At 38.5% G+C, this 118,660-nt stretch overlaps 15 protein-coding genes across 18 annotated transcripts; 6 read left to right on the forward strand and 9 right to left on the reverse strand.

The window, feature by feature from the left end:
• Positions 1-6,053: 6,053 nt before the first annotated feature.
• Positions 6,054-7,354, reverse strand: LOC122028216 (probable galacturonosyltransferase-like 1). Its single transcript, XM_042587246.1, has one exon. The coding sequence runs from the start codon at positions 7,298-7,300 to the stop codon at positions 6,221-6,223; it is 1,080 nt and encodes a 359-aa protein (XP_042443180.1). The 5' UTR covers positions 7,301-7,354; the 3' UTR covers positions 6,054-6,220.
• A 3,611-nt stretch (positions 7,355-10,965) lies between these two features.
• On the forward strand, positions 10,966-12,268 carry LOC122026127 (elongation of fatty acids protein 3-like). The gene has a single exon (XM_042584768.1). The coding sequence runs from the start codon at positions 11,200-11,202 to the stop codon at positions 12,229-12,231; it is 1,032 nt and encodes a 343-aa protein (XP_042440702.1). The 5' UTR covers positions 10,966-11,199; the 3' UTR covers positions 12,232-12,268.
• A 367-nt stretch (positions 12,269-12,635) lies between these two features.
• On the reverse strand, positions 12,636-14,037 carry LOC122027495 (glycosyltransferase BC10-like). The gene has a single exon (XM_042586488.1). It carries the CDS (start codon positions 13,911-13,913, stop codon positions 12,753-12,755), a length of 1,161 nt encoding a protein of 386 aa, XP_042442422.1. The 5' UTR covers positions 13,914-14,037; the 3' UTR covers positions 12,636-12,752.
• A 10,399-nt stretch (positions 14,038-24,436) lies between these two features.
• On the forward strand, positions 24,437-24,963 carry LOC122027993 (cold shock protein 2-like). Its single transcript, XM_042587006.1, has one exon. It carries the CDS (start codon positions 24,437-24,439, stop codon positions 24,851-24,853), a length of 417 nt encoding a protein of 138 aa, XP_042442940.1. The 3' UTR covers positions 24,854-24,963.
• A 2,551-nt stretch (positions 24,964-27,514) lies between these two features.
• Positions 27,515-31,157, reverse strand: LOC122026863 (probable xyloglucan glycosyltransferase 9). 2 transcript variants are annotated; one of them, XM_042585581.1, is made up of 6 exons: positions 30,868-31,157; positions 29,829-30,757; positions 29,432-29,740; positions 29,048-29,338; positions 28,830-28,943; positions 27,515-28,396 (listed from the first exon to the last, which is right to left on the reverse strand). In XM_042585581.1, the coding sequence occupies exons 2-6, from the start codon at positions 30,591-30,593 to the stop codon at positions 27,794-27,796; spliced, it is 2,082 nt and encodes a 693-aa protein (XP_042441515.1). In that variant the 5' UTR covers positions 30,594-30,757; positions 30,868-31,157; the 3' UTR covers positions 27,515-27,793. The 2 variants fall into 2 exon arrangements, with proteins under 2 accessions (XP_042441515.1, XP_042441514.1); XM_042585580.1 differs by having other exon boundaries at positions 29,829-31,157.
• An 11,898-nt stretch (positions 31,158-43,055) lies between these two features.
• LOC122027775 (homeobox-leucine zipper protein HOX19-like) lies at positions 43,056-44,136 on the forward strand. Its single transcript, XM_042586784.1, has 3 exons — positions 43,056-43,538; positions 43,607-43,686; positions 43,784-44,136. Exons 1-3 carry the CDS (start codon positions 43,158-43,160, stop codon positions 44,022-44,024), a joined length of 702 nt encoding a protein of 233 aa, XP_042442718.1. The 5' UTR covers positions 43,056-43,157; the 3' UTR covers positions 44,025-44,136.
• Positions 44,137-45,008: 872 nt separating this feature from the next.
• Positions 45,009-47,657, reverse strand: LOC122026086 (endo-1,4-beta-xylanase 1-like). The gene is made up of 4 exons (XM_042584721.1): positions 47,541-47,657; positions 47,083-47,450; positions 46,826-47,003; positions 45,009-46,760 (listed from the first exon to the last, which is right to left on the reverse strand). Exons 1-4 carry the CDS (start codon positions 47,577-47,579, stop codon positions 45,081-45,083), a joined length of 2,265 nt encoding a protein of 754 aa, XP_042440655.1. The 5' UTR covers positions 47,580-47,657; the 3' UTR covers positions 45,009-45,080.
• Positions 47,658-48,397: 740 nt separating this feature from the next.
• On the reverse strand, positions 48,398-51,633 carry LOC122027283. The gene is made up of 3 exons (XM_042586206.1): positions 51,173-51,633; positions 48,853-51,068; positions 48,398-48,767 (listed from the first exon to the last, which is right to left on the reverse strand). The coding sequence occupies exons 1-3, from the start codon at positions 51,279-51,281 to the stop codon at positions 48,690-48,692; spliced, it is 2,403 nt and encodes an 800-aa protein (XP_042442140.1). The 5' UTR covers positions 51,282-51,633; the 3' UTR covers positions 48,398-48,689.
• Positions 51,634-51,759: 126 nt separating this feature from the next.
• On the reverse strand, positions 51,760-55,463 carry LOC122027285 (ergosterol biosynthetic protein 28-like). The gene is made up of 3 exons (XM_042586207.1): positions 55,268-55,463; positions 53,508-53,714; positions 51,760-52,057 (listed from the first exon to the last, which is right to left on the reverse strand). The coding sequence occupies exons 1-3, from the start codon at positions 55,380-55,382 to the stop codon at positions 51,987-51,989; spliced, it is 393 nt and encodes a 130-aa protein (XP_042442141.1). The 5' UTR covers positions 55,383-55,463; the 3' UTR covers positions 51,760-51,986.
• Positions 55,464-59,665: 4,202 nt separating this feature from the next.
• LOC122027475 (cysteine desulfurase, mitochondrial-like) lies at positions 59,666-61,489 on the forward strand. Its single transcript, XM_042586458.1, has one exon. The coding sequence runs from the start codon at positions 59,761-59,763 to the stop codon at positions 61,138-61,140; it is 1,380 nt and encodes a 459-aa protein (XP_042442392.1). The 5' UTR covers positions 59,666-59,760; the 3' UTR covers positions 61,141-61,489.
• A 221-nt stretch (positions 61,490-61,710) lies between these two features.
• On the reverse strand, positions 61,711-62,854 carry LOC122027477 (photosystem I reaction center subunit III, chloroplastic-like). The gene is made up of 2 exons (XM_042586462.1): positions 62,056-62,854; positions 61,711-61,872 (listed from the first exon to the last, which is right to left on the reverse strand). Exon 1 carries the CDS (start codon positions 62,757-62,759, stop codon positions 62,070-62,072), a length of 690 nt encoding a protein of 229 aa, XP_042442396.1. The 5' UTR covers positions 62,760-62,854; the 3' UTR covers positions 61,711-61,872; positions 62,056-62,069.
• Positions 62,855-63,123: 269 nt separating this feature from the next.
• On the reverse strand, positions 63,124-68,055 carry LOC122027476 (uncharacterized protein At4g15545-like). 3 transcript variants are annotated; one of them, XM_042586461.1, is made up of 10 exons: positions 67,532-68,055; positions 67,356-67,424; positions 66,661-66,714; positions 66,439-66,502; positions 66,258-66,332; positions 65,917-66,177; positions 65,568-65,613; positions 65,407-65,485; positions 65,185-65,314; positions 63,124-63,564 (listed from the first exon to the last, which is right to left on the reverse strand). In XM_042586461.1, exons 1-9 carry the CDS (start codon positions 67,817-67,819, stop codon positions 65,222-65,224), a joined length of 1,029 nt encoding a protein of 342 aa, XP_042442395.1. In that variant the 5' UTR covers positions 67,820-68,055; the 3' UTR covers positions 63,124-63,564; positions 65,185-65,221. The 3 variants fall into 3 exon arrangements, with proteins under 3 accessions (XP_042442395.1, XP_042442394.1, XP_042442393.1); XM_042586460.1 differs by having other exon boundaries at positions 66,439-66,505; XM_042586459.1 differs by having other exon boundaries at positions 66,439-66,505; positions 66,631-66,714; positions 67,532-68,053.
• Positions 68,056-83,990: 15,935 nt separating this feature from the next.
• Positions 83,991-84,545, reverse strand: LOC122027994 (glutathione S-transferase T3-like). The gene has a single exon (XM_042587007.1). It carries the CDS (start codon positions 84,543-84,545, stop codon positions 83,991-83,993), a length of 555 nt encoding a protein of 184 aa, XP_042442941.1.
• Positions 84,546-104,433: 19,888 nt separating this feature from the next.
• Positions 104,434-111,555, forward strand: LOC122027291 (subtilisin-like protease SBT2.2). The gene is made up of 10 exons (XM_042586217.1): positions 104,434-104,882; positions 106,263-106,416; positions 107,237-107,634; positions 107,925-108,020; positions 108,101-108,173; positions 109,088-109,370; positions 109,547-109,878; positions 110,205-110,475; positions 110,596-110,877; positions 110,967-111,555. The coding sequence occupies exons 1-10, from the start codon at positions 104,680-104,682 to the stop codon at positions 111,395-111,397; spliced, it is 2,523 nt and encodes an 840-aa protein (XP_042442151.1). The 5' UTR covers positions 104,434-104,679; the 3' UTR covers positions 111,398-111,555.
• A 2,847-nt stretch (positions 111,556-114,402) lies between these two features.
• LOC122028012 (NAC domain-containing protein 21/22-like) lies at positions 114,403-116,789 on the forward strand. Its single transcript, XM_042587030.1, has 3 exons — positions 114,403-114,704; positions 115,596-115,873; positions 116,192-116,789. The coding sequence occupies exons 1-3, from the start codon at positions 114,536-114,538 to the stop codon at positions 116,660-116,662; spliced, it is 918 nt and encodes a 305-aa protein (XP_042442964.1). The 5' UTR covers positions 114,403-114,535; the 3' UTR covers positions 116,663-116,789.
• The last annotated feature ends 1,871 nt before the right edge of the window (positions 116,790-118,660 follow it).

The following is a 118,660-nucleotide window of genomic DNA, read 5'->3' on the forward strand; positions in this document are numbered from 1 at the left end:
CATCCATATAAAGCAACCAGAAGGGTTCATTGCAAAGGGCTAAGAGCATCTTGTGTAAAGCTCAATCAGTCTATGGACTGAGGCAAAGCTTCAAGGTCTTGGAACATCCGGTTTATCAAAGTAATTCAGACCTATGAATTTGTTTAGTAACCGGATAAGTCTTGTGTATACAAAAGGTGTGATGGAAGCGTGGTGGTATTTCTTGTACTATACGTAGATAACATTTTTGGTAGTTGGAAACAATATCAAAATGTTGTCAGAAGTAAGGGTATGGTTGTCCAAACAATTCGATATAAAGGACTTGGGAGAATGTATATATTCTTGAGATCAAAGTAATAAGGGATCGCAAGAAAAGAATATTTTACTTATCCCAAGCTTCATACATCGGAAAAATCCTTGCTCGTTTTAAAGCATGCAAAACTCCAAGAAAGGTTTCTTACCTTTTCAGGATGGAGTAACTTTATCTAAAGATATGTCTCTGTAGGCATTAAAGGAGATAAAGGAAATAAAGGCAGTTCTTTATGCTTCGGCTGTCGGAAGCCTAATGAATGCTATGCACGAGATAAGAAATCTGTTTTGCCAAGGACATAGTTGGCAGATATCAAAGTAACTCTGGACAAGGACAGTGGACTGCAGTAAAGCATATATTGAAGTACCTTAGATGCACTAGAGATTATATGATAGCTTACAAGGCAGTTAATTTGGTCCTTGTGGGTTGCATGGATTTTGACTTCCAATCGGATAGGGACAATAATAAGTCAACCTCGGGGTTTTGTGTTTACTTTAGGAGGTAAAGTCATAACTATGGAAGAGTGATAAGCATAGGTGTTTTTCTGGACTCTACCATAGAAGCTTAGTATATGGCAAGCCTCTGAGGTAGCTATAAAAGCTGAATGACTCAATAACCTCAAGATAGACTTAGATATGATTTCTGGTTTGTCCAAAGATTATTACAATTTATTGTAATAATGTTGGTGCAGTAGCAAACTTGAAGAAACCATAAGTCTATAAGGCAAGTAAACACAATAGAGCGCAAGTACCACCCAATACGAGAAATCGTATAAACGAGGAGAAGTTGTTGCCGCCTAGATTGCATCAGGTGATGACCTATAGATCCTTTCACTAAGGTCCTTAAGGCAAGAGCTTTTGATGGGCATGTTGAAGGGTTGGAAATCAGATGTATGGCAGCAGATATGGCAGCTTAGTCTTTTAGTATAAGTGGGAGATTGTTAGAGTGTATACTAAAAGCCTAGCTTTTGGTATAATCATTTATCTAGAAATAAGAATTACATTGGTCAAATGTTTACATTTATGATAAATGTAGTTGTTCAATTAATTTATATTGTAGATAACATGGTGTGTGGTGTCACACACAGAGGATCATGTTATTAGTACCTTATAAATTATAAACAGTAGCTCACGACCATGATGGAAAGGAACAAACCATTGGAAGGTCGTAGTGTAATTAGGTATTAGTTTATCTTAACTATATAATTATACTAGTACACTTAGAGTGTATTGAGTAGGACCATTAGAGGTCGTTTCTTTTATACTGACTTTATAAAGAAACAAAGACCTCAGTTATTATGGAAGTGTGTGCTCTTAATCCTAATATAATAACAAGCACATATATTTGATATTTATTTCTTTAATTTATCAATGGGTGAGATTTAGTTCGATAAATCAATAAGCCCGATAAGTTGGGAAATGATATCACTTATAGTGTGTGTTGTTGATTATAGAAGGAAACTGTGTCCTAGTGATCTAGGTTGAGAATGTCCCCAAGAGGAGCTCATAAGGATTGTCATGTTAAACCCTGCAGGTGGACTTAGTCCGACATGACGATGAAGTTGAGTGGTACTACTCTTGGAGCTAGATATTAATTAAGTGAGTTGTCAGTAACTTATTTAATTAGTGGACATTTGTTATCTTAAACACAGGGAGACTAACACACTCATAATAAGAAGGAGCCCAAAATATAATTTGGGATTGGTGCGGTAGTTCAATAATAGTTCTTTAGTGGAATGAATTATTATTGATGAAATTAAGTTGTGTGTTCAGGGCGAACACGGGATGCTTAATTTCATCGGGAGACCAAAACCAATTCCTCCTCTCGGTCCCTATCGTAGCCTCTAGTATATAGAGATTTATACCCACCGCATACCCACCTTCTTACCCATCCAATGGGGCCGGCCAAGCTAGCTTGGAACCCAAGCTAGGGCCGGCCAAGACCAAGTGGATGAGTCAAGTTGGCCAAAGCTTGGGTCCCAAGCTTAGGTGGCCAACCACTAGAATATTAAAAGGATTTTTATTAAAATTATTTCTTATATGGATATCATGATTTTAAAAGAGAGTTTAAAAATTAAAAATTTCCTTTTATAACTTTCTACAAAAGATTAAGAGAAGAGATTAATCTCTTTCCTTATTTGTAGATTAAAAGGATAGTTTTAATTTTTGGTAAAAACTTTCCTTATTTGTAAATCATCTACATGTTTAAAAGAGAGTTTAAAATTTGAAATCTTTCCTTATTTGTTGATTAAAGGAGGATTTTAAATTTTAAGAAAACTTTCCTTTTTAACCATGTTTATGATTTAAAAGAAAGTTTAAAAATTAATAATTCTTTTTTATTAGTTTCTACAAAAGATTGAGAAAAGATTTGATATCTTTCCTTATTTGTAGATTAAAAGAGATTTTAATTTTTAGAGATAACTTTCTTTTTATCCACATGTTTAAAAGAAAGATTTTAATTTATTAAATTTCCTTTTTATAAACCAATCATGAAGGGATTAAATTATTGAAGAAATTTTATAAATTTCTGGAGACAAATTAGGAAGTTTTAATTAATTAAAACTCTCCTTGTTTGTAGCTTTGGTGTGGCCGACCATGTAAATTGAGAAAAGGAGAATTGTTTTTAATTAAATAAATTTTTCCTTTTCATGGCAAAAGAATTAAGGAAGTTTTTAATTAAATTTCCTTATTTGCCAAGACCAAGGATTATAAAAGAGGGGGTAGAGGAGGCTTCAAGGCTAATAACTCTATTCTATTTTTCTTCCTCTTTTCTTTGGTGTTGTGGCCGGCCAACCTCTCTTCCTCTCTTCCTCTTGGTGGTGGCCGAACCTTCTCTATTGGCTTGGAGCTCTTGTGGTGGCCAGATACTACTTGGAGAAGAAGAATAAGAAGAAGAGAAAGCTTGTATCCCTTGGAGCTTGGTTGGTGGAAAAGATCTTCATCTTTTGGAACCTTTGTGCTTGGCCGAAATTTGAAGAAAGGAGAAGGTGCTTTGGTGGTTTCTCATCTCGAAAGATCGTTGCCCACACAACGTCCGAGGTTAGAAGAGGAATACGGTAGAAGATCAAGAGGTTTTTCTAAAAGGTATAACTAGTATTTTTTCTTTCCGCATCATACTAGTTATTTTTGGAAATAATACCAAATACAAGAGGCATGCGATTCTAGTATTTCGAATATGTTTTTCGATGTTGTGTTCTTTTGTTTTATTTTTCCTTGTGATTTAATTGTTCTTTTCGGTTAACCTAAAGTTATTTTAGGAAATTAAATATTAGCTTTCCATAAAAGGTTTTGTCTAGTCGGTGGTGGTTGCTCCCATATCCAAGAAGGTAATGTGCCTCGCCACGTCAGTACTGGGAACCAATTATGGAAATTAATATTTAATGGAATTAATAACTTAAGGTGATTTGGGTCGAACGTGTTAAGTTCCGCAGGAGACCCAAGTCAAAACCTAAAAGAACGAATAGATTAAGTTTTGGATCAAACGTGTTAAGTTCCGCAGGCGATCCAAAATTTAATTTAAAAGAACACATGGTAGCTAGGAAAAGGTTCAGACCTTTGTACAAAATTTTTGTACAGTAGAACCTCTAGGTTTTCCGAGTAGCAACCAACACATGCACCCTAAGAAGGATAAGTTTTCATAGATGAAGTTTTACTGGGGTGCAATCACATCAGCACTCCAAGCGCCCGAGGGTGGTCCGGGCGTCCGGAGGAGGATAAGTCAGTGAAGTCTTAGGCCGCATTAGAGGCACCCAAGGGGGTGTCCGAGCGCCTGAATAGGGCCTATAAAAAGGACTTTGACCAGAGCATTTAGTAGGCAATCCACTCTGACTTTCATTCTTGTGCGCTCCTCCGAGAAAACTCCTACGATACCGAAAGACTACTCCGACAACCAACAACCAAGCTTCTTTCCTTTTGTTGTCGGTATTCTTTTATTATTCTTATATTGTACTTAACTGTTTGTAATCCTTTTGATATTATAGTGATTGCCCAACGAAAACACTCAACGAGTGCGGACCTTGGAGTAGGAGTCATCAAAGACTTCGAACCAAGTAAAACTACTTGTGTTAGTATTTATTTTTTGTTTCTCTTTTTCATTGCGTATTCTCATGATTTTAGAAAAAGCGACGAACGCTATTCACCCCCCCCCCCCCCTTAGTATCTTTTCAATCCTACAGCTTCTTCGCCTCCAACATTGTCAAAGGAGTTTGTTAATGTGCTTCCACTTATCTTGTATTAACAACCACTTATGTTATAACTAAGTAAAATCATCTGTGCCTCTTACTTTATTTATGTTATTTCTTTTTAACTAAAGTGTGTATCCTTGCTAAGTTAGAAGCAAAAGATTTGAAAATTTCATTTGCAGATTATTCATCCCCTCTAGCCAGTTATGTTCTAACATAATATATATATATATATATATATATATATATATATACACCATACTTATTTTATGGTGCTCATCTAGTAAGTGTAATTTTTTAAAAAATTTCTTTAGCTTTAATATTATAATCTAAATACTAAACTATAAAGGCTAAACTCTAAATTCTATATCCTAATTTAAAAAAAATAAAGAAAATAAAAATATATACTCGGTGTTCAACTTGTGAGCACAATAAGTTGGGTAACATTTTTGTATACAAATATATTTTTAAAAAATTTATTTTTAGAGCTTAAGATTTAGAATTTAAAGTTTGGCCTTTTGAGATTTAGAGTATGTGTGTGTTATAGTATTAAAACTAAAGAAATAAAAAAAATACACATGAAGTTCACAAGATGATGAGCACCATAAGATACGTATATAGTAATGATATGTTAGGCACCCCCATAGTGGGGTTGATTTGTAGAGTAATTGAAGGTGAAAGTATATATATATATATATTACTCTACAAACCAACCCTAGCTAAGTAATTCCACTTCATTAATACATATGGAGTAGACTCTAAACAGAATGTGGGTTAAATTATGAACAATTGCACATAGGAAAACTCTATTGCATTGCTAGTCCACTTGATTTAATTGTAGACAAATAAAATTTATATGACTTAATTGGTGCCCTCACAACTACTCTCTTTAAAGAATTCTCAATGCGAAGAAGCCTAAACAAGCTTCGTTTTGGAATTTAGCCTAAACACCATGGTCCACTTCAAGACTTTGACACTGAAACAATCAACATGGCAACGTGATGCTGATGCATCCACCTTGCTTACTTATTGGTCAATCTACGTACACTCCTTGGAGACTCCGGCCCCATTTGAAATTCTAAAATATTATTTTATAGATTTCTTTTAATTTTGCTTGGAATGCAGGGCGAGATCATTATCTACCTCGCCGACACTCAAACACTATACAATTACAAACATTTCCAGTAAGTCAATGTGCCTTAATTGCCATCTACCGATCGAACACGAAAGCTCCTCTGCTTTGATGAGAAAGCACTGGTGTTCTCAGCCATGAGCACATGTTTCATGGCATCATGCATTGCAAATTATTAACATATGTGCTATTATTCTTTAAGACACTGATCACCATTGACATAACTATGCATGCATGTGGCAAGCACGTAACTCAAGTTCATTTATATTCAGGTTAATGATTCTATAATTTGCAGTGAAGTAATTATTTGCATGTCTTCCACGTTCTTAACGAAGCATCGCCAGCTAATAGAAAGCATGGCTTTTGCTTGTCAAATTACAGAAAATGAAGCCACATCTGTTTTTTATCATAAAGATTCATTCATATTCATATTATTATTATTATCATAGATATAATTAAACAATATGTATATATTAAATCTACATTTGATAAGCAAAAGTTAGATCTGTACCTTTGATTTTGTGGTAAAGATTTTAAAAAAAAGAGAGAAGAAGAAAAGGCAAATAAGCAAAAAGATCGAGTAGATTTTGTCGATCGGGTCGGGTGAGGATGGCTGAGTTCAGGATTCATCAATGGCGATGGTGTTGCGGAGGAGGAGGTCGTAGGGAGCCCAGAGGGCGTCCAGGGGGCAGGGCCGGCCTGCGTCGAGGCGCGCCCACGGTTTCCCCTTCCCGCTCCAGTGCAGAAGACTCACCGGCCCCGGGTGGAGGTCCCGGCAGAGTCCTCTGTAGTTGTCGCCGCCGAGCCCGTGCTGGTTCCACCGGTGCTCCACGGCCGCGATCCGACCCGCGAAGACGAGCAGGAAGGGCGGCAGCGACCCCAGCTCGTAGATCCGCATCCGCTTCTGCAACTCCATCCACTCCTCGATACGCTCCGTGTAGCCGCCGTCGCGCCACCGCCCCAGATCCATCACCATCACCCCCGTGTTGAAGTAGCATGCGCGCTGGCCCTCGAAGGCCACCGACAGCGCCGGGTTCGCCCAGAAGGTGGGCGTGAAGTAGGAGGTGAAGTTGGCGTTGCAGTACTCTGGCGCGGCCAGCACCACTCCGTCGGGGATCGGCGTCGACGCCAGAGATGCCACGTCGTCGACGAGGACGAGGTCTGAATCGAGGTAGACGACGCGGCGGACGCACTCCGGGAGCAGGCGCGGCAGGTAGGAGCGCGCGTAGTTGAGGGGGCGATCCAGCGCCGCGCGGATGGAGGTGGAGATAAGCCCAGCCACGCGCAGCTCCTCGCCGGAGAAGGAGTGGATCTGGAACGCCAGCGAGGGGAACGCGCCGGCGACGGTGGCGTTGAGTCGGCCCGCGGCGGAGGCAGCTACGAAGTCGAAGAAAATGGATTGAGGGCACGCGGTGTGCTGCAGCACCGACAGCACCGCCGCCACCGAGCCGCGGAGGTACGCCACGTCAAGCGTCATCGCCACGTGAACCAGGGCGCTGGGGGAGCAGGCCGCCCCGGGTCCTGCAGGCAGCGGCGGCGGGCACGACGGCGAGTTGTAGAATTGCGGGGCCTCGCGGAACCGCGGCATGCCGGTGCTGACGTTGTCGCCGCCTTCGTCGACCCCTGCCGCATGGGAAGACGGCGCGGGAGTGGCCAGGAAGAGGAGAAGCCCGGCGGCGAGCAGCGACGGAAGAGGCATCGGTGATGCGATGCGTGGCGTGGGGAGTCAACACTGCGGTCAAGACCGCGGTGCTGGATTTATAATGGCAAATGCGAAAGACGGGCAAAATTAATATATAATTTGACCACAAATAATAGTCAATTTCATGGTTCCATAATATAATTTTTCACCAACTAACAATTTATATACGATTAATTAAAAGCCATCGTTACTTTCCATCATTGTCGGGAGGTTACTCAATCAGCATCAGCTATATATAGATTTGATCCCCCACCATAATATTTACTAATGAATAACAAACTGTTGGCTTAGGTTTCAATTAACTAATTAAACTAGTTGAAAATAAATAAAGCGTGAATAAGATAAGATTTGCGCATCGAGCAGTGGTTGGATGATGTGCATGGAGCGAGTCAACCTAATTCCTTGCCTTGATGGAGCTGCATGCCTTCGATAACTGATAAGTAGATTGTGTCAGAAACAATTAAATGTTAGGTGTGGATGTGTTGCTTGGCTTGGGAGAAACCTCTGCACCATATTCGATGGGCCGGTGTCGAGGGAAATCTTACTCAATGTCTGCCATTTAATTCTCTCGAGCATTTGGCTGTTGGCGAGACTATTAACTCAAGCATTGGTGAGGCACTGGCAAGGATGCAGAGGGGAGACCATGCCTCGAGATGAATGAATTAAACAGTGTCGATGGAGTGGGGCAGTGGCCACTGCTCATCTAGATATCTCCCTTCATTTTAAGTGATCTTTGTTTACATGTATTAGATATGCCTTCATCTCCGTACCAAGAAGGTTGTGTGGGTTAGCATTCGTACGTGGGAGTTAGTTTTCAATTGCAAGGGAATATTGGATCACGTGGTCACCGACGCCACGATTGCGTGAAATGGATGCCTGAAATGCCAGGGCTTGAAGTCGTAGCACACGTACGCAAAGCGCGTACGTAAAGAGAAATCAGCTGGCAGTTCTTTACGCGGAATTCACTTTTAATGCCCAGTTCAGTTTCGAAGGATCAATTTTCCATGCTTTCCAGGAAGTTTCGTCTCTACTTGATTGCTAAGTGTTAACTTACTTTTATAGAGCAAGAGCTATGAATGATCTAAGAGACTAGTTTCCACAACTCTATGACCGGCATGGACTCCTGGAATAATCTAGTGGCATTCTGTCAACGTAGCCAGGCTTTTCAATTTGACTTTCAATACTCTCTAAACAATGAATTCGTGCATGCAAAAAGAAGGAGAAAGATGGCATAGGAACTGGGGCTAGGAAGACAAATGTGAGCATCAGGACAAGCTTGCCACCTCTTTGCGTGTATCCACAAGTTGCTTCATGTGCTAATGACAAAATCAAACAACTAAATGTGAGAGTTATTCGAGAGTTGTATCCACAAGTTATTACTGAAGCATGAGGTTATTCGAGAGTGTAATCATTGATGGACCCAATGTTTGAATTGCTGCCTATTAAGTTCAGACTTAAACTGGAAACTGGAACGAGACAGAGCAAGGAGATGGAGAAAAACTTGATACAATGTGTGAGAGACATCCCTATGCATTTAAAGTTCTCCTCGCCCGCATTCTTTAATGCTGTCAGCGATGAGAAAAGGAGGGGCAGTGGCGACAGTCCACCAAACAAAAGGGCCACCGGACCATGTCACTGGGTTGCGCTCATGCCTGTTACAAAGGAAGTAGCTTGAGATGCGAACAGGGGTGATTGACCCTGACCAAAAAAAATACAAGCATTATGCCTTGTAAAAAGTAATTAGAGCAATATGTATAATAGTGCAACTTATAACTGGACTCAATCTGAGATGAACAACTGACTGCAAGGTCTCGCACCAATGCTTGTGAGCACAAGTTGAGATTTGGTAGTCCACTAAGGAATTTAGTAACCGAGGGTTAGTCGATCACAGATATATGAAATCAATTAATGAAATAAAACAGCTTACTTCTAGTTCTAAAAGAGGAGAAACATAGTCAACGGACGCTGAAAATAAATAATGTGAATGGATGCAATGATCAATCCACTGCCATATCATGCATCAAATTCCAAATTGCTAAATAAGCATAAAAGTTCAGTGATAACAATTAATAACAACAAACTTCAGCAAATACCATGTATGCAACATCCACATCTTCTTCACTGTAAGCATCCGCATCCTCCTCTATGGTACTACAGCAGTGGAAGGGCATATTGATTAATTTGAAGATATAATTAGAACTGAGTCAACTTATGACATTAAATCAAGTTCCACCATTTTAACTCTCGTTCCAACAGCATCTGGTCTAGCTTGACACCCATGTGTATTATGATTACCTAATGAGGATGTTTATAAAACGATGAAGAATCAGAGGTGGAAGAAAAAATCATTGAACACACAGTTACACGCTCATATAAAATCATTTAAAGCACAAAGATGCTCATAAGAAAAAACAGAAATAAGTATAGAAACTGAAACTTCAAAAGCCACTTTAGCTTAACCAAGTATATCTCTAGAGAATAAGTTAATAACCTGCTTGAGATAGCCACCAACATAATACAATAATTTCAACAATTTACCATCATATACTTCTCTCACAATCGTAGGCACAAACATCATAATGAACAATCTACCAGCATATGCTTATCTCGTAATCTGAAGGAGAATAGGCACCCGCGTAATATAATCATTTGCATTTGTTACACAATAGTGCAAGTATTATCATGCCAATACAGATCATGAATTTATATGGATTTTTCATCACATATAACACATTTAGAATTGATAAATATAGATGTGCATCAATTGACTAAGTCTAGTGATTTAAGGATTTCATTCCCGTACAGCATATAAGAGTATCCTTTGCGTCCCTGTTCATCAAGAATATCAAATAGCAACAGACTTTGTTAAGCATTCCTATCAATGAAAGCAGCATTCTCATTCAAACAGTGTGGCATTGTAGAAAATTTCAAGAACACGTAATCATCGCTAGCTTCAAGTGAGTCCTCAAGGAAGAAAAGGGTAACATAGTGATAACAAGCGATGAAAAGGTAATGCCTAAGCACACCATTGATGATGTGGACAGTAGCGAAGGAATCTAGTACTTACAGAGGCATTTTTGATAGTATATCAGAGAATACCAGAACAACAAGCACAAACAAAAGGATCATCCAGATCTGGCCAAGCCCCATCCCAAACCAACTGATTTGAGTTCATGAACCATGGGTGATGATGAATATGGTTTGGATCAGGTTGCCGATAACAAAAGCAATTGTCATTTAATGCCTCTTGATTTGGTAGATTACTTTCTGTTAGTCTCTGTCGAATTTAAGCAAACTGCCCTTTTCGTAATTCACTGTTTGAATTTTAAAATAAAAATATATCAAAATTGACGAAGCAAAGGGCCGTGGAGGTTACGTGCTTACGTCCATTGTTCAGCTAGACTATTGTTCTAATTTCCCAGTCAAATTGTAATCAGCAAATTTAATTTAATTAACAGGCACAGAGGCGTAATCACTGACCTACTCATCATTATTATTGAATTCCAAGTGCTAATTGACTTCAATATTTCTTCCTATACAATCAAATCAAATAGCAACAGAATTTTAGTTCTTCACAGTCACGGTTCAATTGTCAGTTAAAACAGAGCTAAGCAAGTTTTTTTAATAGCTTGATATTTTATTGGGCTTTGATTATGATGGCCATTCCAATCCCTTGCTTTTTTTAATTAATTTTCCTCGTCTCCTCCACAGCAAACCAGTTCATTAAATTGTCGATCCGCATGCGCAGAGGAGACGAGGCTGAAGGATTTCTCATGCGTTCGATCTCAACAGCCGCCGCTGGCACGTGGTATTCCACAACGACGACGATCGAGAATTGCTGAAGAAAAGGAAAAGGAAAAGGAAAAGGAAAATCAATCCAATTGGGGTCAGCTTGGATGAATAATAGCGGCGGCGGCGGCGGCGGCGGCGGAATCGCGTATTGGATGGCGGAGCACCCGGCCATCATCGGCTTCCGGTGGAGCCACGCCCAGTCTTGGGGCTCCACCTGGCCCTTCCTTGTCTCCTTCCTCGCCTCCTACGCCCTCTTCGCCGTCGCCCTCCACCTCCTGCTCCGCCTCCTCCGCCTCAAGCCTCTTCCCCTAGGCCCCCTCCCTGCACTCCACTCCCTCGCCATGGCCCTCGCCTCCGCCGCCATCTTCCTCGGCCTCCTCCTCTCCTCCGCCGCCGAGATCCGCGACACCCGCTGGTACTGGCGCGGCCGCGCCCGCACCACCCCGCTGCAGTGGCTCCTCTGCTTCCCCCTTGGCACCCGCCCCTCTGGCCGCGTCTTCTTCTGGTCCTACGCCTTCTACCTCTCCCGCTTCCTCCACCTCCTCCGCACCTTCATCAACATCCTCCGCCGCCGCCGCTGCGCCCTCGCCGCCGTATTCCGCCACTCCGCCTTCGTCTGCATGTCCTTCCTCTGGCTCGAATTCTCCCAGTCCTTCCAGGTCGTCGCCATTCTCTCCGCCACGCTCGCCCAGACCATCGTCTTCGGCTACCGCTTCTGGGTCGGGGTCGGCCTCCCGGCGGCCTCCCGTAGCGGGGCCCTTCTCGTGCTCGCCTGCCAGGTGGCGCTCACCGGCTCCAACCTCGTCTGCCACCTGGGCTTCCTCCTCCTCCACTTCGCCAAGGGCGGATGTAACGGCATCGGCGCCTGGGTTTTCAACTCCGTCCTCAACGCCGCGCTGCTCTTCCTCTTCGTCGACTTCTACGTCAAGGAGGAAGTCAGGAGGAAGACAGGCGAGATCTTGGAAGACGACACCGGGAGCGACCAGCATCACCATTCCGGTACCCATCGCCTTCACCATAGTAAACGACCCTCCTTCGAAGCTAAAAACAACAATAAATTCCTTCGGAAATCAGGAACCGGGAAAACTAAATTCGTCTTCTATCGCCATAAATTCGCTCCTCTGTACAACTACTGAAAAAGAAACTTTTTTTCTTCTCATTTTACCTTGAAAAGATAAAATTTTTGCAATAAATGTAATTAAACAATTGCAGCTTAAAGATTACGAATCCATAAATCTGTCCTGATTCCTTCTGGATCAAAGAAAGGACAGTTGATGTAAATCTACTCAACGTAATAATAAAGTCCTTCTATGTTTATCTTCCAAACAAGCGACTCTGTAGCATTATGGAAAGGGAAAGAAAATACGGGAATAGAATTGCCAGGATGCTAACGACATTGAGCAAAACGACGGCCAATTTTCCGATTTTTGACCATCTGATCAACTGGTGAACAGAGTTACAGAAGAATTAAGAATTGTAAGGTTGAAGCCGTCAAATCAAAGACGCAGAAATTGACGAAGAATTAAGATGTTTGTCCCGTGAAAGATTGTCTACTTTCTTTTTTCTTTCTTTGTTGATCATAACATGAACCAATCAATCAGTGAACTGAAAGAAAAGAAAACAGGCGCCTCATAATAATCTCAACATTCTTAGCAAATCATTCGAACAATCGTTGCTCGCTGCCATAGCCAAGTAAAATCGGTGCGAAGTGCAACAAGGGCTTCAATGCACTGGGAGAGAACTTCCGAGCAAAAAGGAAGCAAACAGCCGCCGGGAGGTCATTGTACATGCAGCTCTGCCGTCCCTTGAGCCTCTTTAGAAACCCTTCGGTCACATCTCGCCCTCCAAACGTAGCAGGGTGAGCTCCTCCCCTCGACCAATCCACCGAGGTCAAACTCCTGTTCGCAAGAAGATGAGGCAGCTCGATCGCGAGAATGGTCGGGAAGTAGTGCTCGTCTACGTAGCAGGGAGGCCTGCAGAAATCCCTAAACTTTGGATAGTATTTGGCGTCGTGAATGAGGAAGACCGCAAGGCTTCGATCCACCTCGAACCATTGCGCGCCTTTTCTCCATTGGGAGATGCTCACTTCCGGCGCCATGTTGTGATTGTATCTTCCTCGTCCGTGAGGACCGGGGTCGTCAAATGCCCCGACGAAGCTGCGCTTTGAACGGACCAAGTAACCGTAAACGGTGCTGAAATTGTGCAGAGGAATGCAGGATTCCGACAGCAGCACGAATCGCTCGTTGTCCACGTCGAGCAGAGCGTTCGCGAGGAGTCGCCGCTCGGCGTCGCACATGCTCATCTTCCCCCACTCGGCCACCTGACTGGGAATCTGCCGGCGGTAGAACACCGACGGCCGAGGGAAATCCGGCTGGTAATCCGGCGACGAATGAACGTAAATGGAATACTTCCCTTCGTGGCCTTTCAAGAACTCCTCCCACAGCGGCGCGAGAGGCAGAGGTCCTTTGGTGAGGAACATAAACGCCACCTTCGATGTCCTGTTATAAGGGTACTTTTTCACCTGCGGAACGAAGGAAGCTCTCCAAAAGAGCTCCTCGTCCGTCATGCTATGCGTCAAGTTGGACGGCGGCGCAATCCACCGCTGGAGACTGGTTCCCTCATCTGCGCAATGGGCCGGGGACCAAGACATAGAGATAGTTCGCATCGCCATGGAGTGAAGGTCGATGTACTGCGGCTTGTACATGATGAGAACAGAGAAACCGGTGCCTAATACAATCAAGAGGATGAAGGACTTGACGAGAAGATTCAACGTGAAGAGCTTCGATGGAGCCCTCTGCGGCGCATTCTTGGAATGCATAACTCCAAATCTTCTAACAAAAACGCAACTCGCGATCGCATTAATTGGCCTTAAAAATCGAGGAGATCGATGCAGAGGCGGCAAGAACAAGGGACGTACATGGATCGGAAGAGCGCAGACAACAGAGACCGAAAGTCATCGACAAGAAAAGATGGGAAGATAAACAATAGCTAGAATCAAGAAGCAGGACAAAAGTCGTGCGAAGGCGGATAAGTTAACGGAAGAGAAGAAAGAAACAAAGAAGATTGCGTCAGTCGTCGCAGGCGTGATATTGGCTTCGAAACGAAGCGTTGTGGCTGTGACAACACGTTGCTGGAGGTAGAAGACAATGAAAAGGACATTAATGGCGCCGTCGAAAGGCAGGAAAAGAGCAGAAGAATACAATTCCTGCTGACGAGAGATTGCAGGAGGACAGGGACAGAGAATGGAAGGGAGGACCGATGGTTGGGATTATTTGGATGGATCGCGGAGGATTGTTCATCAACATTTCAACTTCGTGTTTTAGGGTTTGTAAAAACAATTAGAAGATTGTACGTTACGTTTTCCATCTCCGATCGAACGTAACAGAGACTCTTCATCTTCGTGCTTACTAAGATTGTTTCATATTTCTTTTATTAGACCCTGAGTCCATTAAAATCGATGAAACTTTGAATTGTATCAGTGATTGACGGTCAAAATCAAGAAGTCAACATTTGGGATTAGCAAGGTCATTTGATTCTGTCGAGTGTCTAGTCAATCGGGCCGCTAAGCCAATTAGATCTTGAGTCCCTTAGAGTCAACAAAATTTTGAGTTGTATTAGTGACATTCATAGATGATTAAGGTCTCCGCCGAGTGCTCTAGTTGATTGGACTAGAAGTCTAGTCGGACATACTAGACACATGACCCGACCGGATCAGACTCTTTACACAAGTATAAAGGTCGAGCCTTTGAGATGATTGTCATTCTTTAGTCGACTCGATTCCATCCATGAGCGGAGGTTGATCAGACTACAAAGGGGAACTCGGTCAGTCGGTCGGCTCACCATGTCAAAGGTCCATCAACCCAACAACTTAATATTCCCTTTTAGCATTTTTGTAACGGTTGTCAGAGAATTAAGGAAATATTCAATGTGTTATTTATACAAGAAAATTTTTATCCTACAAAACATAGAAATGATGAGTCATCTTTGAAAATTGTCAAAGTGTCATAATGGTCAATTCTTTTTTGACAGGACTTCAAGATTTGTACAAAAAGTAAAATTAATAATATAAAAGAGGATCTCCATCTAGATGCATAGGTACGCTAATGCAAATACTACACTATGCAACCTAAGACACCCAGATTATATATAATCCTTCACTATTGTTCGTTGAATTTTCTGCATATGTTTGACTTGAGTATCGGAGTGTCTGGCTAAGGACCCCTCCCTGATCTGATTGCTGTTATTTTTTTTTTATGTACTTTCTATTTTTGACACATAAAATCACAACTATAATATATATATATAAATATATATATATATATATATATATAAAATATTATCTATATATATAATATATATATATATATATATATATATATATATATATATATATATATATATATATATTATAATTATTTGATTTTAAATCAAAAGAAAATAGATAGTAGTTGAGTAAGTAGCATATAAAAATGGATGAGAACTAATATGAGAATAATCAAATAGGATAATTAATTCATGGGCGAATTTAATTATAAACGGTCAAAAATCCTGGTAAAATAATCTAACTAGTAAAAAATGATTTTAATTCTTACCATAATGTAAAAATAAAATAAAATTTATAAGAAGTAATTCTAAAATCCACTGTTTGTGCCATCAAAATTTAAGGATGATACTATAGAGGTGAACGACAATTGACAAAGGTGACACATTTTACCCTAACTTCTTTATAGAGACATGGAATAGTAGTTTTTTTTTTGTTACGAGGGAGTGCATATTCATGTATACAAGATATTATAAGGGCATTTACATCATATACTTTTATCATATATGAATCATTTTTAACACCTGATTATTATGTATTCTTGAACTTTTGATCAAGGACGGAACCAAGGTGGGGGCGATCAATGGTGGCGGCTGCCCTCTCCTAATTTTTTAATGTAAAAGATGTCGAGGTATAGGAATAGGAGAGTGAAAGCATAATTGAGGTGGGGGGAGGGGGGGGGTGAAAGAGGAGCAAATTGTGGGGTCCAGTGGCAACAATATGACTGTCCCTTCAACATAAATATACATCTTTCGTCCCTTGCTTTTAACACCTGATTAATTTTGTACTCTTTGAACTTATGATCAAGTATATAACCAAGGTGGGGATGATCGATGGTGGCAACTGACCCCTCCCAATTTTTTAATGTAAAAGATGTTGGGATATAAGAATATGAGAGTAAAAGAGAGGCAAATAAGGGGACAACAATACTACTAGCTCCTTCAACATAAATATATATCTTTCATTCCTTCAATATGAAATTCCTGATTACATCCTTGCTTATGATACGATTGTCCCCTTCAACATAAATATACATCTTTCGTCCCTCGCTTTTAACACCTGTTTATTATGTACTCTTTGAACTTATGATCAAGAACAAAATCAAGATAGGGGCAAATAGGAGAGTGAAAGAGGGGCGAATAGGGGGGGCAATAATATGGTGCACCCTTCAACATAAATATACATCTTTTACCCCTTCAATATTAAATTCCTGATTCTGTCCCTACTTATGATATATACATTTTACTCATCCAAAAAATAAATAAATAAATTTATAAAAGAATAAGCATTTATATAAAAACACATATTTATATTTATATTAAAAAATAATTTTATAATTTCAGTTAATAAAAATAGTCACATTCTACTGAACAATGACAAATTAAGAAAGCCTAATAATTAATGTCATTAGGAAAGCCTAATAATTAATATAAGCGACAAATTCTCAAATGATGCATTTTAAATTTGGTTTTATCTAAAAGGAGCACCTAAGCTTTATTCTTCTCAAAAGACCCATTTAATTTCAATTTTACCGACAACTATTTACTTTTTCTCTTCTATTTACTTTTTACACCCTTAATCTCTTCTCTTTCATGTCTCCTAATTTCCCTCCCTTCCCTTTCCTCTAAAATTAATTTAAACACCATAAATTTGTTTTTTTATTTTTTATTTTAAAACTCTAATAAAAATTTATAAATATAAAAGAAAATTAATAAAATATCAAAAATATTTTTTATATTTAATATCTTCTATTTGTAATAGCTAATTATAAAAGAATAATAAAACAAAATAAATAAAAAATGATTTTATTAAAATACCAACATCAATATGGTACTTATTTTTAAAGACCAACACCATAGTGTCATGAAAAATTTAAATCATTTTGAGCATTATTGAGTTGACCTTAAAACAGTAAACGATGACTTATCTGGACTCAGGTTTACCAAATAAATATATACGAGTTGGATTGAGTTATATTAAAGCTCTTTAGATTTGTCAATTGGTTTTGACAAAAGCTCATTGATGGATCTAGGGGACTCAGATTTCTAAAAACTTGAAATGAGATGAAAGAGATGAGTGTAGAAGGGAGATATATGGTGAGAATATGTTGGTTCAACAGGTAGATCGGCAAAAGGGGTGAATTGTATGTCAAATAAAAATAACATTTCTTGATCTTTCAACTTAAATTAGTATCACAATTAAATTAAAGCAATTGAACAATTAATAAAATAAAAGAGACAGAAAATTTATTAGTTAAAACTTAAGTGGTTGTTAATCCAAGGTAAATAAACAACACTTGAAAATCTTCTTTGTTGAAGGTGGAGAAACCTCTTACACTCATTGAACACTCAGAAATAAACTAAGAAATCAATATAGGAGTTATTGAATATTTCCTAGATCCAGAGGTCTTTTTATAACCCTTGGAAAATGTTATTCGTGGCTTAAAAGCGCCTTCAAAGTGGTCAAAGGCACCTTGTATCGAATGGATTTTATCTCCTGAGGATAAAACTTTATCCTCTCGTAATGGCTATGGAAGGCGCCTTCGTACTGTTCATCGAAGGCACCTTCCAAGCTATGGAAGACGTCTTCTATAAGGCAGATTAGCTCCCATAAGTTGATCTCTTCGTGTGGATGATGCTCTGGCTACCTGGATCTAAGTTGAGCTCACCCAAACCCAACTCCGACTTTCTCCTTGAGCATACTTCCTCCTCGTCTTCTCATCCCTCAGACATCGCGCACGTCCTTCTCGTCCACCGGTGTACTCTTCCGCAACATCTTGTCCCTCGAATGCACCAAGTCCGTTGGCTCCTTTTTCCATGTCATTCTTCTTGCTAGCTACGTCTTTCCGCTCAACTTCTTGTATTCCTAAACTCATGCACACTTAGATACAAAGATCAAATACACAGGATCTAACTTAACTTTGTTGACCATATCAAATGTAGATCCGCTACATTAACGACCCCCTAGTGTCGGCTCCACGGATATGAAGGGAGGTTCATGCAGGTACATAGGCGTCAAACACATTGTGGGATCAACCTCAGATCATCAGTTATTGAGAATCAACCCCTGACCATTTCGCTAGAGATGTCATGCACCCACCGTCTCTGCTACGCCGTGGGGCACTTGGTCGACTATATCAAAACTACCACGAGATATTTATAATATTTTCTTTTTGATGTGTATCAACTCAAGTTAAAATTAGGGTTAAATAAAAAATAATAACATGATTATGTAAAGAAGTTGTGATTAGAATAAAATATTATAATAAATTATGCAAGTTAGTAAAATTGAAAAATTTGTACAAAGATACAAATAAATGATTACTCCTCTTAAACTTGTATTTATTTCTACACTTTAATGACATAAAAAAATTAGAAAAAATAAAACAAACTGTTAAAAATATTTGAAATATTTTTCTAGGGGTATAGAATAGGAAGTATTAGTAAGATAATTTTTTTTTAGAAATAACTTAAAAAATATTCTATTTTTACTAATTAATTTTTTATTTGACAAAAAATAATTTAAAAAATTAGTTTTCTATTTCAAAAAATCCTGTAAACTTTTGTCAAATATGAACCGAATAATTTATATGAGTGAAAAAATTTTCACAGAAAAAAAAATAGTTTAATGATCATAATTAATTTATTTTATTATAACAATTAATTTTACGAAGATAAATCTTAAAAATATTTTTCAACTCTAAAAGTTCTTTTAAAATTTTTCAAATATGAAAAATAGATTATCGAATACTAGAAAAATTAAATTTCCCAAATATCTATTTTCCTAAATTTTTAATATTAAAAATTATCTTTTAGAAAATAATTCATAATAATTGAGATAAAATTTTAAAAATATAAAAAAATTATTATGATAGAAAATATTATGTTTTATCATAGAAAAATAAAAGTTTTCAAAAATAAATCTACAAAGTATTTTTTTAATTTTTAAAATACTATTTTCATTAAAAAATCATAGAAAATACTTTAACGAAAAGAAATCAAAAAATTTTTGTTTGTAGATTCAATCATCATATAAGAAAAATTCTAACTTGAAAAATGAATAGTAGGCATTTATATAATTTATTTAAACAATATATAAGATAAAGCACATTAAAATTTAAAACATGCATAAGATTAATTTTAAATTATACTAGGCATTATTTGTGAATCCAATATAAATTATTTACTATTGAATTAATTAGAAATTTTGGTGATCAGCTCCCATAAGGCATATCAGCTCCCATAAGCTCATCTCTTTGTGTGGGTTGATGCTCCGGCTACTCGAAGCTGAGCTCACCAAAACCCAACTCCGACCTTCTCCTCGAGCAGACTTCCTCCCCGGTTTCTTGTCCCTCGGAAGCCGCACACGTCCTTTTCGTCCACCGGTGTACTCTTTCATAGCATCTCGTCCCTTGGATGTACCGAGCCCGTCGACTCATTTTTCCGTGTCATCTTTCTCGCTAGCTACATTTTCCGTTCAACTTCTTGTATTCCTAACCCTCCTGCAGATTTAGACACAAGAATCAAATACACAGGACCTAACTTAATTTGTTTGACCACATCAAAATTGCCACTAGCTACTTACAAAATTATGGTCCTGAGTCTCCTACATGAAGTTATAGGTTTGTGTAAATTGACAAAAAGTATAAATTTTCTAAGTAATATTGAGAATCTTTTATGATGATAACAGAGGACACCCTTGGACTCTATGACACTACAGAAATCTACAGGAGTTGGAATTAGTCTCATCAAAATTCTTTGAGTCCATCAATGGATTTTGACCAAAATTCATTGATAGACCTAGACGATTTAGATTTTTGAATTTTTGTTATGTAATGGAAGTATAGAGTGTATAAAAGGTAGATATGGTAAAAAATCTTGGTTATGAGTCTTTTACATGATATTATAAGCCTATGTCAATTGACACAAAGTTTGAAACTTTCTAAACCTTATGAACAATGCTATGAATTTTTTACAATGATAACAGAGGGCACCATTGAACTCCAGAGAATTGTAAAAACTTACAAGAGTTGAAATAAGTCTGATCAAAACTTTCTAAGTCTATCAATGAGTTTTCATCGAAACTCATTAATGAACCTACATGGATTTTTAAAATTTTACAATGACATGGAAGTGTGGAATGTGTAGATGGTATATATAATATATAATCCTAATCCTAATACACGTAAGCAAAGTTATAATCTCATATTAACTAGTACATACTATAGGACTAATTTATGAAGACCAACACTAGAGTATGTTGACCAATTTCATGGAGGGCTATCAATTTAGTGTTTTAGGGTTTGTAAGACAAGAAGATTTTTACGTTATTTCTTCCATCTCCTAACGTAAAAGAAACTCAAAGTACTGATTTCATAATGCTTACCAAGATTGTTTCATATTTTTTTATTAGGTTTTTTATTTTACATTTTTTTAATAATTTTCGACATAGAAAAATTATTATTTTGATGATGTTAAAAATTGATATAAATATTTATATTTAATGTTGATTTATAATTCAAATTCTTTTCACTTCCAATGATTTTTTTAATAAAAAATCAATTAAAAATTTCCCTCAATTCATAATGATATATACATTTTTGAATTTTGAAATGATAAATTGTAATAATTTGATTTTAAATCAAAGGAAAATAGATAGTTGAGTAAGTGACAAAAGGTGCATCCCTATCAATCTATCTTAGGATTAATATAGGTGAAATAAATTATGATGATAAAAAAAGACAAGTAGATGAGGATGAGTTATACGAGATATAGAAAATAAATAGTTGAGTAACATATAAAAATGGATGGAGCAAGTCAATTGTCATATATGAGAATTAATATGATATAATAAATTAATAGGGTAATTATTTCATATTGCGCAATTCAAGTTGAATTGACGGGGCAAATTTAATTATAAAGTATAAACTGTCAAAATAATAATCTAACTATTAAAAAATAATTTTATGAAAATGATATCACATCCATAAAAAATTAAGTTTATAAAAAGTATTTCTAACTTTTACCATAATGTAAGAATAAATATAAAGTTATAAGAAGTAATTCTACAATCCACTAATTGTGCCATCAAAATTTAAAATTTATAAAAGAATAATCATTTCCCAAAAAACACATATTTATATTTATAAACAAATAACTTTATAATTTCAGTTAATAAAAAATTAGTCACATTCTATTTCTATTGAGCAATGATAAATTAAGAAAACCTAATTAAAGCAACGCCCATAGACTATAGTCCATTTCACAGGGCCCAGTGGATGGAAAATATGCCCAATTAAAGGGCCCAGTCCACGGAAACTCAATGGAAGGAAGCCCCACTAAGCCTGCCCTCCCGAACAAAATGAATAAGTGTAGTTTGTAAAATTACGTGGCAAAAGACGAAATCGTTCGCCTCAAGTGTCCTCGTCGCACTCGACCCTAGGTTATCATGAAAATGATAAATTACGATAACCGAGAGGACAAGTGGTGGTGGGGTGAGGTACACGGTCTGAAGATTTACGTCCCGACAACCTTGAGATTCGACCCCGTGACCTCATTTGGCAAACGATCTCACGTGGCAAAAATGAATAAGTGTAGTTTGTAAAATCATAATCCTATGTAAAATAAATATAAAATCAGGATTGAATTAGTATGATGAGATTGGTAGTATCAAATAGTTAGGATTAAATCTTTAGGTTTGGGGTATTTGGGTTAAAAAAAATTACAATATGACGTAGTTTAAAGATCAACTAACACAGCGACAATTATTGATTCTATTTATTTGAATATAAATATCGAAATTAATATGCTAAAGACATGTTGATTTAGCAGAATATAAGTAAATATACATACAAAATTCATAATTTTAAGGAAAGAAGAGAATATTCTTAATCATTCAAACTGTCAACATAGCTAAATAAATATTTTAAATAATCTGAATTCTAACTTTCTAAAAGACAAATCCTAATACGATTGAAATTACCTCAAGTATAAAGTATATAAAGTACTAGTAGGGATGGTGGGGTGGGTCAGGGACGAATTTTCATCCCTAAATTTCATCCCGGTCTCTATCCTTATTTTTTCATATTCACTAAATTCCTGAACTCGAATAATCGGGAATCAAATCTTTATCCCTGTCTCCATCCCCGCTTCTATTTCAAATTAATTTTATATTATTATTATTATTATTTTAAATTTTTTAATATTAATATTATTATCAATATTATTATTAATATTTTTAAAAGTAATATATTATTATTATTATTATTTTAATGACGGATTCGGGAATGGGGACAATATCTTCATACCTGCTCCGAACTCACCTCATCTCGAAAAAAATATTTGAACCGTCTCTATCCTAAATAAATTAAGGATTCTTGTTTCCGTTTCGAGTTTTTTTCACGGGACTCCTAACTCGTAGGAAAAATTATCATCCTAAGTACTAACTTTAAAAAGATTTTAAATGTTATTTTTTAATTTAAAACGGAAGGATTGAGAGTTATACGTAATATTAAACGAATTTATCAACTTTAATTTGATATATTATCGTCTAATTTAATTCGAGTCAATATATTATAGTCCGATTTAATTCGAGTCAAAAGCTGCAGTCTTTTAATATGACTGTACCTTTCCTACTCATCCTGTTTCGACACCACTATAAACGATTCTCAACGCTCCGGTTTCGGATCTTCTGTTTTTTGACAACCATTGAAATGGATGAGCACGAGATGGAAAGAAAGACACGTGAAAAGTAATCCCACTTAGAATGTGAATCCAACTTGTAAGTCTTCTTCTTCCACCGCAAATTATGATGACGATGGTCCTGTTTTTAACTATAATTCTGAGATCCATCGAAAAAAAAAAATGTATATCGACTCTTCTAGTTTACATGAGGCAAATGAATTATTTTAAGTCTGTTAGGTGCCGTTAATCCATCAGTCCCAACTGTTTAACCTAATTAATTTTGTCCAAAATGGTTTATGATCCGGTGGTGACTCGAGAGGGCCTACCTCTAAGGAAATTCAGCGCTTTGGTGGTTGCCGAAGTCAAGGGATGATCAACTAAGAGACTAGTCGATCGGAAGACCCTTCATCCCCGATCGACCAGAAGAGTTCGGAGAGGGTTGGCCGAACCTACAACGCACCGAGGCAAGGGGCACTCAAGCCGATCGACCCAGACATGGGCGTACGAGTTCAAAAAGACGGTCGGTCGGACTGATCAAGGGGAGTTCAGTCGGACTAACAACCGATAAATTAAACGGGGGATACGTGCCAATATTCTTTTGGGAGTTAGTACCGCTGATTAATGGTGCATATGTACAGAACATCCTTTTGGGAGTCGGTGCCGCCGACTGACAGCACGGATGAACAGAAGATCGTACGGAAGAAGATCCCGCCGCCTAGGCAGAGATACGTTTGCCCCGTTATTGTAAGATGTCAGGGATCCTTTCTCGATGTTAACTTTTGGGGAAAATTTGAGGATGCGCATCCACCCAGGAAGCGTGTAGTCTACTCGGCGAGGCTCTATATGAGGGGAGCAGCCAAGGGCGGATCCAGAGGGGGGGCGGCATCGGCGGTCACCCCCGCTTGCCAGTAATGGAACCCCTAGTAGTATGGGGTTCCGCCGGTGGAGATAGAAGATATCGTCCCTTGTTCCACGTAAAAATCGTCTCTCCATACTTGAATTCCTGGATTCGCCACTGTAGCCATCTGCGGAGGTACGCACACACGTCTTCGGAAACCACCGTTCATTGCTTCATTGTTTCCCTTGTCTATCGGTGTGTGACTTGAGCGTCGGAGGACCGTCGGGCTCCCGATTTGGCAATAACAACTTGTGATTGCAGGAGCGAAGGAGCTACAGTGAAGACGAAAAGTCATTTTAATATTATTTCTCGATTGCTATCTACTCAGCTTCAGTACAGGATCAGTTTACTTTTACATTAAGCTTTAGCATCGAAAGTTGGGTTTTGTGAAAATTTTGGCAATAAAAACCGACCTATTGGGCATGCATGCATCGACCACGATGAGGACGAACGACGCTCTCCTGCTCTTCCTGCTTCTCCTCCTCGCCACCGCCGCCGCTGGCCGTGGCCTCGGCGGGAATGATAAGCCGCCGGGCGAAGTCACGGTGAGCACCGATAGCTTCATCCCCGGCCCCGGCGGTAGGTTCTACGGCGGCGGGAATGACTTTCCTGGCTTCCGCGGCGGAGGAGGCTGGGGCGGCGGCTACGGCGGGCCGAGCAGCGGGTACGCTCGCAGCGGGGTGGTGGCACCGCCCTCGGTGGTGTGCGCCGAGATGGGCCCGTGCTACAAGAAGAAGCTGACGTGCCCGGCCAGTTGCTTCACGTCCTACAGTTACTCCGGCAAGGGCTACGGCGGTGGAGGCGGCGGCGGAGGCTGCACAATGGACTGCAAGAAGCAATGCGTCGCCTATTGCTGAAGGGCGGCGTCACCCGGCCAGCACTCTTTAATATTTTTAATAGCAAATTTCGACTATAAGAAAATATTAAAAGTTTCGAAATATAAATAGATAAATAAATCAGATAATAAAGAGGGTTTTTAGACTCATCTTGGGTCTACTGGTTCATAATATCTAGTGTTTCTGTCCGAAAGCTGAATCCATGAACATTGAGGATGTAGTGTTCTTGTTGATTGGTTGAAGATTCTGTAAGCATAGATCTTTTGCCGACGTGGACCTGCAAGTATAATGCCGAGCTGAGGAGAGGTTCCCCGACGATGATCCTCCGACTCTCAAGTAAGATCTCCAGTAGAAAAAAGTAGAGCAAAGGGGAAGCGATCGAGAACTGTAGCTACAGTAAAGAAATGAACATACCTCCATCGAAGTCTGGGGGTCCTTATATAGGGCTCCCCAGAGGTACGCGCATGCTCCCCGAGGCATGCACGTACGCTCCTCAAAGCATACCTGGAATGGATGTGTCAGAAAAGTATGTCGGACGTCATACCTTAATAGCACGAGCATATCTCTGACGTAACAGTGGAAATTTCCACAGTACAATTCTTTGTCTGACCACGCTGCCGACCATGCCCCTCGTCGACGGTGCCACTGGTTCCTATGAAGATATCGCCAACTGCTCCCTTTGTCCTTTACCAGGCCGAGCGAAGGAACGGCTCGGCTAGCGCCTTCTCCGGGCTGAGCGAAGGAGCCGCTCGGCTAGCGCCCTCCAGGCGACACCAAGGTCGGCCGATTTGGATGTCCGCTCGGCCGGTGATTTGATGTTTGAATCCACCCTGTCGAGCGAGTGAGCCTTAACTACCGGGTTGATGTCGTGCCCACTTTTAGCCGAGCGGGATGGCCGCTCGGCCTTCATCTCTTCCCACTTTGTCTTATGAGTGTCGGAAATTCGGCGTCAGGTTGAGCTGTCGATATGTCGGGTCAGCTATTCTTTCTGCCGCTTGGGAAGATATCTCGCCCGATCAAACGCTTACCCTGTATGTTGACCACTTTGACTTCCTACTGGACGGACCTCGTCTTACCAGCGGATCATCTAGTCTCTTCTTAATTCCTTCCAAAATGATACACTTCATTTAAATATTAAATTGAATTATTTTAAGTTTAGTTATAATTAATATAACATTCCTATGATAGAATATAGATATTTTATAAACGTGGGAGGTTATTTTTAATTTTTTCCGTTGAAATTGGAAAGTTTTGATTGAATTTATATCTTTTCCGTAAATTAATGTTGTTTTAACCTTAAATATGTTCAGTGTGAGCGTAAATTTAAAAGCATCAAAATTTTGAAAGAGAACGGGAGGAGACCAAGGATTAAGAACCAAGAGATCCGAGCTGTGATTGACTACCTTGATCAACATACTAAACTAGAATTTTGTAATCCCTCCAAGATGATTTAGTAAAATCGAATGGATTGATGATTAGAAAAGCTAAATTACCACAAGGAATATTGCAAAAGTACATAAATTATCAATTTCACACCCTTTTGCTTCCAACCTGATGAAGCTCTGATAGCTTCACCAAAGCATTCTCCCTCGTCCCAGTGGTCGCCTTGCAAGACAAGGCTTCGAGCAAAGCGTCTCTTTTCTTCTTCCTCCTCCTCTGCCTCCCTTGCGTCCAAACACTCGCCTCGGCGGCGGTGCACTTGAGGTAAGCAGCAAGGAAGGGGTCTTCCCATTCCTTACTTTCCTTCTTCGATCCACCATTAATGATCTTACTGGATTTGCTCACACTCGTCTCTAGAATTGACCTGCATGGTGGCAAGGGAACAATATTATTATTCAGGCCGTGTCCGGCGACCTTCCTAGTCGCCGGCAGTACTGTGAAGGATTGCTCCGGTGAAGCACCGGTCATCTCCTCTGTCGTCGACGAGACCCCGGGCTTGTTCTCCCATGAGAAGGGTATGCTTCCCATTAGACTGTTGAATCCCTTTCAGCGGCCTGATTGTCTGGCTTATGTAGAACAAAAGCAGAGAGGGAGGCAGACGGATTGATATATTTATACACATGATATAATGAATGACCAGATCATGAGAACAATATGGACGAAAACGAAATGACGGGTTTGGATCGTTGTCATTCAAAACGTGAGGCTGTCAAATTGACATTTGGATACGTAACTTCTTAATTCCTTCTTCTTACTACTAATTTTAATTGCAGAAAAGGAGTTGCGATGGAGTTTATTCCATATGGGCGGCAATAAACTCCATGCAAATATTGGAAGTATATGGAGAAGCAGAGCAGCGATGGTGGAATCTGTTAGGATAGGAATGGACATTAATACTAGAAAAATGCAGCTTGATTGATCATTTATCGACTCGCCAAACATTTGAAAGTTCTTGTAGACAACAAATGAAAATGTGTCAGCTTGGAGAAGTCAAAACTTGCAATACAGAAATTGAGAAAGTCAGGGAAGAGGAAAAGTCAAAAACATTTGTTTCTCATTCTCCATGCAGTCCATTGAAGGGATGGAAAGTTTGCCAAACATTTATTTGAGAACCAGATGTGTATCTGCATTTTATTTATTTTTGTTAATGCTGAGTTCATGGGCTCTCTCATTATGGAAACTTAGAGAACAGATACTACTTGTTTTAACTTCTAGATTTAATTCGAACAAAAAAAAAAGATATACTATGAACAGCAAGTAACTCTACTTAAACTTTAAGTTGAATCCAATTTGAAGAAAAGAGATGATCTTAAAAATGAATAACATTTGAAAGAATGAAGCATCTGCAATACGTTTGGATTATCTACACCTCAAGATGAAGCTATCACTAAATCATCCCTAAAGAAGATGTAAATGATGCTGTGCTCTGAGCGGCTTCAAATTCATCATTTTCCATATAGATAAGATCGTGCTTTGATACCATTAGCCGCTGTGATGATTCGGTGTGAAATCTTCATCATCTCACTCGATCTGCTGACCAATAAGGTCAAGACCAACGAGGAGGAATGAGATGCCCTGGAACAAGAGGAAGTAGAAATGTATACCATGGGCTGATAGTAAACTCCTCGCCGAAGCAGTTAAGAGAAGAAATGCCAATGCTAACTCCTTCCTGTATATCCTATTATGCTTTTGCTTAGAGTCCTCTTTCAGTAGAGTTTCAAGGTCTGGTGTGGAGGCTTCTCTTTGGTTATCAGATTCATTCTTGACTAAAGAATACAGATCACCTTCAGAAGAACGACCGGATTTCTTGGTGACGACCCACTCGTAGGCACTCCCAAGCTGGAATAGGCCGGATATCATGGCATTGAACTTGGTCACTGACATGGTGTTTTCGAAGAGGAGATAAGGGACTATAAAAGGGAAGGATCTTGGGGCAGGCAGGATGTTGAGGAAGGACATGGTCGCGGGAATGTAGCAGACTATCCATGCCGGGAGCTCAGCTTCAGGGACAAACATAGACATTGGGAGGATGACACAGAACAAGGTGAAGGAGTAGAAAGGCAATATCAGTTTCCGGAGCAGGAAAAAGAGAAATATTAAGTTTGCCTTCTTCCAAAAACAAATCTGCAATGAAGAGTAAATAATCATCAATTTTTTTTTCAATATTCACAAAATTAACTTCCAGTATAAGAAATGGCAAGAACTGAAAGTTTAAACAACATATAGACAAATGCCAAGTTCAACAAAGAGGTGGCATGAAGACATATTTCCTATATGGCAACAGATGCATTTTAGTATATGGATGGAGATCTTCATACCAAAACGGTTAAAGCCAAACAAAGTAATTTTCCATCACAGCCTCAGTAATTTACTGAATTTAAAGTTGTAGATTACTAAAATATTGTGCTTGGGCAAACAACTTTAAAATAGTTCGAACTTTAAAAATACAACCATACAGATTAGCATTCAGTTATCCAACATCTTATTGCTGTGATTCGAATGTACAGCAAACATGTTAAGTTAAAAGTTTGCCAAACATCTGAATCTAGAATCGTACCTTTGATCGTAAAATATCTGGTAAGCAGAGTCTAAATAACTGCATTGGGCCAGAATGCCAACGATGCTGTTGCTTCCGATACGCCTCATATGACTCGGGCAACTCACATTGGCACTGCAAATCATAGTAGACACAGTAAGGTTTCTAGTATTTGTTTATACGATTTAAGATTATTCTATTTCTGAAAATTTTCAACAATCCAAAAAGCATTTCATTACCTCTACATCATTGAGGAAGATAAACTTCCATCCCTTTAAGTGAGCTCTCACTGCAATGTCCATATCTTCCACAGTTGTTCTCTCAAGCCACCCGCCGGCATCTTCTAATGCCTTGATTCTCCAAACTCCAGCCGTCCCATTGAACCCAAAAAAGTTGAGGAACATTCCATTCACCTGCTGTTCCACCTCAAAATGGAAGCACAAGTTTACGTTTTGTAGCCGAGTCAACAAGTTCTCATCTTTGTTCACAAAAGCCCATCTAGCCTGTACTAATCCAAGCTCCTCATTGTCCTGCAAATCCCACCAGATAAAATTCACATTAAAATCCACGGTTTATAGTCAATAAGTGAACATTGTTTTCCAATCAATGCTACAATAGAAAACCTTGAAATATGGTATAGTTTGCTTCAAGAAATCTGGCGATGGCTGGAAGTCGGCATCGAAAATGGTTACAAACTCGTAGTCTTTTACATAGCTACAATTCATGGCTGACTTGAGATTTCCAGCCTTGTACCCCTCTCGGATCTCCCGGTGTCGGTACATGATGTTGGCACCATTTTGCTGCCATTTATCCACCTCTTCCTTGATCAAAGCTTGTGTTAATGGATCATCAGAGTCATCCAACACCTGAACCAGAACGTTGGATCTAGGCCAATCCAAATTACACACTGCAGCGATGGATTGCTGATACACCTGCGAAATGCCAAAATGATTGAGAAATGTGGTTTAGTATAGGAGCTCTGAGTCTGAGTTCGGAGTGTGAAGCTATGAAAAATCTTACCTCCCTCTCGTTGCACATGGGAATCTGGATTAGTACCATAGGAAAATAATCGCCGGATTCGAGGTCCTTGTCGACGGCATGCCTGGGCCTCGGCTTCAACTTATTGAAGCGGATCCAGAAGCAACCGAGGCAGAGAATGAGGCGGTCGGCGCTTTGAATGAGGAAGAGTACGACGCAGGTGTTGGCGAGGAACTGGAGCAGCGGCGCGATGTACACCATCCGGAGCCGCAGCCATTCCGCGTACAGCGACCCGAAGAGCTCCCGAACGCCGAAGGACGACGGCACAACCAGCAAGCGCTGCAGCTCGGCCGCCCCCAAATGCCAGCCATGCAGGTGAGCGGCGACCTCGAACCCCAAAAGGAGCACCGAAAGCCAGAGAAAGACCTTGATGCAGAAGTAGAAACGGGTGCGCAGCGCTGGACTCTCGTCCGGATGGGATGCAGCGGCGTCGCAGTCAGTCCGTCCGGCGGCCACGCGGCGGCGCACTGCGGATGCGAGGCCGATTGCGGCGGACGCGAGGCTGGAGAGGCACCCGGCGGCGCGATGGGCCTTGAGGAGGAGCACCCACGTGATTTGCTTGGCGTTCTTCCCACGGCCGCCTTTCCTCGCCCCATATCGCAATAACTCCCCATCGCCGCCGCACTCGTCGTCATCGTCGTTAGGGGAAGAAATCTCCGAGATGGACCAATTAGGGTTCTCCATCTTCACCACCACAGACGTCCCACGGTGTACCTCCTTCCCCCACCAATCGAACGAAGGCGACATTACTCCCGCACTCGATAAAACTCCTACCTTTCTTGCAAACTCGTCTCCCTTTTTTGGCTTCCCTTCACAAATCCGCAGCTTGACAACGCAATGCTCCTTCCCTAAGATCCAAAAGCTGATCTCCCATCAATTATACATCAGGGCGGCCTGCCGTCGCTATGTCTCTACCAACGCGACCAAACATATTCCACCGGGGGCGAATCAAAGAAGAAAGAAAACAAAGGAAGACGAACAGCAGAATGAATTGGGTAATCCTAATCTACTTGAACCTTACCGAACACCGGCAGCCTAGGATGGAGTTTAACCTGCCAGACGAAGATGGATGAAAGAGGGGTTACAGCTGGAGATGGCGACGCTGATTCAATCAATGGTCCACCAGCACACCTTCTCTGCTTTTACTCTCGCATTTTACTTTCCGTAAACAAAGATGCGATTTTTACTTTTTCTCCTAACGCGGCTCTAGTTTCGTATGGTTGAAGATGGAGGACGATGAGGCTCTGGCGCCGCTGCACCTGCCACTGCCTTTTCTGCCATGAATGTTTCCTTCTCCCTCTTTCTTTTTTTTTTCTTTCCATTTGAAAATTCCAACTTTATCGCGTTGTCGTTTGAACGGACCTCCACCTCTGACTTCACGGCGGAACGCGGCCCGTCGACTTCACGGCAGCGCCCTTCGACTTGTCACTTTGTAAAATTTTACTTTGGCCCTCGGATTTAGTAGATTTTACATTTTATTTGATTTAATCGAGTTAGATAGCGGTTATCGTATTTTAAACTATCGTACCAACGCTCGGTAGTAGATGGATGCCGAAATTTAATGAAAGGATAAAATTATAAAGCATTTAAAGGGTAGTTATAACTGACAAAGTTGTTACAAACAGAAAGAGAAAAAAAAGCAAAAAAAAAAAAAAGAATGGAAATTCCCGTGGTAGCTAGCTAGCACCGAATGGTTTGACCCAGCGGTGGATAAGAACGCGTCGGTGCAATAACAAATTGGTCAAGGGCAAAAACGGAAAATTACCTGATTTCGGAACGCAGCGCCGTAGCGGCGTCCCGACGTAACGTATCGGAGCGCTATGTCGTCCTCATCGTGACGCCGTTTGCAACGTTCGAATGCGAGTTATGAATGCGTCGCATTATCAAATGCTGCTGCTGCTGCCCGGGAACAAAAAAACGGTACGGATAAAACAGCGTGTCGGCTTCCGACATTTATCATTTGTAACGTTACGAATTGATGGATCCCGACCCTAAAATTATGTCAGTGTTACATTCGCAAAGGGTGCACAATAATTTGATTTTGGTTTTGATTTTTATTTTAAAAATAAATGTGAATAAAACAGAGGGTTGCCTTGCATCTCATTCCCACCACATGGACGTGATAAATGATAACAAATTGGAGTGGGTAACAGGAAAATTCGGCTCCACCAACACATGTGTAAATGGGCCCCTCAATCATGACTCCCATAAAATAATTTGAGATTAGATTCTCTTAATAAAATTTAAAAATAATAGCATTGGAAACTTTTCTCCAGAGAGAAATGAGCTTAAAAATACAGATTGAATGGTCTCCATTAGTACTTTTCAAATTCCAATTTATACTGATGATCTAATATAGACTCAACTCATATTAAAATTTAATATGAGTATTTAAATTTTAAACTATCATAATTTTAAACTCGGGATTGAAAATTCAGGCTCTCTTTCTATCATAACGCGTGAATATTTTGAAATCCTATGTTTGTTAAGTGTGAAATCGTAAGCGCTAAATTTCAACTTCAAATTCTACAATTTAAACCATTTTCAGAATTTTTTTTTACTATTTTTATTAATTTTTATTTTTTTTATTTAGGATAATTTTAATATTCTTAGTATTTATTAGAGAAGATTTATCATGATTCATGCCAAGTCAGGGCCGGCTCAAGCATATTTGAGGCACTAAGCGGAAAATTTTTTTTAAGCCTACGTTGTTTAAAAAAAAAAATACCTTATCATTTTTCATTTAGACTTGGATAGAAAACAGTGGTTTAAATTTTTTAACAAATTAAATATTAATTTTATAAAATATTTTTTTATACAATTTAATTTTTTCACTTTTTAGATGTAAAATTATTAATTAAATTTTTATATTCAAGATAATCTAATTCAGATAAATATAAATTTTACGGTATTAAATAGAGTATTATTAGATATAATAATATCTCAAGTGGATAATAAGTTTACGATTCATTTAACTAAAAATAAGTATTCAAAATTGTTTTAAAATGAAGAAGATATAAGTATGTCTAATTATTTAAATACAAGGCGGAGAGAACAACCCTTAAAAAAAGAAATAAAATTGAGAAAATAAGAACAATAAAATAGGATAACAATATCAAAAAATCATTCTCCCATGCTCAACTCATCATCATCGGCGAAACACAAAAAATAAATAAATAAAAAATAATGTAAAAAATGACAAAACTAAATACAATCCTTAGAAAATAAAGATCACACTGAGACGTTGAATTTAATCAAGGAGCATAGTAGTACCGACTAAATCAGCGTGTTAGTGTTAGGTGGAGATGTGAAGTTTCTCTTCTCGAATCTCAATGAGCAAGAAAAGCACAGAGAGAATGAGCAATAAAAGCACAGAGAGAGAGAGTTGGAAAAGAAGAGGGGAAACTTCAAAAAAAAAAAATTAACATTTTTATTTTGTATTGTATGGATAAGATAAAAAAATTAATTCATGTTCTTATTGATTAAAGAGAAAGCATCACCAACTAATGAGAAATGTAACGAGAGTAGGCTATGATTGAAAGATATTGAAGAGGAATAGATTAAGTTTTATAAAATAACATTAATAATTTAAAAAAAAATAATTTGTTGATCTTTGTGAAATCTGAAGCTTGGATAGATTGAGATCATGTAAATATTTATTTAATCATGTGGATCTTATTTTTTTCCATTCTCTTAAAAGGTATACATAAAAATATATTTAATATATTAAAAAATAATGATCCTAATTTGTAGATAATGAGATTGCATATCTTTTATTATGTGGACCTATTTTTTTTCATTATCTTTAACAAATATTTTTAATACATTAAAAATAATGGGCCCCAATAAAAAATTGGGGCCCTAGGCATAGGCCTTAATGGCCTATGCCTAAAGCCGGCCATGTGTCAAGTTAATTATTTTGTTTATAAAAATTATTTTTCTTTCTAAAGAAGATTAGAATTAAAATTTATTAATAATAATTTATTCTTTATCTATAAGATTAGAATTAAAAATATGGTAATTATAATTCTATTCTTATTTAGGTCATAGATAGTGAGAACAGATCCTTTGACTACACTTTGGGATTCAGAGGATGACTACTATATTATTGGTTAATTTGGATGGACTCTGCCGGTTAATCAATCATCTTTTATAATCCATCTTTTGGTCCGTGTAGTGCAGATGAGAGGATCCCGTCTTATAAATTGCGGTCTATATAAGATATATTAATCTCTATATTATTCGACGTCGTGATTGATGGAAAATTTTTATAGGATTGAATTGATCACTGACAAAATTAATCATCGATTCAGACAATTAGATGCATGTTACCAACGGGAAAAAACAACGAAACTAAAAGGTCACTTCCATTTTATTTAGGTTGTTGTTGAACCGCAATCGGGTGACCTATCGATCTTGACTTGCCATCTAATTTTTTTGAAGAAGTCTCGACTGTAAGAGCCAAACAGCAAGTCAAGAGGACTTTTAGAAAGTGATCGAAACAAAGATAGACAAAATTTTGGCGACAAAAAAAAACTCGAAGTGGAGTTTTCTTTGTCTTGCTAGAAATTAAAAATAAATAGAATATAATGGATATTATTACATTTGGTAAGAGGTAGACGTCAAAGAGAAGCGAAAGGCCAATACACGAATGGACTATATATAAATATATATTTTTTAATATAAAGTGAAAAATAAAGAAAAGAAAAAGACAAATCCACATCATCCTTGAAAGCGAAAGGCTAACTGTAAGCTAGGCTGGGCTTTATTTATTCTATGCGTCGCGACCCTGTTCGGGCCTAGAGCCCAAATATCAGCCTTTCTTTATTTTAAAGTTTGATTTTGATGCGGTTTCGATTGATTTTGCATTTGACTCATTGATGTTTTTTGCATTTTCCTGTAGGAGCTGCAATGCAATTGTAAGCTCCGTTTGCTTTACAGGTCGGACGATGAAGATAAAGGAATTTACAGTGAGAAATTATCCGAAGAGAAGAAAAGAAAAGAAACGGTGAAGATTTTTTTTTTTTATATGTTTATTTATCTTGATAAAGAAGATGGTTATATGTAATATAATTTTATAAATAAAAAAGGACACATGCAGTGGTGGATCTAGGAATTCAAATATAGAGGGACGATCATGATCTATTCGACACGTTTAGAAGTTGGCCCACATCACCTTCTCCAGCTCTGACATCACCTCCGCAGGCGATCTCTCCGGGAACGCCTCCTCCAGATGGTCTCTTGCAGGGACGAGCTCTTGCCGCGCGATCGCTGGTGCCTTCTTCCGAGAGCTAGGCAAGAGGTGGAAGCCAGGAGCTTGTACAAGATACATATAATAAAGATATTCACATGGGTGACGACATTTACTCTAAATTTGATTTAGGTATATGCATCACTAGACATCACTAAATAAATAAAACCATTTTAATTATTATCGGATGAATATTTTAAAAGTTGAGCTTTTTTTCTTATTAATTACTATGTCTGAGTAGTAATTAGAATAAATTTCCTTATGGCAGTGATTCCATAGTATGAACAGGCGACGCCCTCGCTAGCAACGACAACCGCTCTTTCGTTTTGTCATCCTCACTTTCCCCTGTCTCATTCTCGTCCTACAACCTCATTTTCGTCTCCGGTGTGAGGTAGGTGTGCAATGTCCCGACGACGCAAACGCCGCCCAACATGATCAGAGCGTACATCATCCTGATGCCTTGCTTCTACCCGCCTTCTTTCGCGATCTCGGTTTCCACCCATAATACTAGGGGGTCCATGGTCCTCCCCGATGAATTGTTGTGTAGTGCATTATTTTTTAATAAATAGGAATTAGAATGAGAATCATAGTAGTGTGAAATGGGAATAGGCATGAGCATGGATACCACTCTTAAAAGTAATGTCTGTTTGGTTTAATATTTTTTATCGGAATAAATTTAAATTTATTTTTTTACCCTTAAAGAAAAATAAGAGAAAAAAATTAAATATGAGATAAAGTTGAATGTAAGAAAAAAATTTGATAAGAGAGAAAGTGTGATGAAAAATAATGAAGAGAGAGAAAGTGCGATTAGATAAAATGAGGAAAGAGAGTGTGATGAGAGAGAGCATGGTGATAGAAGATGAGAGAGAAAATATGATGAGAAAAAAATATGATGAGAGCGGATAAAGAGAAGGGAGAAAAATAAGGAGAGAGAGTGTGATAGGAGAGATTGAATAAAGAGAACGTATGATGAGAGAAAGTATGACAAAAAAAAAATAGGAAAGCGAATGTTATGGAAGAGATTGAAGAAAGAGAAAGTATGATGAGAGAGAAAGTGTGTTCAGAAAAAAAGGAAGAGAGCGTGATGACAGAGATTGAGGAGAGAGAAAGTGTGATGAGATAGAAAAGTATGATGAAAGATAAAGTGTAATAAGAAGAATGAGAAAAGAGTGTGATGTGAAATATTGAGGAGAGAGAAAGTATGATGAGAGAGAAATTGTGATGGGAAAAAAGGAAGAAAGTGTGATGGAAGATATTAAGGAGCGAGAATGTGTAATGAGAGAGAAAGTGTAATGAGAAAAAACAGAAAGAAAATGTGATGAGAGAGAATAAGGAGAGAGAAAGTAGGTGATAAAATGAGGAAAAGAAAAAAAATGATGAGAGACAACAAAGAGAAAGAAAGTGATATGAAAGAACAATTAAATAAATATATTTTGATATTTGATATTAAGAGAAAAATTTTAGTTTTAGATCAAGAGTATTTTTGGAATAAGGGAATATTTTGATTGTTGAAAATAGATTAATGACTCATTAAAGGAGAGAGACATGAGAATAAGTTATTACCCAATTATAAGGATTCATTCATTTATTTGTATTTTCATTCCTATAATTCAAACATCAACAATGATAATTAATAATTGTTATTCTCATTCCCACTCTTATTCCCCTAAACCAAACGTCCCCTAATTTTATGAGTTAAAAATGATATATACGTCATTTTTTATATATAATATAATTTTATGAATAAAAAATGACACATGCATTATTTTTTCATCTATTATTTTCTATTCGATTTTGAGATAATTAATTTTAATTTTAAAATCATCCATTAATGGATTAGATTTATCTTCCATCTAAAAATTTTAATAAAATAAATAATCAAAAAATGTCCACTGCAAAAAAAAATTTTCTTTCAATGTCAGTTTTGCTCTTCCAAATAAAAGATTAGACAGACCGGTTAAGTAAATAGAGTTGGTATCTTATTTAGATATATTATTTGAAAAATTTGTGACAGGCTGTCCATCTGGATTTATTTTTTATTTTATTATGACGATTGATAGAAAAATGTTATAAAATCGGATCGGCTTTCCGGAGGCCAGTAAAAAACAAAAAAACAAAAAGAGCAAATTTGTGACGCAACTAATAAGCAAAGCTTTTGCTGAATAAAAAAAGTTTGATTAGTTAGGATTACAACTTGGTCGGCTACTCGAGGCCAAATGTGATGGAGAAACACATTTTTTTTAATCTCCAAAGCATGATCAATGTCTTGTCATCATCGATAATATCAAGTGTGGAATTAATTTATCACCATCAATTTGTATATATAGATAAAATTTAAAATAATGGAGCTTATCATTAGATGAGTTGATGATGGCAAATTGATGGATTAGTGACATAAAAAAAACGGTTAGCACGAGGCTACGAGCCTAGCATTGGGAAATAGCATGTGTATACATTAGGCCATTGAGACTGATTAATTAAGAAAATTAATTAGGAGATTAGGCACATTAACCATGAGTATGTACATCATGAGTGATTTGGTTGTGCCTCCGAGACAATGGTACAATAGTTAGATCCTTTAATAGATAACTAAAAAATCTAAGATTCAAATATTAGCTATGATACACCGCAAGAGACTTTTTTCTTTAGTGAGAAGTGGTCTAAGAATACTGGCATAATCTGGATGGGCCTCTATGAGTATTTCTCTATTTACGCTGGTGGCATAGTATTTGATATCACTTCCATCTTGGCTATGCATCTTGACATCCTAAATGTCTCAGTCCTAGATTCTGATGTCGCCCGTTGCCCGGCCCAAGTTGTTGATATCCTTCATGTCTCGAATCCCGGCTTAGCCTGTGTCTTAGCCTTGATAGCCGACATCTCTTCCGGCTTGGTTTCAAATCCTGATGTCCCAGGACTCCGACATCCTCTATGTCTAAGATCCCAGCTTAACTTGTGTCTCAATAGTTGACATCTCATCTGCTCAATTTCAAATCATGATTTCGCCCATGGCAAGGCTCAGGTCACCGACATCCTCTATGTCTCAAATTATGACATCACCTATATCTCGATATCATATACTCTCAAGGCTATTAAGTATTGACCCTATTTCTTCATCCACCCTTAGCTTGGACCAACCCTCAGTGAGTCCCAAATAAGGTCGTTTCTCTCGAGAAAGGTGGACAACAACTGCAAATATTCTGACACATGAAACTAGATAAATAGGGAGGCAGTTACGAGGTCGATCGTCGGACCTGGACACTTAATGAATGGATAAGCAACCAACAAGTATCTATTCTCCTCACTAACGTATACAATGATGATTGATGATAGAGAAGCATGCGACATCTGATAGTTATATAAACCCAATAAGGTTAGCGAAGAAGGATTTGATTGCTCTACAACTCCATCATATTTTCCTCTTCTTCTCCATTACCTTTTTCCCCGCATACTCTCTCATGTAAATCCTAACTTGAGTATCGGAATGACCTATTAGGACTCATCGACATCAATCTAACCCTCCTTATGAGTACCTTTTAGGTCATTTCATCCTCCTCAGCGATAATCTCCAATGAGCATATGTATCAATCTATTAATTGTCTAGTGATTTGACTATCATATTTAATTGGAATAATGAGCATGAAGAAATGCATGTACAAAATATTTATCACATATGCACACTCAATCAAACACTCAATCAAATATCAATATCAATCTGAATCACGAATAAAAATGAGATTTTTTCTTTTTTTTTTTTAAATTTACTTTTTAACTTTTGATTCAGTAATTTTGATATATATAATTATTATATCCATGAGAGCATTAGTTACATCATAACGAGTATGATTTATAATACTAATTAGTTTTTAATGATATTAATATCTCCAATATATCACTGACAATTGTTTGTGTATACATCTGAATTACTGTTTTGCTAGACAACAAGATGTTACGGTTAATGACATCCTAATGTTGATCGGTAATTGTTATGACTAAATTATATTGTAATAATGGCCCCGGTTGACTCTGCCCACTTCCACGAGATCGATATCCAAGTTAATTTATAGCATGAAATCGGAGATTAATTATATAATAACGTGTTTAAGATCTAGTGAAATATTAGTCAAAAAAGATAAAAGGAAAAGTGGTATAGTGGAATGGCGGTTACTTTATCATCATCACAACTTTAATAATTAATTATTTCTTAGAAAATTAAATAACATGTGATTAGGTTTAAAAATATCAAATGGTAGATGGTGGTTTAAACATTATTTGTTAAAAAAGTTATTAGAGTTTTTTTTTAAATAGTAGTAAAATGATTGTAATTGGCAATGTTATTCTTGAGTTTTTCTTTTTTTAGTTCGTCTATGGAAAATAATTATCAGATTAGAATGATGATAGAAGTTAAATAAAGTCGTTTTGTATTAATCTTTGTCTTATTATTTACATGTAACAATTACGATAGAAAAGTAAAAAAAAACACAAAGAATAATAAATAAAATAACAAAGAGACAAATGGCACACACTAAACACATTGATTATTAATCGATTAATTCTCTATAATGATATACCCATTAATTGAGAACATGAATCAAATTAAAGTGAAAAAGAAGGATCGGAATAAATGTTGTTAATGGCGTACGTCCTACCTTTTTCATTCTTAACTAATTTAATTGCATTATTACGGTCATAAATATAGATCCACCAAAACTTAACCTATTAAAAAAAAAGGGTTAAATTTACTATACCATTTTTTAAAAAATCAAATCTCACGATTTATGGCATAAAAATAATAAAAATTAATAATGTTTTGACGAAAGTTTTTGTTAGAATGGAATGTGGTGGATATAAGAACACATATTTGACGTAGCCAGGTTAAAGATCTTAGTCAAAAGTTAAGCAGGTTCGAAAGTCAAAGTAATCACTTGACTCTGATTTTAGTCCCCCAACTCCTTCATATTGATCATCTTACTCCTACTTGGTCAATAAATTATTGAGGATCGTGTAGCCGACTAAAAGGAGGTTGAATAATTTAGATACTTCAAGTTGATTACTTCTCTATAAAGTTAATGTGCAAGCAGAAATACAAACTAAATAAATGAAAATAATAAGTAAAAAGAACATAAAACTGTTAACACGTTCGACGTAACGTGGTTCGAAAATTACTTGCTCATATTTCACGGCTTGTCCTTGAGGTGGACGATCCCTTAATCCTTCGGTGGATTATTCTCCGACAATCTCCAGCTAGAACTATCCCCTTCTCGATGGAACAAACCTCTCATAATGGTCTCTTCCTCTTTACAAGATGAAACTTAGGTTTGGAGAGAAAGAAAAGACTTAGAAGCTTTGGGCAAAAACTTATGAGTTATTCAACAAGCATGAGTAACCTCATTCATGCCCAAAGCTCTCCTTAAATAAGAGGAGATAGTTGATCACAATATCAACTCATCTCGGCATCAGTTGACTGGTATATGGACCAGTCAACTGATGTAGTCGTTACATAGCCAACGACTCTCTGCAGAACTCATTTTTTTGCCAACGGCCATATACCAGTCAACCGGTGTCAACACCAGTCGACTGGTCTTCGCAACCGACGAGCACAGAACATTTATGTGCTCTTCGTGAATTTGGACTAGTCGACTGGTCCAAGTACCAATTGATTGGTACCTTATATTCACTCACACTCATCCTTTCCAGAGTCGCCCTTGAAACCCTCTTCCTCGGCCTTCGTCTCTCAAATGCACCCGAGCCCACGGCTCATCTTCGTCCTATCCTTCACGTTGCCTTGAAGTCTACTTTCCTCGGCTCCACTCCATTGCTCTTCGTTCAGCAGTCCCTCAGATGTCTTCCACACCATCCTTCACTGACTCAAGGATTTGAGCCCTGGAATGAGCTTCCGAAACTTGCCCGCATCAAGTTCCTCATGTGTTTCACCAAGTCCTACATGACTCAAACACATAAAAAATACATATGAAAGCCTAACTTAAACTCTTTGTCACATACATCAAAATCATGATTGTACCGATCAAATCTAAGTCGATTGCACCAACATAAACGTCTTCGGATCGGTTCACTAGACTCGATCAACTTAGTCACGTGACTCCTTCTACTCAATGACCTCTTTGACTCAATTTACCATACTCTTTTAACTCGGTCATCCTCTATTGGGACTTATAATCTACATAGTTTGTTGTACCGTTTTCCCTAGAGAACGTGGATACATAGTTGATACGGCGATAAAAGAGGCCCACCAAGCGCAGGTCAAATGCACTGACAACAGTTGACGTGGAAGTCAAAGTCTAGGTGGTCACCGTAGTCAACGATGGTCAATGGTCCCACCAAAGTTGGCCGAGCGGAAATCGACTCCAGCCGCCAATCTAGACTGAAGTGTCCATCTGCCAAGTGACTTGTCTGAGCAGAACGCCCGTCCAGCTAAGAGCATTACGGAAAGAACATTAGATGCTCATTACAGAATGGAGGAACGTTAAGGTGACCGGAGCGTTTGTCCGGTCGGGCGAAAACAATCTACTGACCAAGTCACTGGGAGAAAAGCAACAGAGGTTGACCGAGCGGAGATGTCCCGGCCGAGAGGCTACCCCGCTCGATTGAACAATGGGATCATTCTCGTATCTCTTAATATCCCTTTGGGAGGTAATGCCGTTGACAACAGGGCGCAATCAATAGGTGGATCGTACAACGGAAAATTCTACTGTTTCATTAGGGATTTGTATGCCTTGTTAAGGTATAGTGTTAGAGACACTTTTTTGACGTATCATTTCATAGGATGGTTGGGGAAACGTGCCCGTGCTTTGAGGAGTGTGCACGTCGCCCACTGGAGCACTATATAAAGAAGAGATCCATGCACCGGCGGAGATATGTGTTATTTATTATCCATGCTTGTGCTTTCACTGTTACTCCTCTTTCTTCTATCGTTCCGGTGACTGACTTGAGTGTCGGAGGGCCAATGTCGGGGCCCCTCCCTGCTCCGACACTAATGTTTCTTGTGTTAAAGAGTAGAGCAAAGTCTACATGTAGTCAACCAAGAAGCTACATCTCTAGTTAGCTTTCTTCATGATTTTCAGACAGGATCAGTAGTCGTTTCTCATGGAAGATGTGGGCAACATAGACGTTTCCTCTTGATGACGTGAGCAAACGTATGAGTAACGTAAAGACACAGCTGCAACCCTATATAAAGCCGCTTACTCTCGTGGGGTAGGTACACGCACATAATCATCTAAACTCTTCTACTTCTCCATAATTTTTACCTTTCCCTAGCTCCAGTACTAACTTGAACGTCAACGTGGTAACCTCGGCGATTATTCTAACCTCTAGTTGAATGTTACAGATATCTAAGGCGTTCTCTTCACGACTGAAGTATTCAAGATCGCTTCCTCAGCAGTTGCCTCCCGTCGACTCGCCATCACCAGACCATGATCTCGACAGGAACTGAATATTTTGATGATGATCTATTCGTATTATGGATGAACAAGTTTCATTGAGCATTATGCCACAGATTAAATGGTGGTAGGTATATTATACATAAGACAACGTATATGGATATCATTTCTTAGGTGAGAAAAGAAGACACTCATTTTCTTTCCTCTCGGTCTCTCGACCGATCATATCAATCTATGTCTCTATCTCTTTCTCATCTCAACTTGCGTTTCCTATTTGCTTTGGCCACTAATTAAGCTCGTGCATAACCCTAACTGTCTACAGCTGCAGCTATTGAGATCTCTTCTCGTGGCTCTTAATTTAATTGATGAAAAGGAATTAATTTGATTTAATTAGCCATAAATAGCTACAGTCGGGCATGGTTTAGACTTTAGAAGGTTTAATTAATTAATTAATTACGTTTACTTTGTTGAATTTGGAAAAGATCCAATATTTGCAACTTAATTATATCATATTGCTCCAATTAATTACCACCTTTCCTTTGTATTTATTTAATACACCATTATATATTTCTCACCTCTTCTTCTCAATTCGAGTCTTGCTTCCTTCTCAAATCTCAATTGCACCATCCATCCATCGATCGATCGGCCGTCTGGCCGATTGCCATGGACGACGACCGATCGGATCGCCTTTCTCTCAACCTCATCACCTCCCATGATCTCTCCGTCAGCAAAATTCGTCCACGGCCCTGCGCCGGCGGTAGTTTGAAGTTTGAAAAGTCAGATCAGTCTACGACGACGATGACGATCGCGGAGCCTTCTCTCACCCTCGGGCTCCCCTGCTCCACCGACGCCGGCTACGCGGCGGGTCCTTCTTATTCTTCTTCTCCTCCTCCTCCTGATCATAGCATGACGTCCTCCCTCGCCGGAGGACACGCCAAGGAGGAACTATTAGACGGAGCCGGCGCCAGGAAGAAGCTCCGGCTCACCAAGGAACAGTCCGCGCTTTTGGAGGACAAGTTCAAGGAGCACGCCACTCTCAATCCGGTTCGTCAATTTACTTGCAAAGCAAGATTCCGATCGAGTGCTCTGTAAATTAATTCAATCGTCCACAGAAACAAAAGGAAGCTCTGGCAAAGCAACTGAAGCTCCGGCCAAGGCAGGTGGAGGTGTGGTTCCAGAATAGGCGGGCGAGGTCAGATCAGTTTACTCTCTCCATCGATTAATATAATTCACATGCTCGCTAGCTCGATTAATTAAGTAATCAATTAATGAATTAATGAATTTCGAAGGACGAAGACGAAGAAAACAGAGGTGGAGCTGGAGTTTCTGAAGAAGTGGTGCGGGACACTCAGGGAGGAGAACCGGAGGCTGCGCAGTGAACTGAAGGAACTCAAATCCATGCAACCCCCGCCGCCGACCATGTGCCCGACGTGCAAGAAGGTGGACTCCAGCGTCTCCGGCGGAGGACACGTGACGGCGGCGAAATATTGTTACCCCTTCGCCCAGCACTCCTCCGCAGCATGCACGTAGGCCGTAGCATAAATATTGTTGAGTATACACACGCACGATCTGGATCTCCAGTTCATATACACTTGTGAAATTACGAAGACGTAATTAATTAAGAAATTCCGTTCGACTAATTATCCGCAGCCTCGTGCCTGCTGTTCATCTTTCATCAAATGCAATGTGCAATCGTATGTTTACACGGCACCTGTGACATCGAGGCTAGGTGTCATGCAATGCCAATGCCGAGAGCACGGCGGCGGCAGTGCCACGACTGTTAATTGCACCAGCTGCTGATGCGAATATTGCAATCTGATCGTCCTTATAAGCAACGTCGACACGCCGGTGAGTGAGTCGGGTGCATTTATTGAAGTGGTTGGAGGGCTGTCGGATTCAAGGCGATTTGTTCTTATCCATCCAAACGGATCCAGCGAGCGAGCTAGCTAGCTGTGAACGTGGATCGGATTGTGGGTGGAGCTGAAAGGGACTCGATTAATAATGAAGTGTGTTCTCTTCACTCACTTTCGGACCGAAGCCCCTCTGATAAATTAAAATAACGGAAAAGGCACTAACAGTCCTACTAATCTTTTAGGTCCTGGCCTAATCTTTTAGGCAGTCTATTCGTTTTTGTCTACTTCTGTCGGGGAAATGAAATTGGAGTTGAGGTCGTTAACGTTAGCTAATATTTGAACAGTGTTTGCTATCAATTTTAGGTCGACGAACAGCGGCATGAATAATTGCGAGAATGCTATTTTCTCTGACAAGTTCATCAATCTAAAGGAAAGCTAATGACTTGAACAGTCAGAAACAGTAGGGCTAGGCAACGTTGCGGATGGGAAACCGTAAAGAGTGCCGTGGAATCCAAAGATCCTCCATGTCCATTTTCTTGCTCAGCGAGTCAAAATCTCGACGCAGATTGCTGTACGAAGTGACGTTGAATGCAAGTCACTGTCTTAATAATGTAAGGTGAAGCCTCGGCCCAAGCCCAAACCCGATCCAATTTGTTGCGGCCCAATATGAATGTTTATTGTTTATTTGATTTAATGATAGAATTAAATACAAATTTATATTATTAATTTTCTTCTACGAGGTTATGTTAATCGCCAGAGTGGTGTCGCCCTTTTCGACGGTGAACGCCTGGGAGAGCCTCTTCGCCGCCGGCGTGAGAATCTCCAGCGTGTAATCGCCGAGAAATCCGCGAAACCTGAACTCTCCCTGCTCGTCCACCGTCCCCCGGGCATGCGACAGCCACTCCTCCTTCAGCATCTGCAGCCTCCTCCCGGCTTCGTTCACCTCCCCATCCGCGTTCACCAGGTGCGCCTTCTCGCGCCACATGAGCAGCTCCCAGAACCCCCAGAGCATCACGCCTTCCACCGCCGGGTGCGCCACCGCCTCCCGCAGCACGACCTCCAGGTCCTCCGCCCGCACGTACTCGTTCTCCGCCGGCACGTCCAGCTCCGTGAACCAGACCGGGAGCCCCAGCGCGGCCCCCAGCCGGTCCACGGCCGCTGCTATGATTGGTCCGACCGGAGCCCTCACGTGACCCTGCAGCCCGACTCCCCCCACCGGCGCTCCCCCTGCCTGCAGGTCTAGCACCTGCCTGATGTACGCCTCCGGCGACGCCCGCGTGTCCGCCGCCCCCTCCACGTTGTAGTCGTTCACGAACAGAGTCGCCGCCGGGTCCAACTCGCTCGCCGTCTTGAACATGCTCACGTGGACCTCCTTCCCCAGCCGGTCCTGGTAGAACGACCCGTGGAGCATCTCGTTGTCCACGTCGTAGTGCCGGAACTGGTCTTTGTATCGGGTGAGCAGGCTGTTGAGCCGGTTCTGCACCGCCGCGTTGAGGTCGTCTTTCCCGAGCGACTTCACCCAGCTCTGCACCGCGTTCTCCACCTCCCAGAAGATGCAGTGGCCTCGAACCTCGATCCCGTTCTGCTTGCAAAAGGCGAGGAGGTCGTCGGCGTCGGCGTAGTTGATCACGCCTTGCTGCGGCTCCGTCCAGTACCACTTGAGCTCGTTGCCGAACACCGCCCAGTTGAAGTTCTCCACGAAGAAGGCAACCACGTCTTCGTTCTCCAGGTTCATCCGCTCGATGCACGTGCCCAACGGGAAGCTGTTCTTGCTCTGCTTCACATGAACTATCGATCCTGGCGGAATGCCGTCGCCGGACTCCGATGGGGCGATCTTAAGCACCACCTCCCGCTTCCTGACCTTGTTGGTTAAGTTCTTGAGGTGCTTGAATCTTGCTTTGCGATCCACCGGAAAAATCTGAAGCCCTGCGACCATGAGATCGACTCCAGCCGAAGCGCCGCCTACTGAAATGAAGGCCCTCGACGCCGGCTTCTCGATTCTAAACGAACCCCCGATCTCGTACCATCTTCCGTCGCTGACCTCCACTTGGCCGCCGCTGATCCACTTCCCGTCCACGACGAGAGAGACGCCGACGATTTGCGCAATGCTAGTAGTGCTCCAGCCGACGCGAAGCCAAGCAGAGACCTGGTACGTGACGTGCAGCTGCAGCTTGTCGGTGATGGTCTGTGCCGGCCCCATCCATGTCGTCGTGCGATTGGTAGCGAGAACGTGCCGCCCGCTTAAGGGCGTGCGCGTGCCCAGCGACTCCCTCGCCATGGGAGGAAGCATGCGCGGCGCGCCGCCGGGGCTTACGCTCAGTTTGCAGGAACCGATGGCTAACCACCCGCTCAAGCCGCCGGGCCCGTCGGTGAGATCGCTGTTCTCGAGAAGATTGACGCCGTAAACCACATTCTGCGAGAAAAATTACATTTTGATGCTTCAAATCCGATAATTAATGAATAAAAAAAAATACGAACAGAGAAATCTGGAGGCGACGGTGGAGGGCTCTTCTCGGCGGGCTTGACTGCTACATTGTCCACAAGGAGATCAACGCCGGCGGGAGGCCCCTCGATATATACGAAAGCTTTGGAAATGGAGACGCTGAGGAGAAACTTGCCTTGCAATTGCACCCAATCCTTGTCCGAAGCTTGCAATCTGAAACCACAAGATCACCATCTTCAAATCTGAGGAACCGTGACATCACATAAACCTAAGATCTAATGCATGAACTCACTTTGCTACACGGACAAATTGGTTGCGGCCATTGGTTCCTTCAACGTAGACAGAGACGATCACGTCCGCCGCAGTAGCACTGCCCTGAATTCGAACGGCGGCGGCGACGTCGTACGCGAGCTTGCGTTGGACTCTGCCGGTGATCTCCTGCTGAATCCCGTTCCAATACTGAGTGCGTTCGGTCGCCACGGCGAAGTACTTCGTCCCACTCAACGGCAGCATGTTTCGGGTGGCCGTCGATTCCTGGAGTGCGATCTTGCATCCTCTCGCCGACCAGTTGTTGAGGCCGTCGTCGAAGCTCGGGTTCAGTATAATGTTCTGATCTCCATCATCGTTCAAGCTAAGTAGGTTCGATTTCTGTACCAATAACTAACACAAGTACACAACCAAATTAATCAAAAACTTTGATGAATGTAAAATCTATTTATCGTTCGAGAGGTTGGAGATAAAAGGAAGCACCTCCGAACCCAATCCACGATGGCTCGAATCAGCAGCCATGCAATCTTGCAAACTTTTAGAGGAGGAGCTTCGAGCGCTCTGCTATTATAATATCAAGTCCTGAAGCCAGATGGAATATATACACTTCACGAGAAGGTGAAAGAATCATACTGGAATTGCAAGCTAATTAACTTGAACATTCTCTCAAGTTTAAGCATGTATATCTCTGATCTGAGTGGATAATCTGGTATGAGATTGTTTTCTCAAAAAAGAAAAACAAAAAAAACTTAACCAACATATGCTTTTGCTTAAAGTGCCAGATTTCTTTGCAATTGTGTTCTTTATGGCGATTCCATTCTTGCGCGGCTTGTTGAAATAGTGCGTTCTATATGATGAAACTTCTAAGGCACTGGGCGGGTCATTGCCCTGAAAGAGCCTTGGAAATCAAGGGAACTGATTTATGCTACACCGATAGATCTAGTGCATCACTAAAATTTACTTCAACGCTTGATGGTTAATTTACATTAATTAAAAGGTTTACAGGGAAATGCTTCGAATTAAGCTCTCCTTCATCAATCATGACCCATAGCTGCTAAAGTCGGCACGCCTTTCACCTTTCTCAACAAAATCCACTAGAAAATAGAGATCGTTAGGACATGAGATTTCTGCTTTCCTTAAGCTACACTCTATAAGGATCAGCTTTCGTCATTTGATGCTAATCTCAAGAACGGCTTAGTATTTTCTCATCATCAGGTTTCTCTATGGTCGAGGACATGCCTGGACTAAAGAGGATTATTCATCACCAACAACCAGTTAGTTCACCAACAAGCATCACCAGGTTGTTGGTGAACTATGAATAACTTCAGATAAGCATTCACTTCAGATAACACAATCAAGATTCAATTAACATTGTGAAAAAAATATTCAGTAGAAACACAAGCAAAGGTCTTTTTCCTAGTGCTGTTAATTCCAGGGAATACATATATGAAAGTTTGCAAACACGCAAGTCAAGCCCAAACTAAAGAACAGCACAAAGCTGGCCTCATCAACTACCTACCTCACAGCATGTTTGTAGACTAAAGTTACGTCAATGAATGCAGATTAGCAAAGTCAGCTACTAAACAATCCAAACTTGAATGTAAGTGTCATTGGAAGAGTCTCATCATCTCCTCATGGAGAAGCAATTTGGTTCCTGATCCTACTTGATCTTCTCACCGGAGTAACCACCTCGTCGTCATCTCTAATGCCCTGTACAATAGGAACAAGAATTGATCAAAATAAACTTATTGATGCCTGACGGAACCCAAGACTATCTATCTAACACAACAGCTACCTTCTTTTTAGCAGAGAACTTCTCGTATGAAGTGAAGCTTCCATAAGACATTGAAGAGGAAGATACTGTAGAATCCCTCCTCAGCCTTCTCTTCTCGTGGCTTAAAGTCTCTTCTTCGTTGTTCTTGCTAGTGGTTCTATGCTGGATAGAGGTGCTTTGCCTCAAGCTGCTGCTAAATTCCAAAGGACCAGATTCTGCTAACAGTGTATCCACTGGGGTATTTTCATAAGGTGATCCTCTAGCATGTCCGTAGCTCTCACTACTGCCGGATGCAGATTTAGAGAGCACCTCCTTTTCTTTTGGTACCTCAAGCTCATTCACTGAAGGTGTGGGCTTCTTCTGCTTCATAATAAAAAACATAATAGATGCAACAAGCAGAAGAATGGCCAAGCATAACCCTATTGCCACTTTACCATCATTTGTATAGGCTGAAAGTGCATGCAACTCATGAATACTAGGGATCCCTTCATCATTCGATGCCAAAGGAGTCTCCTCAGCAATAGAACACTGTGTTTGAGAAGCCGAGAATACACTCGCACTATCAACTTGACTTTCCGCCGCTTCATGTTCAATCGCAGAAACAGGAGGATTATCCTGTCCATTTCTGGGCTGTTTCACCTCAACAACATGCTCATATTCATCATCAACTCCACGCACTTCCATTTTGTTGCTATCATCCTGGACAGTCTTCTCCAAACTCTCAAACTCAGAAAGACTAGATTTTTCCATATCTTGGTGAAGCTCAGGCCCAGTTTCTGCCTCCAAAGTGTCATCATTTTCATCCAAATCTTTGGCTAAATATATTGCATCACCACTCTCATGGCCGGCCAATGTTTCATCCCATGGCTCTCCTAATGGAACGTCTAATTCAAGTATTTCCATAGCTCCATCAAAAGGTGTGTCCACTTCATTGCTCACGGCCTCATCTTCTAATGGTACATCAACTTTCAGATAAGTTTGCTCCATTTCACTACTCTCAGTCCTATAGTCTAATGGAACACTGAAAGGCTGCCCCTTTCCAGTCTCCTCGCTAATCAGCTCGTTGCTTGGAACTGTTCCACTATGGATTATGTCTAATCTCTGCTCTAAATTTGAGGATGTAAAATTAGCTAGGAAAATGGGACCAAATTCTTGCCTGGGCATGGCATTCACTCTGGTACGATAAGCAACAGCTTCAAATGACCAAAGACCCAATCTCCGACACACTTCCGCAAGATTAACAGCAGATATATATTCACTCATATGCAAATGATCGATGGCTTGTCTACTTGTTGGGAGTTTCAATACTGTAGGTGACAGAACAGGATATCCTCCAAAGGAGCCAAGTAGGCAAGCAATGACAGAGACAAGGAGACAGGAAGCAAAGGTATATTTCAAAAATGATCGACCTACACCGCTCGATTTGATTTTGGATTCAGATTCAGAAGCACGGATTGCAGCAATATCTTCTTCATCAGAGGCGGCGGGCACGTCCTCGCATTCCTTCTGAAGATTAGAGGACGTTTCTTCCTCATTTTGCTCCTCTGAGTTATCACAGCTCTCAGATGAAAAGCTATCCTCTAGACGCTTGCCGTCACCCACCTCAATTAATCCACTCTCATCAAGCCAATACTGCTCGATGCGTGGATTCGGCCTGTAGTGAAGGAACTGCGGCCTTGGAGAGAGGTAATTGGTGTGAGGATCATAAGGAGGAAGAATTGGATCAGCATCCAAAGAAGCAATAGCAGCTGTTGTCGTGGATGTTGACCGAGAGAATGAGCAGGGGGAGGATAGCGCACCAGAGACTCGATGATTCTTGACCTCGAGTTCTACATCCTCTTGCTCGCTGCATATTTCTGATGAATCACCAGCCTCCCACAAATTTTGATTTAACAGAGGGCCGGCACCAACTTCCCTTTCAGCAGGAGCCTCCTCCATTATGACCGGAGACTCATCAGGAAGCGATGAGAGAGAAGATCGGACGGAGGATGCGACGGCTGCCTCATTCTTCTCAGCAAGAATTTTCCGCCTGGGAGACGCTGTGACGGCTTTAGAAGCGGCGGAGATCGTGGGAGACATGAAGTTCTTTCCCCCAGATTTGGAGGAAGAAGAAGACACCGCCTTGGTGGCCATCGGCCTGGAGGCTCTGTTGAAGTCCCTCTCGTTCTCCTTGTGAGCAGACGCACGTGGAGTCGGGGAAGGCGATCGGCAACAGTGATTCCTCAGGGGGGAGGACTCTGCGATCGATGATCGACAAACACACCAAAGATTAAAACTTTCCCTCCTAAAGATGTAGTCAGATTAAACAGGGTGAATCAAGAAGTGGGTTGCGGTATCTTACCGGTGAAGGATGATGGGATGGAGGAGCAGCTCTTCCTGGAGATGGCCATGTCGGGTGTTCTTGGCCTTGATGGATTGGGAGAAGGCGATCTCGCACATGTTGCAGCCATGAGAACGGAGATTAGAGAACGCAAGAGTTCTTCTCTCTTTCCTTTTCCTTCTCTGTAGCTACGTAATAGGGAGATCAGGAAGGTGGTGAAATAAAGAAGGCACAAAATCAAGTGACATTGTAACGGCTATATTTATTTCCACTTTAATTCTAAAGATACGTTGTGAGGCGTTGGGTATGTCTGAACTACCGGGACCGATTTTCCAAAGCTACTAGAGAGGCGGGTAGGCAGTGGGTAATCAAATATTGTTACTGCATTGCTTCACATCGAATCATACGTGACCGTTGAGATTTGGCTTTTTTAAACTTTAAATCGAGGACCCGCATTCGACCGTTGGTAGTGAAGATCCGACCGTTTCCCCGCTCTAATCTGGAGATGATATACCTGTCATAACTAATATTAAATGGAAGTAAATCTATAAATTTTAACTACGAAAATCATCTGCTAAAATTCTTCAATCAATTATAGTAGATCGGTATTTCTAGATAAATGATTTCATAATCATGTCTGCAGTTTTATAACTAAGCAATTTGGAGAACAACAAAGTTTTAAGCATGAATGCTTAAGTTGTCAGGTGATTGTCACATATTAGCTCAACGATAACAAGGAAAATAGATCTTTAGGTCGGAGATGCCAAAACACACTCTGGCCAAGATTGATAAGGGGAACGATAACTTGATGGTGCCGATGGCACCTATATTGATATCAATCACTCTTTGTGATGTCCTTTGGTTGATGTGCATTCCATTGTAGCAACATCCACACAATTGACGTCCCTAAAGGAAAAAACAAAAAGGAAAGTCATGTAAGCCAACATAATCAGACATGTGAATGTTGAATCCTTATTCATATGGTGCTTGATGATGTATAAAACTTTAAAAATCGAACTATGTAATGTGTAAATGCTTGGAGCTTGATGAATATATTTGGCATCAGAAGCTAAAGTTTGAACTCCTTGAGTAATCTGGTCACAAATTGATGGTGTGATGGGAAAGTTGAGAGCCATAAACTCACGGACTGTCATTATCATTTTCTAATAGTAGTTATTCCAAACATTAGCATTCTCTTACAATCAAGTTTTTCAGCAATTTCCACATTTCCTTTCTGCATATAGGCATAATAATTGAAATGCAACTTATTTTAGTTTCTTAAAACTGACTAATAACAAGAAAAATCTTTCTATAAATTTTTATAGGCTCAGGAAGCGTCTCCACAAATAGTAGGAGCCATGATGGTGGGCGTTGGATTAATATGTTACTTTCAAATTATGCAATGTATCAAAATTCATGTATCAGCATTTCAAAAAGTACTTTCAAGGTGTTAACAAGTATACTGATACATTCAGGTATTCTAGAATAGTTTTTTAACGATTTAACCATTATGTGCTGACAATGGGTGAAGTATGCATTGCTAAAGCTGGAAGAGGATATGTGGCATTCAGGACTAGGGTAGAAACTTTTGGAGCTTGAGTGACTAGGGAGTGTCATTGTTGGTTCAAACGAGGAAAGCATGGGCGCTCAAATAGGAATGTTCGGTCCTTGACTCCTTGCGAAAGATACTTGCCTCTTGTTCATGACAAAGATGAGCTCCCGATGAAGGATGAGATCGCTGCTCATTCGTAGACAAAGGATGAACTCACAACGAAGTCCATAGGATTTGGGGCTCTTCGCATGGTAGTCGATGGGGAGAACAAAAATGTGACTCATGCCGATTGACATGAAACAAAATTTGAAAGTTTGCAAAGAACATACTGTTTTTGGCTTGTCTACTCTGTCTACATATGGCTAATCTTATATAACTTCACTTGTAATTTTTATTAAAATTGCAACTTACATCTATGATCTATTCAAGTAGCTCCAAAGAATTATTCAATCAACACTTGATGTTGTAGTTCCCTTGTCACCCCAATTAACAAGGTATCACAATTAAAGCAAACTAAAAAGCTATCTGTTAAAACTCAAAAGCATCCTTATCCAAAAATTTGATATATGCGTGTAAAGGGGTAAGTATTTCCTTCATAGAAAATTTTGTACACCAACTAAAATAATTCCACTTGATCCCAACAAAGATCATCTAAAACAGATTATAAACATGAAACTTTTAGGGGAACCAATGCACCGTATGCCAAAATAGGAAATCATGTAATATATAAATAACCACATTGGATAAGTGCAATGCAACAAACAATATTGGTGAAATAAAAGTAAAGAGATTAGGAAGACCTACCAGCAAAGATCCCAACGGTTGTCAGATTTGATGCAGCCATTGTGTCATAAAATAAATATTCAGTAAGAAAATGCCCAAAGGCATATATAAATGATAGGAAGGTAGCAGCATAAAGAGGCTTGTTCTCAAGATTGAATGCACAGAGAAAGCAGAGTGTGCAGGTCAGAAGTGTCCAAACCCCAAATGTCCGTCCATGAACATCGGTCACTAGATGTAAAACCAACATTGCAATTAGAAACAATCAGTATTATTAGTATTATTGCAAATAATAATTGCTGTAATATAATGGACTCTTAGTTCCTTCCATAAACTATTTTCAACAAATACATTTGGAACATGAAAAACAAATATTTCCAAAGTAAATAGAGATACAGCAATTTATTTGGAACTAAAAACGCAATGGATAAAAAGGTCAAAGTTACTCAAGTTACACTTCATTCTATAGGTGCTAATGCTTTATTTACTCAAATTCCACCATGTCAAAATGATCAAGTATAACAAATAGCCGTGACTTAAAATACAGACACAGCAAGTTTTGAGCTTTTCATTAAATAAGATTTATTCATATACTGAGAAAATAAATGTGAACAGATAACCATACAGATTAAGCAGGGAATTAGTCTTAATCTATATGACAACAACAATAACAACCAAACCTTTATCCCACTAAGTGTGGATATATATATAATTTGGAATCTGATACATCAATCTTGTCTCTCAATATTCAAGTCTATACAACTAGTAATAATATTCAAATTGATCTATATCATTTATTTTAAAATTCCATTGATTGATGTTTTCTAAAATCTCCATCTATCTCTTACGCCAGACATTCTAAATTTATTTTAAAATTGCTATGTAATATTACTTTAGTTCACAAAACTACATACTTGGACAGAGTAGACAAGACAATCGTGTTTATGTTGGAAATGTAGCAGTCCAGGCAAGTAAGTGATTGACACAACTAACCTCCGTTTGTTCCATTGAGAGAATATCTTGCAAGAGTAACTACTCACATTGCCATGCACCCAAATTTTGTTATCCTACCATTCATAAGAGTCCCTCCAATAATTGATACTCTTGCTAGGAAAATATACTGGAGATGAGATAAGGCAAGCTACAAATGTTTAGGTTCATGAAGGACCAACTCACATCTAGCGAGACAGAATGTCCATCACCTAGTGACTAATGGCCACTAAACCAGAGGATCTTCCATCATACTGAACAACAAACTTTGCCAACCACAAACATTTCAATTTTGCATAAGAAAAAGAATAAACAACTTGCCATGGGTCCAAAATCACTGGTTATCACTCCATCAGATTGAACTCAAACTCCCAACAATAGCATCCATACTGACAGATCACTCATAGGAAATTACAACCCAAGAGTACTTGTTAATTGCGATTTTACAAATGTCACAATCTAAATCAAAACTAATGAAACTTTGATCAAAATCAGGAACGGCAAAAGAATCGCTTTCAATTTCACAGACCTCTCAATCACTTACAGGAAAACAAAAACGAGCTCATAGTGAGTTCCTTAGCCACAAAACATCACTTTCGGCCCTAAGAAGATCCATGACTTTGATTTCTCTACATACCGCGAGCAACGGTGTCCATTTACTCTAGCACATCTCCTATTGCAATAATCCACGGACAGGAAAAGGAGCATAGCACAGGAAACCCATTGGCAGCAAAGCATCCGAAACTGATCTAACAGACGTAGGCGGAAAGTATAGAAGAGAGGAGAGGAAATACTTTCGGTCTTCGAGAACACCGCCATGCGCAGCGCCCAGATGTCGAAGAAGCCAAACCAAACTGAAGCGAGGCGTAGAGATCCCACCAGCATCAGCCACCACCCAAGCGCCTCCATCTCTCCCAAGCCTCAACTGAACCCTCGATCCGAGCAAAGAGACGAACAGTGGAAAGGGCAGCAGAGTCGCTGTTTTGTGAACTAGCCATGTTCGGCGCTATAAACTACACACATCAGACAACAGATTTGGGCTCAGAGGAGAAATGAGCCCAAGGCCCACAAATCATTCCAATAAGGGCTGTTTGCTTTAGCAAGGAGAATAGGAATGGGAATAATATTAATGGAGAATGATAATGAGTATCATTACTTTAATGGGACTTCTATCATTAAAAAAGATGTTATTTGGTTATATCCTATTTGGGAATAGTAATGGGCTAATAATTATTTTTTAAAAAAATCCCTACATTATATATATTTGTCATTTAAGGTGAGGATTTGGACCTTTTCCATTAAAATTTGAATATTTAAACAATCCCGAGATAAGAGATGTTCCTTTTATTCTTTTATTTTTTTATTTTTATTTACTTTATATAATATTATTTATGCGTTCTTATTACACTTTATATAAAAGTATTGTCTTCATTATAACAAATAATGTCTACCAGAAAAATGATTTAAAATATAATTTTTAATTATTCCCAATTTTTAGTTATGTCAACTAAATAAAATATTTCAAAATATTAGGAACTGATGTATATTAACTAGGTTAATATCACATACTTTGTTTATAACATATAAATACAAAATAATAGCTTCAAAATATCCCGACAAAACACTGTGTATATAACTAGGTTAAGAAAATCATTTGTATTGCAGTATTTAAAGTCCACCAAATAATAATAAGCTTTCAAATTAAAAATTAACTTTTGGTTAACTTGCACAGGTGTGAGATTAGATTTTTTTCGCAAACTGAAAACTACAACATGATGTATCTCGTGAGACTCTTAGACCATGAGGTCTTGAAATTACATTTTGAAGTACATATATAACCATCGTGTGCTAAGCCCTCCTATCCTAGTAATATATATATGAATTTCATATTTAGATAACAAGCCTCTAAGACATTTGTTGAAATATATCATTTTCTTGTGCGATATTAAGACTTCTCTTCAATAGCTGGTGTAACTTTAGTCAATGTCTCATCTAAAGCTCCTAGATAGTCCTACCAATTCCAAAAGAGATTTTTGAGCAATATTTAGAATTAAAATTTTCATATTAATGTGATATATATTTTAATTATATTGTTCAAGTATATGAAAACACTTCCATCTTTCATCTTGATAATTTTGAGTAATAGGCTTTGACTTCTTAAGTAAAATATCATGTAATCTCATAATTGCATAAAGAATTTGATGGAATCACCTACTCACATTTTCTCTACTCGTGAAAATAGTAGACTAATTGTTTTACTTTTTTTTTTACAATGAGCCAAGGTATAGATAAATATTATCACAACCTCCTCTATAGATACATTCTTACTAGATTTTAACCCTCCAATATCTCTTATCATATCACACAATATTTTAAAAGTATCTCTGTTCATTCGAAACTCACTAATACAAACATCATCACAGTTATAATCAAACTAATTAACTAAACATTCATCTCATTCAACTAATAATTTTCTCTTCCTTAGTTTTGATCTCATAAACCTTATTTCAAAGATACTAAGATAGGATTACATAGTAGATGACAAATAAGAAAATCAGTATATTATTGGTTGTTTGTTGAAACAATAAAATTTTCTTTAGTTTGTGTCTTCAGTTAATTATAGGCGAGCCATTTTAATCTACACACAAATAAATTGATAGAGTAATTACAAAATTAATACCATGCACCTAGTTATTAGGTATCTATTGAAAATATTATTAGTAATTCACAAATTAGTAATCATATTGAAATATCATTTCCAAAAGTTTACATTTTTTTTGTTTGTAAGCCTACAAACAAGATATCATAGTTCGATTACTACATTTCATATCAAAAGCCAAAAATCAATACAAGCATTGAAGAAAGAATTCCAAAAGCTTTTGGAGCTCTAACTGATCTATTGATATCTCAAGTGTAGTTGATCAAATAATGTAAGATGATTGTCAATAAGATAAGGATAAAGATAGTGATTCTCCTCCCACAAATGTAATAATCTTTTCTTTCTTTGTGTGTGTGTGTGTTCTTGACTGTAGTCAATTAACAGAGTAGTTTAATTATGCACTTTTTATGGAAGTGATAGAATGACAGTAGAAAATATAAGTCCAAGTAATTTGGGAAATGATTCTTTAAAAGAGGACCCAAGAAAAAAATGGCGAGAAGGAATTCTTTGCTTGATAAAGCTATTCTTCACTCCTATGACAATATAAACGAAAATTCCTTCTTTCTCTTACTCGGTGTAATCCACCAAGTGATTTTGAGTTCAAAGATGATACTGTAATAGAAACTGCAATCCCTTTGAAGAACGAAAAGCTACCACTGAGATCTTGGCGAATAAATTCACAAAATACCACCAATTTTCCAAAAGAAGAAAAAACAAATATTCCATGCTAGGCAAGCAAAGCTTCACGACATATATCATGTAGATTCGACGATGCCAAGAAAATAAGGGAGACTGAGAGAGAAAACAAAAAAAAAAGGAATACTTACAGAGAGAGAGGAAGTGGGTTTTGATAAGTTGGCGGTGAAGGTGATGGCAGGGATGATGGCGACGAGGACGACGGTGGTGTTGAGGGTGATCGAGCGGTGGATAGGGTAGAAGAGACAGTAACTAATATAATATATTAGGGGAAAAAGAAAAGAGAGATTTAGTAGAAAAAAACAAGAGTGGGAAAAGATGGGTTCAACGTGTTTTTTTTAATCGGGAATGAGTTTCAATAAAGTGGTTTTAGTGGGTGATCCTATCCGAAAATCGTGGAGATGATAAATTAGGGATGTGCTGCTGCATTGACTAGATGTAGATCTCGCTCTGTTATGCAATCACAAGAAACGTTAGTGCTGAGCCAGAAAAGGAGTCCCTAACATTAACCCTTCGACGCTCAAGTCAATCACTGGAAAGAGGAAAAAGACGGAGCAACAGTTGACACAGGTGTGATAGTGAATAATGCGTACCTTCGTCGGTGTATGGACCTCCTTTATATAGTACCTTGGTGGGTGATGTGCCCGTTCTTTGAGTTATGAGCACGTTGTCCAATTGATTGTGGACACGCTCTCCAATTTATCCAATGAAAATACCTGTCAGGAAAGTGCCTTTAACACCCTACCTTAACAAGACATGTATATTTCTGACAATACAGTAGAAGTTTCCATCGTACGATCCGCCTGTTGACCATGTCGCGTGTCAGCTGTACGATCTACCAAAAGGATATTGAGAGATACGACAATGATCCTATCGTTCGGCCGAGCGGGGTGACCGATCGACTGAGACTTTGCCGATCGATCGACCTCCGCTGTTCTTCCTTGGGTTGGTTGCGTATAGTAGCTTATTATCGCCCGACTTGACCAACGCTTAGTCGTCCCAATGGTCCTCTGCTCCGTGATGAGTGTCTCATAATCTTGGATGTACGTGCGTTATGCTCGGACTAGTCCTTTGTCGGTTAGAAGCTTTCGTTTGATTGACCACTGCAGTAGAGCTCCGCTCGACCCCTTGTTGGTGAGCTCATTGGTCCTCTAGCGCTGATCTCCTTGACTTTGACCTCGATATTGACAGTTATCTCCATCCTTTGACCTACACTTAATGAGCTCCTCTTTATCATCATATCAATAAAAAATGAATAATTATCAACAAATAAGAAATAAAACTAATATATAAATATAAAACCCTCAAATCAACCATCTTTTTTTTCCATTCCTCATTTATCAAACCATTAGCCTTAAGAGTATTTTTAAATTTTTTAAAAAATGTAATATATTTTTTATAATAATAATAATGAGGAGGGGGGAGGGGGTTGTAATTTCATATGATTCGACATCGATCACTTTCAAATTTTTATAAGATTCTGCACTACGATTTAGATTAGAAAAGTGAAAAGGAAACAATATTTGGCATACCTATTGTTTTGTGAAGGCTTGGTAGGCAATTTAAAGAATGCACGAAAAGTAATATATAAATTTATTAACTTATTTTTTCAAAATAAAAAATATTTCAGATTTATCCTCTTTTAAGAGCCCAAGCCAGGCGTACTTTTTTCATTGAACCGACAGAACCAACATAACTACTCGGCCAATGATTCGAAAAGAGCTTTGTGGTTCATGTGGAACCGGATAGATCAATAGTGGGTAAAGTTTCGGGGCATTCGCAACGCTAATCCGCTATTGCCTCTCTCATCGTGCCGTTATAATCCCCACCATTCCCCATGGTCTAACTGTCTCACCGCCTTTCATCGCCCATTCACGACTTGCTTTGTTGTAGCGTTATCTTCTCCGCTCAAATTGGAATCGAGAAACCCTAATGGCAAGCATGACTTCCCCCGTCTCTCGTCTCCTCCGGCGTGCCATCGCCAACGCTCCCAGTCGCCGCCTTTCCACTGCAACCGCCGTCGCAGCGTCGGAAACACCTTTGTCCTCTTTGCCGAAAGAGGACGAGGCCGGGACCATATCGATGAAGGGCGTCAAGATATCTGCCCGCCCCCTCTACCTCGACATGCAGGCCACCACCCCTGTTGACCCTCGCGTCCTCGATGCTATGCTCCCCTTTTACCTGGCCCGATTCGGCAACCCTCACTCCCGCACCCATCTCTACGGCTGGGAATCCGAGTCTGCCGTTGAGGCATCTCGCGCCCGAGTGGCCGCCCTTGTCGGCGCTGATCCGAAGGAGATTATTTTCACCTCCGGCGCAACCGAGTCCAACAACATCTCCGTCAAGGGGTTCATGCGTTTCCACCACGCCCGCAAGCGCCATGTAATCACTACGCAGACGGAGCACAAGTGCGTTCTCGATTCGTGTCGCTACCTCCAGCAGGATGGTTTCGAGGTCACCTATCTACCTGTCCGCCCCGACGGCCTCGTTGATCTCGATCTCCTTGCGGATTCTATCCGCCCCGACACTGGTCTCGTCTCCGTCATGGCCGTCAACAACGAGATTGGCGTCGTGCAGCCTCTGGAGGAGATTGGCCGCATCTGCCGTGAGAAAGGCGTTGTCTTCCACACCGACGCTGCGCAGGCCCTCGGTAAGATTCCCATCGACGTGGAGAAGATGGGGATTGGGCTCATGTCACTAAGCGGGCACAAGATCTACGGTCCCAAAGGCGTCGGCGCTCTCTATGTCCGCCGCCGACCCCGTGTACGGATTGAGCCCCAAATGAGTGGGGGCGGACAGGAGAGAGGCATACGTAGCGGCACAGTCCCAACCCCCCTTGTCGTTGGAATGGGCGCTGCTTGCGAGATTGCAACGAAGGAGATGGAATACGATAGTAAGAGGATATCTGCACTACAAGAAAGACTTTTGAATGGAGTCAGGGCGAGGCTGGATGGAGTGGTGGTGAATGGGAGCTTGGAACATCGATATCCAGGGAATTTGAACCTCTCGTTTGCCTATGTAGAAGGGGAGAGCTTGCTGATGGGGCTGAAGGAGGTGGCAGTGTCCAGTGGGAGTGCTTGCACGAGTGCCAGTCTTGAACCCTCCTATGTCCTGAGGGCCCTTGGTGTGGACGAGGACATGGCTCACACATCTATCCGATTTGGTATCGGCAGGTTCACAACCGAAGGCGAGATTGACAAAGCAATAGAGATGACAGTGAAGCAGGTCGAGAAGTTGAGAGAGATGAGCCCTTTGTATGAGATGGTCAAGGAGGGCATCGACATAAAGAGCATTCAGTGGGCACAACACTAATTGTAGGGAAATATGTTCTTGCTCACATATAAGTAGCAATGGTGAAAGTGTAGAGAAGATAAAGAGCAACTTTACAAATTCTGAGGAACCAGTGTTTAAGCTGTCCTTGTTCTCTGCTGGAATTCAGGTTCCACAGTTTTCCTTTGTCTCTTGATCTTTGCTATGCTGATGTATGTCAAAGTCTGTTACGTGATGATTTCTCAGCACACATGGAGTTTTCTTGTTTTGTATGAACTAAATATCTGCCTACTGTTTTTTAAAAGGTTTTATGTGGTAAAAGATCCATGGCATGTAGACACCGATCTATGTTGGCGTGATAATATATTTGACTCAAAATTTGCTTGTTGGACATTGCTGTCTATCGTGTTTGTTTCTTCTTTATTTTGCTCGGGGTGAAGCTTGGCTTTCTTGTTGAAATAACACATATTTACTCGGTATGTTCTCTGAATTGCAATTTACCTTTAATTGATGCTTCATTACCGGTACGCTAACAGTGGCATCAAGTAACTTCATCAAACATGAACTTCTACCTAGAAACGTAATGATATATGAATTCCGAGGAACTCTGGCTGGAGAAAGTCTCAAAGTCGAATTAATTGGTTTTCTAAAACATGAGATTACAAGCGTGATAACAAATACACAGAGATATAAGTCTTAAATACAAAGCACTGGACACAATTTTCTTCGATTATGAACCGAGTTTGAGCAATTCGCCTTTCCTTGTGCATTTATCTGCATCAAGCAAGCATCAATGAAACAATTAATCGCATTAGAATTCCATTCTATCAAATCTATAATTAGTAGAAGAACAGGGCGTTTTCATCATCCAGTAGAACGATGGAAGTAAACAATGTTTGTTGCAGGGGAAAATAAGCATATTTGGGGATGTGATGGGGAAAGATTTATCTATCTCACCTTCGTCAAGAAGGTTACACGTCCTTGGCGATGAGATCGCCGTTGATGAGCTCCCTGTAGGCGGCCACGGGCCAGATGAAGCCACGCCAGAGCAGCCTAGAGGCGAGCGGCACGTCGATGATGATCTCCTTCATGGTGGGCTTCTTGTCGCCCCTGATGGCGATGAGGTAGCTCCGGCCGACCCAGCCGATCCAGCCGGCGATGTAGAGGAAGAGGAAGCCGGGGGTGATGAACTCGCCCCAGTGCCGCTGGTCGCCGCTGACGATGAGGTGCGGCAGGCCGTCGGAGCCACAGAGGAGGCCGAACTTGCCGTAGTTGTCGAACCGCCGTTTGGTCTTCTCGATGGTGGCGTTGATGGCGAGCGCCGGGGCCGAGTCGGGCGCGTACTTCTTCAGCGAAGCCTCCAGCTTCTTGATCGACTGCTTCTCGCGCTTCGCGAAGGCCTTGGATTCCTTGCAGGGGGTGAGGCCGGCGATGTCGGCGACGGCGGGGGGAGGGGCGGCGGCGGAGGAGAGGAGGATGGAGGAGAGGGCCACGGCGGTGGAGAAGGCCTTGAGGGAGGAGGCGACGGAGTCTTCTCCTCCGTGTGGCTGTTGGGGAAGAGAAGAGCAAGTGATGGAGGAGAAGCGAGGCTTAAAGGCAATAGCTTTGGGCTTCAGAGAGAGGGATTTCGAGAGGGTGGGGATGGACGACAGGGAAGCCATTGCACCTGCTCTCTCTCTCTCTACTTCTTCTCTTTGCTCTACGTCTTGTTTGTTTTTGGCACACAAACTTTTGATCCGTCTCTTGCTCTTGTTGAGGGAGAGGGAGATGAGAGAGAAAAGGACATGAGTGGGGAGGGAAAAGGATAAGATGGGGAAGGGAAAATGATGAGTTGGAGGTTGGGGATTGGGGGATACAGTGGAGCTAAGATTTTTGCTGCAAAATTGTGGTTGCCAGAAGCCTATTTTGGATATTTGTTAACTTAATATGTATGAAAAATGGAAAAAAAAAAAAAAAATCAATTCTAACACAACTTTATACATCTACATATACATATAAATCGTGCCTCATCTAAGCTAACATTCATGAAAAAGATAAAATATCATTAAACAAGAAATCAGGTATACAGAACTATCACTCATCGTCGCTGAAGCAAGAGTGTACAATCACAAGGCCGATTCACAAATTTCAATCCTAACACAGGCAAAAGACAGGACCTTATTACAGTCGCCACAATTTATTATTGTAATTTCCAAACTGTACCAAGCTGTTCTTGCCAAAGAGTTCATACTTAGACCAACTCCAAATAATCGCCCAAGGATCTTGAATAACCATCCAAAATGCCTACTAATCTTTGTTTGATTTCTTGGAGCAGATTTGCCAGTCTCGCATGGCAGAATCTAAGCTTAGGTAACATGAGCAATTAAAACTTCAGTAACATGGAGGCTTTCATGATGACTGATTACAGTTGCAACCTTCAATAGCAGAATCAATGTGAGTGTTGCAGGGGGCACTCGAATAAAACTTCTGAAACGCAGAAGAAATGGAATCAACTTAAAACTTCACTTCATCGACAAATTATAAAAACAAGCCTATAATGTAATGTAGTATTTTTAGCTCAGTAAGCTCTCCCCTCTTTCTCAATAGTATCTTCAAATATTTATGTGGCAAAAGGGGAAATCGCTCGCCCTCAGCGCCCCCGCCGCACCCGACCCAAGGCCATCACGAGGGAGGTAAATCACAGCATCCTGAGCGAGCATGTGGCAGGTGGGGTGAGTTGCACAGGGACCGGGGATTTACGCCCCGATTACCCTGAGTTTCGATCCCGCGACTTCATGTGGCAAGCATCCCACCACATACCAACTCGGATGATCTGTGGGGTCAGTATCTTCAAATATTTAGAACAATAAGCAAGTAGTCTTTTCACATTAAATTTGCAAATATTCAGTCAAATATATTAGCATGGTAAGAGTTAGTAATTGACTCATTAAAACTAATAATCTCTGTTCGGCAATTTTTTAAGGCTAAAGGATTATCTAAATAGCAAGGTGATGGAAATGTATTTTTTGAAACTCAAATGCACCCGACAAAATATGTTGAAGTGTCAACACCTTCAACCCTTTTTTAAAGTCTACGTTGATCTCTTCTAGAATACACAAGTAATCATGCCGTAAGGGCAAATGTTGTATATATTTTCTAATAAAAGAAAGAAAAAAAATATCTACAAATGGTTATTGTCCCTTTGGATGAGCTGATGAGGTACTCTCTACTCTCTAAAAGGCAGAACTTATCACTCAAATTGCTAAGAACAATATGGAGGATTCTTCATCTGTTGTGCTTTGAGTTTGGTTCCAAAAGTTCAAAGAGTTGTTGAGAAATGCAAGCTTGATGATTTTACAAGATGGACATTGTATTCTGACTCTGAGGGCAGAGTTTTGAGAAACTGTGCTACATCAAAAGCAGAATTTTTTTACCTTAAGATAATTTTCAAGAAGTGCCTTCCTTGCCTAACTTAATTCTTAAAATTCCAATTCTATCTCCTTATATTAACAGCAAATGTCATAAAGGTGTTTTAATAATTAAACTGTTTGGACCTCAACTCCAAAGTATGGCAGTGTTTGCGAACCTTGAGGTTAGGAATTCAGATTTGTCTTGTGAAATTGATGCATTTGAGATTGGTTTGCCAAGTTAATGGAGGATTTGAATAGATTAGCTCGGATTATGATAGTAATCCAAATTGTGTGATAATATTCTGCTAAAATACAAAAGGTAGGAGTACAACAAACAAAAGTTCCAAAGGTTAAGTTCAATGAGCAAAAGTACAAAAAGGTTTTACACAAAAGCAAGACATTCAAAAAATATTATGGCAACTCCATCATGGGCATCATCAACAGGAAGAATCAGGAGGCCCATTAGAATTTCACTTATAATTGTGGTTTAAGGTTTTGGTATGGTGGCTGTAAACAAATGTGCACTGCATAAAGCTATTAAAACTTGGAGGTGTATGAAGACATCAAGACACTACAAACAATTAGAGTAAGCAGCACCATAAATGCACAGGAATAATTATCGTCATATATGATGGTAGTTGTACCACCATCAATGCACAAGGAGTAATCAGTGAACATTAGATAAAGGGAAAAGAACCTGAAAAGGGATGAGATATTAAGTTTCAATCAAATCTCTAGGCTTGATTTCTACTGAGAAGGCCTTGAAATGACAAGAAAAGATCCCTATCTTTGGTTCCAAATATCTCTTCTGCCTTTCTGAGAGTTTCCTGTATAAAAGTAGACAGATAAGGAACAGACCCAAAGGAGTAGATGTACGAAGTAGCAAAGCAATATTAATAACAATTATATTACAGCTAACCTCGCGTGATTGTCTATGAGCATTAAGCTCTTTGATGTTAGCTAAAAAAGCTCCAAATTGTTCATAAGAGAGACGGCTCCTGAAATGACAACAACATTAAATGGCAGATCAAAAGAACTGCATCAATAGTTGTGTAGATCACAGCAAGGGCCAGCACTTACCTAGCTTGCCGGAAGAATTCTTTTCCATCAACTCGAGGAGTACGGCCTAAAAATCAAATAGCACATGTTTACAATCCATCATTAAGCTTCAAAGTTGCAAGAAAAGAGAAAAGTCTTGGATGGAAGGAAAAATATGCCTCAAGGACTCATCCAAATTAATCTGAACTGTTATGAAATGAAAAGGTACATCCTACTGAGAACTTCACATATCTATGTATTTGAAGCATCAAATTTAAACTTCAGGCAAAAGCTTATAAATCTGCTAACCAAGAACTTACATATCTATGTTTGCAAGTATTCAGCATTAGTGAGTATAAACTCTGTAATAAGAAAACCAACAAGTACAGACCTGAAATAGACCGCCCACGAGGTGGAGAGCTAGCAGCTGATGACTGCTTGCTTGATGGATACCATGGTGACATGGCAGTTAAATTTTCAAAGTGAGTATTTGTCGGAGAAGCGGCACCAGATGCATATTTTGGCACTGTAACAACTGCAGATTTTCTAGGAGAACCACTAGTGGAGGTTACTTTTGGTGTAGTTGTTGGGGGGGTGAGCCGAGGATGAATAGGTGGGGTCTTGGAGGGTTTTTGTCCAAATGGCTTAGTTGCTGTTCCAAAAATTAAGGGAAGAATTATCATCAACGAAAGAATTTTTTTAATAGAAAAACAGCCAAGTATCACTTTTTACCATTTAGCGTCACACCCCCAAAATCCATAGATCCACTGGCAGAATATGGCACAGGACCACTGAAGGAAATTTCATCTTCAACAACATAGGAAGGAAGATTTTGAAACACCATCAATAAGACAAGGATAAGCCTAGTTCAAAATAAATGCTAAGAAAACTAACATGAAGCCGAAATTAATACCTTTGTATGAGGATGAATATGCAACTGAAGAATTGTCGGTCTGTATGTCCACAGTATCCTGTTGCTTCTACAATAGAATGGATAACAGGTAAATCATTTTGGAAGATGAAGGCCTTCACAAGACAACTATAGCTCAATGTTAGTGAACATAGCCATCTTGGAATTAGATTAGAAAACTCACAACTGCCATACCATGTTAACATTTGCAGTGTGCTCACTTACAGGTAAATTATCATCATTCAATGACAACAAGAGTTGCTTCTTGAATGTCTCCAACTGCTCAAAAAAATATAATAATTAGAAATTCTTATGTAGGGCATAACTACGCAACTGACAAAATGTATTTTAAGTAGAAAAGAATGCAAAATTTCATCAGAAATGAAGGTCATGTATTTAAAAATGTCAGACAGGGGATGCTATGTGCATGCAATAAAATTGATATCTCTCCTCATGCTTCAAGGAATATCTGACATTTGGATTTCACAGTTTTCTTTTTGGTACGATAAGAAATGTGCTGCAGCTTAAAATAGCAACCATCCAACACTTTGCACAAAAGCTCATAGAGGCATCGGAAGGTCATAGTAAAAATTGAACTCTAGTTGTCTATAATCAAGTTCTCCTAAGTGACACTTTCATTATGTCAAAAAAAACATTTCATTCAAATTAACCATGTTCTTTTCAAACCAGAACAATGCCAATTAGAAAATATAAAACAGGAAAGTTAAATGAGGGGTTTCAAGAGAACCAACAAATCAATAGCCTTAATTTGCATTGCTAAGCCATCACAGAAGTAATCCGGAATCACTTGGACGTTCCCATGTAAATAAACACGAGTACATTGCGATGGAGCCTTTTGCAACATTAGAAGCGACTTTTTTTCACATATAACCCTAAAAAAGGGAGAAAAGCAATCAAACCTTTGCTAAATCACGAGCCAATTTCTTTGATGTCTGAGCTAATGAATCCCGCTCGTCAGCCAGTGTAATCTTCATCCGAAAAGGCAGAGAAAACATCGAAATTCACTGAAGTGGGTAAAAGAACAAAAACCTAGTATCGGTTAATCGGAAACTGGCAAGAAGGATTAATAACTCACGTTCTCCTCAAGGGCGGCCTTAAGGCGGGCATCCGTCTCCTGAAACATGCGGTCGAGCTGCGAGATCCTTTCCTGGAGGTTGGCGATGGTCTGATCCTTTTCCGCGACGGTTTGCCTTAGGCGGACGGCCTCGAGATCCAGCTTGGAGACCCGCGACGCAATCGCCATGGAGGTTATCTTCCTCGCGAGGTCTAGCTGCTCGTAAGGATCCGAAGGCATCACCGCCAGGATCTCGTCCGGGAGGTGAAACTCCGACTCTACGTCGCCGCCGCTTCCGCCATGCGTCATCGTCGTAGTACCAAGCTCCGAGAATCTAACGGCTCTGGATCAACGAACGCCGGCGAAGAAAAGTACAAACCCTAGCGACTCACGGCGTTGTCTAGGGACATTTGATTTCAAATGTCCCTTTTTAATGGAAGCTCGCGAGCATTGACTATGTCGCCGATACAACGGCGCTCGGTACAAGACAGCGAAGGAAGCAGGAGTTGGTATTTACCCATGGTCCAGCGTGGGTCCCAGGAATACCTGCCATTGCTGGTACTCCAACAAGGAAGGTGGAGGAGTGGGTTTATAGACGCTAGTGGGAGAGCTACTGCGCGTGAGGTGGGACCGGCGAAGAAAGGAGGAAGGCGCGCAGGGAAAAATGAGAAGAATGTTTGGGCCCCGATTGCGGATGCCAATCAGAATGAAGAGTAAAGCACAGGTGTTGCATTGGCGATTTCTTTTCTTTTGGTGCCGCAAATTTAAATTTTGGGAAGCGCCACTGAGATCGGATTCCGTCCATAAATGGTTGGATTCAATGGCATCCCTTGGATCGTTCAAAGATTTACTTTGGATTCCCACACAATCCGACATTGGCCTGGCCACTATTTTTTTCCTGTCACAGGACGATAAATAAATCAAGTATTTGTAAATAAGTTAGATGTTCATTTTATTAAAAATTTATTTATATTTATTTAATATATATAATATTAATTAAATAAATAAATTTAAATAACACATTAAATTAAACAGATAAATTTAAATATATATGTATTCAACTCCTAAATAATGTTCACGAATCATATTTATTAATAAAAATTTTTTCAATATATTAAATAAATAATAAAATAAAATAAATAAATTTAAATTATCAAGTTTAATAAGAGTATTTGCAATGCTCATTATTCCCGTCGTTAATAACACCACAGCGTGTTAATAAGTGTTGTGGAGGGGTGTTATAATACCCCTCCGCTTGAACGTGTTCAAGCAACGTGGGGTGGGCCAGCCACCCACCCCACGTGTTTTTTTAAATTTTGTTTATTAAAAATTAGAATTTTAAAATTAATAATTAAATAAAATGGTTAATTTTTAATGGGTGTTTTTTAACATTAATTTTATCGAAATTCCATCTATAAATCTTCATCAATGTGCATACCTATTTTCATTTCAACTCGCTCCACTCTCCAATTCTACTTCTAAATATTCATTCCATCTATTTTTTAAGTTCCTACCATCTTATTTTCTATCCAAAATAAACGAAAATAATAGGACATTTTTTACAAATTTCTTCAATTCTACAAACAACTCGCAAGAAAATTCATCTAAAATTTTTTTTCTCATAAATAGCTATTTTATTTAATAAATATATTAAAAAATTTAAATTTTTTTTTGAAAAATAGTAAAATTATTTTTTAAAAGTAAGATTATTATTAAAAAATAATAATAATTTAAATATTTTAAAACATATTTAAAATGTATTTATTTAATATAATATAATTTTAAGATGATTAAGTAGACTGTGGGATCCATGAATAATGAGTATTAATTTTAAAAGAATATGGTGAAAGAAATATACTATTATAATGAGTATGTGGTAGTGGATCTTATGTTTTTTTATGAGATAGTGAGTGTTATAACATAGATGCATTGTGTATGCTCTAACCAAATAAATAACTAAAAAATTTAAACAATCAAACAAGTTTAAATTTAGAGTTTGATAATATCTAATTGAATCAAACTCGAACTAAGCTCAAGTCAAACTTGAATTGAGAGCTTGATAATATCTAAACGAACTAAGCTCAAGTCAAGTTTCAAACAAGCTAAAACTCATAAAAAATAAACCAAGTCAAGTTTGAACATTTCTTTCAAAAATTTAATTCATTTTAAACTCAGCTCGACTTGATTATCTTATCAAACAAACTTAAACACCCTAAATCTCGACTCGACTCGACTCGACTCGGTTTATTTATAACCCTAGTCACAATTTCGTAACACTACCGAAGCCTTCGGGCCTGTCTTTACTTCGATATATGTTTTATTTATAAGGGTTTAATTGTAAAATGGGGAACTGAGAGCTGTGTCTTCAGTCGCGGACTATTTGTTCGTCCCAATCAGTGATTGCCGCTTTGCTCCGATGCCGCCGAACCTGTGGAAGAGGTTCAGGGCCGGCGGCAGTGGCAGCGAAGTTTCTCGTCTGCTCGCCGGTCTCCGCCCTCCCGAGCAGAGGGGATCTCTTGTCGTACAGACTGGCTTTCCCACCTCCCTCGCCGACCTCGTCGTCAAGAACCGCGGTCGATTGAAGAAGCCCTCGCGGAGGAAGAAGCCGCAACCGTCCAAGTTGGACTCCTCCGTTTTAGGTTCCGTCGTATCCTCCTCCGCTGCCGCCTCAGCTCCTCCGTTCAATGTTAGTCCTCGACCTGGTCCCTTCGATCCGCCCGCTCCGGAAGTGGATTCGAGCTCCCTGTCGTCTCTCGGTCCTTTCCGTGACGGCGATTAGAGAGATCGAGTTTCTTTTGGTCGTGATTGTGGTTTTGTTGGCTCTGGCGACCGAAAGGAGAAAACTTGTAGTTGCTATCATGCTCTCCGCCGTTGTTCTACGGCTATTTGATTGGAATGGGCTTCGTCTTATTCGATTCTCGAGTCAGCGCTCGGGAGCGAAGAGGAATCTCGATTCACCCGTCAAGGATTGGGAATTGGAAGGAAGGGGAATGGTTTCGCACATCATGGAAGTCACAACCGATAGCTCTTCGGAAAGGGGCTCTGTCGATTTGATCCAGGGAAGAGAGATTTCGTTGGAAAGTAGAGGCCTGAAGAAGGTTCACCTTGAACCTGCTCCTGCTCCGAAGCCGAATTCAAAAGTCAAGAAGTTTCTCAGAAAATTACTCCCTAAAAAGTTTCGCCGGTGAAAGGGTCACAAGGAAAGAGGAGATCTCATCCTCGAATCCAGTAAAAAAATAATCTTGGTTGAGATTACAGAGTTAGATGAGGCAAGCAATGGCGATGCAGATGCCAGTATTGAAGCTGAAGAAAACACCGTGAGCAACGTTGCCTTCGATGAGGTTTCTGGCAATGAAAAACAGTGTATCAAGTTAGCTAAACAGGATAGACACGAAACAAAATTCAGGAACTCCCAGGTCTTGGTTTTCTGGGCTGTTGCATTGCTAGGGCTTCTTGGTGGTAAGACTTCAGCCATTGTTCTAACTGCCTCTTGGTATCTATTATCCAGACCGATTGAATTCCTGAGGAAGAAAGGAATGAATTTGTTTGTTGTAGGACAGATGCATCTTTTTGTTTCTACCTATTACCTTGTTGCATAACCTTGTGTTGGTGTTTAAATTGAGTGAAGGTGTATATGATGTTGTAGGGTAAACAGGTGGAATGAAATTTACAGATGTTCATAATCAAGAGATTGTGTTTGTTTCCTAAATCAGTCATGTGCTCCTTGATAATTCTGTGCATCCCCGACTTAATTGTCTCAACTACTGGTTTCACTGATGTCATTCATTATTTCATCTGTTTGTTCTGATTTGACTTCTGTTTGTTCTGATTTGACTTGATTGGAGTTAGTTGGCAACTGATATATCATATCCTTTTTTTCTATGGCAAAATGCTACTGTTGAAGCTCTGTAAAATCGAGGGTGATACGGCTGGCAATGGAGGGGTCCAAAAGGAAAGGGTGAGAAGGGTCAAGGCCATATAACGGTTAAAAGTCAAGATGATGTGGCAGTCAATAGTTAAACTGATTGGGCATTCAAAGTCAAGCATATGTGGTAGTCAGAGGTCAGGCAGACTTATCGATCAAGGGGGCAAAGTAGTTGAAAGACAAAAGGAGACGACAGGCAAAACGCAGGGTACAGGTCGGGATCAGCAGAGCTGTTTAAAGGCAGCTCGATCTACAGGCCTGCGGTCGAGGCCCAGGAAATACAAAACGCAGGGTACAGGTCGGGATCGGCAGAGCTGTTCAAAGGCAGCTCGATCTACAGGCCTACGGTCGAGGGCCAGGAAATACAAAACGCAGGGTACAAGTTGGGATCGGCAGAGCTGTTTAAACGCAGCTCGATCTACAGGCTTACGGCCAAGGGCCAGGAAACACAAAGCGTATCACCCACAACTTTCCGTCAACAACCAGGCCGTAGCGACCAGCCTTCGTCCGACTCAGCTTTCGGACAGGATCAGAGGGCAACAATGAAGTTCTTATTGATAAACTAATATAAAATTTTGCAGTGCATGACATTGTCGTGTCTTTTTCATGTTTTTTACTTTCTTTTCCAATTAGTTTTACTTCGTGTATTTTGTTCATGTTCGGAATCTAAGTCAGACGAAGATCGAATGTGCTATCATTAGCGTTGACGAGGGGCGACTAAAACTCCCTTTTCATATGCGACCTCGAGAACAAATCCACTCACGGTGCTGACGTGCGATGATGGCCAAGCCGGCAGTACCTGACCTCTGTGCACACTCAGATAAATACACCAGACGTTAGAGGCCAAAAATCAGGGAAAAAGTCCTCGGAGCAGGCCCTTCGACGCTCAAATCAGGTACTTTTTTCCCGGAAGAACAGTATACGAAAGAAGAAGAAAAGTAGAAGATAAGTGCAAATGTGCGAGTGAGTGTACCTACGCAGCGGAGAGGACCTCCTTTTTTATATGACAGTGGTACTTCTAGAATCTGGCGGATGTCAGAGAATGTCGGGTGTCAGAATCTGTATGGTGATGAATGACACGTGGCATGCTCTGATAGATTGGAGGAAGGTTCCGTTAGCAGAGAACCACATACCATTGGAATATTCCTTGACATGCAGCAGTTATTCTCTGACAGAAGGTTACGATTCCCTGACCCTGCTTATCACGTAGTGTCCTCTGTCCCGCTCGGGTATGGCCAGGACAGTTTAATGAACAGGCCCGATGAAAGGATGAGCTAAGTTATGACGGGAGTTTTTTGTTCCCTGTTGTGTCGATTCAGACCCGACCGGGAATAACAGGTCTGTATCTGAAGACTGGTTGAGGAAATCTGATTGGCGAAGACATGTCATGCTTCACCCTGGTCGCACATCGTGTGGCAAGTCTGGTCTCCTGATCTGTAATTACCTGACTTGGTGTTATACGCTTAATGATATCCGGCATTCCTACCCTTTCCTTTGACACCTTCTAACTGTCATGCCCCTCTTGACTTCTGACTATCACGTCCCCTTGATTTCTGACCGTCACGTCCCCCTTGACTTTTGACTGTCAGGCCCCTCTTGACTTCTTACTGTCACGTCCCCTTGACTTCTGATTGTGACGTCCCCTTGACTTCTGACTGCCACACCCCACTAACCTTTGACTTTCACGTCCCTTTGACTTCTAACTGTCATGTCCCCCTGACCCTTGACTCCTGATGACCGGACCCCATCATTCTGCACCGTATCCAAAGTCACCCCCAAGTCTAATCGAAGGAGGCTCAAGTCCGACTAACTTGACCCAGGCTCTGGTTTTGTTTGGCTCGTCCTTATGACTTTAATGTCTGCTCCTTTTCCCAAGTCCTTAGATATGAGCGCAACTCAGGTGTGGCCTTGGGTCTATGTTAGTGTTTTCTTTAACTTTTCGTCCATGGTATCTTCTTGCTCTGAGTGGGCTCTGCAAATTGTTACATGTGAGGGTATGCTTGCCTGTAACTTGTGCTTAGGTGAGAGCTTGGAAGTCCAACCGAGAGGTCGTTGGTCGTGAGAGCAATCTCACTTATAACTCGCGCTGAAACGAGAGTCTGGAATCCCGGCCGAGAGGTCATTGGACGTGAGAGCAGGCTTACTTATAACTCGCGTTGGGGCAAGAGTCTGGAATTCTGGCCGAGAGGTCGTTGGTCGCGAGAGTAGGCTCACTTATAACTCACACTGAGGCGAGAGTCTGGAATCCCGACCGAGAGGTCGTTAGTTGTTAGAGCAAGCTCACATATAACTCGCGCTGAGGCGAGAGTTTGGAAGCGTGAGAGCAAGCTTACTTATAACTCGTGCTGAGGCGAGAGTCTGAATCATGACCGAGAGGTCGTTGGTCGTGAGAGTAGTCTCACTTATAACTCGCGCTGAGGTGAGAGTCTAGAATCCCGACCGAGAGGTCGTTGGTCGCAAAAGCAAGCTCACTTATAACTCGTGCTGAGGCGAGAGTCTGGAATCTCGACCGAGAGGTCGTTGGTCGTGAGAGCAAACTCACTTATAACTCGCGTTGAGGTGAGAGTCTAGAAGCGTGAGAGCAATCTTACTTATAACTCATGTTGAGGCAAGAGTCTGGAATCCCGACCGAGGGGTCGTTGGTCGTGAGAGCAAGCTCACTTATAACTCGCACTGAGGCGAGCGTCTGGAATCCCAACCGAAAAGTCGTTGGTCGTAAGAGCAACCTCACTTATAACTCACGCTGAGGCAAGAGTCTGGAATCCCGATCGAGAGGTCGTTGGTCGTGAGAGTAAGCTGACTTATAACTCGCGCTGAGGCGAGAGTCTGGAATCCCGACTGAGAGGTCGTTGGTCGTGAGAGCAAGCTCACTTATAACTCACGCTGAGGCGAGAGTCTGGAAGTGCTGAGGCGAGAGTCTGTACAGCATCTTCGCATAGTATTGGAGCCTCTTTGACAACATCGTCTATATGCGAAGTCCAGCAAGTGTGCTTTTTGGCTACCCTTAGTTGGTTTTCTGGGACACGTGGTTTCTAGCTAAGGTATTTCCATGGACCCTTAGAAGATCGAGGTTGTCACCAACTGGGAGCAACCGAAATCAGTTCAAGAGATCCGCAGTTTCTTGAGATTGGCCGAATATTACAGACGATTCGTTGAGGGTTTCTCTCGCATTGCTATGTTGCTGACACGCCTGACCAGGAAAGGCGTAAAGTTCACGTGGTCAAAACCCTGCGAGACCAGCTTCCAGGAGCTGAAGTGGAGATTAGTGTCGGCACCAGTTCTGGTTTTGCCTTCTGGAGAGGATGTATGCGTACTCAACATCAATGTTTCTCTACAGAGTTTGTGCTTTGTTTTGATTCAACACGGTAGGATAGTCTCCTATGCTTCTCATCAGTTGAATGAGCGTGAGAAGAATTAAGCCGTACATGATCTGGAGCTGGCTGTCATTATCTTTGCTTTGAAGATTTGATGGTATCATCTGTATAGTATTACATTTGAGATTTTCACTGATCATAAGAGTCTCAAATATTTTTTCACTCAGAAGGAACTCAATCTCCGACAGAGGAAATAGATGGAGTTCTAAAAGATTATGACTGTACCATTAGCTACCACCTAGGGAAAGCTAATGTGGTTGCCGATGCACTTAGCCGAAAGTCCAGAGGGACTTTAGCATACCACCGAGTTTTAATCACGGACTTGATTCAGGGTTTCTCCGAGTTGGGCCTTGAGGAGCAGGGACAAACAGAGCAGGGTATTCTTATTACCATGATTGCTCAGTCATCGATCAGGACAAGGATCTGAGAGGCCCAGGCTGATGATCAGCGCCTACAGTCCATTGGCAGCCAGATAGCTTTCGGGCAACAAACATAGTTCACCCGAGAAGACGAGGGTATTATTTATTTCTGAGGCAGATTATGCGTACCTCAATCTCACCCAGTTATAGAGGAGTTATTTCAGGAGTCTTATCACTCTCGATTTGCTATCCACTCGGGCGGAACCCGCATGTATCGAGATCTGAGACGTTCCTATTGGTGGAACGACATGAAGAAAGACATCGCAGAGTTTGTGGCTAGATGTCTAGTCTATCAGCAAGTGAAGGTTGAGCCCTAGAGACTTGCCGGATTACTCCAGAGGATCCGACCTCGTTTGCGATGGTTCCACTTTTTTTAGCATGTGGATTACTTCAAAGGATTCCTATTCCGGAGTGGAAATAAGAGCACATCACTATGGATTTTGTGGTGGGATTGCCTAGGACACGACGAGACCATGACGCGATTTGGGTAATTGTTGGCCGATTAACCAAATCTGCACACTTCTTAGTGATTCGGAAGACCGATTCTCTAGATCGATTAGCAGAGCTGTATTGTCGAGAGATCATCAGATTGCATGGTGTTCCTTTGAGCATTATATCGGATAGAGACTCACAGTTCACGTCCCGATTCTGACAGAGTCTACAGCATGCCTTGGGCACACAACTCCATTTCAGTACAGCATTCCATTCGTAAACAGGTGGACAGTCAGAGCGGACTATCCAAACATCAGAGGACTTGCTGAGGTCTTGCGTTATGAATTTCGGAGGCAGCTAGGAGGATCACCTGTCATTAGTAGAGTTTGCCTACAACAACTGCTATCATTCGACTATCCAGATGACACCGTTTGAAACGTTGTATGGTAGGCTTTATCGGACACCCCACCCTCTGGGAGGAGGTTGGGGAGGCCCAGCTGCTGGCACCTCATAGAGCTCAGCAGGAGGCAGAGTTGGACCGCATTATCATACGGAGGTTGTCCGAGGCGTAGGACCGTCAGAAGGGTTATGTTGATCGGAGACGGAGACCCCTGGAGTTCTCTACTGGTGATCATGTATTTTTGAGAGTCTCACCCACGAAAGGGATGAAAAGATTTAGTCTCCGAGGTAAACTATCTCCAATATTAAATTTATAAAAATTATTTGACTTATATGATTTATCCAAATGATAAATTTATCAAGTAATATAATTTGTTTAAAAATAAAATTATATATACAAATATATAGTAAATGTTATGTTTTATAAAATTAATTGAAAGATATAACGTATGTGATCTATATCTAAACCTACCTCGAGATGGTTTACCGTGGCGCGATTTTTAGTAAATTTATAAATTTAAATTATCTGTTTTTAAAAAAATAATAATCTAAAATTCTCATGGTCGTCAATTATAAATCATTTCAAACCGTGAATTATTATTTGGATCAATCTATTAATGTCCGATCCAAATAACATTTGAATTAATCTAAAATATTAATTAGATTAATAGTTTAGTTTTAGATTTAGCTTCCCATCCGAATGACTCTGAAATCTGAATAAAAAACTAATATATATTTTATAATTTTTGTTAGTATAATCTTCGAAATCTTTGGAATATGTCAAATGGGCAAGTTTTTTTTTATCTTATATTAAATAAAACTATTTTATAAAATTTGAAGCTTATTTATTTGTAAATATAAATTATTTAGAGTTTATTTATTCGAAAAGATTGAAAGTTTAAAATGAAAATAAAATCAGATTAATTGATACCCGAAAAGAGTAAGCCGAATTAGTTTTGATAATTCGATTTGGTTTATAGTTAATTATGTTTGGTTCTTAGTTGAATTTAGAAAATTATAAAATCTGAATAACCCGAACCGAAAAATTCAAATAATTTGAACAGAACCAAATGAAAACCCCTGACTGTAACTGTCTTAGACGATTCAAGTTAAGAGTCAATATTTCAAGAGCCGACGAACTGATGATTCGAGATCGTCAAACTATCTATTCCAAACAATTGTTAGATTTACAAGTGGCTACGAGAGAGAAAGTCATCGAGTAATGCTAATAGAGACTAGTTCGCCCACATGAAGTTATACATAGGAGATGACTTACATAACCAAGCGTGTTAATTCGGATGGATCGGATTAAATCGGGTTGAGTTGTTTTTTTAATCCAACCTGAACCTGAACCAAACTCGAGTTCAATCCAAAATCCCTAAACCAGAACCCAACCAACCTGAACCCGACCCGGATAACTTGAAAATCCTATTCAAAACGACTTTTTTTTTTGCTATTTTCCCTATAATTCTTTACTTTGATCTCAATACTCTATCATTATCATACAAACATGATATTAATATACATAAAACATCTTAATTTTTAAAATAAAATTTGATTTAATCCCCAAAACCCACTAAACCCTATATTTAGGTTAACCCGGGTCAATCCGAATCTGACCTGACCCAACTCGAAAATTTTTAACCCTCAAACTCTCCAACTCTCCAATCCGAATCTGAAAATGTCCAACTCGAACTTGATTTTTCTTTATATTTTTTTTCAGATCGACTCAGATTAGATGATCAAATTTATTTTTGATATCCCATACATAATCAAATTTCCTTGAGAACATCACATAGGCCGGGGCCTAGTGGGATTCCTAGAGGGCATTGGAGTACATGGGACGAAGAAGAGGATGATCACCCAATCAGCTTCACTCAGGCTAAGCCAATTTTAATTGTAAATATGTTTTTTAATCTTTTATATATAAATATATAAATATTTATAAATTTTTATTGACTGAAATTATTCATAATAGATTACAAATAAGAAAATAATATGAATTTTATGTATTAAATAAATGTTTAACTCAAAAATGTCCTTAATCAGAGGCTAGATCTCTTGGTCCAAAAAACAAGTGGAGTAGGAGATGTATAAGTTGTAATTGTGATTGGATCATGGCAGCGATTCAATCATAATTAGTTACTATTCTTCCATAAGTTTATTGTCTCCCCTGATTATAATTTGGGTCGAAGTGGATGACCCACTAGCAGCCTAACCACTTGCCCATCGCCGTCCGGAAGCGTAATTCTGCAATACTTACAGTAGTGGGCCATTTGCAGATTCAATGATACGAGCGATGGCCAATTGAACAGAATATTGAGTACATGAATTTTGCATTGTCGAATGAAGATCTGTTGGAGATTAACATCTCTGGCACCGTGGGATTTGGCATAGTTGAGGATCGCACCGTGGGATTTTAATTAATTCCTCTCCCTGAACCTGACCTAAAATTTTAAAAACATTTTCTAAAAATATTCAAAGTAGGAATAATTTTTTTTAAAAAAAAATAAATAGAGGTAGAATTTTCTAGAGAGATTTTAAAGAGAAAATTAAAAAAGTAACACTTAAGGAGATAATTAAAAAAATAAACATCCCTCTGAATTTGAAACTCTTTTAATTTATTAATCCTCCTTATTTTATTACTCTCCCTTAATATAATACTAAGGTTTAGGTGTGTTAAATTTCAAGCCCCTAACACATTTGTCTACCTAAGTGTTCTAGGGGATTTGGTAACACTTATATTATTTACATATTTATCTCTGTATCCTTGGTATAATTGTTTATTTGAGTTTGATTAATCAATAAATAATTTTATATTCAGGTGCTTAAGCTTCCGTTTAAGGTTAAATAAGATAAGATTTTATTAAATCAATAGTAGTTAACCATTATCAATAATTTATTGATTAATTTTTACTTGATTTAATAATTTAATACTTAATAAAATAATTTAAATTTCGTATTAATTGATTGAGTGGGTAAATGAAAGTGTTAGTTATAATTTTTTTTTTATTTACTTCCTTTTACGTAGGATTAATTTAGTTTGAAGTTAGCATGAAGTTAAAGTTATTAGACACAATTAAGTAAGGTTTAATTCAAGTCAATTTTAGTTCTCAAATGAAGTTAGACATAAACAATTTAAGTTCTACTTATTAATTACATAATTAAGTTTAAAGTTTAAGTTAATGGAATTTAAGTTTTTAAGTTAGGTGTCTAAGTTTTAAATGAATTTAAAAGAATTTTATTATTATTTTTTAAGAGATTTCAAACAGGATTTCTAAAACAGTAATTAAAAGGATTTTAGAATGATTTTTATAATATCATTAATGGCAATTAATACACGCTTAATTCAGTTTTAATTTTAAATTTAAATTAATACTAGTGGTTAATTTAGGTTTAAGTTTTAATTTTCAGTTAAATTAAGTTTAATAATAATTTTAAGGTTAAAATAATGTTTAAGGTTAAAAATAAGTTTAAAATCTAAATAATAATTAATAATTTATTTTTTTTTAAAGTTGACAAACGTTTATTAAAGTGAAAAATAATATTTAAAACAATTTTTCAAAATGATTTAAAGTTTTTTATAAATAATTTTTTAAAAAAAATTAAAATGATTATTTTAAAGAAATTTTAAAATGATTTTTAAATAATTTTTAAAAGGTTTTTAAAATGATATTTAAATAATATTTAAAAGACTTTTTAAAAGTTTTTTTTGAATGCTTTTAAAATAATTTTTAAAATATTTTTTAAAAAGGTTTTTAAAATGATTTTTTAAATAATTTTTAACAAGTTTTTTAAATGAATTTTTAAAGAATTTTTTAAAGAATTTTTAAAAGGTTTTAAAATGATTTTTTAAATAATTTTAAAAGAATTTTTAAAAGGTTTTTTTTCAAAAATGATTTTTAAATAATTTTAAAATATTTCTAAAATATTTTTAAAATGATTTTTAGATAATTTTTAAAAGTATTTTTAAAATTATTTTTTAAATATTTTTTAAAATATTTTTTAAAATGATTTTTAAAAGAGTTTCTTAAATAATTTTCAAAATAATTTTTAAAAGAGTTTTTAAATAAATTTTAAAATCATTTTTTAAATGATTTTTAAAAGAGTTTTTAAATAATTTTTAAAAGAGTTTTTAAGTAATTTATAAAATAGTTTTTAAACGAATTTTAAATTTATTTTTAAAAGAATTTTTAAATAATTTTTAAAAGAATATTTTAGATAGTTTTTAAAAGATTTTTTTTCAAATGATTTTTAAAAGAATTTTTAAATAATTTTTAAAAGAATTTTTAAAATGATTTTAAAAAGAATTTTTAAATAATTTTTAAAATGATTTTTAAAAGAATTTTTAAATAATTTTGAAAAGCATTTTTAAATAAGTTTTAAGTTAAAATGATTAAAATAAATTTTAAGTTTAAAGGTTTTTTTAATATAAATTTTGAAAATAACTTAATTTAATTTATTTTAAATTACTTTAATTTAATTTACTTTAATTTAATTTAATTTAATTTAATTTAATTAGACTTAGTTCGATTCGATTCGATTTGTTTCGATTCGCTTCAATTTTTTTTCGATTCGATTTGGCTCGATTTGATTCGATTCGGTTTGTAGTCCTTAGTCATTTCACCGATCTATGTTTTCAATCAGGGGAACCTATAATTTTTGTGAGATGAGTTAGGTTTAGTTTTAGGGTTTGATTTAACTTTATGTTAGATTCAGGTTTAGCTTTGGACTCAACAAATAAACATTTTCTAGATAAACTTTTAGGCTATGATGAGTCACTTGGACATCATTAGATTAACCATGTCTTCGAGGTTTTCCAAATAGTCATATCTACTGTACTTAATACAAAACCTTGGTCTAACTAGTTAGGATCCATAAAGGGTAGCTTCGGTTAGTTTCACTTAGTCCAATGCACCAGATCGAAGTCATATCTTCCTAGACATGCATAGACAAAGCTTCCCTAACGTACTATCATCCAAAACTTCACCAGTACCGTTGGTCAAGTTAAACCTTATCCTTTATTCTAGTCCTAATTACCCTATCGGGTAAGTTGGTTAGGGTTATCCTACCGGGTAAATTATTTTTGGAGGTTTGATCAACTGGGTCCACAGCTTATATGTATTCTTGTATTTTTCTAGTCTGCATAAAATATTGTTAGGTAAAACATTACAAATAATTTTACTTACATTTTTGTTCAGTTCCGAATCCTGAGAAGGTTTCCTCAATATTAGCACATTAACGAAATCTAAGCTTCCTAAGAAACATTCCATTCTTCGCCTCCAGTAGTTGAAATATTTTGATCGTATGGTAGTGGTTCGAGGGGGTTCCATCCTTCTTGAAGAGACATTGTTCTTGCACAAAAGAAACACACAAAAAGATCCCAAGACTTGGTCTTGGATTAGCAGTGTTGTAAAAAATAGTATTTCACTACTTTTTAAAAAAATATTAATAAAATATTAATAAAAAATATTACTTCAAATTTTTGAAAATGTAATATTTTTTCAATACTAAGCAATGGTGAAAAGATGACGATATATTTTTCAAAACCAGTTTTGGAGGGAAAAAAATGAAAAATGATGTATCTTTCAAAACCAGTTTAAGAACGAACGATATCTAATTTTTCTTTAAAAATGATTGGTAGTTGCACCAAATCAGGGCGGAACCTGGCTCTAATACCACTTTCTTTGTTTGAGGTCAATATTGTACCCACATGACTTAATCAAATCATAGCTCTTATGCACAGTCGGCGGTTAAACCTTCTGGCAGCCGGGCTCTGATACCATTCGTAGGATCGAAAAGAATTTTAAATATCTCCACAATAGCATGATATTGTCCACTTTGGGCCTAAGTCCTCATGGTTTTGCTCTTGGGCTCTACCTAAAAGACCTCATTTCAATGGAGATATCTTTTCTCTTATAAACTCATGATCTTTTCCATGTGTTTTCAATATGGGACTATGTTTGCAACCTTGTAACCCCAACATTAACCACCTCTATTTTCGTCAACCATACATAAGCACTTCCAAGCTCTGTTAAATAAAGCTTGGGAGGAAAACACCAAGCTATTTTCCTGCCACCAGTCAACTGATAAAACCACCAATCGACTGGTCTTAAGTGAAATTCGACTGTTACAAGCCAACGGTCGGCTACTAGTCGACTGATGAAAACACCAGTCGACTGCTACAGTACTGCTAAAGTAACGCTACAGTAAAACCCTGATCCTAGGATTTGACCCCGAGTACATTTACTCAGCACCCGTCCTCACCCGACCAACCTAGACCTAGCCTTCTAGCCTCCTCCATCAGCCTTGCCTCCCTCGGATGTCTCCCCGTCCTTCACGTCTTGCCTTCTGAAGCTTCCATCGACCTTATCATTGTTGTCAGGTCTTCTTTTGCCAAGAGGTCGCGCCTCCGGTACTTTATCCATTGTTAAGACACACTTGGACTTACATTGCCAAGACTATATGCTTGGATTTACACCGCCAAGACTCATCATTGGACTTTCCTCTTTTGCCAAGATCACACTTGGACTTTCCTTGTTGTACTTGTATCTTGCACACTCACAATGCATATCAAATACAACAATAAACTTAACTTAAACTTTTGCTCAAATATCAAAACCTATGGTCACTAGATTGTTCCAACAAACATGTCAACAAACATGTAGAGGGGATGCTTGAGGTTTTAATTAAAACCTAGGAAAACTTTTAAACTAAGCTAAAATTTTAATCAACTCGTGTTTATAAATAGGATAATTTAAACAGACTTAATCAAAATCTAATAAATTTATTCCATTAATTCAACATATATATTTTAATTTTTAATTTTTTTAAAAAAATATATAATAAAATTTATATTTATATTTATTTATCATTTAAAAGTGTTAAATTCTTGTATTTTTGTAAAAAATATATTTTTATTTTTAAATATTTAATTTTTTTTTATTTTAAATTAATATATTTTATATTTTTTTAAAAATATCAAAATCATATGATATGACATGTTACGATGTTAAACCGTACCATTCCAATCAAGGATAGAAATCTTAACCTAGATCGAGATTTTAAACCTTCTATTCATCCAACTAGTCAAGTCAAAAGTTCATGTCAAAGATTTGATGTACTTCTATACAAAGAAAGAAAAAAAAATAATAAGAGTAACTGTAATCCTAAACTTTACAAACCCAATTTTATCGTGGGACCTACTATGCCACATCACTGTCATATCAAAAGTAAAAACTCTACAACTTTTATAAACCTCTTCCTACAATCATAAACACAACAAACAACTTTATATTAGATCCACCACATCATTATTTATAATTTCGATTTACTATCTTATTTATATATTATCATAAATATATATTTATAATATACATGTTAATTAATTTATTAATAATATATATTAGTTTTATTTAATATTTTTAAATAAATTATTAATTTAATAATTAATATATAATAATTAATTACATTTTTTGTTCACTAGATTTATTTACGAACAAAATAATTTCATAAAAATATTATTGAAAATTTAATAATTTGCAACATTAACAAATAAATCATTACAATGAGATCATAAAATAAAACATAGTACATAATTAAAATAGAATTAAAATACAAACGAATTATAAAGCACAACATAAATAAAAAACTTACAAATCAACAAACTATAAAGTACAACATAAATTTTAAAAAATATAAACGTCCACAAACTACAAAGACCAACATAAATTAAAAAACATAAATGTCTACAAATGACAAATCTATTGTAGGCCACGTCTCTTTGTAATTTTTTCAACTATTTTCATATGCCAATGAAGTTGTGCCTCTGTCATTCCACTCATATCTTTCATAATCATATCATAATCCTTTTGTTTTAGCTCGAGTTCCTTAAGTGCCAAATTTTCCTTTTGATATTGTTGCATTTGTTCTCATTTCACGCTGAAGTCTTTGTCTTCTGTAACTTTGGTTTTATTCTTTCTTTTCGCCTTTTGTTGCCCTATTGGACGTGAGCGAATTTCAGAGTCACCATCAGTATCCGGATTGGTTGAAGAAGTATGTGCTCCTGATTTGGAAGTCCTCGCCTTCTTGTCAGCATGACGACCAAGAGATTGGGGAGCCCATTTCTCGCACTCTGTTATAATCTTCCATATGTGTTCATATTTGAAAGTCTTATTCTTGTGTACCTTTTTCCACATATCATGTGTAGCGGCTAAAACATCAGTGTCACTTTCACCACTAGCCCGATTGTTGAAGAAATTATTGTACCATCCTGAGAACTTACCAATATCAGGCATAACTCGATAGTAATGTGACTTTATCGATGTCCATTCTCTTGCTGTCGTACCCGTAGGCCGATTATCATTATAGTACGTGGAGGTACGTTGCCAAAAATGTTTATTCTTTTGTGCATTACCAACTTGTGGGTCATTGGTAATAGTTCCCCAAGCTCTTGCAAGACACTTCTCCTCGGCGGTTGACCACATCGCCTTAGCTCTATTACGAGCTAGAGGCATTCATTTCTTTGTCATCCTCCTCATCATCCTCAATGTTAATATTTTCTATCATAGGTGTCGTCGAATGTGGTGGAAATTGAGAGCGTAGCATTAAAATTGGTGTTGGGAGCTCTCTATCGGATCCAGATCCTCCCAGACTCACTCGTCGAGATTCATTCAATGGCATACTTGATGGAGATGGAGTAGTATATACTTGAGAAGGAGGTTGCATCATAAACTGGCCACCTATTGAAGCATAATCAGATGAAAACATGAAAAACGGAGCATGAGGAACAAAATTCGAACCAGTGGGAGTATTTTGTGAAAATTGAGTTGCATAAACAAATTGCGATGGATGAAGATTGGGAAGAGAATGCGATTGAGAATTTTGAGAGCTTGAATTTCCCTCTATATTTGGAGAACCAAATAAATTGTTGAATGAACCACTGAATCTTTCACCCATTTGGAATAAGAAGATAGAAATATCATGGTAGAGAAATTATGGAGAAAGTTTTAGATAGTGAGTAGAGATGAAAAATATTTCTCTATTTATAAGTAAAAAAAAGTTATTATTAAAATAAAAAAAATTAAATAGCCATTTTTTTACCGTTGTCAAAAAATAGACGTTGCCAAATAAGGTTCATTTTTGCCAAAATGAACGTTGTCGTTCAATTTTGCAAATGAACGTTGTTCATTTTTGTCAAATGGACATTGTCTGGTAACGTTCATTTGATTAAGTTTTTTTTAAAAAAAAAAATTAAAGATTTGCCTGACAACTAGCATGGGATCCATGTGTATTAAGTATTTTATTCTTAAAAGCACCATGAAGCCAACATCCAAAATTGGATGCTGACTTCTTTAGTTCTCAACTTTTTAAAGTGGTGCAATGCAATTAGGTTTATAAAATCTAACTTCTTCGGTTTTATAAATCCATCATTGCAGACACCCTAAAGGCAAATAACCAATCCCGCGGGCAAGACAAGACATGGTGATATTGAAGGGCTTACTTAGACCTGTAGACACTGAAAATAGCAAAATTATAACAAGTCATTATTATTTACATATTAGGTATAAAAATATGCAACAAAAGATAAATCATACCCTCTGCAATAGTTGCAGATAGCTATGTAAGTAGGCTTGCCGCCTCGATTTTTTGATTTGTGACCTTCTCCTCCCGAACTTTAGTTGTATAATTGCGTGCTTTAGTCTGCAACAGTCATAAATTTTAAAGAGCATATTGAAGTTTCAATAAAAATAATATAATAACAAAATTATCTTATTCGGATTCACTTCTGTGTCATCGTCAAAATTATTTGTACTTTCAATCTCCTCTTTATCGCTCTCACTGTTGTTTCCTTTAAAATGAAGAAAAACATGGTAAAATAGTGACTTTCTATCTTATAGTGTCATTTGCACAAACCCGATCTTGTTCCGCCATTAAAAGTAAAAGTATAATCTTCATAAGTCAACATACTCGCTTTTGAGTGCTACTTGCCCAAACCAATTAAATTCCTATTTTGGATGATAAAGGAGTACCCAAAATCACAGGCACCCTCAATTTTAAGTGAATCCAACATCCTATCTAAGCCCAATTATTAAGCATAACTAGTTATTCCATACAGGATTTATCATCATTAGGGATGAATATTCGATTAAAACCGAATTGAACCGAATCATATTAATCGAACCAAACCAAACTGATTTTCGATAAAAACCGAACCGAATTTTCAATAAAATTGAACAAATCGAACCGAATTTTCAATAAAATCAAACAAATCGAATAAACCGATTTTTTCTACAAATTTAGTTTGGCTTAATAAAAATTTGTTTCGGTCTAAAATTTATGGTCTAAAAAATTGATTTGGTTCAAAAATTTGGTCTATCCGGTTTAACTGAATAAAAAAATTTAAAATCGAACCTGAACCGAATTAACCAAATTAATCGATTTTTTTTTGGGGAAAAATGAATTTCCGAATAAATCGAATCGAGTTTTTAAACTTGGTCGATTTGATTGATTTATTCGATTTAATCAAACTTTTACTCACCCCTAATCATGATTGTAAATGGGAGAATATGCCATATGGTCAATTTGGCAAATGATGCTTTGAGAAATCTAAGCATAAAAACCAATTGATACAGGTTCAAGTTTGTGTTCTTTCAATTGGTTCATGGCTTTATTGAATAATACAGATGTGTTCTATTAGGCTAGAAAATAATTCAAGTTCTAGTGGCATGTCATGATACAAGTTGATAAGAGAATTGAATTGCAAAACAACATGCTATACAAAAGTTTTTATGGAATCCACTACTATAATAATGCAAGATCTTAATGGCTTAAATATAATTTGAAAGAAGCCATAATAAATAATAATTTAGAGTTAATAATACCACTCATCACAGATAATTATTCAGATTAAATGACAAAGGATTTAATTGGAATAAATTAAGAGTTAATTTTTTAAATTAGTGAGTTTAGTTGTAAAAGTAAGAGTTAATTTATACAATTAAATCATGTGGTTTAAATTTTAAAAAATAGTTAATTATATTTTAATTTGGAACTTTTAAAAGATAAGACAGTTGTAGTCATCAGTAGATCAAGTATACTCACTTTTGGTTGCTACGTAAACCTTGATTGACTAGCCACTACACAAGTCAATTAAAACCCTGCTTTGGATGATAAAGGACTACTCAAAATCACGGGCACCTTCAATTTTATGATTAAATGAATTTCGATCAAAGAAGTCATTTCCATGAAAATAAAATTGTACAATCAAACAAAGATTCACCTGCTTTTGATGAAAAAGGAGTGCCCAAAATCACTGGCATCTTCAGTTTTATGACTAAATAATGAATTTCGATCAAAGAAGTCATTCCATGAAAATAAAATTGCCCGATCAAACAAAGATTCCATTGGATGATAAAGGAGTACCCAAATCACGGGCGCGACTAAATAATGAATTTCAATCCAAGAACTCATTCTGATCAAATCCAAAATCAAAGACTCCAAAACACACATGTAATCATCGCAGGAGACGGAGTCGATGGGAGATCGATGTCCGCTGGCGGTGCAATAAGAGGCTTCTCCATGGCTGGGAGCTCGATGCCCGCAAGCAGAGCAAGACCAACCATCGACATAGTAACCAGGAGATCGATGCCCGCTGTCGGAGCTAGAAGAGCTGTCGACGACGACATCGCCGAACCTTGTAGAGCAATGCCCGCTGATAGAGTAAGAGGAGAGATCCCCGTTTGGAGATAGATGGAATTTGGGCTCATTGGATTTAAAACTTAGGGAATAGATTTTCAATCGGCGGCGACCGACCGGGGGGGGGGGGAGTGAAAAAGAAGGCTGAGCGATAATTCCGAAGCTTTTCTTTAATATTTGAAGGTTGCTTCCTTGCCTCCCCTTTCAACTGTTTTTTTATCAATACTTATATATTTTTAAAATTTTTATTTAATTTTATTTTTTAATTAATTTTATTTATTTATTTCATCAATACTTATATTTTTTAGTTTTTATTTAGTTTTATTTTTTAATCCATTTTATTTATTATTTTTTTTATCAATACTTTATTTTATTTAAATTTTATTTAATTTTTTTGTTAATAAGTTTTTTATCAATTTTTTTATTGGTTTTATTTTTTTTTGAATATTTTTTTTATTTGTTTGTAATCTTTTGTTTGTTTTTAGTTATAGATTTTAGGTGTTATTATTTGTAAAAAATTTAAAAAGTATAAAAATATGGATTAAAATAAAAATTATATATTTGAAACTAATAAAAATACTAACAATTAATAGTAAACACATTCATAATTTAGGAATAAAGATTTTTTTCAAATGAAGAATACATGTAATAATAATAAAAACATGAAAAATATATTAAAATAAAATTTTTAATTAATATTACCTCCAAATTCTACTTCCAACGCGTTTGTTGATGGTGTACCTATTACTTCATATCACAAATGAATATGTGTCCTATAACGAGTGACTCATCCTTTAGTTTCATACGATGGATGTTAGCACCACCACGTTGGAATGGGTGGTACAGGGTAATGAGGGTGTAAGAAAACTTGCACGAAGTAATTGCCAACATGGTCAATAGCTATTTCTCGATGCTCTTGGTTTGGAACTGGAGGAGTTCTTAATGGCAAGTGAGTAAAATAACTCTCAACATTCTCACCAAATGTATGCAGTACAAGATTGTACCTTGATGCGATGGCAATTTCCAAAGGCATGGAGTCCATTCAATATATTTTTGGTGCCCATGACTCGAACCAATTCAATGAGAATAATAGATTGACTACCAAATTTCGATCTGGATAAAGTTGATCATATAGATTTTTATTTTGTTGAATATCTTCTATAAGCTTGAATCGTACTTGCACAGGTAATTTCTCAATATAAGTATCATGAATGGGTGAAACTAGAGAGTGATCATGGGTCGTTTGAGTATTGCGAACATTCGACCCCCTTCCACGTCTTCCTCTCTTCTTGAGATGTTGCAGTCGGTTGAGTGACCCTAGATCCTGAAGTGGATGCATTTGCAAAAGAAGGTATGCGACTTCCACTTTGCTCATCTCTACTCGTAGGTCGACCTCTATGTTTTGTGTTGTACGAAAAGGCTCGAAATGTACTTTGAGATGGATCTATCATATAAAAAAACTTGTCTATCATATGCTCTCGTATATGTAGATTCATCCTATCTAATATCTCAACAACGTGGGATGTCCTGTTGGGTTGTGCTCCCTCGTCATTAAACTGATGTATGCGCATCGACAATCTCCTCCAATAAGTATTGATGCTCTGTAGCAGATTTTGAATGGAAAAGTAATGATAATGTGCAAGATCGTGCTCGCATGACAATCCGTATACAATTTTGATAGAACAATTACATCTGCAGGCTAGCTAGTAAGATGCTTCCTCAATGCATTTTAACTGACCAGAAATCAACTTTATTGCCTCTAATGAAATCTGACACCTTATTTGACTAAAAATGTCATCATGTAAATGTTGATGACATAGAATGTTGAGAGATCTCTCGAACGACTTCTTAATATTCTTGAACTGAATTCTCAACATCTTATGTATTTTTTTTAAAAGATGTTTGTAGAATAACATGATATCTCCCAAATATAACTTTAATATCGCATATGTAGACTCTGCCCTGTAATAAAAAATGCATTATGTTTTAATATTGAAAGAATTGAAATAGTATAATAATGAACAAAATTGAAATAATAAAGTTATAAAATGACTATACCTTTGATTTTAATTGCTCCCGAGGTGCATACATGTATCAACTCATGCTGAAGAAACCGCTTTTTGTAAGGGTGTAACTATGTATCCCAAAGGTAATTTATAACACCCTCGAATCGTTGATACTTCTCGCGCATGATATCCCATTTCTGCTGGTAAGACCATTGTGTCGATGAATTAATGAGTTAGTGTCATGATGCATAAAAATATTGTCACTCCAGACCAAGTATATAGGCGTATTTCTTCATTACACACTGGTTTATGTGCCAAATACAAAGGATGTGACATGCATTGGGAAAATATATTTCAATGGCATTAATAAACGTCAAATCCTTATCTGAAACAAACACCAATGGCAACGATGCCTTCTTTCAACCATCCACTTCTTTAAGGTACCTAATGTCTATGTCAGTTGCTCTGTCCTCTCATTACTAAGATATGCGAACATAAATGAGTAAGTTCATATTGTGGATGTGATACTCACAACCTCTAATAGTGGTATCTGATACTCATTGGTCTTGTATGTGACATCAATGATCAACACAGATGAAAAGTTGACAGACGACTCTAGACTTTTTGGATGAACCCAAAGAATATCTGTGATTTCGTTAATGTCTGGATTTGTACGATAATTATGGAGGTATTATTTCTTGATTAATTGCTTCAAGACATACTAAATAGAATTTAGGCTGCCTCGTTTAGCAGATTTATTTGTGAAAATGACATTGTAAACGTTATTGATCTCCATAGTGTTTAATGGGTCTCTTTCCTTCAAAATACTAAGAATTTCACGAGGTGTGGTGTTGTTGGCCATGTCGAGTACAAATTCTTTCTCTATTTGTTTTAACCTACACGGGTACTCATGACCATCAATATATTCTGCTAATTGATGATTATGAAAATCACAGACAACCCTTAAATCCCACATCACATCATCTGGAGGTATTAGTATACCTCGCAGCTCAAATGGGCATTCACAATTTTTAGTCCCAGTATTTTTTTAAGGATTGTCCATCAACTATATATCATGGCGGTTTTTACTTTCCACCTCTTTTACACATAAGATGACACTTTGGCAGGTTGCCACCTTTTAAATTAGAAATTTTTTTAATAACCACTACAATACTATTCTTCAGACCAACTATCTTTGTCCAATTTATCATATCTTCTCTACTTTTAAATATCTATATAAAAAATTATAACAAAGATGTATAAGTATGACATTATGCAATCTTAGCATAATTTCTTTACTTATAAAATAAATAATGAATATGCATAAAACAACGATAATAATTAACATAATCTGTGGTAAATCCGACTGTATAATCGCGACTATTGTTGGAAATACTCTCTCCACTAAGAACATCATTCTCAATTGACCAACTATCTAAAAATAAACCCAAATAATCATCCATAATTTTCTTCTATGAATTATGAAAAGTAATGGCTAAGAAGATAGTTTCAGGAAGAGAGAAGCAGAGACTGAGAGGGAGATAACAGTAGAGGGAGGTGTGATTGAAAAGTGACTAAAAATGAAGTGTGAGAGGAGGATTTAAAAGGAGAGGTTCTGACAAGTGTCAAGAGTTGAAGGGTGGGTAATTTAAGGGGAGGGGGAGGTTCTAACGTATCTAAAGGGTTGGAGTGGGTAATTTAAAGGGAGAGAGGTGTTTTGACATGTGTAAAGGATTGGAGGGTGGGTAATCCAAATAAATTGTCACACCCCAGGTAATCCCTGCGAGAAGAAATTTCGACAGCATCTCCCCTTACGGGTGACAATCTGAAACTTTCTACAATGCCCTCAAGGCCACATATACCTCGGGCCAACACGACCGGAACAATAACAATAAATATAAGGCAAACACCCACGCAGTTAATAGTAAAAATCAAACTAAACAAACGATAAGGAAAATCATCTCAAAAATCCTACTCAACTACACCCATAAAGTTCAAAACTTATATCCTACTCAACTACACCCATAAAGTTCAAAGCTTATATTCTACTCAACTACACCCATAAAGCTCAAAACATATGTCATACTTAACTACACCCATAAAACACAAATCGCAACGATAAAATCAACTCACATCTTCTGCCGTCTAGGCAGGCATGTAGTAAAACATAACCGAATCAAACCCATCGACAAATAAAACAATGCAATATCCAAGAACAAAACTAGTACAATAAGAAAACCAAAAGACCAAATGAAAATCCTTGCGATCTGTAGGGGACTAGCGACTGAAACTCCTTCGGACAGCCTCAACATGAAAATAGTAATATCCACGGGGTGAGTCAACTCCTCAGCGGGTAACTACTAACATGCATAGTAAGAAATATAACAAATAGCACTAATCATGCGTACAGTCTCCTGATATAAGAATGATAAATGCAAACTGAAATAAATAGGGAGTATCTGTACTAACCAGGACCTGGTACAAGGATAACAAAGCCGAGAGGTATAGAAATCCTATATGCATGTCAAACAAATGCATCCATCTAATATGCAGCATATAAGTGCAGCAAACACAAGCAATAAATGCATCAATGCGTATGATACCAATGACATGTCCTGGTCACCCCTATTGCTAGTCAGCCATCTCACACACGATGGTGAGACCGAGTGGGTAGGGTTGTGACAACCGTGCACTTTGCCATCACTACTCCTGATGAGTGACCGAGTGGACGGGATGTTGTCGGAGTATACCTATCCTCCTTACCCCAAATCATAAGTGGGGGAGCTCAATGCTCTCATCTCCCTGAGCAAGTCCAGAGGAGGGATCCCTGTCCTGCTAAAATGCCGCCTCACACTACCCATGAGTGGACAAATGGAGCCCTTGACAGAGCAACCTGCTGCAACACACCCTGCCTGATAAGAATCACTAACCCATGAGTGGTTGTGTGTACAGATCTATGTAACTGGAGATGTGCTCAACAATAATGGAGCCGACTATCGCACAACATGCAATCATGCGAGATGGTGCATGACACTAAGCATGGAAAATATCCTAAACCTATCCATCTCTACAAAATGTGTATCATAGAACAAATTGACCAAATCAATGGTCTAGGTACACAGTTCATATAAGGTATCAAAACCTAGGTCCTGAACATAATAAGACATGGTTATGTCACTACCTCTACAAGCATATATAATCAGGTGATACTAACATGAATGCATAACAGGTAAACAAAACAAGCATGTAACAGGTATCCGGTAGTGACAAACCGATGCAGATATGAAACATAATTATTACTACTTATTAAAAAACTACTATGCACATCAAATGACAAATCCAAAAGATAAGTCAAGGTACCCGCCTCCAATCGAAAAGTTCAATCCGGTCCAAATCCGACGTCGAGATACTCGTCTCGTGTCAAAGTCCTGTGTCAATATATATATATATATATAGCTACAATTCTTATAAATAGCTAAATAAAATCTCTAACCCTAAATTAGGGCAAAACCCTAATCATATTACCATCATCTTTCCTATAAGAATTAATCTACACATGATCATCTAACTACAATACGTATCCGAATTCCTAATCAAATTAAGAAATTCCAAATCCAACCTAACCTTACCTCACTTCACAGACCCCTATGTTAGAGTGTATACTAAAAGCCTAGCTTTTATAAACATTTATTTTTGAAATAAAAGAATCACATTGGTCAATATCTACATTTAAGTGTAGTTGTTCAATTAATTTATATAGTAGATAACATGGTGTGTGGTGTTACACACAGAAGATCATGTTATCGGTACTTTATAAATTATAAATAGTTGCTCACGACTAAGATGGAAAGGAACAAACCGTTGGAATAGTCATAGTGTAATTAGGTATTAGTTTATCTTGACTAATAAGTTACACTAGTACACTCTAAGTGTATTGAGTAGGACCAATTTAGGTAAGTTATTTTTATACTAACTTAATAAAAGAACTAGACCTTAGTTATTATGGAAGTGTGTGCTATTAATCCTAATATAATAACAAACACATATATTTAGTATTTATTTCTTTAACTTATCAAAGGGTGAAATTTAGCTCGATAAATCAATAAGCCCGATAAGTTGGGAAATGATATTACTTATAGTGTGTGTTGTTGATTATAGAGGAAAATCGTGTCCTAGTTATCTAGGTTGAGAATGTCCCCAAGAGGAGCTCATAAGGATTGTCATGTTAAACCCTGCAGGTGGACTTAGTCCAACATGATAATAAGGTTGAGTGGTACTACTCTTGGACTTAGATATTAATTAAGTTGTCAATAACTTACTTAATTAGTGGACATCTGTAATCTTAAACACAGGGAGACTAACACACTCATGATAAGAAAGAGCTCATAATGTAATTTGGGATTGGTGCGGTAGTGCGATAATAACTCTCTAGTGGAATGAGTTATTATCGATGAACTTGAGTTGTGTGTTCGGGGCCAACACGGGATACTCAAGCTCATCGGAAGGCCAAAACCAATTTCTCCTCTAGGTCCCTGTCGTAGCCTCATTAAAGCCTCAAGTCTATCCATATATAAGGTCATCTTGGTGTCCAAGAAGGGGGGCGGCCCAATGCTTGGTGACCAAGCAAGGGCCGACCACATTATCCTCTTAAGGGGTCGGCCCCTTGCTTGGTGTCCAAGCATGAGGGGGCTGACCACATTAATTCAAACAAGAATGAGTGTTTTGAATTTTTAAAATCTTCTCTTTGTAGAAAACTACAAGTTTTAAAAGAGAGATTTTAAATTTAAAAACTTTCCTTATTTGAATTAGGTTACATGGTTTAATAGAGAGTTTTAAAAGTTTTAAAACTTTCCTTTTTTAATCATCCTCATGGTTTTAGAAAAAAGGAAGAGAAGTTTTAAATTTAAAATTTTCTATTTTTGTAACCATGTTAAAAAAAGAAATTTTTAGAAGAGAAGTTTTAAATTTTAAAACATGGTTTTAATTTTTGAAACTTTTCTTTTTTTAACTTTCACTTTAGGAAATTAAAAGAGAGCTTGTAAAATTTTATAAGAAGTTTTTTTTTCTTGGCTTATAAAATTTTACAAAATTATTATTCCTTTCCTTATAGGGGCCAGCCACCCTTGCTTGGTGCCCAAGCAAGGGGTCGGCCAATAGGATTAAATCATAATCCAATCAATGATTGATGATTGATTCAATCAAGAGAAAAGAAAAGAAAAAATAAAAAGGAAAAAGGAAAAATAAAAGGAGGATTTTAATTTTTGTAAAAAGTCTTTTTTTATTTGCCTTAGGCAAGTAATATAAAAGAAGGGGAGGGGATGCCTCATGAGACATCAATTCTTATTCTCTTGCTTGGAGATCCTAAGGTGGTCGGCCCTCTCTCTCTCTCTTTTCCTTTTGCTCTCTTTTGCTCCTTGGTGGCGGTGGTGGCTGAAATCTAGAGGAAGAGGAGAAGCTCTTTGGGTGGTGTTCATCTTGGAGGATCGTCGCCCACACGACGTCCAAGAGGAGGTGAGGAATACGGTAGAAGATCTCAAGGTCATTAACATACAAAGAAAATGTATAACTAGTAATTTTATTCCGCATCATACTAGTTGTTTTTCTTTATAAGAATTCCAAACACAAGAGGTATTAGATCTAGTTTTTCGAATTAGTAATTCGTGTTTGTGTTTTCTTTGTTTTTCGAATTTGTGATTCGATTGTTTTTTTTTGTTAAACCTAGAGTTATTTAAGGAAATTAAATATTAGCTTTCCTTAAAAGGCTTTGTCTAGGCGGTGATGAATGCTCCCATACCCAAGAAGGTCATGTGCCTCGCCATCCAGTCCTGGAAGCCGATTTTGGAAATTAATATTTAATGGAATTTATAACATAGGTGGATTTGGATCAATAGTGTTAAGTTCCGCATGCGATCCAAATCTAAACCATTAAGAATAAATAAGTTAAATTTGGAATCAATGATGTTAAGTTCCGTCTGCGATTCCTAATTTAACTTCTAAAGAACACAATAGGTTGTTTAGGAAAGGTTTGACGCTTGTATAAAATTTTTATACAGTGGAACCGGTACGATCTTCCTAGGACCAACCAACACCCTGATGATGCTGGAATAAGGTGAGCCGGACCAAGAACACCACAGCAACGTAACCTCTCTGCTGGATTCAATAGGATTGATGCGGATAGTGTTTGATGGCAGAAGAGTGATTAGGAGGAGGAAAAGGGGCAATTCGGTCTTTTGGGCATGTTAAGAGTTTGTTAAAGTGGGCACTGTAGCACAGTGAAAAAAGGAGGAGGGTTCGTGCTTGGGAGCCGCCAGGAGTAGGTGTCTTCTTCCTCCTCTCGGGTTTCTCGTTGGGGCGGACATCGGCCGCCGGCCTTCGTCTCCTCTTCTCTCCCTCCGGCCGCAAGCTAGCACCTCCTCTTCTCCATGCTCACGCGTGCTGCCGCGAGCTCTCTCGCCTCCGCCACTTCGCTCTTCGCCGGCCCTCGCCATGACTCCTCTTCTCCTCTTCGTGGTGCTGCCATCGGACGGGCACGACGCCGCCTCCTGCGGCCAACGCTGCTGCCTCTAGCTGCCGTCGTCGCCTCCTCCTTTCCCAGCCGCTGCCACCTTCTCCCGCAGCCACTGCCTCCGGTAGGCGCTACTGCCTCCAGCAGGAGCCAGTCGCTGCCTTCGGCGAGTGCTGCCGCCCCCCGCGACCATCACCGCTGCCTCACGCCGCCTCCGGCGGCTACGGATGCCACTGCCGACGCCCCCAGCGGGCATCGACATTTCTTCCAGTGGCCACCGGCGCTTCCCGCCGCTGCCACCGACGCCAACGCCTACAGCAGGTGTCGCCTCCAGCGATAATCACGACCACCTCTAGCGGTCACCGTCACTCTCTGGACAACCACCATCTGGCGAGCTTAGGTTTGTTTACTCCGGCCTTTGGGCTAAGATGATGTTCAGCCTGCGAGCCAATTTGGTTCCGGCTAGGGGTGGGCATAATTCGGTTCAAACCGAAAAAACCGACCGAACCGAAAAATTTCGGTTTTTTTTGTTCGGTTTTTTCGGTGTTTCAGCCGGTTTCGGTTTAAGTTTTTTAAAATTCGGTTATTTGGTTCGATTTTCGGTTTTGACTCCCAAAAAACCGAACCGGCCGTATTATACTTAAAACATTATTTTTATAGATATTTGATCATACAAGTGGATTAATTTCTAATTATTTATAATATAATAGCATAATCAAATTATATATTTATATTTTACTTATTGTTACCGGATAACAAAATTTTAATATTATTTTAAATTCATAATTATTTTAATAAATTGATACTTTTTCTTTGTCTCTAAACTAATATTTGTAGTAGCACAAAATCAATTTAATTCATTGTATAAACCGTATATAACCGGACCGTATTACATAAAAACCGAATCGAACCGTAATAAAATGGTTTGGTTTTGGATCAAAAATCTTTAAAACTGAAATCGAAAAAATAAAACCGTAGTAGGGTAAAACCGGACCAAACCGGCCGATGCCCACCCCTAGTTCCGGCCATCGAGCCGTGGTATTTCATTCTTCGCACCATTATTATACTTGTGAGTTATCTATACTATCCGGCCTGCGTGTCGCGTATCGGCCTGCGAGCCATTGTCATATCCCGGCCTACATGCCGCTTTCCAGATCCAGGTTTCACCGGATTCCGTGCCATCACCCTCAGATCTGGTTCCTCAACGGGTTCACATCCATCCACTCGTCAGGGCCATGACGACTCGATCAGCAGCGCGATCAGTTCACCCATCCATCCGAGGACGCCCCCCCCCGGGCCCAGGGTACGTTACTGTATATTTCCTGCATTTATTTCACTATTCTGTTATTAGTATTCGACTGCTTATATATTTGTGGGATTCGCCTCGAGCACCGGGGTACCAGAGACCGGGGCGACCCGATCGCTGGCTGTAGGGATTATTGACCAGAGGACTTTTGGCGACTCGGTCAACATAGAAGACAGCTCACCCTCCGGGTCATGGAGATGCGGTCAACATTCCAGCCACGTCATGTTGGCAGGTCCGTCTTCTCAGCTTTCCAACAGGATCAAGGATCAAGAAGAAAAGATCAGAATTCAACACAACAACCTATCACCAACTCAAGTTTAATTCGACCTCCTTACCACAGATCTGTGTCAACAGTGCAAGGACCAACGGTGGCAGGGATCCGTTGTCGCGTGGAAGCAAGGGAGAAGGCACCGACTCGATCCGGTGGCGCCAGACTAAACTAGGGCTTGTAGGTGGCTCGGTCCTCTCTGGTGATCAGCAACCGACGCTGAGGCGTGAGGTCGGCAGTGATCGGGGGAGAGGGCACAGACTGACGGTGTCGATTTCAGGCTGGCGACAAGCAATCGTGGGTCCACAATGGTCGACGGGGGTGCTAGGGCACAGGCGACGACGGCGCTGGGTCAGACCTGGTGGCCGGCGACAGTGCTAGGGAACAGCGTATAGGACTCAGTCGCTCCAGCGAGGGTCGACACTGCTCCATGCGCCGTCGGCGAGGCAGGAGAGAGGGGAAGGGCGGCGACGCTAAGGCAGAGGGATCGGCGATGTGCGGCGGAGAAAAGCGACTGTTGGGGAAGAAGAGGGCGACGCGACAAAGAGGAGAAAGAACTCGGCACTGGGAGGCGAAGTGGAGAAGAAGAAGGCGCGTGGCTTGCCTTGGCCACTGCCTTGTACACGAGGAAGGAGAAACCGTCGCGTGCGGCGCCAGTTAGGAAGGAAACGGACGACGTCGGGGAGGCGTCGGGCACGCGGGTTCGATGGGGAGAGAAAAAAAAAGAATAAAAAAAAGAAAATAAATAAACATTTCCTCGTTAAAATGGGATATCCTAAACAGACTTTTCCAGGGCCTAATATTTATCACTGTAAACTCGTTATACGAGTTCCGACAAATTCTCGAAAAAAATCTAAAAATTCTCTTATGGTTATTCGCCCTTTTTCGATATTTTACACTTCAGATCTCAAGAAGCTTATTGTTCATCGAGGGATCATCTAACAGAGCCAGTGTGCCGTCTGATCGCCTTCCAACAAGATCAAGTAAAGTTAATTTTATAACTTTCTTACCTTGAATTATGGAATATTATATCTTTAATTCATTAAACTTATTAATCTCATTTAATTCTTTTAATTATTTATCAGTTTTTACTTTATAATTTTATTCATTTAATATTAATTTATAATAAATTTATTAAAGAATATAATTTATTTAACAACATGGGAAATATAAAATTAATTTAAAAATATAATTCATGAACATAATAAAAATAATTAATATATATATATACACACGTTTTTTTAATTTAAAAAAATGGATTAAAAAAGTATTACTCACCCTAAATATTATATACTAAACTTTAAACCTTAAATCCAAAAAAAAATTAATAAAACAATACACACCCTAAATACAAAACCCTAAAGCTAAAACAAATATGAACACTAAACCTCAATCTTAAACTTTATAAAAATAATAATAATAATAATTACACACAATTAATACTATATCGTAAATCCTAAATCCTAAATACTAAACTCTAATCCTAAACCCTAAATCTATTTTTTTTAAAAAAAATACGCACCCTAAATACTATACCCTAAACTAAAAAAAAATAAAAGAAAATTACACACAATTAATAGTATATCTTACTATTTTATTAAGAATCTACACCCTTTGCTAACTAACTCTCAATTAATTTAGTGAAGCCTAAAATTAAATTACGTTAATTTTCTTTCTTCTTTTCACACTGAAAATAATATCAAGATGTATTAATAATTTCAACATACGTATAAATCAGAGATTTAGATTTCGAAACTCAGTTGCGACGTATTATAAATCAGGGATCTAGATTTCTGACACACCCATATCTAATTCAATTTATGGATATTTTAGCTAAGATCAAGTGTAATATTTGTTCTTATCAATTTAATATATGATATTACGTTGCACTACTATATGTACCTGGCGTACTTGTTGTTGGGGTTCTCGACGCCTTTGCGTTGCATCAGGGCCGGACCTATAGTGTAACAAGTGAGGCAAGTGCCTCAGGCCCAAAAAAATTTGGGGCACCAAATTTTTTTAAAAAACTTATTAGTTTGATATGTTCACGAACTTATTTTTAAAAAGTTCATAAGTAATAGTTGATAAATAAGTCATATCTAAATTTGTATCCCAACAAATATTCTATCTTAGTTTTAAACGTGATTATGTAGAAAAGAAATTGACCGATTCAAAAAACGTTAAATAAGAGAGAAGAAATCAACAAATTCATCAAACATTTACACGCTGAAGAGAGGGAGGAGCTTATTTCTTTTCTCTCCAAAAAAATTTAGATTTGATCAAAACATGGTTGTAGTTGAACATATTGTAAGTAAAATAGGAATTGAACCTATTTTTTGAGAAAAGTGCATCATTCGAAAAAAAAAGACAAATTGATAAGATCAACAGTGAAAAGATACCTCAATCTTCTAAAGAATCTTTTTGAGTTAATTATTTTATATTTATAATTGATCAAGCTCTTTCTTCACTTGAAATTTGGTTTGAGCAATTTCAAAAGTACGAAAAAACCTTTGGATTTTTATTTAGTTTGGAGAAGTTGTTTGTCTATTGATGATGATGATCTCTTGAGCTCATATGTCAATTTTCAAAATTCATTAACGCATGATGGGTGTTTCGATGTTGATGGATCAGATTTATTTCTAGAACTAGAGTTATTAAGACACTCATTATCTGGAGAAGCAACAAGAGCAATTGGTGTGTTGAATTATTTGAAAATAATGGATGGTTGTTATTCAAATGACTACATTGCTTATTGAGTTTTGTTGACTATACCAGTTATAGTTACATCTGTCGAAAGGAGTTTTTTCAAGTTGAAGTTTATTAACATTTATCTTCGATCAACTATGTCGCAAGAAAGACTAAATGGGTTAGCTATATTATCTATTAAGAAAACAATCATTGAGAAAGTTAATTATGCAAATTTAATCAATACTTTTAATTCAAAAAATGCGAGACAAATAATATTAAGTACTAGTTCGGAACATGAATTTTATATTTTGTTTGGATTTTTTTTTTAGTATTTGCTTACGCCATTATTTTTGATGATATATTTTATCTATATTTTATTCTTAGATTTCATGTTTCAAATATTATTATATTTATATTGATAAAAAATATATGAATATTAAACTTTGAGGACACCATATTTTATGCTCGCCTCAGGCCTCAAAATCTCAGATCCGGCACTGCGTTGCATATGCCTAGCATACCTTGATCTGAGGTACTTATTTATGTGTATTAATATATTATATTATATTATATATGCAACGGGTGTGTGTGATAGCTAATCCTAATATAAACTCAACCCTAATCCAAAACTTAAAAAAAATAAAAATAAGTGATTTTTAACCTTAAAAAAATTAAAAGAAAAAAAAAAACAGCTGATGTCCTGTGCACAGTCGCGTATTGGATTAAAATTAAAAATCAATTTTTTAAGAATCCTCGATGATTCCTAATCGTAATCGGATCCGATTGAGGCCTTAAATTTAGTTCTGATAATATTTCCCTCAATTGGGAAAAGTTAAATACTTAAATTTTGGAGCCGTAATGAGTTCTGGTGTTGTCAATGACTGTATTTGACACATTAACCATTGATTTCTGTATGCAACCAAATTAGATTATATCTGATGTGATGTGGTTGCACTAGTCTGAACATTTTATCATCATCTTCGGGGGATGTCCTTCCTAGTTCTCATACTCAGCATTAGCTCAAACCTATTTGAGACCTTAAGCGGGAAAAAAAATTACGTTTTTGACATTGTTTTAAAAAAAATTCCTCACCTTTTTTTCATTGAGATAAAAAATATGGATTAAATTTTTTTAACAAATTAAAATATTATTTTTTATAAAATTGAATTTTCTCACTTTTTGAGACGTAAAATTATTAATTTAATTTTTATATTCATATTTTAATAACCTAATTTAGAGAAGTATAAATTTTACTATATTAAATAGAGTATTATTATTAGATATAAGAATATACCTCAAGTCAATAATAAGTTATTTATTTAGTTAAAAAAATAAATATATTCAAAATTATTTAAAAAAATAAAGAAAAATAAAAGTATGTCTAATTATTTAAATGAAAGATGGAGAGAACAACCTTTACAAAAGGAATAAAATTGAGGAAATAAGAACAATGAAATAGGATAACAATAAAAAAAAATAGAAAAAAATCATGCTCACATTCTAACTCATCATCATTGGCAAATCAAAAAAAATAAATAAATAAAAAATACATGTACAAAATGACAAAACTAAATACAATCCTTAGAAAATAAAGATGAAACCAAACTAGCCATTGTCATTTATCAAAACTGGAGTCTTTTTAGGTACAAAGCAAAAAGAAAAAATAAATCATATTTTTCATCACCTAAATCAGAATAGTTATAAATGATAGAATGTAAATAAAGAAAAAAATCCAATAATTTATGATTGTAAATATATCTAAATAAAAGTTAAATTTAATGTGAAGTGAAATGGTAGAGCTACCTAACTCGTTATTACTAAAAAAAAATAATAAAATCTTCATTGTAATTAGACACAATATGGATAAATGTATCACATTTGAATTTAATCAAGTAAGTAGTATAATAGCACAAATCGGATCAGCATGTTAATGTTAGATGTAATTTCTTTTCTCTAATCTCAATGAGCAAGATAAACATAGAGAGGAGAGTTGGAAAAGAGGAAGAGAGGGAATTAAAAAAAAAACTAGTTTTTTTATTTTGCATTGTATAGATAAGATAAAAAATTTCTAATTTATATTCTTATTAATCAAAGGAGAAAACATCATTAGCAAATGAAAGATGTAACAAAAGTAGGCTAGGCTTGAGAGATATTAAAGAGAAATATATTAGATTTTATAAAATAACATTCATAATTAAAAATAAATTTAATTTGTTAAAAAAAAAACCCTTTTATGACTCTGTCCATTGGAACCATAATAAGTATAAAATATACATAAAAATATATTTAATATATTAAAAATAATAACCTCAATTTTTAGAAAATGAGATTATGTAATTTTTTTTCATGTTGTCTATTCTTTTCCATTCCCTTTTAAATAAATATACATAAAAATATATTTAATATATTAAAAATAATAAATCTTAATAAAAATTAAAACCCTAAATATAAATTTTAATGACTTATGCCTAAGTCGGCCTCGCTCATACTCACTACGGCCATATACTCACTCGTGATTCACATCGACTTCTGTGCGAGGGCTATACTCCGGTAACTGCGAACCAAAAAGCTCGTCCTCAGCTAGCACAGACACCGACGACTCACGGGTGGATTATTGTCGTATGGAGCACCACAATTTGCAAGCACCCTACGATTACTTCCAATCACCGATAACTCCTCACAGAGTTCCAAACTGCTGGCAGTGAGAATACCTTCCATCAATCTTAGAGATGCATTTTAATTTGTTGGCTTCCCTTCCACCTCAGAACGGCCTTTAGATTTGTACAAATTAATTATGCTGCAATGAGTGAGATTATGACATATATCTATATAATGAATACGACAAATAGGCCGAGAAAAAGCAAAGCATGCTTCAGACATGATAATGAGGAGAATAAAGGCTCCTGCTTTCTCCTTCGTCTCTTTCTTTTGCCTTCTTTAATTTGTTCTTTTATGGCGCACTGCACATGGAGATGGAGGAGTGTAAATGGCTGCTTCATCATCTAGCATGTTGCTCTGCAACAGTTAATCCAAAAGTCTTAAAAAAAACTAAAGTCAAAAGAACTGCGTACTGCGTTCCAAGCTTCAACTGGACAGGCATTAATTGTTTGACGGGATCATAATGAGTCCTGAGATTTTTATGGAAATCTGACAACCAAGATGCCAACAATTAAGAAAAGCGAAAGTTAAATTTTGGAGTTGGAGTTCTGGTGTTGTCATCACTAACTAACTGTATTTGACACATTAACCATTGGTTTCTGTATACAATCTAATGAGATTATATCTGATGTGATGTGGTTGCACTAGTCTGAACATTTTACTATCAAGGTGTTCTTTAGAGCATCTGCAACGCTCTATTAATAGAGCCTGTTAATATCTACGTGAAAACACTGTGCATGTACTGTAGTATTAACGCGTTCAATTCTTTGAACGCATTAATGCTACCAATTGAGAAAAACGTATATATATATTAATAATATATTACTATTAACGCATCACGCGTTAATGACATTGCAGTTGCTCTTATACACTTACAGATGTCACCTTGCGTCTCTTCGAACAGCTGCACAGCCTCGGGAAGAACCCACACTCCAAAGCCTCGAGCCCTTTAAAGGAGTGTTCATCTTAAAAACCAAATAAATGCCTTTGTGATCCTCCTCATCAAACTAATGTAATTGATTGACCAAAATATATATATTATAAGTTTAGTTAGATTCATTATATCAAGTTGCTGCTTTTTTTCCCCTTCCCTTTACTATTTTACCATTCTAGTGAACTACCACGCGGTAGAAGTAGAATCCACCTAACAGTCACATTACTTAAAAGTCTAGATATATATTTAGCTAGAACAGGGATCAAGCGAAGCACTATATAAACAATAATGAAACGCACCACTAGCGAAACAAAATTGTTAAGTTGTTAAAAAATCAAAAGGAAAAAAGCTTCGGACGAATATTTTCTGTCTACTTTTCTTTTGTGTCTTCCATTAGACTGCGTTGTCATCTCCGAAGGCAAGGTCCCTGGCGTTCAGTTGCTAGAGTTAGTGAAGTGGAGAGCTGATCTTTGTCTGTGACAACTGCTCTACTTCTGCTTGCATGGAGGAGTTGAAGATTTCTCAGCTGTGGTTCTGAGCTTCTGAAGGTGCCTTCAAATGGAAGGATTTCTGTCGCTGTACCTCTTGATTCTTTCCTTTCATGGATTTTTGTTTTGGGGCTTTGGCCAAGAGGATGCTGCTGTCTACATTGTGATCATGAAGCAGCACCCTGTGACTCGTCACTTTGGTGAAATGGAGTTTGGAGGCAGTGGGATTAGTCATGTGGATTCTGGGAGTTTCAATACCCTCAATAGGCAAAGGTATTGCATTTTTTATTTTACAAAGGAAATTTGCACCGCTTTTTATTCTTTAATTTGTGTAGGTTTATGCTAAGTCACCCTTATTTCTTAGTCGAACTATGCATCTTGTGTTTGGCGGTTTTGCTTTGGCAATAATGGCAGAGTAGAACTGTCAACATGACCTAGGCCATTGATGTTCAAATATGGCATCACTAATGAAAGCTTCACTCATCTAAATTTGTAGTTTGGAAGTTATTATTTACGATGACCTCCCATAAAGTCTGGACGAATGTGATCACTACCTTTTTTTTTCCTTGATAATGCTTACGATAGCAAACCCCATTTAGTGAAGATGAGTTTTTGAGCAATGACTTCAACAACTTCCAAGATCTTTACCATTTACCAACTTGATAGGCTGACAGCTTCAGTTGTGATCAGCACCTACTCCAAATGAGAATCCTTTGTTATGTCAAGAAGTTTGGCCGACTTGCCACAATTCTTTTTTTATGTAGGGAATGAATGGCAAGTTGGTAGCCCCACGTCTAGTGTCTGGAGCAGGTAAGGCTCCCGTTCCTTCATGATGTGGCAGAGCAAGGCAGGGCTGAAAATGATAGAATATCAAAAGTTAAGTTAGTAGAATGTATTAATCATCATAATTTAATACTTATTTTGAAGTAGTGTATTTCATCAAAGCACAACTATGTGGATATGCTTGCAATCAGGTATTTATTAAGGTCAATTAGAGTTTCTGGAGAGAGTCTTAAACTAAGTCCAAAAAATATTTTTGTGCATATTGAATATGCTAAATACTAGGTTCATTTTTTTAAATCTTAATTAATATGTATTGATGGTACAAAGCTTATCATAATCTTGATGGTTTAGTTGAAAAAGACATGCATATGAAGGGGAGCCTTGGCGCAACGGTAAAGTTGTTGTCATATGACCAAAAGGTCACAGGTTCGAATCTTGTAAATAGCCTCTTGCAAAAAGCAGGGTAAGGCTCCATACAATGGATCCTTCCCAGGGACCCCACATGACGGGAGCTTTGTGCACGGCTGCCCTTTTTTTTTTTTTTCATTAATCCTAGTTTAGTTTGTTCAAAATAAAACAACATTTAATTTGAAATGAATATGTTAAAGTTATATAGTTAATATACAAATAAAACTAATAGGCCACCACTCAAAACAAGATCATTTACAAGTTTCTTCCACAAATAATAGATACTGCTGCTGAACTTCACTTGCTAATTTTTAGGATCTTCATTTGCTTTGAGTACTAATTTTTGACACCAATCATTCTTCTCATGTTACAGCCTTTGATGGATTATCTTCCATCTAAATTTTCTATATCATGATTTATCTTGTTCCAGCAAACTTGTTTGTGACACTGTCGTTACTGCAGGAACTTTTCGAGCACAGACAGGAATTATAATTCATATCTGCTTCGGCTTCAGAATTCTTTGTTGAGGAGGACATTGAGGGGAGAAAAATATATCAAGCTCTATAGCTATCGTTACTTAATCAATGGTTTTTCTGTTCTTATCACTTCTCAACAGGTTGATTGCTTTATGCAAGTTTATTTTCTGTTCATTTCCGTGCTATTTTCTTTGCAGGCCAGATCACATAAAGATAGTTCAAACTAATTCAGTTAGTCTTGTTGGCATAGTTTGTTTATAAGCTAGATCATTTTGGTTCCAATTTCATTTGATTTTGGTTCTTTTGAGGCCACCCTGCGATTATAGGACATCTATAAATGTGTAGTCATTGCAGGATTGAGTGAACTCAGTCAAGGATGGCAGGATTGAGTGATTAATGAAATTGAGTTTGAAAGATTGCTCTTTGTATTGCTTATTTTCTCTTTTGTACCCTTCACTGCCTTTTGCCATTTCTTCGGTTAGGGAAACATGCTTTGGCTCCTTGACACTTACCAAAATAACAAGTATGCACTACTTATCCTTTTGTAAAAAGGGTAACTCAGTGCAGGAAGCTCCTACCAATGCGGGGTCCCAGAGAAGGGTCGGATAATCTTACTTGTATTACAAGAGGTTGTTCCGTGACTCAAACTAGTGACTGCAAAGTCACACAGTAACAATTTTATCGTTGCGCCAAAGCTCCCCTTCGCACTTATCCTTTTGTACACTATGGCTAATGCTTATTACAGATTGGACAACTGACCATAAAAGGTTTCATGTACTACAAATCCTTTGAATGAAATGCTGTGTGAGAACTGATCAGCTTCCATGATTAAGTATATGTGTGACCTTTGCATTTATTTTGACTTTTAGCTGATACTTCAATGTCCTAAAATCAACTAAGCATTTACAGCTTGAATTTTGCATTTGCTTTCTGACATGATCTTGTTGTTCACTGTGAAAGGCTGACAAACTTTTGAGGAGGCGTGAAGTAGCAAATGTGTTACTGGATTTTTCAGTTAGGACTGCAACCACACATACTCCTGAATTTCTAGGTCTACCTCAAGGAGCATGGATTCCAGAGGGAGGTCCTGAAGTTGCTGGGGAAGGAATTGTCATTGGTTTCATTGACACAGGAATTGATCCAACTCACCCTAGCTTCTCAGACAAGCTTTCTATTAATCAATTTCCAGTACCACATCATTTTTCTGGTATTTGTGAAGTGATGAGAGACTTTCCGGCCGGATCTTGTAACAGAAAACTAATTGGAGCTCGTCATTTTGCTGCTTCAGCAATAATAAGAGGGGCTTTCAATGCGACCGCGGACCATGCTTCGCCATTAGATAGCGATGGACATGGGACGTAAGTGCTTTTACTTCCATCAGCTGTGTAATTTTGTGATTCTTCCTCATTTGCTTGGGTTACTTTTTGATACTTCCTTGTCTGATCAATTAGCTGAATTACTAGTTTCTAGTTAAGAGATTCTTTGGACATTTTCCATAATAGCTTTCTTTGCTAACAAGAAACTATGCTTTAAGAATCCCTAATTCATTGTCATCTCTAATATCACACTGCCTTTACCAGAATGGAGAAATGGTGAAGTTACAGTCTGTCTATATTCTGCTTGATTAAATGTCTATGGGTTAATGCAGGCACACAGCATCCATTGCCGCCGGTAATTATGGAATCCCTGTTGTCGTGTCTGGCCATCATTTTGGGAATGCAAGTGGCATGGCCCCTCATGCACAGTAAGTGACTACTTTTATTTGAAACTAAAGGCCAAAATGCTTCCTCTGTAAGATTTTTCTTAATCTTTCTGGATTCCCAGTATCGCAGTGTATAAAGCTTTGTATAGAAGTTTTGGAGGTTTTGCAGCTGATGTTGTTGCTGCTATAGATCAGGTAATCAGGTGTCAACTCTATCCTATCCATCAAACTAAATATTTTGTAAGAATTTTTGTAGAAATTTGCAATTATCAATCACATGTTGGCTTAAGGATACATTTGAGGATTGTGTACGCACCTGATTCATTCTGACAGAATGAGGAATCTGCAAGTGTTTGATGATGGAAAACAAAAAATCTTAAGAAAGGAGAGAATGAGAAAATAATGTGGGGTTATACAATTTTGCTCTATTACAAATTAGTGTGTCAAATTTTCCCTACTAACAAACTTGAAGTATCCGTCAAGAACCAATGTCTTAGCCATAGCTCAGAATCATGTAAGCACCAGAGCTCACTCCCCCATTTTAGATGGCAATCTTTTCTAAATATTTCATAATGGATATGTGTAGGTCTGATCTGATATCAAAGGAATCAATTCGTCTAGTTCAAAGAACTGTCCATTAATTCCATTAAGCTTGGTTAATGGCCCAAAATGTTTAAGATATCTAACTTACCAAATCTGTGAACGGTTGCGTTAGTTCACAACCCTACATTAAGTAGGATGTCTTTGCTAAGATCCAAAATCTAACTAATAGACCAGATGCGAGTTATGATTGTGGTCCACCATCACACACGATGCCCTTTCCAAACACCTAACCATGTTGAGGATTAGATGCTCTCAGATATCAATTGTAATAATTTGCCCATATTAAATAGTTGACCTATTAACTTTGTTGGATTCAACTAGTGTGCCAAATTGTCATAACAATCTAACTTTGTTGCAGCAATCGACTTAATCATTTCACAATTCTCCATACAGAACTAAACAATGGTGTTATGGTTTAGCTACGTGGCCTCTTTATGCTATCTAGCTTGCAACTTTTGGCTTATCATTCAAACTTCTTGTCATTTTGTAATTATTTTCATTCACAGGCAGCTCAGGATGGTGTTGACATCATCAGTTTATCCATCACTCCCAATAGGCGACCTCCCGGTTTAGCAACATTCTTCAATCCAATAGATATGTCGTTGTTGGCTGCAGTAAAAGCTGGAATTTTTGTTGTTCAAGCAGCCGGCAATACGGGACCAGCACCCAAGAGCATGTCATCTTTTAGTCCTTGGATATTTACTGTAGGCGCATCCTCTCATGATAGAATCTACAATAACTATCTTGTACTTGGCAACAACTTGACAATTTCTGGAGTAGGACTTGCACGTAAGTTTGGATTCTCATTTCAGTTTCAGATGATAAACAAAAAAGTTGTTTTTTTTTGCATTATCTTTTTCTCATCCTTTCATTTCACTTGGGCATGCTTTGTTTCGAATTCTTTACACCTTAGTTGAACGCATGTTTATTACTTTCATCTAATTATCGGTTCACAAAATTTGCAGCTGGAACAGATGGTAACTTGATGTATCCTCTTATTACCGCCACTCATGCCTTGAAAAATGAAACGACAATTGAAAATGAACTGTACTTGCACGAATGCCAGGATTCAAGTCTATTAAAGAAAAAATTGATTAAAGGAAAAATACTGGTCTGTGGTTATTCCATCAGATATGTGCTGGGATTATCATCCATCAAACAAGCATTGCAGACAGCAAAGGATACAAGTGCAGTTGGAATTGTATTTTACATGGATCCATTTGTTATTGGGTTCCAACTCAACCCGACTCCCATGCCTATACCTGGTTTGATAATACCATCACCAGATGACTCGAAGGTATACCAATTGTCAAATTCTAGTTCATACATGTCAACGTTATTTTAGAACCTTGTGTGCATATGAGCACATCAATTTTATGCATTTTGTTTTGAATTTGATGCAAACGAAGTTTTTGCGTCATTTTCCATAGTTGTCTTTGTCCTCTGAAAATTGATAATTTTCTGTTATGCATTGTAAGTTCGATGTGCTGGTTCATTTTTCAATAACTTTTCAAAAAGTGATCATCTGAAGTAGGGCTTTACTAGTTGTTTTTGATGATTTCTTCTGATCTGTAATATCATTCTCTCTTATTGTACTAATTTTTGTTCGATGATCTGCCATAGCTATTTCTGCAATACTACAACAACTCCTTGCATAGAGGCAAAAATGCAAAAACCATAGTCAAGTTTGGTGGTGTTGCAAGAATACTAGGAGGCCTGAAAGCTAACTACAGTATCTCTGCGCCGAAAGTAATGTATTATTCTTCTAGAGGTCCAGATCCTGAGGACAATTCATTCCTTGATGCTGACATTTTGAAACCCAATTTAATTGCTCCTGGCAATTCCATATGGGGTGCTTGGAGTTCACTGGGCACAGAATCTGCTGAATTCCAAGGTAATGATAATTCATGAACACTAGGATTATATCTCAATGAACAAACAATGTTTCTTCTTTTGTATGTTTGGGATTTATAATCAAGTTGGTTCCTGAAGTTATTCTGATTCTACCATTTAGGTGAGAAATTTGCAATGATGTCCGGGACAAGTATGGCAGCCCCACATGTCGCTGGGCTTGCTGCTCTGATCAAGCAGAAGTTTCCAAACTTTAATCCTTCAGCCATTGCTTCCGCTCTCTCTACTACCGCCACACGCATAGACAAGCAAGGTGCGATGATCATGGCGCAACGTGCATACAGCAATCCAGATTCCACCATGTCACCTGCAACACCATTCGACATGGGCAGTGGCTTTGTTAATGCTACTGCTGCTTTAGACCCTGGACTAATTTTTGAATCAGGTGACTTCAGTTCCATTAGCTTATTCGAAATTACTGCATTGGCATATTGACGCCTTATAAGTAACTCAATTTGGTCCTTTTTAATGCAGATTATGGTGACTTTCTTTCCTTTCTGTGTGGGATCAATGGGTCTGCTCCAGTGGTTCTGAACTACACTGGCCAAAGCTGCTTGTTTTCAACCAAGACGGGCTCCGACCTAAACTTGCCTACCATTACAGTAGCATTTCTCAATCAATCTAGAACTATCATGAGAAGGGTTACCAACACTGCAAACGATGAGTACTACAGCATCAGCTGGAGTGCACCCCACGGAGTCTCTGTTTCAGTATCGCCTACCCGATTTTTCATCGGAAGAGGCCAGCAACAAAACCTAACTGTTGTCCTGAATCCAACCATGAATAGCAGTTATGCCAGCTTCGGGGGGATTGGGATTTATGGAAGCCAAGGCCATAAGGTGTTCATTCCCTTGTCTGTCATCATGAAGACCATGAACAAGGCCGCATCAGATAGGAACGACTGACTCTTGTGCTGGCACACTTGGAACACAATTCTTTATTTAACATTTGTACATTTCTGAAGCATCTGATGCAGTCAAAAGTGTGAATGCCCAATAATTTTGTGAAATGCAACTTTTAACAGAATATGATCAAACTAAAAAAATGTCATTTTGATGCTGAAGATTGCATTTATTCATACTCCATTCCTTTAGAACGGTCAACACTGGAATTCAACTTCTAGGACATGCATTTGGCAACACCCTGAGTGAGCAAGTATGGCAGGTGCCCACAATCTCCTTGAGGGTAAGAGCAACAAGTTAGTGAAATGTCAAGGTCATTGAAATACTTGAAAAAGTCATAGGAATGCTTGAGATACGGATATGGAATATCCCATTACTTTCCGTATATGGAATGGCATGTATTATGAGAGAGACCCAGGGCTTGCTTGGTTGACTCACTATCTTTCTATGCTCAAGGATTACAATTAGCAAAAACATGCATAATTCCGAGTGAGTGGGCGTTCTCTGAATGTGAAAAAGTTGAAGGACATGATGTTAACAACTGGCTGAAGTGAACCAACCAGCAACTGCCGTGGTCAAATGCTCTCTGCGTGAAGAAGTCATGCTCATAATGGAATTTCTAAACGAGATTTCTACCACTAACCTCACAAAGGAAAGATAGTAATGTCCTCTCACAGGTCAATGACTGGGAGACCCCTGTAAGTGGTACTTAGAAAAACCCTGAGTGGTTTGTGAATAAGCATGATAAGGCCTCTATCTTAATTGATGTTGACTGACGCATAGCAATGCTAGGTCACATTCAGAAAAAGCTCACCCCAAATTGCTTCTCTCACTAACTTCAACCATAGTTGGATCCAGTGTATCAGATAACAGTGAGATCTCGTCTCTTTATTCAATCGACCGAGTCCTTTTGTAACACATAATCATAATATCATACAGCTTGACCTTTTATTATTTTTGCACATATCTGATTCTATTAGAATATAATTTCATTTCTTTTTGCTTCATGTGATGATGAAAATGGATAACGAGTGGTATTAAGCCCAGAAGGAGTCGCTCTATTTTGGGCCTTCTGTGCTTAAAAGGTTACTTCAAAAGTTGAAATTCAAAGGGATCATCTACAAAAACTTTCATCGCTATATAGTTTAGGTGGCAACCTACATATACATACTCGTGGCAGCATTTCATATGGTTGTTGTTCTTCCAAGTCGATACAGTCCCGTCTAGGAGATGCCTTTAGCGATCCATATCGTTGTCATATTGCTCATGTTTTCTGTTTCGATTTGTCATCAATGTTGATTAGTTAACGAGGATGGTGACAGATGATGGTGGTCCAGAGCAGACCATGTGGAGGAAATGCAGAAATGAATCTATCAGTCTGGCAACCCATGCTTTTGGTCCATGCCATGTTGTTCTTCTTCATGGATATAACTGTAAGTATCAGCATTCTCTAAAGTCCAAACGTCATTTGATTTCACTTTCCACCTCTTCTCCTTCTCGTGAGGAGTCTTGAAGGGCAAAATCCAATTGAAAGCATCGTTATTTCTGCATGACAGCACTAAGGAAAACTGCTCGAGTCTACTTTCTAACTCTGCTATTTTGCACTACCAAAACTTTCTTCTTATGAGAAGACTTCTCACCTATTCAGGCCACTGTATTTGTCAGTACACTTTAAATGTCGATCTTACTGTTTCACCTTGAATTTTGCATGCGAATGAGGATAGTGAAACGTGGTTTTTTCCTTTTTCTAACAACAGACTTAATCTGTGGATGCTGCTGTTACAGCAAGTACCATGTTTGAAGTTTAGTACCGCAGCCTACCACTTTGTTACTGCCCATACAAAATTAAAAGGGCATTGGTGAAGTGATTGTTGTTTTATGGAGAGTACTAACACGATAATAAATTATATCAAAATAGTAATCATGCAATAAATAAGTAAATAAAAGAGTAAGATTTAGAAATTGGTATTTTCCGGTTGAAGTGTCGGCGTGTCGATTGTCTTTAGAGAATTTATTACCGTCCACGGTGCAGAGGCTCTCCGATAAAATTCTCCCAAGATCCGACAACTACTCGCGTCGTCCGTAAGTACACTCCAAGACGAACGTCGCACTCGGACTTAACCTCAGATCGCGGAAACCAAACCTCAGGACAAGGAAAAACTCTCGGAAAAGAAGAAGACAGTGCACGTATACACAGAGAGGGAAGGAGAGAAAGCATACTGCTTGAGAGTGTATGAACCACGAATAGAGGTAGTGTATTTATTGACCCTGAAGCACTGTTTCACCAGCGAACCAAAGCGTGCGCCCCGGTTCGAAGTGCGTCGCTTCTTCACGCGCGGGATAATGCTTCGCCAACGAACCAAAGCGTTGGTTCCTCACGCGCCTCACCAGGTGCGTCGGTGGTTCACGCGGGACAGAAACAAATAAAACCAAGAACTAGCAAAAATAAATCAGACAGCATGAGGCCCACGAGCTGGGGATTTGTACCCCCTGCGCGCGATGATCGTGTGCGTCACGCCCAATTTATGGATTTCTGGCTCGAATCCCCTGAAATCACCTGATTTAAGTTCGATCCGCGAATGTGTGTAGGTCCCCTTAACTTTACTAAGCAAGGATAAAAGAGATTTATATATAAGGTCTTTCAATTTTCTTAGCTTAGCAATATAAAATTAAATACATTCATATATATATATTATCATAACAACTAAAACTAAAAAAAATACTTTGAATTAAACACAAAACTCAACAGTGATGATGACAAACTGAAGAAGTTCCATGTAGGTAATAAACACATCTAGCAAGCCAAAGTCGATTTGTAAGGAACTGCCTGCCATGCATGTCATCCTCTATCGCCCACATTGCAGGGGTGTGGTGGAGATTGGAAGGCGATGTCAGGTAAGTCCACAATGCCAAGTGTGTCAGAGTAAGTCCACGCCAATTTGGCCATGCCACGTACGTGTGAAGGATGAGTCTAGGTGCTTTAAAGTGATCCTAAAGATGTGGCTGTGGACTATCCCCATGCTATCTATTATTCTCTTTGAAGGTTGACTCGGCTTCTCTATTGATGCAACACCTAATCCTCCTAGTTTTTATATAAACTCTATCGTTCCCACTGTGTTTTTCCCTCTCATCAAAGCCAACATGAGCGTCTTGAGCATGGTGGAGGCAGAGCTGCCTCCAGGGTTCAGGTTCCACCCGAGGGACGACGAGCTCATCTGCGACTACCTTGCAGTGAAGCTCGCCGGGAACCATGGCTGTTCTATGATGGTGGACGTTGATCCCAATAAGTGCGAGCCATGGGATCTCCCTGGTCAGGCTTCTAATCTTCTTTTTCAGATCACGAATAGCTTTCTGTCACTATTTTTTCTGGTTTAATTAGATCTGATAGAATTGTTACGGTCGTGCAATCTCTCACAGCTGCGAACTTGTTCATGTTCTTTTCCAGAGGAGGAATAAAAAAATTAAAAATTCCCTTTCTATGTTTATCTTGATTAACTTTCCAGGCAATGGAAATTGTTCAAGTACCAAACTTTCCAGCACCTTTCGATCTCCTCGAGTTGTTTTATTCCTTCATGATTGAAGTCGACCACAATTTTTGTTGTGGTTACCACTTTTATTCTTTTCTTTCTTGTCCATCTACGAACTTTTCAGAAAAGAAAATATCCTTTAGAATGCATATACCTTCACCTAAAGGTTTTTTCTTCCCCTTTCTTTCTTTTTTACTTTTATAAAATATTGGTTTCCAACTCAAAGAAGACTTTCTAAAGATGTTGATGGATATTCTAACATCACGTCTCGACTGATCCAGAGTTATGTCTCTGTTCATGGATCCACTAAGAACCACACACGTGGTAGTTTCGCCCAGGGACCAACAAGGTCTCTGATCTCTTAGTGCTGATCCGGCTGGCTAATGTGCAAGTGAGGCGTCGACGCTGACATCTTTCCTTTCGCGGTTAGACTCTCACTGGTCGAGACTTGCTTGTGATAATGCACCAGGGTGCGACAGCGCTGCAAGCAATCTCCATCATGGAGTTAGGTCCATTGCTGATGCTGAAAACGCCATGAACTAGTGCTTGTCCCACGTCGCCATGAACTAGTGCTCGATACAAATTTTAGCTTCATTTGAATTCCTATTCTTGATTTGTGTGTGTGTGTGTGTGTGTGTGTGTGAGAATGTCGAATTTTGATGAGTTGGATCCAGGTACTGCATGTGTGGGTGGCAAGGAGTGGTACTTCTTCAGCCTTCGAGATCGGAAGTACGCAACCGGGCAGAGAAAGAACCGGGCAACTGTGTCAGGCTACTGGAAGGCCACCGGAAAGGATAGATCGGTGGCCCGGAAGGGCGTGCTGGTCGGGATGAGGAAGACTTTGGTTTTCTATCAAGGAAGAGCTCCCAAGGGAAGGAAGACAGATTGGGTCATGCATGAATATCGCATGGAGGATTCTGCTTCTGCAACCCAAAAGATGTTGCCCTTCAAGGTTACATCTTCATCTCTCTAACATTTGCACAATTATTAAGCAGTCACAATCAGAATGCATGTGCACACCAGATTAAATTAAGTACTTGAATAAGATATCGACTAGAATCTATAGATTATTGTTGCGCCACTGATTGAGGTTTAGAATAAAACAAGTTGCTAGCTAATCTCTTCTTCATGCATGAATATCTTGATTGTAGGAAATCATCTTAATCGCTCAACTACCAAACATAGTAATGAATTCTGAACACGCTTTCTTCGATCAGTTATTATCCTTTCATCAAATGGATTACGACACTTGCGTTTCTTATGCGAGCAGGAAGATTGGGTGCTGTGCAGAGTGTTCTACAAGGGAAGAGAGGTCTCCAGCAAGGCAAGCATGGAGATATTGAGCCAGGACGATTCGGGCCCGATGCTCCTCCCACCTCTCCTCGACAACTACAACTCCACTGACCAAACCTCACTCAACTTGGAAGGGTTTGGGCAGGTGCCCTGCTTCTCCAGAATAGCTCCAAGCCACACACCTCAGGTCCCAACCATAACCCCACACCTGCCATCATCCGAAAGGGCCATCTCGCTACCAAGATGCTTTCCTCAAATAGCTGACCTGCCTAACTTGGGCTCTGGACCCAACCAGTTCGCTGCTGACAGGAAGCTCATGAAATCAGTATTGAGCAAGCTGGAAGGTGGTGGCTCGAAGCAAAGGATGGTGCAGAATTTAGTAGTTGAAGACTGTTTGGGGAGTTACTCAGCACAGGGTGGTCTGCCTACAGCTTGGATCCCTTTTTGAGATATGATAAGGTTGCAGTGCAATTAGTAGAAAATGACGTCTTCTATTTACATACACTCACTAAAACTTGTCCATATATTTATAGTGTGATGAGATTGAAACTGTTTTATATTCCTACTTTCTATAATGAGATGATGTGTTGTGGTGGATAAGTCTGAGGAGAGTGGGAAATCTGAAGGTATACAGGAGAGTGAGGTTGACGGCTAATGGGATAAGATATAGACTACTAGTGAAGAAGAAAGCTTATGTAATTTGCTTAATTACACTGACCATGTGAAATTCAGCACATAAAATAAAAGAACTTGAGCCTGAAATTATGGAAGAAAATTTGGAATTGGTTTGAATTTTGATGTTTTTTTTCAATAAAAAAAATGAAAATATCATTTTCGTGATTCAGATCTTCCTCTTTTTTATCTCCATGTTCTCTGCTTTGGCACCAGCACATCACTTATTTATTAAGAGGGAGAAGAAGCTAAGATTTTGTCTTTCAAACTCACTGTTTACATTTGACAAAATAATAATGGTGATCACACCATGATTATGATCTTATATTTAACTGTACTACGAAAGGAGAGAATTTAATTTTAAATATTCTTGTAATTATTTCAAAGGACCAGAAGATCTCATATATTGGTGTCTGTCAAGGGCACCCAACTTCTTATTATTAAACCATAGTCAACTGCAGGCCTAAATGCAATTTACAGTTTCTCTAACAAGGAATAGCAGTCTTTGACCTATTCGTAGCTTTTAGCAATATATCTATTTAATCTTGTTTCTGATTCAAGACTGAATTTCATGACATCATGAAACAACTTGTTCCTGATTTAAAAGATTTTCCAACAAAATCTTCTGTCCTGTTGATGCCATCTTTCGCAGTGCAAATTGATTTACAGATTAAAAAAGATCCCCATTATATTCTTCAGTGATCTGTTTGTCTCTGTATATTTGTTGCTATATGCTAGTTTTATGCAGTCAGCAACAAATGGATCTTTACTTGCATCACATTTTTATCAACTCAGATTACCGAAAGCAACTGGAGGCCAACCTCTCAAGAACAACTCCACAGTTTCATGAATATGAGATTGGACACAATGCTAAACCATTCTAAAAATCATGGATCATAGAACATCACAGCACATTTCTCGTTGCATATTCAATCAAATATATGATGAAGCTGATCCACCTTTGCTTGCAAGCTGCATTCCTGCCGAATTTTAAGCTGTGCAATTGTTGCTAGCGTCACCTGCTCAACAACCCATCGTTGAAATCATTCCTCTTTTGTGAAACTTCGGAATGAAGAAATGTTTTGATTTATTGGAGATTTGGCCTATAGCTCTGATACGGACAAATCTCACAGATTGGCCGAACCGTAATCTTTTCAAGAGCCTGTTCAAAACGATAGCTCACGGATGACGATTTTGATGTATATTCCAAACAAGTATCAATCTGCCTCGCCTGGGGCCATCTTAACCTGTTCCATTATATAAATCAGAAAGAGGTGAAATAATAACAATAAAGAAATCATAACAGAAGTGGTGTGAAATAGGCGAGCATGGAGATTTTTAATTGGCTTTTGATATGACAAGAGAAATTAAGAAGACCAGCAGTTTACGAAAAGTTCAAAGTATTCGCAACGCCCACGAAATATCTGTAATGATGCCTGACAAAACTAAGAGCCAATGAAATGAGAACAGGCGTGATCCATACAAAATATATTAGAAGATAACACCTTTATGATTCAGATTGATTGCAACCTTTTATTCTGAAATAAGAACTGGCGAATATTGATAAGTCTGTCAATTTTCAACATTCTTCAGGGGCTTTTAAATGACATTCTGGCATTTATTGATTAACCCACTCATGCATTTTCTATGGAGTATCAAGCCATGAGCACTGCAGAAGATTTCAACTTTTGAAACCCTTCTTGGTAAGCCTGGCAAGACTTTTTTTCACAAGCTCCGAAAAACCTCGTCTCAGAATCATCTGGTGAAGGATTTT

The sequence above is a fragment of the Zingiber officinale genome, chromosome 10A (genome assembly GCF_018446385.1).
Source record: "Zingiber officinale cultivar Zhangliang chromosome 10A, Zo_v1.1, whole genome shotgun sequence".
NCBI lineage: Eukaryota > Viridiplantae > Streptophyta > Magnoliopsida > Zingiberales > Zingiberaceae > Zingiber > Zingiber officinale.

Coding starts and splice junctions, on each gene's coding strand:
- LOC122027477 (XM_042586462.1), bottom strand. CDS start 62,759: ATGGCTTCCCTGTCGTCCATCCCCACCCTCTCGAAATCCCTCTCTCTG.
- LOC122027495 (XM_042586488.1), bottom strand. CDS start 13,913: ATGCATTCCAAGAATGCGCCGCAGAGGGCTCCATCGAAGCTCTTCACG.
- LOC122028216 (XM_042587246.1), bottom strand. CDS start 7,300: ATGCCTCTTCCGTCGCTGCTCGCCGCCGGGCTTCTCCTCTTCCTGGCC.
- LOC122026086 (XM_042584721.1), bottom strand. CDS start 47,579: ATGGCTGCTGATTCGAGCCATCGTGGATTGGGTTCGGAG. Junction 47,451..47,540: donor ATCGTGGATTGGGTTCGGAG/GTGCTTCCTTTT, acceptor TACTTGTGTTAG/TTATTGGTACAGAAATCGAA. Junction 47,004..47,082: donor CAATTTGTCCGTGTAGCAAA/GTGAGTTCATGC, acceptor TTGTGGTTTCAG/ATTGCAAGCTTCGGACAAGG.
- LOC122026127 (XM_042584768.1), top strand. CDS start 11,200: ATGAATAATAGCGGCGGCGGCGGCGGCGGCGGCGGAATCGCGTATTGG.
- LOC122027283 (XM_042586206.1), bottom strand. CDS start 51,281: ATGGCTGCAACATGTGCGAGATCGCCTTCTCCCAATCCATCAAGGCCA. Junction 51,069..51,172: donor CATCCCATCATCCTTCACCG/GTAAGATACCGC, acceptor CATCGATCGCAG/AGTCCTCCCCCCTGAGGAAT. Junction 48,768..48,852: donor AGTTCTCTGCTAAAAAGAAG/GTAGCTGTTGTG, acceptor CCTATTGTACAG/GGCATTAGAGATGACGACGA.
- LOC122026863 (XM_042585581.1), bottom strand. CDS start 30,593: ATGTCGCCTTCGTTCGATTGGTGGGGGAAGGAGGTACACCGTGGGACG. Junction 28,944..29,047: donor TCTTCCTCAATGATGTAGAG/GTAATGAAATGC, acceptor TATGATTTGCAG/TGCCAATGTGAGTTGCCCGA. Junction 28,397..28,829: donor CAGATATTTTACGATCAAAG/GTACGATTCTAG, acceptor TCTTCATTGCAG/ATTTGTTTTTGGAAGAAGGC.
- LOC122027993 (XM_042587006.1), top strand. CDS start 24,437: ATGAGGACGAACGACGCTCTCCTGCTCTTCCTGCTTCTCCTCCTCGCC.
- LOC122027994 (XM_042587007.1), bottom strand. CDS start 84,545: ATGTGGTCAACCGCCGAGGAGAAGTGTCTTGCAAGAGCTTGGGGAACT.
- LOC122027291 (XM_042586217.1), top strand. CDS start 104,680: ATGGAAGGATTTCTGTCGCTGTACCTCTTGATTCTTTCCTTTCATGGA. Junction 107,635..107,924: donor GATAGCGATGGACATGGGAC/GTAAGTGCTTTT, acceptor GGGTTAATGCAG/GCACACAGCATCCATTGCCG. Junction 110,878..110,966: donor TGGACTAATTTTTGAATCAG/GTGACTTCAGTT, acceptor TTTTTAATGCAG/ATTATGGTGACTTTCTTTCC.
- LOC122028012 (XM_042587030.1), top strand. CDS start 114,536: ATGAGCGTCTTGAGCATGGTGGAGGCAGAGCTGCCTCCAGGGTTCAGG. Junction 114,705..115,595: donor CGAGCCATGGGATCTCCCTG/GTCAGGCTTCTA, acceptor AGTTGGATCCAG/GTACTGCATGTGTGGGTGGC. Junction 115,874..116,191: donor AAAAGATGTTGCCCTTCAAG/GTTACATCTTCA, acceptor TTATGCGAGCAG/GAAGATTGGGTGCTGTGCAG.
- LOC122027475 (XM_042586458.1), top strand. CDS start 59,761: ATGGCAAGCATGACTTCCCCCGTCTCTCGTCTCCTCCGGCGTGCCATC.
- LOC122027775 (XM_042586784.1), top strand. CDS start 43,158: ATGGACGACGACCGATCGGATCGCCTTTCTCTCAACCTCATCACCTCC. Junction 43,539..43,606: donor AGCACGCCACTCTCAATCCG/GTTCGTCAATTT, acceptor AATCGTCCACAG/AAACAAAAGGAAGCTCTGGC. Junction 43,687..43,783: donor TTCCAGAATAGGCGGGCGAG/GTCAGATCAGTT, acceptor TGAATTTCGAAG/GACGAAGACGAAGAAAACAG.
- LOC122027476 (XM_042586459.1), bottom strand. CDS start 67,819: ATGACGCATGGCGGAAGCGGCGGCGACGTAGAGTCGGAGTTTCACCTC. Junction 65,486..65,567: donor GAATTCTTCCGGCAAGCTAG/GTAAGTGCTGGC, acceptor TTGTCATTTCAG/GAGCCGTCTCTCTTATGAAC. Junction 65,315..65,406: donor CTCATAGACAATCACGCGAG/GTTAGCTGTAAT, acceptor ACTTTTATACAG/GAAACTCTCAGAAAGGCAGA.
- LOC122027285 (XM_042586207.1), bottom strand. CDS start 55,382: ATGGAGGCGCTTGGGTGGTGGCTGATGCTGGTGGGATCTCTACGCCTC. Junction 53,715..55,267: donor GGTGTTCTCGAAGACCGAAA/GTATTTCCTCTC, acceptor TTTTACATCTAG/TGACCGATGTTCATGGACGG. Junction 52,058..53,507: donor AACCGTTGGGATCTTTGCTG/GTAGGTCTTCCT, acceptor TTTTTCCTTTAG/GGACGTCAATTGTGTGGATG.